Consider the following 144179-nt stretch of genomic DNA (forward strand, 5'->3'; position numbering starts at 1 on the left):
TTGGTTTCGTCCCAGGGATGCAAGGCCGGTTTAACATAAATGTTATTCACTGTATCAACAGAAGCAAAAACAAAGACTATATGATCCTCTCAATAGATGCAGAAAAATCATTCAATAAAATCCAGCATCCTTTTCCAATTAGAACACTGAGGAGTACAGGCATAGGTGGCACATTTCTTAAACTGATCGACACTATCTATGACAAACCCACAGCTAATATTTTACTGAATGGAGTAAAACTAAAAGCTTTTCCTCTTAGAACTGGAACAAGTCAAGGTTGTCCTCTGTCACCATTACTATCCCATATAGTGCTCAAAGTTCTAGCCAATACAATTAGGCAAGACAAGGAAATAAAGATCATCCAAATGGGAGCAGAGGAGGTCAAACTCTCCCTATTTGCTGATGATATGATCTTATACTTAGAGAACCCCAAAGACTCAACCACAAAACTCCTGGAAGTCATCAAAAAATACAGTAATGTCTCTGGATATAAAATCAATGTCCACAAGTCAGTAGCCTTTGTATATCCCAGTAACAGCCAAGATGAGAGGCTAATAAAGGACAGAACTCCCTTCACCATAGCTTCAAAGAAAATTAAATATCTAGGAATATACCTAACAAAAGAGGTGAAAGACTTCTATAAAGAAAATTATGAAACCCTAAGAAAGGAAATAGCAGAGGATATTAACAAATGGAAGAACATGCCATGCTTGTGACTGGGAAGAATCAACATTGTTAAAAATGTCTATACTTCCCAAAGCAATCTACATATTCAATGTCATCCCTATGAATATATCAACATCACACTTTCAAGACTTGGAAAAAATGATTCCCCATTTTGTATGGAACCAGAAAAAAACCCGTGTAGCTAAGGCAGTTCTTAGTAATAAAAACAGAGTAGAGGTATCAGCATACCAAATTTTATGCTGTACTACAAAGCCATAGTGGTCAACACAGCATGGTATTGGCACCAAAATAGAAACATAGACATTTGGAATTGAATAGAAAACCAGTTTCATGTTAAATGAAACTAACATCTTACAACCACCTAATTTTTGATCAACCAAACAAGAACATACCTTGGGGAAAGACTCCCTATTCAATAAATGGTGCTGTGAGAACTGGATATCCACATGTAAAACACTGAAACTGGACCACACCTTTCTCCACTCACAAAAAATGATTCAAGATGTATAAAGGACTTAAATTTAAGGCATGGAACAATAAAAATCCTCAAAGAAAGGATAGGAAAAACACTGGAAGATATCAGCCTGGGGAAAGTCTTTATGAAGAAGACTTCCATGGCAATTGCAACAACAAAAATAAACAAATGGGACTTCATTAAACTGAAAAGTTAATTCTGCACAAATAAGCAGAACCAAAAGCAAATTGACAATCTACACAATGGGAAAGGATATTTGCATATTTTGAATCAGACAAAAGCTTGATAACTAAGATCTATAAAGAACCCAAATTAATCCACATGAAAAAAGCCAACAATCCCATATATCAACGGACAAGAGACATGAATACAACCTTCTCTAAAGAAGACAGACAAATGGCTAACAAACATATGAAAAATGCTTATCACCCCTATCTATTAGAGAAATGCAAATCAAAACCACCCTGAGATACCATTTAACCCCAGTGAGAATGGCCCACATCACAAAATCTCAAAACTGCAGGTGCTGGCATGGATGTGGAGAGAAGGGAACACTTTTACATTGCTGGTGGGACTGCAAACTAATACAATATTTTTGGAAGGAAGTATGGAGAACCCTCAAAGAACTCCAGCTAGACCTCCCATTTGATACTGCAATCCCATTACTGGGCATCTACCCAGGAGGAAAAAAATCCTTTTATCATAAGGACATTTGCGCTAGACTGTTTATCACAGCTCAATTTATAATCACCAAAATGTGGAAACAGCCTAAATGCACACCAATCCAGGAATGGATTAACAAGCTGTGGTCTCTGTTCACCATGGAATACTATTCAGCCATTGAAAAAATGGAGACCTTACAGCCTTTGTATTAATCTGGATGGAAGTGGAAGGCATTATTTTTAGCAAAGCATCACAATAATGGAGAAGCATGAATCCTATGTATTCAATACACAGGTATTGTCCTACGATATGAGGACAATTAATGATAATTAATGACATGGTGGGTGTGGGGGAAGGGGAGATCAGAGAGAAAGAAGGAGGGAGGGGTGGAGGAAAGGAAGAGCAGAGAGAGGGAAGGGGGTGGGGTCTTGGTGTGTGACACACCTTTTGGGGGCAAGACAGGATTGTAAGAGGGACTTTACCTAAGATATGCAATCAGTGTAATCTGGTTTCTTATACGCTCAATGAATCAACAATAAAAAATAAATAAATAAATGAAATTTAAAAAATAAAAAGAATATCTGGATGATGTACCAGATCAATAAATTCAATCCAATCCAATGTTTAAAAAAAAATTATACATAGGAATGAAGAAACATCCTTTTAAAGAATTTACAACTCAAATCAAAATAATAAAAATTAGAAAACTTTTAGAGCTAAGAAATATAAAACACAGATGGTGCTAAAAAATGCATCCCCTTTCCTTGTGAAAGGAAAAAAACTATTAAAATTGCATTACCGAAATCATATTTGACTGGTGCAATGACAAGAGATACGAGACACAATATAAAAGATAACAAACATTATCAGTATGTGTTAAGTCTCACAATTTTAATAGTTTTTTACTACTGAAAATGTGGACATGTTGAGGCACCCTCTGTATGTGTATCCAAATCTGTAGAATATTGTTTAAGAAATTATTTTAACCTTAAGATCACGGAGAAGGAAAAGTAACAAAGTGTTGATTTTAAAACAAACAAAAAAATAACCAAAAAAGAATACAAAGTATATAGAAGAAAGAAAATATAAATGCTAGAACCTACATTAAATGGCTCAGTCAGTAGGGTGCCGGCCCCATGTACCGAGGGTGGCGGGTTCAAACCCAGCCCCGGCAGAACTGCAACCAAAGAATAGCCGGGCGTTGTGGCGCGCGCCTGTAGTCCCAGCTGCTCAGGAGGCTGAGGCAGGAGAATCGCTGAAGCCCAAGAGCTAGAGGTTGCTGTGAGTCCTGTGACATCATGGCACTCTGAAGGGGGTAAAGTGAGACTCTGTCTCTACAAAAAAAAAAAGAATATATATTATATATATATATAATATATATATTTATATATATATATATAAAGAAAGCAGTTTTCCTCTGAATCTGGAAGGAGAAGATAGACCAGAGATACCAGCTGCCAGATTGTCTCAGAAAGAAGGAAAACTTTTAGATATAAAAGAACAAACAAATATTGATCCTGTGTAATTCCAAGGTAAAAGTGCCAGAATCTGCCAGAGCTTCTAGGTAAAGAAGTTGCACAGCAAAACAAGAAAGGACAAGTTATTACCAGAGGCCAACCTCAAGAGTCCTGCAGTCTAGCAGGAAGGGTAGATGGGGTCTGCATTACTTGTCCCTCCCCCACATGTCGGGCAGTCAGCTGGTTCCTGGGCTGCTGGACAGCCCATCTCTCCTTGTGAGCCAAAAAGCTGCTGCCGCCAATGAACTGGGAGTTTCCTGAGGACAAAGCACCAGGCTGCTGGCACCCTCAGGGTCACTTGTCCTCACCACAGACCTGATCCCAGCTAACAGGGGCCATATTGTTTCTCCACACACCATGCTCATCTCTCCTCCCCAGGGGCCTTCAGCCCCTCGGTGTTCCTCCTGCATGTTCCCAGTCAAACATTTCCCAACTCGGACCTACACTGCAGGAGCCATGTGGGCTGGTGGGTCTCAGGAAATGTGTGTGACCCCAGAGCCTGGACATTCTGGCCAGGCTGCCTTCCAGAGAGGGGAACGAGATGACCAGAGTGCTGGCTTCCTCTGTTCAGATTCTTTTCCTCTCCTTCTTTCTCCAGCTTGCAGCTTCTGAGAGAGGACTGAGCCAGGGTTCTCAGGAGTGACCACTTCCCCTGTGGGTGCATCTATTACACCAAGGCTACCATACGTGCGGTGGGGCTCAAACATTTCCTCTGAACAACTTGCAGTGGACTAAGAACTGTGAGCTCTGTGCTCACTGGCCCCGCTGGCTCTGCCTGTCTGGAGGCTCCATCAGAGCAGGACGCACCCTGAAGCTGAAGGACAACCTGCAACTTGGGACCAGCACACTACTCCCTGGTGTGGTCAGGGATTGATCTTCAGGGACCCAGGAGAGGTCTGAAGACCAGATCCCATATCTTCAGGACTTGCTTATGGTGCTCGAGGGACCAGAGGGAAGATTTGTCCAGGGGCAGCGATGAGAGGAGAGTGTAGTCTTGGTCCCAGTGGTAGAGTGCCAGTGTAGTATCCCCACCCCTCAGAAGAGACACAGCCTCAGCCTGGAGTGAAATCCTGGATGGGGAATCTCCCAGCCCACAGCATAGTCATCAGGGAGCTCAGCCAGTTTTCTCTCTTGACTGCCCACAGACACCAGAGAAAGTCCATGGAGCAAGAGAAGGCAGAGAAGAACAAAACTAGCTCCTGAAAGCCAGATTGTGGATCTCAGAGGGGCCTATCCCCACAAGCAGACTTTCTGGCTCAATGGGTCACTTCCACCCTTCCCACACCCCTCCCTAGATCTTCCTAGCCCAGAAGCTAGGAGCATACCTATGACTCCTGCTAAAACAGCTCTCTTGCCAGCTTTAGTGGAGCCTGAGTGCAGGCTCACCCAAGCCAGCCAGCCCAGCCACATTCCCCCAACTGCCCCTGCTGCAGCAGAGAAGACTCATCTGGAAGTCCAGGACCCACTCTCCACCTGGGGCAATCAAGTGTTTCTCCTGAGAAACTAGAGCTAGCCACAGGACCCAGGATCAACACTGCAGCTTGTTCCTTTCGGCAAACACCACCTGCACACGGGAAGGTCAATTTGAAGGCCCTTTATAGCAATTGTGGACTCAGTCATACAAGGTATGGTTGAGTCTCAGCCACAAGCATGACCTCCTGTTTCAAAAATTAAACAAGATATGCCAATACACATCACACTGCTAAGGAGACCACAAGACTGGGGAAAGAGAAAGGATTCCAAAGAACTTCATCTGCCCTTATCAAAGAGAGACAGGGAATTTGCCCACGCACAGCAGGAAATACTCAGGACTGAGTTATACATGAATTGGTATAAGGCACCCACCAGTGTAAAATCACCCACAGAAGCTAAATTCTTACAAAGCAGTATCACATGCGGATAACAAAGCAATAAGGTTCTACCCCAAATGATGAACCCAGAAAAGCATCCTGCATTATCAATTCTATCTCTCAATATGAATAATTTAAATGTAACACTCAAAACACATAGGCTGGCTGAATGGATGATAAAAACACAACCCTCCTATCTTCTGTCTTCAGGAAACACATCTAAACCACAAGGATCCATACAGGCTCAGTGTAAAAGGATGGGAAAAATTATTCCATGCAAATGGAAAACAAAACAGAGCAGGTGTAGCCTTTCTCAGATCACACAAAATTGACTTTAAATCAACAATGGTAAAGAAAGAAAAAGATGCTCATTATATAACAGTAAAGGGAGCAATTCAGCACAAAGAGACGTAGCAATCCTAAATATATGTACATATAACACAGAAAATCCCAGATATATAAAATATATTCTACTAGGTCTAAGCAATAACAATATATAATAGCCAGGGACTTCAACACCCCACCGTCAGAGCTGGACCAATCATCAAAGCTTAAAATAAACAAAGGCTGTACTTCAATGGGACCTGAAAACAAATGATCCTTAACAGACGGTTATGGAAAATTCTACCCCAAACTACTGAATATACATCCTTCTCACCAGCACATGGGATGTTCTCCAAGACTAACCATATCTTAGGCCACAAAACAACCCAACAAATTTTATTATATTGTGTGTGTGTGAGAGAGAGAGAGAGAACACGTGCACTGGGTGTGTTTCTTGTTTTTCAACTTTCTCGTCTGCGAGGGATCTTACACAACCTGCCTACAAGTCGGGGGGTCAAACACAAACAGCGTGACATGTACACTCTGAATTCAGATTGTGGAGTGTGAAGGAGGCCTGCCCTGCCAAGCCCACCTCAGCTGGATGCAGAGGCACACAAGAGCTGGGTGATGGGCGACACCAGGTGGAACAGATGATAGGACAGGGCATGATGCAGAGGCAACAGCACCACGTGGGAAATGCAAACTCCTATGTGGCCACAGCTTGGGCCTCCGAGGCCTCAGTGGTAGAAGGACTTTGTGGGAACTACTGCTGCATTCTGACAGCACAGAGGTAGAATTGAGGGGTCTCATGCACAGACCACAATGCACATGATCTAACTGTGGGGCTGGGCAGCCACATTGTCAGTCTGGGGTCTCAGGTAGCAGCGCCTGCCCCACGCAGGCCTGGGTGAGCTCCATGGATGGGAGGCCAGCAGAGGGCTGGGCTCTGGAAGGGCATAGTCGGGCCTGCACGCCCACACATCCTTCTCCATGGCAGTCTCGTTCAGTGAGCAACCAAGGTAGTTTTTTTCAACCTACAATTGGGCCAGCTGATGGACGGTCTTAGTCCGGTCTGTCTGAAAGAATCCAAGCAGAACTTTTAGAAATACTCCACTTCCCTTTCTGTCTCAGGCATATCCAACTGTCTAGGTCAAAGTCTTAGGCAGACAGACATCATCAATCTAATTGCTGACTCTGTCGCCTTTCTCCTTATTTTTCTTGTTCTTGCTTTTGGGCTGAGGGGAGTCTGCCTCCAGCTTGTTGCTCTGTGGCGGCTCCCTGGAAGGCATTCAATTAGCAGGGGCTGAGTTTCACTTTTCCACCTTGACACAGTTCAACTGCTTTTAGTTGTTGTATTTATTGATATTTCTTTCCTCTCTTTTCTCTTTTGTGAGGGAAGTCAGGTCAACCATTTTAGTCTTTGACTCAGTCTGGGCCCAGGGTTTGGGCTGCTCATCTGTGGCTTTGGGGGCTCCATGGGTTTCCACGTAGGCTCACTGCTGGCCTTGTCTGCTTGAACTACTGTTTCCAGTTCCCCTCTTTATGATAACGCTTTATGTCCAAGATAAAGGACAGAAGCCCACACTCCTTCCCATTGACCTCCTTGGGGAAGAGAGGTTTGGAGTGTATGGCAATTTCGGGGTCTGCAGTGTCTTTATCTGCTCCCAACCCTGGCCTGCGGTCTGTGTGGTTCATGTGTCTGGAAGGTGAGTGAGAAGTGGTTTCTGGTCATTCGGTTTGTTTCAAGGAGCCATTGGGCATCTTTTGAGAGTTAGGGGGAGACTCTGCTGCTACATGGAGACTTCTAGCAAGCAGGTCCAACTTGGGGCAGTCTTTACTTGGCCACTCCTTCTTCTCTATAGTTTTAGCTTCTGAAGCTCCTGAAGCCCCTGAAATTCCTCCTTGAAACACTGCCCTTCCTCCTCCCCCTGATGCCTCTGCACCTTCTGGAGGTGCAGGTGTTCCCGGGCTTTGGCCTTGGCTACCAGGCAAGCTTTCCCCTCCAGCATTCTCGGCTTTGCTCACTTGGCTGCTCAAATGCTGCCTACTGGTTTCGTCTCTGAGCTGTTCATAGACTGTAAGAAATCTTCTAGCCTTGGATGGTCAACAACACTCTCCATTTCTGAGACCCGATCCATTTCCTTAGGCTGCTCTTCTTTCCACTTTGTCAGCTGTAAACAAAATTTCTCTCCCATTTCTGTGTAATTTCTACTTGTTGGTGCAGCTGGAGACCCACCACGCCCGAAGAACTTACAGTAGCAGCAGTCACAGTACTTGCCCTCCTTCGGGGTGGTGGAGCTCAAGGTGTTAGAACTGTGCTCAGAGCAGCTGTCCTCATCCATGCTCTTGTCTCCTTCATCCATACAGTGGGCCACAGATACCATTTTCGCAGTGGCGTTTCACAGTCCAGGTCACTGCAGACACTTGGAGGGGCACTGATGGAGCCATCTGTGGTGGGGTTGGCAGAAGCTCTTGTGTATGTCCACAAACCCAGGAGCTGTGGATGCAACTTTGGAAAATGATGGGGTCGTAAGATTTGTGAGGTGAAATGCAGAGGTAAGCAAACATGCAGCTGGAGAGAGGACTAAGACAGGGGCCTGGCCTTGGAGCCATCAGTGGCGAGTATCTGTTGTCCTCCTTGCCGAGGCTATGAAAGACATCACCTATGGAAGGAGGTCTCTTGGACAATATTGAACTGGCTGTGGCTCCACTATTCCAAGGTAGCTGTGCAGGACACAGGGGACATGGCTGATGAGGTGGTGAAAGCTGCATGAAGCAACTGAGTGCTGAGGGTGCCCACACCTGGCTATAGCCCCAGGCCTGCATCACAGAGCACAGCTGAGTCACAGAGGGTTTCTGAGAGAGGCAGAGGGGATGACAGGCAGAGAGTGTGGCACAGTACCCCCCCCCAGCCCACCAGATCTCCCCTCCTGGGCCCTCTGTGTCCCACTGCCTCCCCTGCCATCTTTTTTTCCAACTCACTCTTTCTTCATATCATTTATTTGACTCAGTGAAATTTTCTGTTTGTTTCATTCATAATCCAGATATTCCCTGAGTCCCCTGTTACTGGGCAAGTCCCCTTGACTTGGTCCTTCAAAGTCTGAAATAGCACCTGAAATTTCCGCTTTTACTGGACATTTGTACTCTCAGGATCACACATATCCTCACGTCCAGGCTTCCTACGCTTGCCTTACGCTGGCCCAGACATAAAACCTTTACACTTCCTTAGTTTTATGAATGTTGAATAGTAAAATTTTGTTTTAAATTCAGCCTTTACTGTTTATAATCAGAGGGGCTGACTCAGATAATTAAAACTAATAATTATTCAACATCTACAAAACTAAAATAAGTATAAAATAAATATATATTATTAAAATTTTAAGTGATCTTGAGGGTAAATTTATACCACTTGTTTTTCTGAAGTTAGTCAAGCTTAAACTGAACAAAGTCTTTGGAGACTTAGTCCATATACTCCACACACACACCATCCTTTAAAAAAATCAATCCAGTATTTTCAAACCCAGAAATCAATTATTTCTTGTTTTTATTTCAATCTTTCATTCCCTGTATTGTCCATACTTTTTCTAAACCTACCTGAAATACAGAAAGTCCCAGCCCTCTGCATCAATTTCATAACAGGTATGTGAGTCCCTAAACCACACCCAGGTCACAGTGTCATAATCTACTGACTCTCCCAGTCCTTGGTGGCAGGGTGGGACCTAGGAGTGTCAAAGCTTCAGGACAGAGTTCAGCTTGAGCAGCCTCATTTGATTGTCCTATGGGCCATGTAACGTGGTCTTTGCCTCAGAATGCGTTAGCACAAAAAAAAAAAAAAAAAGAAAAAAAAGCTGGAAACGCCCTGCTGTGTATAATTACCCTTGCAAATGTCCAAACATCAACTGTCACACCTCATTCAGGCTCTTCTTGTCAGGTTTAAATCCGATATCCGATATCCGATATCCCCCCACTCTTTTTCCTACTCTTGTTTTCTAAAGTTTTTGTCATCATGGTCTTAGTAAATGTCAGTGTTAGGAGAAATTACTCTGTTTTGTTATGAAACCCAAGTCCAAACTGATTCTGTGACAGTCAGTGGCAGAGTCCGTGGCAATATTTACAAAACAACACTCTCTTCCAGAGATGACAGCTCAGAGGCAAAGTGAGAAAGTGGCCACCTGGCAAACTTGACTTCCACGTGACAGACACATCCTCTCTCACCGACATATCTCTATATCCTTAATATTTAGACCCCCCTGAAATATCCCAAAGGCAGCAGCCCACAACCGTGGTGTTCCTGGAGGCTGTGGTGGACAGCAGGCAGCAGAGATAGGGGATGACAGGAGCATCAGGACTAGCGGCTAAGTTTGCTGCGTACAGCCCAAGTCAAAGATTCAGAGACAGTCATGGAAATGGGGCTATAATACAACAGCAAGGACAGTCAAGAGCAAACCAACTAGAGGGGGAGTTATTTGTGGAGTCATAAGACCCACGCTGCCGGGCGGCGCCTGTGGCTCAGCGGGTAGGGCTCCGGCCCCATATGCCGAGGGTGGCGGGTTCAAACCCAGCCCCAGCCAAACTGCAACAACAAAAAAAAAATAGCCAGGCATTGTGGCGGGTGCCTGTAGTCCCAGCTACTTGGGAGGCTGAGGCAAGGGAATCGCCTAAGCCCAAGGATTTGGAGGTTGCTGTGAGCCATGTGACGTCACAGCACTCTACCGAGGGCGATAAGGTGGGACTCTGTCTCTACAAAAAAAAAAAAAAAAAAAGACCCACGCTGCCTGGGAATGTGAGCATTTGCACGTGGCTACTGAGCACTTAGAATGCAGTGGTTGGACCCAACAGATATGGGCTGTAAGTGTAAAATACTCACTGTATTGGCAAGATTAGTGAAATGTGTATAGACATATATATATATACACACACAGAGAGGGTGCCCAAAAATATATACACATTTCAAGAAAGGAAAATCCTCTATTAAATTTGTAATACTCAAGTCACATTTGATTTCTATAATATTGATAAATACTCAATGTGACTTGTATTTTGTTATTGGTATATATTATTACAATTTTAATACAGTTATTTTCCTTTCTTAAAATTTGTATACATATTTTGCATCTTCTATATAATACATTTTTTAAATGATGCAAATATATCATTAACAAATATGCTGTTTATATTAATATATTAAATGGCATGTGGCATATATTAGATATATAGTTTTACTTTTTTCTTCTACTTTGTCTTCCCATGAAATTTAAATTATGTATGTGGCTTATCACTCTACTGGAAAACACAGGTTTAGACGGTGAATACCCAACATTCTTAAACATGTACCCCTATAGGTAAATGTAATTTAAACACATCCTTAATATTTATTTTTAAACAATAAAGCTATGAAATTATAAAAAGATGATGTATTTCAGAAAAAGAGAAATTCTAAAAAGGCAAAATAAAAGCAGGGAGAGAAGAGATAGTAATTCCTAGACTGTCTTCCAAATCTCCAATAGATCATTCAATGCACCCTTTTGGAAGTTTAAAAACAAAACTGAATTTGCTGTTGCTTTATGAGTCAACTGAGTCATACTCAGATAATCCCCAAAGGCTTAAAGGAAGAGACAGAAAATCTGAGAACAATATTTACTTGTAAGTACATTTAAGTTGTTATGTACAATTTTATGTTAGGCTTAAATATGCTATTTTATTAAATCCTTTCAGTACTTATGCACAAATATTTAAGTAGCATAAGTATAAAATCAATATGAAATACAATAATTGCCTTTATTGAACAAGCCTATAGAAAACAAGTGGAGAAATGGGCAAAATTATAAATCTGAGACTAATGTGCACCTGATGGCTAATTTCTCTACCTATGAAGAAGAAAAATATATGAATGTGAGAATTTCCTGTCTTAATAGACCAATCCATAGCCAAAATACTGAATGGAGGAAAGTTGAAAGTGTTCCCACTAAGACCTGGAACAAGACGACAGTTGCCACAGTCGCCACTTCTACTCAACCTAGTGTGGAAGTCCTAACCGAGCAATCAAGCAAGAGATAGGCAAGAGGCATCTTAATTGGGAAGGAGAATTAGCATTTCTACACATCTATGGCAGTCAAGCTGAGAGTCAAATCAAAGACTCAATACCATTCACAATAACTCAAAAAAAAAATAATAATAAATAACGAGGAATATATTTAACCAGGAGGCATAAGACCTCTACAAAGAGAATGACAAATCACGGAGAAAGGAAGTTGCCCAAGATGCAAACAACTAGAAAAGTATATCATGCTTGGGGATCAGGAGAATTAACATTGTCAAAATGTCCGGACTACCCAAAGTGATTTGTAGATTCAATGTAATCCCCATCAAAATACCAAGATCATATTTCATAGATCTAGAACAAAAAAATTGTATGCTTCATTTGAAATCAGAAAGAGCCCTAGTAGCCAAAGCAATCTTAAGCAAAAAGAATGAACATGGATATATTACATTACCATATTTCCAACTATATTAAAAGGCTAGAGTAACCAAAACAGCATGGCATTGACACAAAAATAGAGACATAGACCAATGGAACGGAACAGAGAACCCAGATGTAAACTTCAAGAACTCATGGAGTGTTAAAAAAAACTGAACACATATCAATTTACAAGGCAAAAGTCAAAAATATTTTAAAGATTCATAATTTATTGCAGGAGACTGAAGATAGTAGTAGCCTAGTAATTCCCTCTGCCTCCATCTTTTTGCCATTCCTTTTAGTAAAGAGGCAAATTCCATTTCACTCCCATTTGAACCTGGGCTGGTATTGCACCTTGCTTTTGAAGGTTTCCACATTCTCTCTTGCCTTCTGGGGAGGAATCTATGCCGGTCCATGCTGAGGGATGAAGGATTTGGGGACTTGAGCTGAGTTAGGCTAGCCATGCTAATTGGGGCCCCTCTAAATAAGGTGGCAACCAGATAACCTCCAGAAATGTGTAAAGCCCACACAAAGCTTCTTGGAAGCTTCTCAGTTAACCCAAAGACCCAGGAGCTAAATAAAAGCTTATTATAGTAAGCCACTGAGTTTTGGAGAGGTTTATTATACAGCATTATTCTGACACAGATAATACCTACATATGTAGGTATTAAGAATTTACTCAGATCCAAAATAAGTCAGAGTGAATAATAAAAGTAACTTTTAAAACTCATACACAGGAGTGAAGAAACATCCTTTTAAAGAATTTATAACTCAAATAATAATGATAAAAATTAGAAAAATTTTGGAGCTAACAGATATAAAATGCAGAGTGTGCTAACAAATGTATACTCATTTTAAGAAAATAAAAACTATTAAAATTGCAATACTGAAGTCATATTTGACTTCTGCAATTACAAGAGATACGAGTTACAATATATGTGATAAACACTATCAGTATGTGCTGAGTATTATAATTTTTTTTCAATGTTCAAAAAAATTTTATTGAAACATAGCCATGTTCATTCATTTATATGTAATCTACTTTGTTTTCATGCTACAACAGAGTTAAATAGTGGAAACAAAGACTACATGTCCCACAAATGCTAATATGTTTACTCTCTGACTTTTCTTTTGCTTTTTTTTTTTTTATTAAATCATGTCTGTGTACATTAATGCAATCACGGGGTACCGTGCACTGGTTTTATATATATAGTATTACAATTTTAATAGAGCTTTTTCCTTTCTGAAAATGTGTATACATTTTGTGGCACCCTCTGTATGTATCCAGTTTTGTAGGAGTTGTTAAAGAAGTTATTTTAACCTTAAATGCCCAGAGAAGGAAAAGTAACAATAAAGTGTTAAATTTTAAACAGAAAAATAACCAAAAAGGAATACAAAGTATATAGAAGAAAGAAATATAAATACTAGAGCCTAAATTAAATATATAAAAAGAAAGCTGTTTTGTCTGAATCTGGAAGGAAAAGATGGCAGACCAGAAATGCCAGCTGCCAGATTGTCTCAGAAAAAAGGAAAATTTTAGATATAAAAGAACAAACAAATGAATATAGGTCTGGTGTAATTCCAAGGGAAAGGTGTCAGAATCTGCCAGAGCTTCTAGGTGAAGAAGTTGCACAGCAGAACAAGAAGGAACAAGTTGTTAGCAGAGGCCAACCCCAAGAGTCAGCTGGTTCCTGGGCTGCTGGACAGCCCATCTCTCCTCTGAGCCCAGAAGCTGCTGCTGCCAGTGAACTGGGAGTTTCCTGAGGACAAAGCACCAGGCTGCTGGCACCCTCAGGGTCACTTGTCCTCACCACAGACCTGATCCCAGCTGATAGAAGCCATATTGGTTCCACACACCATGCTCATCTCTCCTCTCCACGGGGCTTCAGCCCCTCAATGTTTCTCTTGCCTGTTCCCACACAAACATTTCCCAACTCTGGCCCACAATGCAGGAGCCATGGGGGCTGGTGGGTCCCAGGAAATGTGACCCCAGAGCCTGGACATTCTGGCCAGGCTGCCTTCCAGAGAGGGGAAAGAGATGACCAGAGTGTTGGCTTCTTCTGTTCAGATTCTTTTCCTCTCCTCTCCCCAGCTTTCAGCTGCTGAGAGAGAGGACTGAGGCAGGGCTCTCACGAGTGACTGCTTCCTCTGTGGGTGCATTTATCCCACCAACACGTGCAATGGGGCTCAAACCTTTCCTCTTACCAACTTGTAGTGGACTAAGGCATGCCCAGACTGTGAAATCCCTGCTCATCGGTCCCCTGGCACTGCTTGTCTGGAGACTCTGTCAGAGCAGGGCACACCCTGAAGCAGAGGGACAACAAACCTGCAACGTGGAACCAGGATGCTTCTCCCTGGTGTGGTCAGGGATTGATCTTCAGGGACCCAGGACAGGCCTGAAGGCCAGATCCCATACCAACAGGACTTGCTCATGGTGCTCAGGGGACAAGAGGGAAGATTTGTGAAGGGGCAGCAAGGAGAGGAGAGTGTAGTCTTGGTCCCAGCGGCAGAGTGCCGGTGGAGTGCTCCCACCCCTCAGGAGAGACACAGCCTCAGCCTGGAGTGAAATCCTGGGTGGGGAAGCTCCCAGCCCACAGCATAGTCATCAGGGAGCTCAGCTAGTTTTCTCTTTTGACTGCCCACAGACACCAGAGAAAGTCCATGAAGCAAGAGAAGGCAGAGAAGAACAAAACCAGCTCCTGAAAGCCAGATTGTGGATCTCAGAGGGGCCTGTCCCCACAAGCAGACTTTCTGGCTCAGTGGGGCCACTTCCACCCTTCCCACACCCATCCTTAGACCTTGATCCTGGCTGTGAGGTTATCAGGTGCAGAGAGGTATTAACACCAGGACTTCAGGTACTCAGAGTCAAAGGGGCCTGGTAACAAGAGTCTCAGGTGATTCAGACCTTCTTGCCTCATGAACCTAGATGGTGGTGTCACCACTCATTTGGTGACTGGGGGCAGAGCCCAGCAGGAATCAGCTTCATGGGAAGCTGGCATCAGTCTGGGAATCTGGTAACAAGTTATGAGCCCACCTGAAAGATACGGACTCAAAATGGCATCTAAAGACCAGTTCACAAGTAGTTGGGGCTCTGAGAGTGAATTAAAGGCCCAAGATAAAGGAGGGAAGAGGGAGAGAGACACAATCCCTGAGAAAATTAAAATTGAAGGGCCAAGTAGAAGAGATGAAACCCGTGAGAGGAGACAAAGACGGGCCAGAGGAAAGATGAACCCGAGATAGGGATGTAACGTCACCCAAACAATTGAGGTTTCCGAGTAGGAATGTCCGTGGGGCATGTGGACTCAGGCCTGTAGTTCCAGGACTCTGAGAGGCCAGAAGGATCCCTTGAACTTAGGTGTTGAAGACCTGCCTGAGCAAGAGTGAGAGCCCATCTCTACGAAAAATAAAAAAATTACCTGGGCATCGTGCAGGCACCTGTAGTCCCAGGCAGTAGTGCCGCTGAGGCAGGAGGCTTGCTTGAGCCCAGGACTTCAAGGTTGCTGTGAGTTAGGCTGACTCTGTGGCACTCTAGTCTCTGTAAAAAAAAGAAGGAAGGTCAGCCATTTTTGCTGTCCCAGCAACATAAAGATAGATGATGTCTGACAGGTTCCCATTGGATTTAGCAAACAAAGAGGATCAGGATAAACAATGGCAGGGAAGGACCCAGAGCAATGAGAGGGGGCAGAGTGAGGGTGCGACAGGATGTTTGAGCCAGAGAGCGCGGTCGGCTTGTGTGTGGATCTGCCTACCACAGGAGAGAGCGAAGGAAGAATGGGACAGAGCAGAGAGGCCGCGGGTCTGGGAGTGGGCACAGGGATCTCTTTGAAGATGGGTGACTTGAGCGTATTCACGGGAGGAAGAGATGAAGACAGAGTGAGGAGAGAGAACAGAAGAGAAGTTGCAGGGATGAGGGACAGGGGCCCTTCCTCTCTTCTTATGAGATTAGCTTCTTGAGGTCACAGGACCCACTGCCTAGCACGTAGTAGCTACTCAGTAAATGTTTTCAAAGAGCAGTAGACGCATATTTCTTCCTTACTCTGTGCCAGGTGCATAAGAAGCCAGATGTGTCAAAGAGAACGGAGCATGGCTTCTGCAGGGAAGCTGATTGTATCAGACCCAGCAGCCATCCTCCTCGAGACGCAGCCCAGCCACAGGCCTGTCCTGCTCCCCAGACTGGTGCAGAGTGGAGCTGCAGGGCACCAGCCAGCGGTGGGACGAGGCCACCCTCCAGGTGGCTTCACTTCAAGGAGCAGAACTTGAGATAGCAAAAAAAGCCTTTGGGTAATTTCTGAGTCAAAGTTTAATTGGACATGCACTTGTTCACCTTTGGTGATAGAGACAATAAAGCACAGGTTTGATAATACTCAGATTCTGTCTTGCCCATTTAAAATGTAAAAATGAAAGCCTTTATTGATTTTTCTTCACCACAAAATAAGCCATAAAACGGAAATAAATCAACTACTCCAAGCAGAGCTCATTTGCAGCAGTAAACGTGCTGGCTGCCAGAGCACATCAATTACCGGCCCCTGTTGGTTCCTAGTTATTTCTGAGCTTCAGTGGAACTTTTGGGCTGGGGGCTCTGAATCCCATTGTCCTTCCTTGGCCACAAGTCCACCCTTGGGCTCTGCTGCAGCCACAATGGTAAGTCGTGAGGAGTAGCCCATCCTGCCATGGGTGTTCCAGGTACCTTCTGGAGAGGTCATGCTCTGGATCAGAGCCCAGACCACAAGTGGAAGGATCTTTTCAGCTGGCAGCCCCAGCCTGGTAACAGGGGCTGATTACAGCCTCTCTGTGTGGTAGCCCAGGCCCCGCAGCCTCAACCCATTAAACCAATCTCAGTCAGGCACTTTTCAGCTATCAGAGCCACAAAGGCACCGCCTGTGGAGAAGAATGAAGGCTGGGCCCCACCCCGATGGCAGCCCGGACCACCTGGGGAGCAGCTGCCTCTATGCCTGGCACTGAGCCTCAGGCAGCCCCTATGAGCCAGCCACACAGGCAATGATGGAAAACAGAAAAGTGCATGTGGACAAGGTGGAACCAGGCAAGACACACTGGAACCCGCATCTGTCACCACCACATCTAAGTTGGGTGCTGTGGACGACCTGTACAAGAACCCAGCTCCTTGGCCATGGAGCTGCCCCTGCACCTGGCCCAGGCCTTCAAGAAGCTAAACAAAGAGGCCAGTGGTACCTGGAGGCATGTAGGTCTGGGTGCTGCCCCAGCCAGCCGGGTCAGCCCATGGGTGGGTGGCAGAGCTGCCCCATCACCAGATAGTAAAAATGTGGCTGCAAAACAGCCCTTGAGGCTAACACCAACTGGGGCTTGCACAGGGAAAGGAATCTGGGGAACATGGCTCCCACTTAGCCGCATGTTCCGGATTCTTCCTGTGTCTTTTCACCTCCACACCTTCCTTTATGCCTGGAAGGTGGAAGTGTTGTCAATAAGATGGTGGGGATTGATGGTAGGAATTACTGTCATATCTTTCACGTGGGCTCATGACTTGCTATCAGACACCCAGACTGATGCCAGCCTCCCATGAAGCTGATTCCTGCTGGGCTCTGCCCCCAGTCTCTGAATGAGTGACACCACCATCTGAGTAGGTTCATGAGGCAAGAAGGTCTGAATCACCCTCGACTCTTATTACCAGGCTCCTTTGTCTCTGAGCACCTGAAGTCTTGGTGTTAACACCTCTCTGCACCTGATAAGCTCACAGCCAGGATCTGTTTGCATCTCTATCCCCACCAAAGTTCCCCCAAGCCTGGACCACATCTGAGTAAACTTAGAATTCTTGCATTTAGCATGGGCCCAGCAAGTAGTTAGCATGCAGCCACCTGCTCGCACAAGTGAAGGAAGGACAGAAGACCTTATCTACTATGAAAGTATGAGGAGATGGACTGTCAATTTACGTTCTCAAGTGCTACTGCAGAACCAAAACAATGACTAATTCTGCCAGAAGAAGGTGGGTAAAGCTTCTGTTCACGTCTCTTGCCCACAATGAAATGGGATCACTTGTTTTTTGCTTAGTAATAAGTTTGAGTTCTCTGTGGATTCTGGTTATTAGAACTTTGTCAGTAGCATATCTTGCAAAAATCCTCTCCCATTCTGAGGGCTGTCAATTTGCTTTACTTAGTGTGTTCTTGGCAGTGCAGAAGCTTTTTAATTTGATCAGATCCCAGTAATGTATTTTTGATGTTGCTTCACTTGTCTGGCTTGTCTTCCTCATGAAGTATTCTCCTAGGCCAATTTTCTCAAGCGTTTCCCCTGCACTCTCTCTAAGAATATTTGTAGTTTCATGTCTTAAGTTTAAGTCCTTTAACCAGTGAGAGTCGATTTTTGTTAAAGGAGAAAGGTGTGGGTCCAGTTTCAGTCTTCTACAAGTTGCCAGCCAATTCGTCCAGCACCATTTACTGAATAGGGAATCTTTCTCCCAATTTATATTTTTAATAGGCTTATTGAAAATCAAATGACGATAGTGTCTGGGTTCACCTCTTGGTCTTCAATTCTGTTCCATACATCTATCTCTCTATTTTTGTGCCAGTACCATGCAAGAGACTTGAACAGAAGCTTCTCTGAAGAAGACAGGCGCATGGCCTACAGACACATGAAAAAATGCTCATCATCTTTAATCATCAGAGGAATGCAAATCAAAACCACTCTGAGATACCATCTAACTCCAGTAAGAGCAGCCCACATCACAAAATCCCAAAACAACAGTTGTTGGTGTGGATGTGGAGAAAAGGGAACACTTCTGCACTGCTGGTGGGAATGCAAGTTAGTATGTTCCTTTTGGAAAGAAGTTTGGAGAACACTCAGGGATCTAAATGTAGACCTGCTGTTTGATCCTGCAATTTCTTCTAGGTGTATATCCAAAGGACCAAAAATCATTTGGCAATAAAGATATTTGCACCAGGTTGTTCATTGCAGCTCAATTCATAATTGCCAAGTCATGGAAGAAGCCCAAGTGCCCATCGACCCATGAATGGATTAATAAATTGTGGTATATGTACACCATGGAATATTATGCAGCAGTAAAAAAAAATGGAGACTTTACCTCCTTTATGTTTACATGGATGGAGATGGAAAATATTCTTCTTAGCAAAGTATCTCAGAATTGGGAAAAAAAGTATCCAATGTACTCAGTACTACTGTGAAACCAATTAATAATAACTCACACTTGCATATGAAAAATGAAACACAATTTTAGGCTATGATGAAGGAGGGAAGGGGAGGGCGGGAGGGATAGTAGAGGTTAGCAGGGGGACCACCACTGTGGAGCACATTGCAAGTAGAAGTTGGTTCTATCATGTGCAGAACACAAATGTCCTAACGCTGTAATTGGGTAAATGAGGTGAAAGCTATGCTGATTAGTATGGTGTAAGCACTCCAATTTGTACAAATAATCAACACACTGAAATGGGCATAAATGTATTTATGATCTATGTACAAAAGACTTAATAAAAAATAAAATAATTTAAAAAAGAAAAGAAGGTGGTGGGGAAGGAGCTATGGTGGAAGAGTTACCCGAAATGAGACACAACAAATAAGGAGAAGCTGACCAGACAAAAAGGAAAAGCAGCACTTGAGGAAAAAATGGCAGAGTGAGCAAAGCAGGCAGACACTCTGTCCATACGTGGGAATCCATAGCCCTGGGTTAGCAGGTGGCACTGGAACGGGAGGAGTGCGGAGCCCAAGGCTGGAAGGCACACTCAGCAGGCTGTGAAGGCCACAGGAGCAGAGCACACCAAAGACCTGGAGAGACATGGTGTGCCACACACAGGGAGAGCTAGCGAAGACAGCTCGAGGGGCCTGGTTGTCACCCAGGCCCCCCTGCGGGAAGACAAGGCCCAACCATCTGTTGGCAGTGAGTTGTGGGAAGAGGATCTGGGGGCTCAAATGTTCCCCAGATTCCAACACATGGGGTGACACTTGGGCCAAGACAGGTGGGCGAGTGTGAGGAGCCTCAGGGGCATGCGGTGCTAGTGGAAGCAGTCACCATTTGTGTGTGCCCAGTTAGAGTCACAGCAGACGTGCTCACACATTATTTAATGTGATCATCAAAATCTCTTCATGCATTAGGTGTCACAGGGAAAGTATAGTGCAGAAAGAATGCAGCTTAAGGGCCAAGTGAGTGCCTATGGGGTGTTCAGGTAGATGTGGCCCTGGGGCCAGAGGTCAGAATCCACGCGTCTGGGCAGAGGCCTTGCTAGCCATGTGCATGTGGGGCTGTGATTCTCCACATGGTGTAGAAGCTGTGGGTGTCCTTAACCTCATCTGGAAAGGGTTGCAAAGGGACAAAATGACTAAAGCTACAATGCTGGAGGCAAAGTCCCTTTGAACAGGAAGGAGACAGAGCAGTCAGGCTGAAATGAAAATTGCTGAGGGAGAAGTGGGGCAGAGGAGCTGGGAGAGGAGGGGACTTAAAAGGCAATGACTGGACACCTGAACATCCCGAGGGGTGCTTAGATTTGGGGGCAGGCTCTCGTGCTGAGCTCTGTACTGTTTCTCTGCTTTATTTGGAGGGAGACGTGTTGTAGGCTTGGCTGGGGGAGGAAGTTAATTCCACATGGGTGGAGGGTGCCAGCAACATCATGAGTTGGATATTAATTTTACATTCCCATTTTGGTGGAGCACAGGGATCCAGAAAACATTTCACAATACTAAAAGCTAACCCTCACCTACCTGTGAATGACTCCCCTTCAGAATGTGGGTGCCGAGCTGAGTCTTGTCTCACAGGCAGAGGCACATGCACTTTCCACGGTGGGACAGACTGCTGTTCCGGCACATGCCTCAGATGCCCAAGATTGGTGCCTGTGGCTGCTGAGCAGGTCCTGCACTTCAAAGCTGCAGGGACCACTCTGATTCTTCCAGTCGCCTTGTCAACCCCTGCTCCACCCACTGCTCTTACTGTCCTTCTTTCTCTGCTTACTCTGAGATGGCCACCCCACTCACCAAGAGGGCAGAGACAAGCAGTGACCAGTCAGGGCTCTTTGCTTCCTGCAGAAAGGATATCAAATAATAGTGTGTGGGCTGATTGCAGATCAGGAGATTCTGATGTCAGTGCATGCCAGGCATGTAGCTACTTATGTCCTCTACTGCTTCAGAAAACCAGGCCATGAGCCTTGGAAAAGACTGTCTCCCACAAGAGACAAGAGTCCCACAGCATCATTCCTATGAAATTCTGGCTCTAGGCCAGAAGTCTTGATGCTAGAGGGGATTTTGAGACCATCTTCTAGAAGAACAAAAGAAGGGATGGACAGACTATACCACCTGGCTGTTGAATGAGCTAGACTGCTCCCTGTTTAAGAAGCAGCTATGTAATTCTTAAAATTGCAAAACAAGAGATATGGGGAAAATATAAACTGGTATATTCTAGAAAAATGTTCACCTTTTCTGCTGAAAGAAGAGTGATTCTGTGGATCTCTAGAGAACAGAGCGAGCTTTCTAAAACGGGATAAGATAAAAGGGAAGAAGGGTGAAATACTTAGGATCACAGTACAATGAACACATGTTATCAAAGAAACTACACCAGAGGGAGCATGAATCGAGTGCACCACTGGGGAAAAGTGCCTAATAAGGGAGTTAAAAGATAAACACAGACTGCCTATGCAGCCTTAAAGAAAGATGGAGACTTTACCTCTTTCTTGTTTACACGGATGGAGCTGGAACATATTCTTCTTAGTAAAGTATCTCAAGAAAGGAAGAAAAAGTATCCAATGTACTCAGCCCTACTATGAAACTAATTTATGGCTTTCACATGAAAGCTATAACCCAGTTACAACCTAAGAATAGGGGGAAGGGGGAAAGGGAGGGGAGGGAGGGTGATTGGTGGGATTACACCTGCAGTGCATCTTACAAGGGTGTATGTGAAACTTCGTAAATGTGGAATGTAAATGTCTTAGCACAATAACTAAGAAAATGCCAGGAAGGCTATGTTAACCAGTGTGATGAAAATGTGTCAAATGGTCTATGAAACCAGTGTATGGTGCCCCATGATCACATTAATGTACACAGCTATGATTTAATTAAAAAAAAAAAAAAGAAAGAAAAGATAAACACAGAGAGATGCTTAGGGCAGAGGAGAGCCCTGCAGGACCAAGGACAGAGCACACACCCAGTAGCCAGGAGTCCTCCCAATTCTAACCCAGATAACCAAAGCAACGTCAGTTTTCCAAAATGACAATAAGTTGAGCATGCAAATTTAACTGTGTGCTTTAATTTTAGGCCTTGAATACATTCTATCAATTATTTGTGTTAAAGATTTTTAGGGGAAGAAAAAGAATCCTTCAGCAACTCAGGGAGAAAGAGGAAAACAGATGACCTTCTAAGAAACAAGGTGCAAGACTGAGGCTGTTCCAGCTTTCTCTGCACCACAAAGGCTGGAGAGGAGGGAGCCCCTCCTGGAGGGAGCCCCTCCAGGCACGGGATGACACACTGAAGCCAGAGCTCTTGGTTCTTAGTCTGCTGAGTTTTCCTTTGAAAGGGCATTTGCAGCTATGTAGGGATTCAAAATTACAGGTATCTTTCTGAAAAATGTTAAGACAAATCCGAACTGACTAAGAGAAAAATGAGTAAGAGTTAATTCTCAATCATTAGAGTTCATATCATTGCTCTGCAAATGTAAATGCACAACATTATTCTTGGCAAAGCTGATATCTTATATAAGAAAAATTAAAAATAGAATTTTGAGGTTAACATCCTACATTATATTAATAAAGGCACAAAGTAGAAAGATATTTAGAGGAATAAAATTCTATTAAATATTCTGTCTTACAATGGGAGGTTCAAGAATATCACTTATTTTTGTCTTCAATAAACATAAAAATGAAATAAAACTATTTTTGAAAACTCAAAAAAGCTTGACAAAATCATGATTACTATGAAAACAAGTCATTTTTATTTCAAACCTCAGAAGAAAATAATGACAACAATAATACCATTTATTTGCCAAAACATAAAAAATGATAGAAGACTGGACATTTTAATTTTCACATAAAAGAGTGATCTTAAAGATGGATTCTCATATTGAAATAGCAAAACCAACACTATACATCTCATAAGAGGCATGATTAAAGCAACATGACAGAAATGTTACATATAAAATTGGGCAGCATATTAGCGTGAAAACACAAGCTCAATGAAAGCATTGTTTCACTAAAAGAAGTCAGTGAAGTAAAATATGAAGTTGAGATATGTGGGAAACATAAAAGGAGTCTTTTTATACAAAGAAAGGCACAAATTGTGATGAATCTTTAGCAGGCTTTGTACTTGGAGACCAAAACCCAGTTCTGCATTCCAACTTCTGCACTTACACACCAAATCATGTTACTTGACTTAGGTTAATAAGAACAGAATCACTTAATCACACCCTTTTATTTGATTATATTCTCCAGAGACTACACATAGAATTAATTCTGCTCTGTGAAATGCCTTATATTTGCAGGCCCATTTAAATTAATATCCCCAATACTATGCACACACTGGATGTTGTCCATTCTTGCTAAGCATCCATTCTTGCTGGCCTGCTTAGAAGCATCCAGTCCAGTTGAGACCAAGGGTGGGGGGGAGGATGTAGAACTTGGGTCTTTTCTCAAATTTCCAGTCTTCATTATAATAAGAACTCAAGAAGTTTCAAGAAATTCCTATTGTATAATGAGAAGCAAGGAAAACTTGAGGCCTAGAAGTATGATTTCTTTTTCTTACAGTCCTCAGCCCCTCCCCACCCTGCCCTCTGTCCCTCCTCCTCCTCCTCGTCTTCCATCTCCTTTCCCCTTCTTTCTCTCCCCTTCTTCCTCCTTTTCATTCTTTCTCTTATTCTCCTTCAATTAAAATACATATTTGCCAAGAAACTACTCTATGTTGTCTGAAGGTATCAGAGTAGAAAGAGGAAAGTGAGGTGAGAGAGAATTTTCCGTTTGTTGACTGGGTCCTGGCAACTCAGTGTTTCCATTTTGTTTTCCTTTTTGATTTACTATACACACACACACACACACACACACACATATATGTACTCTTCTGATTTATATTATGTCTCTATAAAAATACAAATACAAACATTTTACAACAAAATTGGGACCTACAGCTTCTCTTGAATATAATGGGTATCTGGCTGAGTGGAGATTTTAACCATCTTCTGCCTTAGAAGGAGCCCTCCATGCATGGTAGGAAAATGCACTTTGTACAATAAGCTTTCAACTGTTGGCATAAAAATCCACCAAAGTGAGCAAATAGATGTAATTTGGCACATAATGATACCTAATTTTATGCAGTGGAGAGATACTTACTGATAGACTATCTTATACCAGGTTCTGGTGTAGGCAATTTAAACTGCATTTTCCCAATGTATTTTAACTCATTCCTCTCAACAGCACTGTTATCTCATCTATGAAAGTTATAACCATTTAAATTCTTATTGTTAATCTATAGATGAAGAAACTGAGAGTCAAATAATTTCTATAAAAAATTCCTAAGGACACATATATGGGTAAATTTAAGACTGGAATTTGGATTTGTGTGTTGAAAAGCATAGTAATAATAGCACAAAATATATTTGCAGTACTGCTTCCACTGTTGGCAGTGGCCATCTAGTAAACTTGAAACATACGTTAGAAAATATATGTTTGTCTTTTGACAAACAATCCAAAAGTGGGATCAGTAGGAGAAGAAGGAAAAGTGTGATGGCTTTTACAATTGCTCCTGTTTTCTCCCTAGAGATAACTTTCTTGATAACAAACAGTACAGAGGGGGTACACCAACCAGAACACTGGTCTTCATACCATTGAGGACTTAAAGAATATAATTGGGGGTGGAAGTGGCTGAAGATTACAGGGCAAAGTAATGGAGAAGAAGGAAGAAAAAGAACTCTGTGAAAAGAAATGGCATCTTGAGTTTTTTTTTACTGAATACAAAGATATACATAGTTTGTCTAAAATTCCATAAAGCTAGAAAAAGAACTTCTAGGGCTATGAGGGCTGGACAATTCCTAGAACTCATACAACTGTCAGAATTCTGAGTTTCAAACCACTAAATTGAAAATGCTTTCTAAAACATCCAGAACATTCTGACAAAACTCCAGTAGGGCTCTAAGATGGCTCCTGGTAGTAATCTTAGCAATAATAAACTACACTTATAGTACAAACTGCCCTATACCTGATCTGATAAGACACAAAAGGGACTACTTGATCCACAAGTAAATTAACAGTTAGACAAAAACATTTAAGTCAAAAAAACTTTTTAAACAGACAAACACTCTAGATTCTCAACAATATAAAAATCACAATACTCAGTATCCAGTAAAAAATATTACTAGACATGCAAAGAAATAATAAAATGTCATATACAACCAGGTGAAAAATCAGTAAGTAGAAACAGACCCAGAAATAGCAGAGATGTTAGAATTACCAAAGACTTTAAAACATTCATTATAAATATGTTTAAAGATTTAATGGAAAGCATGAACACAATGAGGAAAGAAATTGAAAACATAAGAAAAAACTAAATGGAACTTCTAGAGATGAAAATTGGTGCAATATATGAAGTGAAAAATTTACCACACTTACCATAATATTAGACACTGCATGAGAAAAGATAAGGAGATTTTAAAACACTGCAATGCAAACAATACAACTGCAACAAGAAATTAAAAAAAAATAAGTGAACAGAGACTCAGTGACTTTGGAACAATCTAATGTAGTCTAACACATGTGTAATTAGTAGTTCAGAAGGAAAAAAGGAAGAAGAAATTCTTCAACAAATAAAAGTTAAAATGTTTTCAAATTTAATGGAAACTATAAAGTCATAAATCCAAAAAATAAATAAATAACAAAACCCAAGTAGGAAACCACACACACACAAAAATGTTGCAATACAATTTGCTTAAAACTATTAGTAAGCAGAAATTTTTACAGCAGCCGGAGAAAAGAGACATTACATGTAAGGGACAAAATAAGAATAACTACAATCTTCTTTCCAGAAACAATGCAAGCTAGAGGAAAACATAAGTATATACTTACAGCACAAAAAAATTTTCAAAATGTTGAACTCCTTTATATTTAAAGAGAAAATTATCATTAAAAATAAAGATGAATTGGAGTCTGCCAATCAGTCTCCAGAGACTACAGCTCATGGCTAACTTCTCTGTCTCTACTGCCCATTGCAAAAACCTCCAAAGAAGCCAAACATTTAGAAGACATTTTGAGAAACATAGACTTGGAAAAAGAAGTGGAGCAAGATGGTGGACTAGATACATCTCCTTACCAGCCACTCATGGTGAGACAGGGAGAGAGGAATCCAACCACCTGTGGCTGGGGATCCTGCCAAGAAACAGCACTCCAGAGGCACAGTGAAGCAGTAGGGGACTTCAGTAGCCAACGAGGAGATCAGGAGGTGAGGAACACCAGCACAGAAGGCAAGGGCCTATGTATGGGCAGAAGCCAGCTGACCAGCCCTCCAGTGGAGAACTAGAGATAGGAAAAGGCTGTCCTGCAGATTTTGTTCTTGGACTGAGCTGCTGGCTATACCTGGCTTAGAAAGGCATAAATAAGCAATTAAACAATGCAAGGCATAAACAAACAATCAAACAATCTCTGGCAGTTGGGATTGAATCACCCAGCAGTTTAGCTACTAGCAAGGTGCTGCTAGTAGCTTGGCTAGGGAAGGCCACCTGGGAGGAACAGTCTGCAAGGTCCTAGTGCAAGGATGGCATTAATGTGCCTACTGAGCTTGCCCAGTCATCCTTGGGATGAATTGAACAGCTCCCACAGCCCCAGGAAAGCAACATTGTGATGAGGGGTCATTGTTTGGAAGGTCAAGGAGTGCCTCTTAAGAAATCTAGTGAAAGGTTTCAGATCTCAATACTGCAGGAATTGAATGCTAGCCAATAACCAAGCCCTGATTGAGGGCAACTCAGTCAGGAAGTTAGGACCAGGACTAAATAGTGGCTTCTGCCCCCCACCCTCCATCATCTACAGCAAAACCAGTGTGTGTGTTCTCCATCTCCTAAGACCACAGTGCCACCTGAGGGGCCAGGCAATGTATTGATATATATGTATTTGTATATATATTGTTCTTTTTCAATCTTCTTTTGACAATTTTTTCTTAATTTTGTTGTTGGTATTGTTGTTGTATTTAGTTTGTATTTTTAGTTTTTAATTTTGACTTTCCTCAATAGCAAGCCATCCTCTATTTCTACTACAGTTTTTCAGCCTCTTTTATTCTTTCTTTCTTTTTTACTTATCTCCCCTTTTCCCTTTCGATAGAGATTTTTCTACTTTTATCATCTTTCCCACCTGTAACAATAGCTAAGATAAGCTTTGTATTTATCTTATGTAATTTTATTTTGATATTCTTTATCTAATTTTATTCATTTTTTTCTATTCCTTGGTCTGCTTTATTCGATTTCCTTTTGTATTCTCCTTATAAGACAGAGCCTCACTCAGGCTTGGACTCAGTGGGGGAGGGGGATCACAGTATTACTCTGGCTGGGGAGGCCTTGAGATCATGTCTAGGGTGCCCTTCCAGCTTTGGCCTTTGGAATGTGGTATTAGTAGGGGCCTACTGTGACATACAGCTGGTTTTTTTCTACATTTGGTGGAGGTAGGGTCTTGCTTTTGCCCAGGCTGGCAAGGAGCTCCTGATTTTGAGGTATCCACCTAGCTTGGACCACCAGAGTCCTGGAATTGAGATGTGGGTCAAGGAACCCTGCCAAACATCACCATATCTCGTATCTCTCCTTTCACTCTTTTTGTCCGTCATCTCTCCTTTTTTTTAAAGAATGCTTTCCTTTTATCTCCTCCCTTTTGCTTTATCGTTTTCTTTCCTTTCTCCATTACAGCTCTTTATCCTTCTCTTCCTTCTCTCCTTATACCAAAAGGCTGCTTCCAAAAGGCCACATAAACACAGAGACAAGGTAATTTAAAGCAAAGGAAATAATGAGAAGAAAAAGTAGGGGAAGAAAGTGAAAAAGAAGAAAACATACATGAGGAGGAACCAACAGAAAAATTCTGACACCTAAAATACCATAACAGAGCAACCCCCCAAGGGATCATGAGATAGTTACCACAGAGGAGTCCACCTACAAAGAGATAATGGAAATGGTAGAAAGGGAATTTAAAATGTGGGTGGCAAAAATAATAAAGGGACTTGATGAGAAAGTGACAAATGATCAAAAGGAAATTGAAAACCAGAATGAAATAATGGATGAAAGGCATGAAGAATATAAAATGGATACAGCAGAACTTAAGGAATTAAAGAAGTCAATCTGGGAATGTAAAGATGCAGTAAAAAGTATTGATAATAGACTAGACCATGGAGAATAAAGAATCTCAGAGCTAGAGGATAAAGCTCTTGAGATAACACAGGCAGTTAAAAAGGTAATTTAAAGCAAAGGAAATAATGAGAAGAAAAAGTAGGGGAAGAAAGTGAGAATTATGGGACTTCATAAAATATTCAAACATATGAGTTATAGATATCTCTGAAGGGAAAGAAGAATGTCCCAAATGAGTGGAATGCCTACTAGAGGAAATCATAAATGAAAATTTCCCGAGTATCACCAAGGATTCCAAAACACTCCTTTTAGAAAGATATAAAACCCCAGGTTGTCTCAACACAAATAGAGCATCTCTAAGACACATTGTAATGCACCTATCAAAAATCAAGATGAAAAAAAATTCTGCAAGCAGCCAGGAGTAAGCACCAACAGGGGCAGATCCATAAGGGTGACAGTGGATTTTTTAGCTGAAATTTTCCAAACTAGAAGAGAACTGTCATCTATCTTTAACCTTCTTAAACAAAACAATTTTCAGCCCAGAATTCTGTATCCTGCTAAGCTAAGCTTCAAAAGTGAGGGAAAAATCATATCTTTTACTGACATGCAAACATTGAGGAAATTCACCACATCAAGACCAGCTCTACAGGAAATATTTAGACCTATTCTACACACTGACCATCACAATTGACCACTAGCAAAGTAAATACCCAGAAACTAAAGGACAAAATCTAGCTTCCACAAAGGCAGAAAGGATGAAACTAAGCAATGAATTGCTTCCCAAAACAATCTACAGATTGAATGCAATCCTCATTAAAATACCAACATCATAATTTGAAGAAGTGGAAAAAATAATTCTTCATTTTGTATGGTACCAGAACAAAAACCATAAAGCCAAGGCAATTCTTAGTAATAAAATCAAAGCTGGAGAGATCAAATGTAAATTCTTTACCAGAATTTAGGTTATAGTACCAGCCAACAATGATCAAAACATCATGGTATGGGCAGGAAAATATAAACATAGACATATGGAACAGAATTGAAAACCAAGAGATGAAGCCAGTCTCTTATCGCCACCTGATCTTTGATAAACCAAACACAAGCATACATTAGGGGAAAAATCCCTCTTCAATAAATGATGCTGGGAGAACTGGATGACCACATGTAAAAGATTGAAACTTGATCCACATCTTTCACCACTTACAAAAATTAACTCAAGATGGATAAAAGACTTAAATCTAAAACATGAAACAATAAAAATCCTAGAAAAAATGTGAGAAAAACTCTTGATGTAAGCCTTGGGAAAGATTATATGAAGAAGTCTTCAGTGGCAATCCCAGCAACAAAAATAAACAAATGAGACTTAATTATCCTAAAAATGTTCTGCACAGTTAAGGACACAACAATCAAAGCAAATAGACAACTTTCAGAATGGGAAAAGATACCTGCATGTTACAAATCTGACAAAGGGTTGATAACCAGAATCTATACCAAACTCAAATTAGTCAACAGCAACAAAAAAAGAAGCAGCAATCCCATCTGTCACTTGGCAAAAGACATGAACAGAACCTTCTCTGAGGAAGACAGATGAATGGCTAACAAACATTTGAAAAAGTGCTCATCATCTCTGGTCATTAGAGAAATGCAAATCATCATGAGAATCACTTAACCCCAGTAAGAACAGCCCACATCACAAAGTATCAAAGCTGCAGATGCTGGTGTGGATGTGGTGAGAAAGGAACACTTTTACACAGCTGGTGGGACTGCAAACTAATACAGCCTCTTTGGAAATGAGTATGGAGAATCTTTAAAGAACTCAAATTAGATCTCCAATTTGACCTTGCATTCCCATTACTAGGCACATACCCAGAAGAAAAATAATCCTTTTATCATAAAGACATTTGCACTCCGCTGTTTATAGCAGCTCAATTCACAATCACTGATAGGTGGAAACAACCTAAAAGCCCATCAACTCAGGAATGGATTAACAATGCGTGTTGTACATATACCATAGAATACTATGCAGCCATGAAAGAAATGGAGACTTTACATTTTTTGTACTCCATGGATGGAATAGAAACACATTTTTCCTAGTAAAGTATCACAAAGATGGAAAAGCAAGTATCTAAAGTACTCTAAACTAATATGAAGCCATTAAATAATCTAATATGTGCCCAGATAAGAGAAAAACCCAATTCAATTCATGTTGAGGGGAGTGGGGACAAGGGAGGGATGACATTGGTGTGTGTTCACTTATGAACTTACGAGTATATGGCACACCTCTTGGGTGTGGGACACAATTACATGAGGGACTCTACCTAACAAATGTAAACATTTTAACCTAGTTATTTTTACCCTCACATTAACATGAAACAAATAAATGAATAAATAAGGATGAGTCAAAAAATTTTTCAAAGAAACACACTGATGGCATTTGTAGTCAGCACACCTACAATACAAGAAACATTAAAGGAAGTTTTCAGATGGGACAAAAAAAGATTCTGGAGACGAATTTAGATTTTAACAACGAATGAGGGATTTTGTCAATGCTAAATATATATGTAGATGAAAAGACATATGTATGTAAGTATAAAAGGTATAAACATAAAGTTTTTCCTAAGTATATTTAAGGAAGTATAATAGATCGAATAAAGTAAAAATAGCATTATCATTTTGTAGGATTTATTTTGTACATAGAAACAAAATATCTGAGAAGATCTCACAAAGCTTAAAAGTGAGGATTTGAAATTTTTAAAAATTATTTATATGAAAAAAATTATTTATATGAATGTCATTTCATTTGAAGGAAAACTTTAACACATGGAATATGCATATTATAAAATTTTGACCAATTACATTAAAATATGTAAATAAACAAATTTATCTGGCTAATTAGTCACTTATATAGATATAAAAATATTAAAAATAGTTAATGGAAAAGAAAAAAGTAAACGTCAAGAAGAAATCAAAAGCAGATTAGATGCTGGGTAGAGTGCCTCAGGCCTATAATTTTGAGAGGCTGAGACAGAAGGATTGCTTAAGCCCACTAGCTCAAGACCAGCCTGGACAACATAGCAAAACCTCATCTTTACAAAAAATTTAAAAATTAACCAGGCATGGTGGCACATACCTGTAGATCCAGCTACTTTGGAGGCTTGATCACTTAAGCCCAGGAGTTTTAGGCTATAGTGAGGTATGATAATATACTACACTACACTCCATCCTGGTTGGCAGAATGAGATCTTGTTTTAGAAAAAAATTAAAAGAAATGAAGTTTAGAAAACAAATACTGAACATTGAATGCAAATTGTTAAATTATTCTAATTAAGTAGTTAATGATGGTCAGGTTGAGTAATAAGGCCCTATCAACTATGATATACTTTAAACATAGAGTATAGACTGAATATAAGAATGCTAACTTATATACTAGATAGATTAATCATAAGAATTGGGAAGGGCCTCTAATATCAATATCAACATCAGACAAAGTAGACTTTTAATCAAGGAATATTACCAGAGATAAAGAGGAAGATTTTATTAATATGATACACATACAATGGTTAATTCATTAAGAAGTCCAACAATTCATAATGTGTAGACAATAAAGGGCTAAATTTTGAAATATGAGGCAAAAACTGATATAACTGTAAGGAGACGTAGAAAAATCTACAATTACAATAGGATGTGTTAATACTCCACTTTGAGGAATTGGTACAATAAGTAGGCAAAAAGTTAGATAGAAGACTTAAATAACATCATCTACCAAATTGGCCTACTTGAGATGTATAGAATATCCTCTGAACAGTAATGAAATACACATTCTTTTCAGGAGTAAATAAAACATTCATCAAGAGAAATCATATCCTGGGATTTTGTAACATCTGTGAAAATATATAACTTTAAATGCTTATATTAGGAACAAAAAAGGGTGTAAAAAAAGCATTGACCTAAGCTTCTACTTTAGTAAGTTAGACAAACTCGCAAATTAAGAACTAAATAAACAGAGAAAGAAAATAATGAAAAACAAAAACAGAAATCTATCAGTAGAAAAAAGATAAACAATATAGATAACAGGTGTTGCTTCTAAAAGATAAATAAAATTGATAAATCATCTAGCTAGAATGATAAAGGAAAATTTATCAATAGTAGAAACTTTTTAAATATCACTATAGGTAAGAAGATATTATTAATGACTTTATGCTAAAAAGTTTGACAATATAGATGAAAAGATCAAATCCTTTGAAGATATTATTTACAAAGATATGAAAAAAAGTGACTAAACAACATTTTAAATAAAAATTTGTGATTAAAATAATTCTTCCACACACACACACAAAATGAAAATTAAGAAAAAAAAAAAAAAAAAAAAAAAACTCCAGGCTCAGATGACTTCACTGATAAGTTACATCAAATATTTAAGGAAAAAATCAATTTTATATAATACATTTTTTAGAAAGTAGAGGAGGAAATACTAACTCATTTTTTGAGGACATTATTATCCTAATACACAAATACACAACATAAATATCTAAAGACAATAATGCTAATTACCAATGCATCTAATGAACATATACACACAATTTTTAAATAATTAACAAATAAAGTTCATGATGTATCATGACCCACTTAAGTTCACCCAGTGAATACAAAGTTGGTTTAACATTGAAAATGAATTGTTTTAATTTACTAGGAAAAAAAGAAAATTCACACTTCACCAGATACCAAAAAAATTACCAATCTAAACTATTCAACATCAATTCGTGATAAGAAACTGTCAGGATACAAAGAACAGAAAGGACCTTTGTTACTTAGTGAAGAGCATCTTCAAAAACCCTTTTGCTAACAGCATACATAACAAAAATGGAAGTGATTTTCTCCTAAAATTGGCACCACATGCAAGAATGTCTGTAATCACTACACGTAGTCAACATTGCAACCCAGATCAAAATTTCAGCAGGCTTTTCCCATAAACTGACAAAAAAAATTAAAAAAAAGTATGTGGAAATTCAAGGATCTTAAATATCCAAAACTGTTAAAAAAAAAAACAAAAAACTTGAGGACTATATTGCCTGATTTCAAGACTTACTATAGAGCTACATAACAAAAACAGTGTGATCTATGATAGCTAAAAACAACCGTTTTTGAACTGTTCTTGAAAAGTGGGAGTAATGAGTCTACTCAATTTTAGATTGAGTAGATTGAATATTGAGGAGATTGCACCTACTTTATAGATGCAGTAATCAAATCTATGAGGTATTGAAGGAGATACACACAGATTAATGAAACAGAACAGAGAACACAGATGTAGATGTCCACAAATGTGTCCAACAGTTTGTTAAGAAAAGGATAGACAAAGCAATTCAGCAAGATAGCCATTTCAACAAATTTGTGCTAGAGCAATTGAGTATCTATAGAAAAAACAAAACAACAGACAAACTCTCAATGTGAATCTCACACTATATAAAGATGAAGTCAAATTAGACTATAGATTTGAAACATAAAACTATAAAATATTTTTTAAAGTAGGATAAAATATTCAAAATCTAGGGCTAGGAAAAGAGTTCTTGACACCAAAAGCATAATCCATAAAAGAAAATAAAAAGGGCCCTACCAAAATTAAAACTTTCTCTCTGCAAAAGACTCAATTAAAAAAATGAAAACACAAGCTACAGAATAGGAGGTCACAGAACTGAAAAAGGACTAGTGTGACAGTCAGCAGTAAAATAAGAAACCATCCAATTTGAAAATGGGCGAAAGGTATGAATAAGTATTTCATCAAAGAGAATACACAGATGGCAAATAAGCACTATTGTCTGCATTGTGAGCTGATTTGGGAAATGCAAACTAAAACCAAAATGAAATAGCGTTACACATCTCTCCTATTAATCAGCTTAAAAAATGACAATTCCAAATACTGAAAAGTATGCCAGGAAACTGGATCACTCATACATTGGTGATGGGAATACAAAATTTAAAAGTATGCAGCCATTCTGGGAAATGGCCAGGAAGTTTTTGAACAACTAAATATGTAACAATTATGGCATTGATCCCAGATAAATTAAAACTCATATTTATACAAAAACCTATATAAGAACGTCTATACCTGAATGAATGCTTAGTAGCTTTATTCTTTAATTTTAATGGAGACAGTCACCCAGACTAGAGTTCAGTGGCATCATCATAGCTCACTGCAGCCTCAAATCCCTTGGCTTAAGTGATCCTCCTGCCTCAGCCTCCTGAATAGCTGGACTATAGACATCCAACACCACGTCCAGCTAATTTTTCTATTTTTAACAGAGATGAGGTATGACTCCTGCTCACGCTTGTCTCAAACTCCTGAGCTCCTGCAATCCTCCTGCCTCAGCCTTCCAGAGTGCTGGGATTATAGGTGTGAGCCACTATGCCCAGCCAATAGCAGCTTTATTCTTAATAGTCAAAAACTGGGATGAACCCAGATATTCTTCCGTGGGTTCGTGGTTAAACAATCAGTGTTATCCCCATACAACAGAATACTACTCAGAAATAAAAAGGAACAAAACACTGATACATGCTACATGATGCTACATGAATGAAACTTCTTTTTAGAGTTAAAAAACCAAGTAATCCTAAAATATTATCCACTTTATTATTCTTCTTATATTACATTTGCGAGTAACAAAACTATGTGGATGGAGAATAGATGAGTGGTTTCCAGTGTTAGTGAAGGAATGGGAGTCAGAAGGAATGGGGTGACTGGGTGGAGATCCCTGTGGGTATAGAAATGTTCTGTATCTTAATTGTATCAATATTCTTCTTGTGTGCTACAGTTTTGCAAGATGTTACCACTGGGGGACACTGGGGGAAACCTTCTCTGTATAATTTCATAATAGCATGTGAATCTACGATTATCTCTAAGTAAAAGCGTGGTGCCTGTGGCTCAGTGAGTAGGGTGCCGGCCCCATATACCGAGGGTGGCGGGTTCAAACCCAGCCCCTGCTGAACTGCAACCAAAAAATAGTGGGGTGTTGTGGTGGGCGCCTGTAGTCCCAGCTGCTCGGGAGGCTGAGGCAGGAGAATCGCGGAAGCTCAAGAGCTAGAGGTTGCTGTGAGTCCTGTGACATCATGGCACTCTACTGAAGGTGGTAAAGTGAGACTCTGTCTCTACAAAAAAAAATAAATAAATAAAAAGACTGATGGCAGGAAAAGTACAAAATCTTACAGCACAAAGAGTGATTTTTCTATATGCAAATTGGAAAAAAATATCAACCACAGTGTTAGGGATTCCCAGGGGGAATGCAGACTGAGACAAATGAATCTATTGGGAGTGTGTGATATAATCTCACTCAAGGTGTTTGGGGGAAGAAGGAGCTAACCTAGATAATTTTGGAAAATCGTGTCTGGATCCTCTAAGATTCAAGGCAGAAGGAACTTAAATATGTGTCAATGCTGTTCTGTAGTTGAGAAATATGTGTCCCATACCAGTACAGGCTGGAAATTCTGAACTGTATTGCATGGATTCTAGGGTTGAAAAGAAAGTCAATAATTGTTGCACGCCAGAGAAATAAATTATAAGTAAGCAGGGAAGGAAAAACTAGAATGCCCTTGATTGTAGTCATGGACATCACTATGCACTCATTGACTGTAATACATGCATGCCCATAACGAGATATGAAAATATACATATTAGTATACATACATATGCTACGTATGTATATTTGGAGGGTCTCCAAGCATAAATACTATATTTCAATAAAAGCAATTCATATTTCTTGGAGAAATAGATGATTCTAGGGTTGAAACTGAGAAAGTACAAAATGAGCCCAGAGCATCTCGTGCTGAAAACTAAGGAAGTGCCTTTAAAGAGAAGAAGGCAGCGCGGGCCCCAAAGGAGGCACAGGAGGCAGAGTCCCCAAAGACCAAAGTGACAATATAGGCAACAAAAGAAATAATAGAGTATTGTGTTGTAACTCAAGGAAAAAATTAAAATATATGAGTTCATGCTGATTTAAGTAAATGATTGAATATATGATTCGCTGTAAGGAACAAGTTTTCCTTACAAAAGAATTCTGAATAGTAAATGTAAAAGAAATCGGAACGATGAAAAACCACTGTTAGAACGCAACTGTAATAATTACTGCAGGGAAGATCCACTAATGAATTAGAAAATTGGAGAGCTAGACTGTAAGGGGAAACAGGGTATTTGCATAGCTTCAAAGCATAAAAATATGTATTAATTACTCTAATGGTTTTAACATACATCCACAAATACCTTGATATACTTCCCTGCAAGAGGTAGAGCTTAATCCCCTTCCTCTTGAATGCAGTTTTACTGGATTCTGGTTTTGATGACTTATTTGTAATGAACAGAGTATGGAAAAGGAAAAAGTAGTACGATCACTGGCAGATAACACCTTCACCATGTGATCAATAATCACCAATAATCAGCTTTGTCGATATCATGTGCCCCTTGCTGTGATAGGATGTGCGGGGCACTGCACTTTTGTAATGCTCTTCCCTAAATTCTACAGCCTCCATCTGTGCATGAGAAAACACCAAACAGATCCTGCAGCACACACCACAAAATACCTGACATTTCAAACGTGTCAGTATCACCAAGAAATGAGGAAAGACCCAGAACCTGTTGCATGTTGGAGACTCAGCAGATATGATGTCTGCATGCAGTACTTTGTTCTGGGTTACATCTTCAAACAGAAAAAAAAAACAAAAACTCGTGGCCAAAGTGGAAAAATCTGAATAAAGTCTATAGTTAATAGCATTGCATCAATGTCAGTTGTTTTCTTCTAATTTTTATAAATCAGACTTCACCAAAATTAAAAGCATCTGATCTTAAAAAGATATCTTTGAAGAAACAAGACATAGAATGAGAGAAATGCTTTCGATAAATATCTCTTAAAGAGAACTTGCCTGCAGAATGTATTGAGACTTCTCAGAGGGCAATGGTAAGATGACAAAAAAATGGGAATAATATTCGAAGAAACAGCTTCAGCAAGGAAGGGAGAGAGATTACACACAAGCATGTAAAGAGATGCTCCACATCCTCAGTCACTAGGAAATGCAAAATGAAACTGGGGTGAGATTTAATAAGACATCTGTAAAAATGGCTGAAATTAAAACCTAAGTTTTAATACTACCTATCAGGAGAGGAACTCTCATATACTGCTGGTAGGAATGTGAAATTGTACAAGTACATTGGAAAGCAGTTTACAATTCCTTGTACACATGAACATTTGCAGTAATTCTTCTCCTGGATATGAACTCAAGAGGGGTAAAATTAAAAAGCCCGCAGAGAGAGAGAGAATGAAAGAGAATGTACTATAAAGTACTGTTTATGTGAAGTTCTGTAAAAGACAAATGAAGTTACAGGGTAGAGATCCTATCAGGCAGAGGCTGCCTGGAGGAACTGATCAAAAGTCAATGAGTGAACTTAGGGAGTGATGGAAAAGTTCTCTTTCCATTGGACTAGAGTTTTCATGAGTGAACAGATTTGTGATCATTTTTTGAACTACACTTAAATGGGTGGTATAATTCTATAATATGTAAATTATTACTCAACGCAGGTGATTAAGAAAATTATATGCTATTTTTTTTGGAATAGGACTACTTTTTGTTGCAATTTTTTCCCAAAGAAAAATATATGCAAGAGCAATTCATACTGAATTGACTTTATAAATTGTAGCTTAAATTTTCATTGGAAGGGTGTTTTCATTGTGTGGAGAAGTGTCAGGGAGTCAGTGAATTCACCAGAAAATATGAAAATCTAGTGTGGACACGGAGTCAAGTCCAAGAAGGCGAACTGGTGTGGCAGGGTGCACAGCTGTATTTGTGTTTGTGGACTCAGAAAGGGAGATTGTGGGGACAAAAGAGACTTCATCTTGGGTGATAATCTGTATAATGACTTCTGATTGACCCCACTTCTGGGAATGGCTCCCAGATGCCTACCTGATTTATCCCTCTATGGAGAAGCACTTACTTACCATAGGTTTTACCTTTCCACCAAAAAACCATAGACGTTGTGGTGCAAGTCATAGGCTGTGATACCTGTGCAATTCTTTCAGCCACCCCACATTCCTGCTACAATGCGTGAACTTTTATTCCACAAGTGGGGGCGACACGGAGCAGAGATCTATCTGTCCTGCTACTACGCAGGACTATGCCTCTGTCCATAAGTTCCCACAGTAAACCATGCTCTACTCCCACACAGGGGCTATCTGCCTCCTTCTTTAGTTCCTGGGCTGTTTCTGAGTTTGAGGGTCACTTGGCATGCACAACCCTTTTTTGGAACAATGATACTGGAAAGAGAATAAGGATATGATCGTAGATGTACAAAGTCTACCTGTTCACATTTGTGCCACTTAACCACTGAAAGTTGTGGAACTTTGTAAAATAGAAAATGAATAAGAACATTTAAAATATTACCTTTTTTTTTTGATTGCACAAAATGTACTGAAGGCTTCCAGTGATACTTAAAGACATGCAGTTCCTGCCTGGCAACCAGAAGCCCCAGGGGATGTGCACACAGCAGAATACGGAGTGGGTCGTAGAGTGCTGCTTTAGTTAGAGTTATCTCTGTCTGCTCAATAAGTCTTCAAATGCCTGTTCCCAGGAGGTGTGGCCAAGCTCCACAAAGGCCTGGCTATAAGTATGATCCACTGCAAGATGGCCTACAGGCTCGATTCTTGCTGAGTTGCCATGTGGTAAAATCCTGGGTCAATTTGAAATCTTGGGAAAGGCAACAACTGGCAGAGTGGTTCTAGAGAGAAAGAGGGAGAGGAGTTTTCCCAGGAGAGACCAAAATGACCAAAGAGGCCATTGGATTGTCCGATGGCCTTGTCCATTCTTGCTTGTCCATTCTTCTGATACTTTACTTGGGAGAGTTTTCTCCAAATCCATTCAAGATGAAGAGATACAAAATCTCCATCACGTTATTGCTCAGTAGTATTCTATAGTATACAGACACCACAGTGAGCCAAGGAAAGGCTCTGAAGTCCAACGGGAATGGAGTTGGAAGGGTGATAAAAGGCCCGGGACAAGAGAATACAGAGGGCAGAGACTGGTAGGAGGCAGGGGTAGGCTGGAGGTAAAGTGCCCCCCACATAGCACACTCTTAGCAAGTGACCAACAGGCCACTGCCCTCTAAGGATTATATATCCACTTGTTGACCAAAAAAATATTCCCCAATAGCTCAGGATGCTCATTTTTCTGTGCACCTCGGATTTGCTGTAGAAGACATGTCTCAAAAGTGGTCCGTTAGGAACAATGTCAGCAAATCTGATGGGCACAGGTGTGGCCCTGAGCAGAGCCAGGGTCTGAAGTGACAATCAGGAGAGTGACGGTCTCTTGGCCGGCTGAGGCCTGACAGTGAAAGGAACAGTGGGAGGCGAGTCACAGCATGTAACTGAGCCCACAGTTAGGTGGTGGTCCCAGCCCATGCCTCTGCCTTGTGTTTTGAGGAAAGATTGGGAGCAAACACAGAGGAGGGTGATAAAAGAAGACTATTCTGGCTGCATGGTCAACTCAGGAGACGCGTTTGGGACTTGATGATGCGTCATGCAGCACTGAACAGAGTGAAGAATTATGATTTTGGGACATGCTGGAACAGAGGTAGAGCCTCGTGGTGCCAATGCTAAAGAAAACAGCAAAGAAGAACAGAAACTGAGCAATGTAGAAAAGGGCTACAGGGCAGGGCAGGATCCCAAAGCCAGGTCCCCCAAGTCTCAGAGACGCTATCATGCACACAGAATTTGAAGCATGTTTTAAGTTTTTGATGCTAAAAATTAAGTGAAGGTCTCCATCTTTTTATGGCTGAATAGTATTCCATGGTATACGTAAACCACAACTTCACATCTTGTATATTTACCTGGATACAGTTGAAACACATTCTTCTTAGTAAAGTATCAGAAGAATGGAAAAATAAATACTCGCATGAACAATAAAACACAAATATAGTCTGGTACGGGTGCAGGTGGAGGAGGAAGGGGGAGGGGAGGACAATTGGCAGAGGAGGGAGGGCATTTGGTGGGATCTCACCTACCACGCACCCTGGGTGAGGATGTGTATTAGGGACCCTTGCCACCGGAACGATACCTTAGACGTGAGAACAATGTAATCCAAAAATGCGTGCCCTCATATTATTTAAAATTTAAGAAAAAATTAAGTGAAGGGTCAGAACCCTGGGTCTGCGTTTGACATGGGTTCAGACCTAATGCAGCTCTTTAGGGTGGGAAATACCTCTGGAGGGGCCAAAAAGAGCTCCACCACTCTATTTTCTGAAACTTTCAGTTAGCACAAACCATCTCAGAGAAGAGTGGGAGTTCGAGTTTAGTGCAGACAGACATTCCTGAGGATCTGTTGGCAGCAGCCCAGATTCTTTGACCCCTGCCCTGTACTGAACACCATATCTGCAGGACACCGCCAAGGGGTCAGGAATGTTTAGGAGTCTGGATATAGGTCTATGTGCTGGAAAAGGCTGAAAGCTTGAAATTGCTTAAAGGTTAAGATATAGATTAGCAGATTATAGAACAGGGAAGTTAAAAGTTACTCTCAAAGTATTGCACCTGTACCTTTTTTACTTTATAATAATTATATCTCTTTTGTCTTTTTTTCCATTGTTCCCTCAATTCGCTGACATTGCAAAACTTCTTTGATTCTATCTATAACAAACTTTGTATGTTCTGTATGTCTTGGATGTACATATTTTTCCCGGTTCAATAAAAGACACTTGAGGTTTTTGTTCATGTCGGCACTTCCTTGCTACCACTTGGCAAATGAAGCTGCTCGCCTCTCTGAACCTCACTGGTTATTTCTTTGAAAAGAACCGAGTGTTAGAGTTTATTTTTCAGGCATCCCTTCACCATTTCATCCTGGGAGCAGAACGACCACAGGGGAGCAGAGTCCAGTAGGAGCCTAGTGACCTCATGGGGGCTGTCATAGCTTTCTGGACTCAGCTGCAGAGCCAACCATGCCTCAGGTCACATGATAACCAGGAAATGACCATAGAGAAGGACCCCACATCTTTGTCCTAATACCACATTTTTGTACACATGGGGAAGGGAGGGCACCCCAACTCCATGGAGTTTTACTAGAAAACAAAGAGAAAATATTGAAGGCATGGTCTTACCTTACATCTTTTAAGTTCAAGTTCAAAATAAAATGTTTTGGATATGAAGTACGTACAAGTTAGTTGAAAATAGTAAAAGTTAACACATTACTTCATGAAAAAGCAGGTTGAAAACACATTTGCTTAAGAAATTAAATTGCACCTGGTCCAAGAAACGTCAGAGTCACGTATGTAGGATGTTTCTGCTACCCCTTTCCCCAGTGTTCTCAGTAGCAACGTATTCCACGAAGACGGGCTGATCCCAAGAGGCTAGCTAGGAAGCTGGCGACTCCAATCCCCACCAAGCTTCTGCATGTTTCTAAGGAGTGCAGTGCTAGGGAATAGATAGAATATTTGTTTGAAATTTGGGTATATGAGATTAAATTACATCGTTTGCATCTGTAAGGTAAAGACCGAGTTGTAGCTGTGATCTTCACCCTGGAAGTGTGCCGTATACCCTACATTGTTCCCATTAGGTGGGAACTTACTAATCTCCACCACCCCCCTTCCTCCCTTCTTTAATTTAACTGAAGGTTTCTCTCAAGTGTGCACATTGTTGTTAATCTACTAGCTTCAATTTAGTACATGTAATGCTTGCTTGTCTATCCTTCTGATACTTCACTTGGGAGAGTTTTCTCCAAATCCATCCAAGATAAAGAGATACAAAATCTCCATCCCATTATGGCTGAGTACTATTCTATAGTATACATACACGGCAGTTTGTTAGTCTGTTCATGTGTTGTAGAGCTCTTGGGTTGTTTCCACATCTTTATTTTTCGTGTTTTTGTTTGTTTGTTTGTTTTTGTTTTGTTTTGTTCTGAGACACAGTCTCCATCTCCCTGGATAGAGTGTCATGGCATTATATCTCACACTCCTGGGCTCAAGTGATCCTCTTGTCTCAGCCTTCCAAGTAACTGGGACTATAGGCACCTGCCATGATGCCTGGCTAGTTTTTCTATTTTTAGTAGAGGCAGGGTCTCACTCTTGCTCAGGATGGTCTCCAGTTCCTGAGTTCAAGCCGTCTTCCTGCCTTAGCCTCCCAGAGTGCTAGGATTACAGGCATGAGCCATGGTGCCCAACCTTGTTTCCACATCTTTGTGATCGTAAATTGGGCTGCTATAACCATTCAAGTGCAAATGTCCTTATGATAAAATGACTTTTTTTCTTGTGGGTAGATATGACCTATAATAGGATGGCAGGATCAAAAGGAGGGTCTACTTTTAGCTCTTAGCGGATTTTTCATAATTCTTTCCATAAAGGCTGTACTACTTTTCAGTTCCACCAACAGTGCAGGCCTGTAATATTTACCCTGAAACTTCGCTAAACTCACTTATTAGTTGTGGTAGTTTTGTGGGTACTCCATTGGAATTTTTGTATAAACAATCACATTACCTGCTATCTGCAGATGAACATAATTTTACTTCTTTCTTTGCTATCTATGTTTAGTTTTATTTTTCAGTCTTCCAATATAGGGAATTACATAAATTGATTTTTTGAAATTTAACCCTTATTTGGTCAGTTCTATATTGTTAAAATTGATTTCCTAAAAGTGATTAAGAATTTGTGCAGCTTCCTAAGTATTATAAACCCGAAGCTTTCTTTTCTTGTAATGTTTTGCTGTCAGTAAGAAACTCAACAGAAAAGGCTTAGTAGTTAACTACTCTTGTTCAGAGTAGGCTTCCTGGAAGCCTAACTGGAAGCCTTTGTGTGGAAATAGTGTATTTATTCTTTTGTTAAATGTTACACTCAATTCATCAGTGAAGGCACCAGAGCATGGAGTTTTCTTTTCTTTTCTTTTCTTTTTTTTATTAAATCATAGCTGTGTACATAGATATGATCATGGGGCACCATACACTAGCTTCATAGACAGTTTGACACATTTTCATCACACTGGTTAACATAGCCTTCCTGGCATTTCCTTAGTTATTGTACTAAGACATTTACATTCCACATTTACTAAGTTTCACATATTCCCTTGTAAAATGCACTGCAGGTGTAACCCCACCCATCCCCTTCCCTCTACCCCCCTCCCCCCTCCCTCCCCTCCCTTTCCCCCTTCCCCCATTCTTAGGTTGTAACTGGGTTATAGCTTTCATGTGAAAGCCCTAAATTAGTTTCATAGTAGGGTTGAGTACATTGGGTACTTTTTCTTCCATTCTTGAGATACAGCATGGAGTTTTCTTTGTGAGATGCTTTTTTAACTACAGATGCAATAATAGACATGGGACTGACTACTCAGGTGGTCTCTTCTTTAGCAAGGATGTTCAAGAAACAGACTCATTTTATCTAAGTTGTTGAATTTATTGGCATAAAGTTGTTTATGCTGTGTTCCTTTTATCCTATTATCCTATAGAAACTATAGTGATGTTACTTCTTTCTTTCCTAATATTACTGGCAATTTTTGTGCCCCGCCCACCTCTTTTTTATTTTTCCTATCACTCTGACTAGAAATTGATCAACTCTATCAATCTTCTCAAAGAATCAACTGTTTGTTTCATTGATTTTCTGTATTATTTTCTTTTTTCTGTTTCATTACTTTATCCTTTGGTCTTTATTGTTTCCTTTGTTTTTCTCATTCTGGCTTTCATTTGCTCTTCTTTTTCCAGTTTTCTCTTTTTCACGTTGAGTCCATTGATTTGAAACAATTCTCCTTTTCTAACACTCTATTTGCGCTTGAATGTGTATTCTTCTGTGGTTAGGTGGAGGATTTATAAATATTTGGTAGATCAAAGTGTTTGTATTGTATAAGTCTTCAAGTCATCTATATTTTTCTTGATTTTCTGCTTATTGTATGAGAGAGAAAGGGAGAGAGAGAAATTAAACATTTTACTCTAATTGAGGATTCATCTAATTTTCCTTGCAGTTTTATCCATTTATGGATCACATGTTTTGAAGATTTGTATGATGATTATACAGAAATCAACAAAAAAGAAAACAATACAGAAAAATCAGTGAAACTAATACCTATATTTTCTTGATGAATTAAGTTCCTTTCATGATAAAATGAACCACTTTAAACTTAGTGATATTCTTAGCTTTGAAATCTATTCTGTCTGATGTTAATAAAGCTACTCCAGCATTCTTTGTTTAGGGTTAATATATAAAAAGATCTTTTTCTATCCTTTCACTTTTAACCTATTGAAGCCTTCATTGGTTTAAGTTGGTTGCTTATAGACAGTATATAATTATGTCTTGCTTTTTTGCTCAATCTAAAATTTTATGACTTTTAATTTGATGTTTATTCCATTTACATTTAATCTGATTTCTTTTTTCCACCTAAATATTATTCCCTTTTTCCATTTTTCCTTTTCTTTTAAAATTATTTTAATGTTTTACACTTGGAATCGAATTGAAAACCAAGAAATGAAACTAACATTTGTTCTCAGCCACCTAATCTTTGATAAACCAAACAAGAACATACCTTGGGGGAAAGACTCCCTATTCAATAAATGGTGTTGGGAGAACTGGATGTCTACATGTAAAAGACTGAAACTGGACCCACACCTTTCCCCACTCACAAAAATTGATTCAAGATGGATAAAGGACTTAAATTTAAGGCATGAAACAATAAAAATCCTCCAAGAAAGCATAGGAAAAACACTGGAAGATATTGGCCTGGGGAAAGACTTCATGAAGAAGACCGCCATGGCAATTGCAACAACAACAAAAATAAACAAATGGGACTTCATTAAACTGAAAAGCTTCTGTACAGCTAAGGAGACAATAACCAAAGCAAAGAGACAACCTACACAGTGGGAAAGGATATTTGCATATTTTCAATCAGACAAAAGCTTGATAACTAGGATCTATAGAGAACTGAAATTAATCCACATGAAAAAAGCCAACAATCCCATATATCAATGGGCAAGAGACATGAATAGAACTTTCTCTAAAGACGACAGACGAATGGCTAACAAATACATGAAAAAATGTTCATCATCTCTGTATATTAGAGAAATGCAAATCAAAACAACCCTGAGATATCATCTAACCCCAATGAGAATGGCCCACATCACAAAATCTCAAAACTGCAGATGCTGGCGTGGATGTGGAGAGAAGGGAACACTTTTACACTGCTGGTGGGACTGCAAACTAGTACAACCTTTCTGGAAGAAAGTATGGAGAAACCTCAAAGCACTCAAGCTAGACCTCCCATTTGATCCAGCAATCCCATTACTGGGCATCTACCCAGAAGGAAAAAAATCCTTTTATCATAAGGACACTTGTACTAGACTGTTTATTGCAGCTCAATTTACAATCGCCAAAATGTGGAAACAGCCTAAATGCCCACCAACCCAGGAATGGATTAACAAGCTGTGGTATATGTATACCACGGAATACTATTCAGCCATTAAAAAAAATGGAGACTTTACATCCTTCGTATTAACCTGGATGGAAGTGGAAGACATTATTCTTAGTAAAGCATCACAGGAATGGAGAAGCATGAATCCTATGTACTCAATTTTGATATGAGGACAATTAATGACAATTATGGTTATGGGGGGGAAGCAGAAAGAGGGACGTAGGGAGGGGGGTGGGGCCTTGGTGTGTGTCACACTTTATGGGGGCAAGACATGATTGCAAGAGGGACTTTACCTAACAATTGCAATCAGTGTAACCTGGCTTATTGTACCCTCAATGAATCCCCAACAATAAAAAAAAAAAAAAAAGAATATACAATAGGGAAAAGATAGTCTTTCAATAAATGGTGACAGGAAAGCTGGATATTTGTATGGAGAAAAATGAAACTAGACCACTATTCTTACCATGCACAAAAATCAAATCAAAATGGATTAAATATTTAATAAAAAAATTAAAAAAAAATAAATTAAAAAAAAAAAAAGAAAGCAAACCATTAGGACCTCAGTTATCTGAAAAGACTGTACAATTAATCAGAGAATGTACAATTAATTTAAGTCTTATTAAAACACATCCCATTGACAAAAAAAAAAAATAAATAAATAAATCTAAGATTTAAGACCATGAGACTACTAGAAGAAAGACCAGAGAAACTCTCTAGGACTTTAGCCTGGGCAAAGATTTTTTGTGTAAGAACTCAAACGCACAGGCAACCAAAGCAAAAATAGACAACTGGGATTAACATCAATCTAAAAAGCTTCTTCACAGCAAAATTAACAATCAACAAAGTAAAGAGACAACCCATTAAATGGGATAAAATATTTGCAAGCTATTTATCTGACAAGGGATTAATAACCAGAATATATAAACAGCTCAAAAAACTCACTAGCAAAAAAAAAAAATTATAACAGTAATTCAATTAAAGCATGAGCATTTTCTCTAAACATCATGTTGGGACTCAAAGCATTTTGAATTTGGAGCATGGCAAATTTTTCATTAGAGATGCCCAAACTGTATTATCATTATATGTTTGGTTCTTTCCTGTTTCTGGAACTAAGTAATGTTTTGCAGGTATTGTGATAGCCAATTGTCCAATTTGATTTTTAGAGTATTTCATCATTTACTAATTTGTTTGAAAGGCCACAAATAGGAAAGAGCTCTCCTGTGCATTTTTTAACCAAACTGTATATCTGAAAGGTTATTTCTTGTTTGCATACATAGATATACCTATTGCTAATATTTGTAATAGCAATATTAATAATCCAGTATTCAATAAGACTATTTTGTAATTTATATAACCAGATCCATTGTTGAACAACATTTAGATTTTGTCTAGTGTTAGGCTCCTATAAACAGTGCTGCAATAAATATCTATGTTTCATAGTATAAAAAAAAATTATTTTAATGTTTTTATCATTTAGTTTTACTTCCTTAGTGGGTTCTTTATAATTCTTTGATGTGTTATTTTATTTTTTTATTTATTCTTTTTTTTTTTAATTGTTGGGGATTCATTGAGGGTACAATAAGCCAGGTTACATTGATTGCAACTGTTAGGCAATGTCCCTCTTGCAATCATGTCTTGCTCCTTGAGCCACAGGCGCCGCCCAAAAAAAAAAAAAAAAAAAAGGTTATTTTATTTTTAATGGAGCACAGTCTACCTTCAAGTTATATTACTGTATTTTATGCATATGAATTTTAACACAGGTGCTTATATTTGTCCCCTATAAGTCTTTGTTTTATTATATAATAATGCCAATAACAATATTACAATATTACTTATATATATGTCATAAACCTCATATACAAAATGTTATTTTGATATAAACAGCCAATTATCTCTTAAACAAATGCAAAATAAACTTCTTTATATTTACACAGGTAATTACCATTTCTGATGCTTTTATTTCCTTATTTAGCTTCAGGTTTCTACCTGGCATCATTTGCCTTCTGCTTTAAGGAACAGTTCTGTAGCCCTGGTCTGCTGGTGATAAATTCTTCCAGTTTTGCATGTTGAACAAATGGATTCCCTATTTCTTTTGGAAATTTATTTCTCTGGGTAAAGATTTCTAGGTTGTCACGTGCTTATTTGCCATCTGTACATCCTCTCTGATGAAATGTCTCTTCATGTCTTTTGCTCGTTTTATAATTGGATTTTTTTTTTTTTTACTGTTCAATACTTTATATATTCAAGTTCTTTGTCAAATATATGGTTTACAAATGTTTTCTTTTCAAAGTGTATTTTTTTTCATTTTCTTATCAGAGTCTTTCATACAGCAAATGTTTTTAATTTTAAGTCCGATTTATTATTTTTTTCCTTTTATGATTATGAATCATGCTTTTGGCATGATGTCTAAGAACTCTTCACCAAGCTCTAGGATTCAAAGGTTTTTCTCCTATGTTTTCTTCTAAAAGCCGCCTGTTTATGTCTGACAGTCAGAGGTATGGCCTATTTTGAGTTAATATTTTTACAGTGTAAGAGGTTCCTCTTTTCTTTTTTCTATGGATATGAAATCTTTCTCTCTGCATTTAATTTGACTACTTTTTCCTGCTATAATTTTTATTTAGTACCACGTGTTGAAAGGCTATCCTTCCTCTGGTGAATTAATTATAAACTTTTGTCAAAAATCAGTTAGCAATAGTTGTATAAGTTTATCTCTGTGTTCTTTTTTCTCCACTGATGTCTGTTACTATCCCTTCTTCAATATCACAGTCTAGATTACTGTATCCATATAATAATCTTGAAATCAAGTACACTGTTTCCATCTATTTTATTCTTCTTTTTCAAAATTATTTTATCTATTCTCGTTCCTTTGTTTTTACAAATACATCTAAAGATACAAAAAAATATATATTTCATTGGGATTTTGATAGAAATTGCATTAAACCTGTATGACAGTTTTAAGAAAATGGGTGTTGCTACCTTGACACCTCCAATCCCTGAACACAGTTTACCTTCCCAATTACTTAGCTCCTTTTTGACTACATTTACATAGCACTTTGTAGTTTTCCATATATAAATCCTGTACATGCTTTGTTAGATTTATGCCTAAGCATTTTATTTTCTCAGTGATTCTACTTGTTATTGTGTTTTAAAAATTACATTTTCCATATTTTCATTAGTAGTGTGCAGAACTCTGGCCGATTTTTGTATATTAGTCATATACACTTTGTTGGACTCACTTATTAGGTTTAAGAGTTCCTTTTAGGAATTAGGTAAATTCTCTGAGATATCTTACACAGTCTACTATGTCACCTAAAAATGAGGACAGTTTTGTGTCTTCAGATCTCTATTTTACCCCTTTCTTTCTTTATTTTGCTGTAGGACTACAATATTAGAGTGAACAGTAGGGGTGAGTGTAGACGCATTTACCTTCTTCCCATTCTTATGGGAAGGTATTCAGTCTTTTACCATTATGTATGATTTTCACCTATAGGCTTTTTTATAGTTTCATTTTATCAAGTTGAGGATGCTTTTCATGATTCCTATTTTTCTATTGTTTTATTTTTATTGCAAGAGGCATTGGATTTTGGGGTGTGTGTGTGTGTGTCGAGCTGGTCATTTGATATTTATTTTTAGCCTGTAATATTGTGGAGTATTTTAGTTGATTTTAAATATTAAACCAGTCTTATATCTCCAGAATAAACTCTACTTTGTCATGGTGTATAATTATGACTACATATTGCTAAATTTGATATGCTAACGTTTTTCTTAAGGATTTTTGAATCCATAATGGTGTTGGACTACAATTTTCTTTTTTATATTGCCGGTGCCTTGTTTGGAATTAGGGCAATATGGCTTCACAAAATGAATTAGAAAGTATTCTCTCCTCCTGTAATTTTTGGAAGAGTTTGTGTAGAATTGGTGTAACGAGCAGAATTCTGCAAAACCATCTGGACCTGGAGATTTTTCAGTTGATTTTAAATTACAATTTAATTTTCTTAAAGTAATGGGGCTCTTCAAATGATGTGTTTCCTATGGTGTGAGTGTTGGTAGTTTGTGCTTTTTGAAAAATTAATATGTTTTGCCTGTGTCTTATATTTATGGAATTATTCATAATGCTTCTTATTATCCTCGTAGTAACTATAGTGCCTGTCACGATATCCTCTATGTCATTCTTGACATTGGTAATTTGATCATTTGTTTTCTCTCCTCTGTTTCTTCTTCCTGCATCTGCCTTACAAGAGATTTTTCAATTTTGTTTTTTCAAAGAATTATCCTTTTGTGTAATTGATTTTTTTTTTCAATTGTTCCTTTGTTTTCGAATTTTTTAATTTCCCCTTTAATTCTGAAGGAAATTTTAGGAGCTCAAAAGAATTCCCACTTGGCAGTTTTTTCTTTTGTCAGCACGTGAGAAAATGCCTGTACCGCTTCCTTCTGGTTTCCGTGCTTTCTGATGAGAAATCTACTGTATTCAGGTTTTTTTTCTCTCTTGCTCCTTAAATAATTTGTGTGGGGGGCTGTGCTTGATTTCCAGAGCTTGATTAGCTGTTCCTTAGCACAGACTTCCTTGGGTTTATCCTGCCTGGGTTGCACTCATCTTTTTGAACATGTTGATTAATGTCTTTTTCCAACCGGAAATATCCAGCCATTATTTCTGTGAATGTGTTTTCAGCTTTGCTCCCTTTGTCCTCTTCTTTTGTACCACGGATGACACAAATATTACATTTTTTAAATTATATTCCCCACAGGTCTCTGAGGTTTAGTTTATTTTTCTTTGATTTTCTCTCTTCTTCTTTAGATCATAATTTTATATTTCTAGCTTTAAATTCACTGATTCTTTCGTGTCATTTTCATTTTGCTGTTGAACTCGCCCAGGAAGTTTATTCTTATAATTATTATGACTACCGTGTGTTTAAGTTACAAAATTTCCATTCTGTTCTCCTTTTCATCTTCCGTTTGTTTTCTAGGGCTGTATTTCAAGCATGTTCATAATTGCTTATTGACACATTTTTATGGCGGCAGCTTAACGTCTTTGTCAGACGAATCCAGCATCTGTGTGCTCTTGGGGTTTGCGTCTGCCAGTTGTCTTTTCTCACTCAAGTTGAGGTTTTCCTGGTTCTTGGGATGATCGGTGATTTCAATTATTCTGCATATTCTGGATATTATCATATAAAACTCTGGACCTCATTTCAGCCTTCTGTTTAAACACGGCTTGTCTGATGCCCAGGAAGGAGGGAGGCAGACTCCCAGCTGGGCAGCTCCAGGGTGTCCACTCTGCTGGACCGAGACACTGGCAGAACAAGGACCATCTCATTCCTGCTGGCCGAGTGAGTGCTCTCGCTCCCCAGGAGGCCACTGCAGATGCCTCCTCTCAGTAGAGGAGAAGGGCCCCTTTTTATTCCTCTGCTCATGGCTCACACTTCCCCACTCTCAGCAGAGTCCTAGTTGCCCATCACACCTTTTCAGACACCATCCTTCTTGGAAGAGGATTTTATGTTGGTGCTGACTGGCCTTTTCCAGGTCCCAGAATCCCCAGCACTAGCCTTGAATTTTAAAAAACCACTCAGGGAACCCACCACTGGCCCGTTTCCTTCTCGCCACCTTTCAGAATCTTCCCACATTTGTAGTAACTATAATGCCCAGCAGGTTTAGCTATGCTCCCAGGGAGCAGTGGGGAGAAATGTGTCAAATCCATCTTGTTCTGGAGCCAGCGATTCTGAGCCAGTCTTGACTGATTAATTTTTCTCTTTGTGATCAGGTATAATTTCCTGTTTCTTTGCATGTCTGGTAATTTTTTAATGAATGCCAAAAATTATAAATTTTGACATTTTGGATGCTGGCTACTTTTATATTCTTATAAATACTCTCGACATTTTGTTTTTTCTTTAATACTGTAACTGGAAACAGTGTGAGCACTTCATGGCTTATTTCTATGTTGGTCAGTGGCACCTACACAGTGTTCCGTCTCACGCTAATCTCCCGCCCCTCCACTGAGGAAGAGCAATCCTAGACTCCACCTGATGCTCCGTGAATAGTAAGTTCTTCTCCTCTGGCTTTGGGGACGTGCACTTCATTGAGCACTGTGTAAGTTCCAGGCCCTGTCCCCTCTAATCTTGTCAGTAGTGTCTCCCAGGCCTTGGTTAGTTCCCTCATAGGCAGGTTCTCAGGGACCCCACACTCAGCTGGAAGGCACCCTCTGAAGATCTCCCTGCTTCCCTTCATGCTCTGCCCTGTGAACTAGCCTCCTTTACCCTCCCCTGATGGTCAGTTCTGTCTCACCAGCTCCGGGAGATCACCAGGCCCTGCTTGGTTCCCCCTTCCCTGCACTGTGGCCTGGCCTGTTCCACAGATGGTAGCGTGGGTTAATCTTAGGACTCACCTTCCTATTGGGTTCTTGACCTGTGTCAGGGATGGCTGTCTTTCATTGCCTGGTCCATTACCCTGAGAGTAAGTGCTGCATTTATTTTTGTCTGTATTTTTTTTAGCTGTTTCAAGAAGGAGGATAAGTATGAACCGTGTTACTCCAACTCGACAGGAAATAAAAAACTGAGAGGAGGATTTCTAACTCTCAATATCAAGAAGGTGGCAGATTTTACAAGTGAAGTAGCAATCGGCTTTCACAGAAAAGGCCCTGGGCCCAGCATTTGCAGTACCGTGTTCTGATAGCTCTTCACTCATCTGTGTCTCACTGAAATGCACATCAACACTCAAGCAGGCACTTGGTTAGGGGGAAATCGTGAGACTGGGTTGTTAACTTTCTACATAAAGCTGGGTGGGGTGGGGTGGGGAAGAATCTCAAAGTGTTTCAAGTTGAGGAAGTTTTTATTTTTATTTTTATTTTTTTATTATTTTTTTTAATAGTAACATGACAGATTTTATTATTATTATAATTATTATTTTTTTTTCTTTTTATTGTTGGGGATTCATTGAGGGTACAATAAGCCAGTTACACTGATTGCAATTGCTAGGTAAAGTCCCTCTTGCAATCATGTCTTGCCCCCATAAAGTGTGATACACACTAAGGCCCCACCCTCCTCCCTCCATCCCTCTTTCTGCTTCCCCCCCCAATAACCTTGATTGTCATTAATTGTCCTCATATCAAGATTGAGTATATAGGATTCATGCTTCTCCATTCTTGTGATGCTTTACTAAGAATAATGTCTTCCACTTCCATCCAGGTTAATACGAAGGATGTAAAGTCTCCATTTTTTTTAATGGCTGAATAGTATTCCATGGTATACATATACCACAGCTTGTTAATCCATTCCTGGGTTGGTGGGCATTTAGGCTGTTTCCACATTTTGGCGATTGTAAATTGAGCTGCAAGAAACAGTCTAGTACAAGTGTCCTTATGATAAAAGGATTTTTTTTCCTTCTGGGTAGATGCCCAGTAATGGGATTGCAGGATCAAATGGGAGGTCTAGCTTGAGTGCTTTTTATTTTTTTAGAAAATCATGTATCATGGGGCTCTCAAATACAGGTTGAAAACTGTATTGTTGAAAAAGTTAAATCAGGTTTCACAGGGATTAATTTACAGGGATGGTATTCCAAAGTGCTCCGAGATGGAGGGTGAAACTTACATCCACAATTTCTGACTTTCTACTCAAAGAGAAATAGGCAAAAAAGAAAAAAAATATGTGCTTGGGGAAGGTAGAAGGTGAAAGATACGTTTTTAAAAAATGTATAAAGAAGAATTTATTCACACACTCGTTCACCATCCATGTGTTTATTCAATTCTTAATTGAATATCTACCACCTGTGATGTAGGAAGAGAAACTTCTCCTCTTATAACTTTAGCTTCTTCCACCCTGTCACCAAGATCCCTCTGCGCCATGCATATGGAGCAGCCCCGGTGGTCTATGCACTGTGACCGCACCACTCCAGCCCCTTGCCTGAGGATCTAGCCCCAGGCATGGCTGAGCTTCATAAGACCTGGTAAACGAGGGGTACAGGGCGTCAGGTGGGGAATGGGGTTTGAACAAGAATGGCGAGAAACCAATTGATGTTCTGCCTCCAGAAAGCACACTTTCACCTGCAACTTAAAAGCTACCTTTACTTAAAGTCATCCTTCCCAAAGAAAGCTTGTTTAACTTGAGCAATGGACTGAAGGTTTGTGTGTCTTCTCAAAATTCATATGTCGAAAATCTGACCTTTAAGTGATGATCTTAGAAGATGGAATCTTTGAGAGGTGATTATGGCACAAGGGTGGAGCGTTCACAGATAGGATCTGCACCCTATAAAAGCGACCCCAAAGCGTCCTCTCACCCTCTTCTCTCTGTGTGAGGACATAGGGAGAATCCAATTAGGAAGATAATCCAGCCTGCACCCCGATCTCAGACTCCCAGCGTCTACGACTGTAAGAAATAAATATATATTTTGTATGAGCCACCCAGTAAGTTGGTTTTCAGTTTTATGTTTGTCAGCTACTTGCTTGGTAGGGATTCTTGAGCCTCAGTTTTTTCCTGTAAAACAAGAATAGTAAACCCTAATCATAAAATTATTGTGCAAATTAAATGATCCAATCCATCTACAATTGTGGGATGACCTGGAAACTATCCAGTTGGATTTTAGCAAAGGGAAAATTCTTATGAATGCACTGTTCTACATTTTTCCCCAAGAATGTATGAGGTTCTCCTGACAACAGAAAATACTAATGATTCTGAACTTTGTATTTCTTTTGCTTTTGGAAGATTTGGAGCTATCGCAGTGCTCTGCTTATGGAATGCAGCCAACCAAGGCATTTCCAACTTTCTAGCAAAGTCTAAATCCTGGAGCAAAAAGAAGAAAAATTAAAATTTTCCACATCAGCCGAGCCTCTGCCCTGCACTTATCCACATGAAAGTAAAAAGCATCTCCAGGCTCCTGCGTGCTCCATCAGCAACCAGCCCTGTGCATGGCCAGGCAGAAGTTTCTGGGCAGAGGCTTTGGTTTCTATTCTTTTCTGTCCAGATGACTCCCATTCTTGCCAACACTGTTGCTTTAGTCCTGAGGATCAAAGTGTGGAGGTGTCACCCAGGCCTCGGCCACTGCTTTAATGTAGTGGCCAGCTGGCACAGTGGCTCGCCTCTATAATCACAGCACTTTGGGGGGCCAAGGTGGGAGGATCGCTTGAGGTCAGGAGTTGAGACAAGCCTGGGCCACGACATTACGAGATACAATCTCTCCAAAAATATAATAATGCAGTGGCCTGGAAAATCCAGAAAGTTAAAGAACAAAACAAAACAAAAAGGACAGAAAAGAAATTTACACACGTTGTTATGTAGGTTTTTAGTTACTTCTAAACATGTATGAACTTGACATCAGTTGAACTCCTTTTCAGACCTTAACTACTTTCTGTTGGTTCTTTTTTGTTTGTTTTTCTGTTTGGGTTTTTTTGCAGTTTCTGGCCGGGGCTGGATTTGAACCTGCCACCTCCACCTCCGGCATATGGGGCCGGTGCCCTACTCCTTTGAGCTACAGGCGCCGCCCTACTTCCTATTTATTTTTGGCCTGTGGTGTGAATTTCCTCCCAAGAAGACAGGCTTTGCCCCAGTGCCAAGCCAGCAGGGAAGGCGCCTCTGCCGGTCAGTCTCAGCATCTGGTCACTCGGAGCACCTGTCACAGATGGCATCCAGACTCTCACACATACTCCCACCTCAGTGTGACAGCCTTAGCCCTGCATTTATCCATCTCTGTCTCACCAGCTTCAGGCATGCACAGGGCACAGCACATCCTGATAAAAAGAACCTATGCTCTGGTTCCAGACACAAGCCAGGGAGTTCAAATCTAAATTCAGCCCTAATTCTAGTTAAATAACCTTATCTCGTAAATCTCACTTTCCTTAGCTATTAAATGGGGATTATAGGATGAATTACTAAGGGTAGTTTTGAGGATTAAAGGAGATAATGTACATCCAGTGGGTATAATACCCAACAATGTTGATTTCTCCTGGTGTGGGATAGATTCCACGTTGCCTTGAAACCTCAACATTTGGGAGTAGTTGCCCCCTACTGTGCTGTGACGAAGGATCCCGCAGATGCCAGTCTGCACGGAAAAGGGAGATGGAGGGAGACTGTCAACTCACGAGCAGGAGCGAGGTTTCATGTAGCTGTGCGCCTTACTACCTCATGCATTCAGGGATCTGGTTTGGGTGAATCCTTAAATGGTTGTACCAGTGCCTTATTTCAATAATCTTTACATGATGGATGGACGAATGATAAGCAGATGGTGGGTGCATGAATTCCCACGAGTGCTGCTGTTTCCTGCTGCCTGCCTCTCAGACCTAAGTTTGTTGTTTTTTGTTTTTTGGCATGATGGATTCTTGTCCGCCCCCCCCCCCGCCCCCATGTTGCTCTGTGTCATCACCCAGACTCTCCTGAGTGAACTCACTCTGGGCTGTGTCTGCTGCAGTGCTTTCAGCTCAGGGCCTTGTTTCTGGGACCAAAAAACACTCTTCAGAGATGAGACATTACAACGGTGACCCAAAACAGAGGATGGTGATTGGAACTACATCTTCAAAGTTGCTCGTCCAGCTCTGTGTAGATCTTTACCCATTGGCCTTTAGATGGGAGGAAAATGACCACATCTTTGTTGTCAGAGCACTTCCGAGCCCAGCCTGATGGGGTGGAGGGGAGTGGGATGTGAGTTTGGCCTGCAAAGCTTCAGTCCAGTGGCTCCTGATCCACCAGCCCTAATCCAAGCTGGTGGTTAGGAGACATACCTGTGAAGCTTGTGAAAAGTCAGGCTTCCTGGGTCCACCTCTGAAGACTGATTCCTGGGGTCTGTATATGTAATAAGTTCCCACTTTATTTGGGTCCCTGGCACTAGAACTTACTCTCTATATATCTGCCAGCACCAACTCTAGTTACAGGAAGGAGGAAACTTCCTGCTTGCACAACTCGGCCTTGTTGGATGTACCTTGGCAAATCCTTTGGGATGGCACAAAGGGGCAGGGCAGGATCCCGGGCTGCCCATAGCTGTGGCCTGCACCTGCCTCAGACTGAGCCTGGCTACCATGCTGCTCTCTGTCCTCACCCATGACAGTCAGCCTGTGCTGTGCATGGGACACATCGCTGACAACGGTGTATCTGCATTTATAATTTATGCTAATTTCCTACTACACCAGGGGCCAGGTGCCTGCAGTTTCCTTCAATATGGATATTTCTCTTTTGATGATGCTCTTTCTCTGGGGACTTACTATCTCTTCTGCCTGCACACATCTCAGAGACCCACAGTGGCAGAAATAACCCAGAGAGAGAATATTTTTATAAGCCCCAGGGCAGTAGCGGTAATAAATCATCTCTTCTTCTATCACAATTTAATATGAGAACAATTCTCGGGACTGGAATTTTTACAGCCCTCTGGCTAACTGGACAGTAATAGGACCCACTAGTTGTATATCTGTGTGAAGCACATCTGGTGCCCTCCAGGAGAAAAGAAAGAGTTCAAGTGGAAGTCAGCAGGAGCCAGAGTTCAGAGACATTAATGTCAAGAGATGACAATGGTCAGGCTGGGGTCAGAGACTGGGCATAGTTCATGTAAACTTGGAAATCTGCAGAGCCTGAACATACGTAGAGATAGAGCTGCTGCCTGATGGCATGGAGCTGGCATCACATGATCAATAAGATGAAGCCTGGGCCTTGGGTTCCATTGTGAATCCTTGATTGAGGCAAGAGCCGACTGAAGCTGCACAGGGTCCAGCATGCATCATAATGCACAGGCCAGTCCTGATAGGGCAGCTGGGGTCTTTTAAACTGTTTTGGGCCTAGCAGTTGATAGAGGCAATTATAGCAAGGCTAGGGAAAGGGCAGGTCCAAATCTAGGAGGCCAGAGCAAGGAGAAGGGGCAGAGACTCAGTGCCGGAGATGTGTTTCTGGGGCAGGTTTCTTACTCTAAGAGAGACAGAGGCATGAAGGTGGCCCAGAGTATAGGGCAGCAGCCTGGCGTGGAAACTCAGTGGAGAATCTGAGTATACTCCGGGAGCGAAACCATTCCTGATTTCTTTTTTTGGGCATAATCATAGCGCATTTTTCTTCATACTTTCATGTTTACCTTTTCCATGGCCATTCTTGCAAGCAGCGTACACAAATAGTTGGGTCTTGCTTTTTAAAATGCAATCCTGTAATTTCTGCCTTTTAATGAGGGTGCTTGGCCGTTTCCCTTTAATGTAAATATCAGTATGGTTAGCTTTAAATCTACCAGGCTGCCGTCCGTTCTCTGTCTCATCTGTTTTTTTGTCTTTATTGTTCTATGTTCCCTTTTTCTGTCTTTTCTTGGATTTAGAAACATAATTATTTTTATGATTCCATATTGTTTTTTTTGTTGTTGTTGGCTCATTAGCCGTAACTCTCTGTTTTGTTACAATGGCTGCTTTAGCAATGATAAATCTTAAGTGATCACAATCTACCTTCGAGTCATAGTATAACACTTCCTGTGTTGTAATAAATAGGCTATCTCCATCTCTCCCACCTGGCCTGTGTGCTGTTTCTGTGATGCATTGTGCTTTAACATACGTTATTAACCACAAACTGCACAGTTATATTTTAGTTTAAATGATCTGTTGTTATTTTAAAATATTTAAATAACAAGGAACAAATCTCATTCACTTCCTCCTGTGGTTCCTCAGATGGTAACCACCACCAACTCCCACACGTCCTAACACTTTGCGTCAACCTCTGTCTCCATCCCCCGGGCCTTCCTCTCTCACTGAAGGACTTATCTGAACTTTCCTTGTAAGGCTACCTTCTGGTGATGAATTCTCTTTGGTTTCATATATCTGAAGAAAGCCTTTGTTTTACCTTAGTTTCTGAAAAATATATTTTGCAGGTTTACAATTCTTTAACCAAAACGCTTCACTGTGCTCTTGGCAGCGTGGCTTCTAATGAGATAGCCACTATGATCCTAGTCTTTGTCCCTCGGTGCTGCCGTAACAAAATACCTGAGACTGTTATAAAGAACCAAAGCCTGTTTCTCACAGTTCCAGACACTGGGAAGTCATAGATCGAGGTGCTAACTTTGGTGAGAGCTGCTCTTGGCTTCCAGGACGGTGCCTGGTGTCTGTGTGCTCCCATGGCAGAAGGCAGAGGCCAGAGCCAGCTCCCTCTGTCCTCACGTGACCAAGCAGGGCCTGAGCCAGCTCCCTCCACCTCTTTGATGAGGCACTGATCTCTCCATGAGGGTGGAGCCGCATGACTTAATCATGTTCCGAAGCCCTTCCTCTTAATATCACAGTGAGGGTGATTAAGGTACAACATGTATTTTTGGGGGGGAACACGTTCAAAGCATAACAATCCTTTCCTGTCCCCGTTTCTGTGCATAAGGTATATGTGAAACTTAGTAAATGTGAAATGTAAATGTCTTAGCACAATAACTAAGAAAATGCCAGGAAGGCTATGTTAACCAGTGTGATGAAAATGTGTCAAACGGTCTATGAAACTAGTGTATGGTACCCCATGATCACATAGATGTACACAGCTATGATTTAATAATAAAAAAAGATTATTTTTTCTTCATCACTGGTTATGAACAACCTAATTATGATGTATCTTCATTCAGTTTAATTAATTTATTTTTTATGTATTTGAGGTTTATTGAGCTTCTTGAATCTCAGTAGGGCTTATAGGTTTCATCAAATTTAAAATTCTTTTTCAGCCATTCTACCTTAAATTCTTCTTCTTCCTCCCTTCCTCCCATCACACACTTCCTCTCTTTCAGTGACTAGGATTGCATGCGTATGAGAGTTCATGAGTGGAGGAAACTCACTGATACCTTTCCTTGATGGCGTTTCTCTTTATGTTTTGTTTTTCAGAGTTTCTAGTACAATTTCTTCAAGCTTATCAATTCTTTTCTGTCATGTTTAATGATGTTCATCTCATCCAGCCTATTTTTTAGCTTGAAGATTGCTAAGTTAAACTCTAAAAGTTTAATTCAGATAATTGAAATATATTTCATGTCTCCATTTAACCTTTTAAAAAATATGGAATACAGTTATAATAATTTTTTAGTGAACTTTTCTATTACTTGTAATATTTAGGTCAGCTGTGCATCAGTTTTGCATGCTTAATTTTATGACTTTATTATGGATTTATGTTTTCTTGATATTTTTGTATACTGTGTAATTTTTAATTAGATGTCATAATTATACATTTTACATTTTGGGTGTTGAATTTTTTTTTTATCCAACACTTACAGTTTTCCTGAGGCTTTTTGTTTTTTGTTCTGTGTGTTTTCATGCATGTGTGTGTGCACACTTTAAGTTACTTGAGAACAGTATGATCCTCTCTGGTTGGGTTGAAATTTGCCGGGCAGGAATGCAGTCTGCTCTGTCTGGGGCTGGTTATTCCTCACCATGAGAGCATCATCTTTCTGAGTCCCTATTCAAGGCCCTGGGAATTGTGTGTCTTCCAGTTTGGCTCGTGGGATTGGGCACGATTCCTGTGACTGCTGGAACTGTGCCCTCTGACCTTTTGAGGGCAGTTCATTCATTGGGTTTTGCTAATTTCCTCCCACACGTACATGAATCATCTCTTGCCAAACTCTCTGCAGACACGCCTCCCTCCCTGTGCAGCCCTCTCACTTTTGGTGCTCCAGCCTACAAACTCCAGCTGTACAGGTCTCCCTGGGCTTGCAGCTCTGTCCCCTCAACTCAAAAGGACTCTGTGCTCCGCCTCCATTCCCCCTCACCCTCAGCAGCTGGAAGTTCTCTCAAGGAAGTAAGCTGAGGTGATCATAGGGTTCACCTCACTTGTTTTTTTTATTTTCCAGAGATCTCTGTCCTCATTTTCTTAGTATCTTGAGTCTTTTCAACACTGCTACTTTATCTATTTGGTCCATTTGATATTGTTTCTGATGGGAGGGTACATTTAGCTCCTATTACTCTATGCCTGGAAGCAGACATCCCAAAGCATTGCTCCCATGTTGTAATTCTTGGTATGTTCACGTACCACGGGAGCAATGGAGCTGGACTCTCAATGAAGCTAATGTTCAGGGTCCAAGCAGCAGGAAGAACTACCATCCACTTAGCTAATACCACGTGACAGGCACTGATAATTTTTTCTAACTCTGATGGGCAACTCTGTGATACAAACATCATTATCCTCACTTCACTGATGAGAGATCTGGAGCCTCACAAGGTTAAAGAACATGCCAGTAATAGGCATTAAGTGGCGGTTTGCTGGGAACACTGTGAATTTGAAAGCAGGTTTCCTTTTCCACACCAAATTGCTTGCATTGTGAGAGCACTGCTTTCCGAACATTTGTGACACAGTGCTTCGATTTTAAGTTGCTGGCAGCCTTCAAGTGGCCTCAAAGAAAGAGCTTCCAAGATCATTCAGAAAACTTCCTGAATATCTCCTCTGCCAGCACCCCGGGGCCATGGCCGGGGCTCAGCATGGGGACCGGAGCTTGTCTACAGGCACAGGGATGCCCGGAAAGGCTGCCTTGAGGCTCTACCGACAGCTGTTGGGCCTGTCTCTCTAGATGAAGGGCAGCTGCTGGCCACAGACTGTGCACCCATAGCCCATGAGCTGGGCCTGAGAGGATCCATTAGCTCCTGCCACCTAACGAGGTGCCTGAATCTAACAGACCTCTGTGAAGGCTGCGGTCGGGGAAAGTCACTTCCCCTTACTTCTCCTTTCCTGTGAAGCGATCTTCTGTAAGAAAGTGGACAGAATTCTCCAAGGACACGGGTCTGCTTCCCGTGCTCTACTTAATTTCAGAGCATAGTGAACCGTGTCAGCTCCACAGCAGATCTCTCTCTCAGGGAGGCCCCATGGCATTAGACTCTTGGCTCAGCCTCTGTGCCTGAATCTCCCATCTGAACAGAATTGCCTGGGAGGGCGTGTTCTGCGCATGTTACTCAAGGTCATGACCTTTCTGAGATGTTTGCTTATTCAGTCATTAAACAGGTATTTACTAAGCCCTGGGAACACCAAGAGGAAAGCACAGAGATTAGCCCCTCACCCGTGGAAGTACACAGCCAAGAGAGGCCGGGGGATGGGAAGTGGGTTACACATTGTGGTCTGAGCCATATGAGAGGAATACAGGGAGCCCGGGGGAGGTTGTGGGGTCTCCCAGGGAGAGTTCTGGGGAGTCCTACCCGGCAGGATACTTAAGCCAGCCATGGAAAAGGAGTTTGGAATTCTGAGGAAACTGAGGTAGTAGCAAGGTGTGCAAAGGCCCAGAAGTCTCCGGAAGTGAGGTGCACGTGCGGGGCCTCCTCACCCTCCTCCCCACCATCACCACACACTAGCAGCGGCAGCATCGCCATCCTCCCTTTTTGTGTAGGACAATGTTGCAGAGGCCTCAGGGGGGAGCACAGGACTAGTTTGTCACAACGGTTTTGTCAGCAGCACTCATCTGGCAGCTCCCGTGGAGACCTTGGAATTCCACGTCATTATAGGATCCTGCTCTCTGACTTCCATGGAACAAAGGTGTGTGCTGGCACCGGGGCCTGAGAAACACTCTCAGAGTCAGGGATCTGCTCCGGGCCATCCCTGCCAGCCCACACCCCACCACCTCCTTCAGCCAACACAGGGACTCCCTACTTCTCCAACCACCTCCTGGTGAAAAATTTGTCTCTATGACTGCAATTCGTTTGCTCCAGTTCTGTCTTTGGGGAACACAAAGTATGATTTTCTTCCCTCCCCACCCTGTTACAGGGCAGTCTGGGAGATTCACTGGACTGTGCTCAACAGCTGTTTCTCAAATGCCAGGTGCTTGCCAAGTGCTCTGCTTGGTGCAGGAGACCAGGGGCAGTGCTTGGAGCCTGGGCTTCGGGACCTTCTGGCATCCTTGCCGCAGCCCCGCAGCCCTCAGGGACTTCAGAGCTAGCTGCAGTGATGCTTCCATGGGAGCCCAACTCACCTCCTATGTCACACCTCCCTGCTTTCCTCTCCTGGGCCTTCCCAAGGGTGAGCAAGTGAGTCCAGAGGAAGGAGTTACCACCACTGCAACTCTGAGGCAGTGGAGCCAGGGCCAGGGCTCCTGAGCAGTCTCAGGGGGCGTTCTGCTGCCTCTCATGGGTTCCAGGAGAGGCATGCCTGGAGCCGCAGCCACTGCCTTTCTCTGCCTGCATCTCCTGCTCCTTTGGCCCTCAATTCTGACTCCTGGCATCACCTCCCCAAGATACAACTTCTACCCAGTTCCTTGTCTTAGGTTTTACCTCCAGGGAACCTGTGGAAGAAAGGGAGGTGGGGGTTGCATAGCAATGGCATTTCCACCTCTGTCCCATCTCACCCTCCAAGTCCTGGTGACATTCGTTTGCACTTGCCTTGAGGCTGGCTCTGACTACCTTCCCTTCTCTCTCACTCAGACCCCAGGTGCACTCACTTCCATCAGCATTACTAAATGCATCTCACCACCAGTAGAGCATCTTCCAGACTCACTTTGTGTTGCAAATGATTTTACACATCTATACTTTGCACGCTCATTCATTGCAGAAAAATACTTACTAATAGTGTGACCACAGAAAACCAAGCTCCAGGGTCCTTATCTGCCCAGCCTGGCACCTGGCAACAGCCATCCATGGCCACTACCTTGACCCTTCCTCTCTTTACCTCCAAGACAGGGAACCATGTCTGAATGGCATCATATTGCCACGAGTGTCCCTCAGAAAAATGTTGAATTACAATGACAACACCATCATTTTCAGAAGCCAAAGAGGAGAGTTAGGAAAGAAGAAACTCCAGTGATAGGGCGGCAGGAGCTGGAGCCGCCTGCTTGTCAACAGGTCTTCCTCCCTGGCGCTCAGAGCCTTGCCAGGTCCTTTCAAGTTTATATGAGAACAGGGGCTGCTGTCATCAGCTCAGCAGCAATAAATATTTAAAAATGTAAAATCTCACAATAGGCAGGAAGGTGACAGTTTCCGTGCTTGTTCACCAGCCTGCTCAGGCTCAGGGAGGCATGAAGGCAAAACAGGGGCTCCTGCTGTTCCACCTGCTTGCACCCACGCCCTCTCCTCCCTCCATCCACGCCCCCTCCTCCCTCCATCCACGCCCTCTCCTCCCTCCATCCACGCCCCCTCCTCCCTCCATCCACGCCCCCTCCTCCCTCCATCCACGCCCCCTCCTCCCTCCATCCACGCCCCCTCCTCCCTCCATCCACGCCCTCTCCTCCCTCCATCCACGCCCCTTCCTCCCTCCATCCACGCCCCCTCCTCCCTCCATCCACGCCCCCTCCTCCCTCCATCCACGCCCTCTCCTCCCTCCATCCACGCCCCCTCCTCCCTCCATCCACGCCCCCTCCTCCCTCCATCCACGCCCCCTCCTCCCTCCATCCACGCCCTCTCCTCCCTCCATCCACGCCCCCTCCTTCCTCCATCCACGCCCCTCCTCCCTCCATCCACGCCCTCTCCTCCCTCCATCCACGCCCCCTCCTCCCTCCATCCACGCCCCCTCCTCCCTCCATCCACGCCCCTTCCTCCCTCCATCCACGCCCTCTCCTCCCTCCATCCACGCCCCCTCCTCCCTCCATCCACGCCCCCTCCTCCCTCCATCCACGCCCCCTCCTCCCTCCATCCACGCCCCCTCCTCCCTCCATCCACGCCCTCTCCTCCCTCCATCCACGCCCTCTCCTCCCTCCATCCACGCCCCCTCCTCCCTCCATCCACGCCCCCTCCTCCCTCCATCCACGCCCCCTCCTTCCTGTATCCACATCCTCTCCTTCCTCCATCCACGCCCCCTCCTTCCTCCATCCACGCTCCCTCCTCCCTCCATCCACACCCTCTCCTCCCTCCATCCACGCCCCCTCCTCCCTCCATCCACGCCCTGTCCTCCCTCCATCCACGCCCCCTCCTCCCTGTATTCACGCCCCCTCCTCCCTGTATCCACATCCTCTCCTTCCTCCATCCATCCCCTCGCCTCCCTCCATCCGTGCCCTCCCCTCCCTCCATCCATGCCCTCTCCTCCCTGCAGGGCTATCTCCTGGGGACAACTCCAGCCCAGAGCCCGACTTTTAGCATCAGCCCTCTAAGTCATAGGACTTTCCCAGAAATTATGAGTGATTCCTAAGTGAGGAAATAACATTCCACATTCATTTTTTCTTTTACTTTCACGTTGTTGGGACCCTTACATTGTGTCATTTTCATTTATTTTTAAACAATACCATGGGAATATAGCAGAGAAGGCCATTGTTTGGCAGAGTTCAAAGGGAAGACGGAAATATTCCCAGGGAATAGGCTGACTTCACTGGTAACAGTCGCACTCATTGTGACAGGTGTAGAGGGTTTGAGGATCTGGGTCTGATTTCCCAGCACCAACCTGACTTTCTCAAGGTTCTTTCCAGGTTCCCTTCTCTTTTATGAGACACACGATATTCAAATGTGCTTTCAAATTTTCAGTCCTCCTCTGGTTAAAAACTGCTCTGGGGTAAAGCTTACCATAAAGGCTGCTCAGCACAGAGCCTGGATGGCTGACAGCAGGTGATAGTGCCCATCTCTCTCTCCCTGGACCCCGCGGCCAGCCCAGGCCTGCCATGGCACCCCAGGGCCGCAGTGCAGCCCCCGAGGCTGTGCCCCGGCCCTGTGCTTGAACACCTGGGAGGCCTCAGGGCCTGCCCTTCATGTTTCTCCTGTGCTCATTTATTGGCAAGTCATTTAAACATCTTGAGCCTCAGTCAGCTTGTGTTGGGCATGATCAAAGAGAAAAACAGTAGGTGTGTGTATTTCTCAGGGTGTTTTCATTGTAAAGCAGAGAAAAATCAACTCAAACTGGTGTCAACCGCCAGGGACTTATTGGCCCTAAGTGAGCGAGGCTGCCTGACCCTGGGCAGCCCAGCAGGTCTCCGCTCTTGTTCTCTTACATGTCCTTTCCTTTGTGTCAGCAGCTGCCTCAGGCTACTGTCCTTGGGCTGCAGAACTGTCCACAATCACAGGAGCAAAAGGCAGGCTCCCTCATCTCCACTCACTGGGTGAAAGGACCCCTTCCTCCTGCTGTGGGCACACAGAGGCTTTGGCTTCACTTTGACTGGACTGACTGAAACATGCCTGAACTGGAGAAGTGCCACACACCAAATGGCCCAGACACTGACCCAGTGTGTGGCAACAGGCTCTGACACACTGGCTGGTTTGTGCCGGCCAGGCCTCCACCCACATGCCTGCCGGCTATCTCCTGCTCTGGCCGCTACACTGGGACCGGCGTGATGTGTTCCAGGGGATCTCTGGGAGCTGCCAACAAGAGGGAAAATGGGCATGGGAGTTAGGAGGAACCAATGCCCCGCAGCCCACGAGGATTGCCTAAAAGATATTTTAAAGTCATTGCAATGGACCAAATGTGCCCCCTTTCCTAAAAATTCATCTGTCGAAATATAAACCCCGATGTGATGGTATCTGGAAATTGGATCTCTGCGAGGTGATTAGGAGGTGACAGGATTAGTGTTTTTATAAGATAAGACCTGAAAGCTCCTCTGTCTCTATCTCTGCCATGTGGCAGCACAATGAGAAGGTGGGCATCTGCAAACTGGACAAGAGCCCTCATCCAGCACCAGGCGGAGCAGTGCTGTGAGCTTGGGCTTTCAGGCTCTGAAGCCATGAGGGAAAAAATATGTCTTTTTAAGCCACTCAGTTTATAGTATTTTGTTAGAGCATCCCAAACTAATACAGTTACAGGGCCGTACAGCCATGCATGTCTCTATTTTTCAGATTACACATCTGGATACTTTATAGACAGTGATAATGAAAGTGGTGGAATCCTTCTTGAGATATTCTAAATTCAGAAAGAGTCTTGGGTTAGCCTCAACTTTTAGAATGTAGAGAAAGAATGATAAAAGGAAGGTGAAAACTGGGCAGTTCATGGAGGGATGTTAAGGAGGCGGGGGGGCTGTCTTCTTTTTGTCACACCCCAGAACGGGGTGTGGGGTTGGCACTCAATTGCATAACTGAGTAGCTGGTGGGAGGAACACCTGGGACATCCCAGGACGATGGTGAGCTCAGTGCTTATCACCATCCTATTAAACCCACATTGATTTGAGGAACTGTTTAATCTCTGTCTCCTGGAGGACAGAAATTATGCGTAGCTTGATCACAGCTGCATGTCCAGCTCTAGATATGATGCTTGTCTCAGTCCTAGATCAGTGCTTGTCACACGGATGAATGAATGGGCCAGAGAACAATGGCAAACATCCGCTTAATGTCCTGCTTGGATGTGCTGAGGCAGAGAAAGTGGGTCAGGCAGGAACCAGGCTTATTAATACGTACTCTGGATGCAGTCACATTATGTTACCTATCTGTTCTGATGGCTAGGGCACAGACACTTATGTCCTCAAGGGCTCAATGGCTCACCTCTGTCACACAGACTAAAAACTGGAGGTAGAAATAAGAGCCAAGATAAACATGGGTCTCTCAAGTCCATCTTATAATATCTTTCCATTTCTACTGATTGTTTTTGAGACACAGTGAGGGAACAGCCACTAAAAGCTGTTAGGATGAATTGTTTTTTGGTCTACTTAAAAGTGTTTCATAATTGAAATTACATTAATTATAGTCTTATAAACATTTGTAAAAACATAAGAATACAGAGAGATTCTCTGTACATTTTACCTCGTTTCTCCCAATGTAACATTTTGAAAAATTAAAGTGTAATATTACAACCAGGATATTGACATTGATTGATCTAATTCAGATTAACTCAATTTCACTTATATCTTGTGTGTATGTGTGTGTGTGTGAATATATTTAGTTCTATACAATTTTATTATATATGTACAGTCATGTCTTTGCCACCAGTATGAACATATTAAACAGCTTTGTAAATGAAGGATCTCACCCGGGGCAGCACCTGTAGCTCAGTGGGTAGAGTGCCGGACCCATATACTGAGGGTGGAGGGTTCGAACCCGGCCCCGGCAAAACTGCAACAAAAAATAGCTGGTGTCGTAGTGGGTTCCTATAGTCCTAGCTACTCCGGAGGCTGAAGCAAGAGAATCACCTAAGCCCAGGAGTTGGAGGTTGCTGTGAGCTGTGATGCCACGGCACTCTACCAAGGGCAATAAGTGAGACTCTGTCTCTAAAAAACAAAAAAAAGGGGATCCCACCTGTTGCTCTTTCAAAACCACATTCCCCTCTTTCCTCCACCTCCTTGACTTCCCCACCCCATCTTTAAGTCCTGGAAACCACTGATCTGTTCTCTATTTCCATAGTTTTGTCATTTCAAGAATGTTACGCAGGTGGAACTATATAGTACGTAACCTATGCAGACTGGCATTTTCACTCAGGCTAATTTGCTGGAGAGCCAGGTACGTGGTATGAGTAGCTTCTCCTTTTCACTGTTGAGCAATATTCCATGGTGTGCAGGCATCGCCATTAGTCAGACATTCACACTTTAAAGGGTCCCTGGGCCAATTCCAGGTTTTGGCTATTACAAATAGGGCGTCATGAACATTTGTGGATAGGTTTTTATATGAACATAGTATTTTTACTTCTCTGCGATAAACTCAAGAGTGCACCAGATCGTATGGCATGTTTTGCATTGAAAATGCTGCCAGAATGTTTTCCAGGTGACGTATCATTTAGCGTGGAGCCATCCAGTTTCTCTACATCCTCTCCAGGACTTTCTGTTATCACTGTTTTTTGTTTTTGCGCTTCTGACAGGTGCATAGTAACATCCCATTGTGGTTTTCATTCTCGTTTTCCTAATGATTAGTTCTGTTGAATGCTTTTTGGTGCATTCACTTGCTATCTGTGTCTTCTCTTTTATAAAATGTCTGTTCATGTCTTTGGCTCATTTTTTAATAGATTCACTTGTGATTTTCCTGTTCAGCTTTGAACAATCTGAATATGTCCTAGATACTGGTCCTCCACTGCATGTGCGGTTTGCAAGCCTTTCGTCCTCTTCTGCAGCCAGTCATTTCCTCCTTTTCACAGGGCCTTTGCCTGAGAAAAGCTTTATATTTTAAAGAGATTTGATTCATCAGTGTTTCCTTCTGCAGGTCGTGTTGCTGATGTCAAGTCCTCCAGGGTCCCAGTCTGAGCTCATTGATTCCTCCCACCCCCAGTCTGGTTGTGATTTTCCTGAATAATGAGCAATGTTTAATTGTATCCAGACCCAATATGTTGGGCCCTATTAAGTCTTTTATTTTAGCAGGTGACAATCTGCTTATGTTTAGCACACACAGGTCCTAGCCTGATATTGTGGGTTGTAGCTCCAATGGCTGTTGAATAGTGAGAGACTTGGAAGTGTTATTTTGGTCTGGGTAGTTAATTTGGTATTATGATGCAGCCCCCACTGTCCCCTGCTGCTGCCTGTGGGGGCAGATGAGGTCACCCAGGCCTAGACACTACTGTCTCTGGGTAGGGCAGGATGTTGGTGACTCTTCTGCACGGAGTTGGGGTTCTCTAGGCCTAACCACCTGCTGTGTCTGTACATCTGTGGGGTGACCGGCCTGTTCCAGGCCTCCGGGGGGCAAAGCAATCTCAGGACAAAAGCAGCTCTTCAGCAGCTTGCAGTGCTGGGTCCCTCTCACCGGCTCTGCGTGTCTGTTCTGGTCTCTGTGGGAAGCTGGGGAGAGACTGGGATGCTAGAAGTGACTGCAGTGGACTGGCTTCTAGACAGGCTACACACAGAATGGGAGAGGTGACATGACAAGTGTAAACCTGGAATAAGAATTTTTTCAGACTCACATAAGTGAAGCAGCTAATCAAACCCAGGAGTCTCTGTAGGTCCAGAATGTTCCTTTATGTCTCACGGTGTGTATGTGTGTTTGGTGCCTATGTTTCATTTTCCTCATGAATTAGGCAAGGATTTGAGCACACCATAGGCTCCGCACTCACTGTGAGATGCAGCTCTGCAGTTCAACTTTCTCCCCCACCCCCACCCCACCTCCCAGAAAGTCATGGGGACAGGCAACAGCTACTGTGCCTCACACCGGCTTGGTGACCTTTTCTGTTTATTCCTCCATTTACCACCAGTTACTTCACCACAACTCAAGTCAACAGAAAATACTGTGAGCAACCATTATGTAGAAAGGCTACTCAACAAATATGACGTGGTTTCTATCCTCATGGGGGTTAAAGGCAGCGTGTGGCCAGGCAGGGTTTGAGAGGGCTGCAGGGAAGAGAAGCAGGTCAGCTGGGCCCTGGGCAGGCTTCCTGGAGGAGAGGGCCTGGCAAGTGTGCTTGGAGGATGCAGGTGACTGTAAGTCAGAGGGAGGCAAAGGTGAGAGAAGGGACACCTTTCTCTGCATGACTGCCAAAGTAAGAGCAAGTGTGTAAAGATACAGAAATTCCTATTCCAGCCACAAGGATTGCTCCGGAATGACAGAAGTAAGCTGAGTCCACGTTTTCAATCTTCAGTCGCAAGCCTCTGAGATGCTCCTATTAGCAAGAGAGCTCAAATGTCCCTGCCAGCTATTTCCTAGAGCAAGGATCAACCATGAATCTGTATTTCAAATGAAACCCCCAGGGGGCTCCTGGCAGTAGAGGGAGAGAGAGGGGGGTTGTCAAGTCTGAAGAGTGAAGTGAAGGACTAGAAGGGGGGTGGGGGTTGCAGGACAGCAGAGATCTGCAGTGATGGCAGCTCTAAGATAGGTAGTAGGGAGCCACTGGTGCCTTTGAACTAGATAGACATCTCCTGCATTAGCTTAGACAGCAAGTAATGAGAACCATCAGCAGAGAGGCAGATGAGGCAGGGCGGAGAGGAAGGGGAGAATAGTGCAGAGGTCAAAATGAAAAGACTTTAATTCAAGACTCCCAAGATCTGAATCAGCTTGCCACTAACTAGCCAAGCGGCCTTGGGTGAGGTATTTAGCTTTTGCCTCTCAAGAACCTTAACTCTTAAATGAGGATTCCAGCTGACAGGGGCCCTTTTTATTCCCCCAAGTCCATACGCTTTCTTTCTCTAATTTGCAGACATTCAAATGTGTGGCCCCTGGTTGAAGGCAGGGCTGGACACGCCCTAAGCATATCCCCTAGCAACTGTGAGCATGTGACCCAGGCTCCACCCACCAAGGTTCTCCTTGAGTCTTTGAATTTTGCTAATGAAGTAAGTGTGAAAGAGCTGAGAAATTCCTCCTGGAAACCTGGGAGGAGGTCCTAGTTTCTGAGTTATGGCCTGGGCTGGTTCACAGCTGTCCAGCCTACCTGAGTTCCTGCTTCTGGGCAGGGCTCTTTCTTTTGGGAGGAGCTACCCAAAACCATTCTTTTGGGTACAGTCATCTATTTACTATTGTTTGCCTGTGATAAGTACTCTGACAAATGCAGATTATGAATGAGGAAAATGTATTATTCATGAAGTTATTTCATATACCATGGGCTATTTTCTGTGGACGAAAGGAATGTTAGACTTCTGAGTCTTGGACATTTAGAATAAGAGCCATTTATTTAATTTAAAAGGGGGAAGTTTAGAAGAGATGCTGGTGAGTTAGGAAAACTTGCTTGCAGATGTGCTAGTTTGAGACACCACTGAGACAACTGTTCAGGCAGAGGGAAAAAACTGATGTATGAATCAGGATTGAACAGGCTGTGCTGTAGTAACAAATAAAGCTCAGAGTCAGGGCACAAGGAAAGTTCACATCTTGCCCATGGTGTCAGGACAAAACAGAATAGAGCAGGGAACACTCGAAGCCTTGTGCTCCCAGGGAAGGAGTCTAACTCCCACCTCTGAATGTGGGCTGTGAGCAAGGGCGTCCTCCTGAAAGGACAGCATGGAAGGAAAAAGAGAACCCTGATAGGCGGGTTAACCAGGTGACCAACGCACCCTCTGCAGTGATGAGCCACGTGGACGGGTGTGCCCTCACCTAATGTGAAGCAAATGGTACTTTACCTCTGGAAAACACATTCCCCCAGTCTAGTCGTGAGAAAATGATCAGCAAACTTCTAACTGAGGGACTTTCTACAAAACACCTAACCGGTATTTCTAAAAATAAGGAAAGCTTACTTGTTCAGAACACAAATGTTTGAGGGGTTTTGTTGTTTGCTTTTTGTGGGGGATAAGAAAACTTTACATAAGATCTACCTTCGTGGCAAATGTTAAGGGCACGCTAGGTTTGTGAATTACAGGCCCTGTGCCGAACAGCTGATCTCCTGGACTTGCTCATCATGTAATTGAAAACATTGACTATGACTTCACGATTGCCTTCTCCTGCCAAACCCTGGAAATTACAATTAAAAATAACCATAATACTGTTAAATCAAGAGGGAAACGTTGGGAGGCAATGGATATGGCATGGATTGTGGCGATAGTTGCATGGGTGTGTATGTGTCTTTAAACCCATCGAGTTGTACACGCCACCTAAGCACAGCTTCTGTATATCATTCGTGCTTCAGAAAAGGGGCTTAAAAAGTTTAAAAAAGTCTGAGAAACTGTCAGAGCAAAAGAGAGCTTAAGGAGAAAGTGGTGAAGTGTAATGTTTATCCTGGATGACATCCTTGTACAGAAAAAAGACATTAAGTGAAATCTAAAAATGTTGAATAAAGTATGGTCTTTAATTAATAACGTCAACATTCATTCATGAGCTATGGCAAACATATAATAATGATGTTAAATGTTAACAACAGGGTATCCCGGGTATGGGGGGGGGGGCATGGATACTCTCTGTACTATCTTCACAACTTTTTTGAAATTCTGAAACTATTTTGAAATTAAAAAAATAACTGTGTCAGTATTTTTGTTGTTGTTGTTGCAGTTGTCATTGTTGTTTAGCCGGCCCAGGCTGGGTTTGAACCTGCCAGCCCTGGTGTATGTGGCTGGCGCCCTAGCTGCTGAGCTTACAGGCATTGAGCCTATGTTTCAGTATTTTTTTTTTTTTTTCAGCTATCTTAGTTGTACTTTGGCCCAATAGTGAAAACATGTCACTTTTGTTCACATTATTTTGAGAGCTCGTTTGGAGGTTTTAGCAGGGCAGTGCTGCTCCTGGTATACCCTAGACCAAAGAAAGGTCCAGTCTATTGGGAAAGGTCTTTCTTCCTCTTCACTGAGCAAGGTTCTGGGGGGAGCTCGTGGAGTGGTGAGAGAGGAAGGGGACACCCATCTGGTCAGTCAGATCAGCTGAATCAACGCTGGTGATCAAAGGACAGACAGGTGTTGAAACCTGGTCACCCTCACAGGTTTTGGACAAGACATGTCAGGTGGTCTCACTTAACCAATAGTGGGTGGGGGCTGGGACGTGTCTCCTGTATCCCCACAGGGAGAGAAGATAAGAACAGGGTGGAAACTGCAGACAAGTTCAGTGCAAAAGAGTCACCTGAAGAAAGGGGCGAAAGGATGGACACTGTCTCCAAGGTGCAAACATGCAACGATGTGAGATAAAGGTTTAGAAGGGAGCCATGGGGACACAACTGCAAGAGCTCAGCCATGAAGGATGTGCCAAGGGAAGGTTAGAGAAGATTAAGAAGAACTAAGAAACCAGCCCAGGGAGCCCATGGAGTGAGAGTGAACAGGACAGGGACAGAGAAGAATGGGCAGGTGCCATATATCAGCAAGCCAGGTCCGCTCAGAAAGCCTATTTCAGGACACAGCAGCTGCCGGTGCCATTTTCAGTGGGGCAAGGGGTGATAGGAGGAGAGAAAAGGGAACGAGTAAATAGAGATGAATGTTTCAGTGAACAGAAATAAAGGGGGAAAGAGAGAAAATGTAGTAGCTGAAGGTGAGAGATGAGGTTTAACTTTTAAATCTTCACACATGAGGTTTAAAAGTTAATCTGGAAGAAAAACAAAACTATTATTTTCTCTGTTTAAAATGATAATTGTGTTCTTGACTTTGCTTCTTTCAACTCTTCTTTAAAACTATAATTCAAACATGGCCTCACACAAAAGTTCAAAGTTAAGAACTGGTCTGGGCAATGACTTCTTGGGTATGACCTGAAAAGCACAGTCAACCAAAAAATGAAAAATAGACAAGTGAGATAGCATCAAACTAAAAGACTTCTGCACCCCCAAGAAAACAAGTAACTGAGTGAAAAGGCAACCTACAGATTTGCAAACTATATATGTAATAGGGGAGTAATATTCAAAACATATAAGGAACTCATGAACTCAATAGCAAAAGAATAATCTGATTAAAATATAGGCAAAGGACCTGAAGGTATAGTTCTCAAAAAAAAAAGGCATGCAAATGGCCAACAGGTAGATGAAAAGGTGCTCAACATCATTAGTTAGCAGGGAAATGTAACTCAAAACCACAAGGAGATATAACCTTGCACCTGTTAAAATGGCTTTTATCCAAAAGACAATGTAACAAGTATTGTTGAGGGTATGGGGATCCTTCTAGCTAGTGATGGAAACATTAAATAGTACAGCCACTATGAAAAAAACCATAGAGAATATGATCTAGCAATCCCACTGCTGGGTAGGTATCAAAAAGAAATAAAATCAGCATCGTGAAGAGATGTCTGCACTACCACATTCACTGCAGCGTAATTCACAAAAGCCAGATATGGAAGTAACACAAGTGTCCATCAGTGGACGAATAGATAAAGACAATGGGGTACTAAGATGCAACAAAATACTATAAAAAGTAGGAAATCCTTCCATATGTGACAACATAGGTGAAGCTAGAGGATATTATTCTAAGTGAAATAAGGCAAACACAGAAAGACAGATGCTGCCTATCTCCGATATGGAATAAAAAACAAACAAACAAACAAAAAACCTCAAGCTTGTTGCTAGCCTGGACACAGCTGAGAAAATCTGTGGGCTTGAAGACAAGTCAAGAGAAACTTCTCAGAATGAAATATAAGAAGAAAAAAATGTTTTTTTTTTTTATTGTTGTTGCAGTTTGGCCGGGGCCAGGTTTGAACCGGCCGCCCTGGGTGTATAGGGCTGGCACCCTACTCCTTGAGCCACAGGTGCCACCCGGAAGAAAAAAATGTTAAAACAAAGGAAAACAACAATGATAAATAGGAGGAAATATCCAAGGACTATGTGACCACTTATGTGTGACATATGTATAATTTGATTATCAAACGTAAGACAAAGAGACAGCAAAGTAGAAGAAATACCTGACGGAAGAAGCCCCGAGAAGCTTCCAGATACATATGAATGATAGACGTCAACCACATATCTAGGAAACTCAGAGAAATACAAAGCAGGACAAATTCCAAGGAAAAGATACACCTCAGCATATCATATACAAACTGCAAAAAAGCAAAGGCAAAGAGAAAATCCTCACAGAAGTCAGAGAAGGAAAATCACAGCTTATTTATAGTGGAACAAAGGTTAGAATTATAGTGGGCTCGTGATTAGAAACCATGAAAATAGAAAGAGAGTGGAGTAAAACAGTTAAATTGTTTTTTTAAAAAAAAACTAACTCCCTAAAGTATAATTCTATATTTAGAAAAACAATCTTTCAAATATGAAAAAAGAAATAAGGACTTTGCAGGCATATAAAAAATAATGAAATTTCTTGCCAGCAAACTTACCCTGCAAGAAATGTTAAAAGAATTCTTTAGGCAGGAGGAAAATAATGTAAGTCAGAAACTCAGATCTACCCAGCAAAAGTTATAGTGGATAAGAAATAAATGAAAGTAAAATAAAGACAACTGCTAAAGCAATGATAGTTTACAATGTGCTGGGTATATAACACGTAGATCACTGAAAAGAATCATAACAACATCGTAAGGATGAAAGAGAAGAGATGGCAATAGTCTGTTTTAAGATTATAACTGTATGTGTGAAGCTGCATTTGAAAGAGAGATTACTTAAAACTACAGCAACTTCTGATTTTTTAAAAGTGTAATTATGCTAAGAAAGGAGGTAAAATAAAATTATATAAAATATTCAATTAAAGAAGTAGCAAGCAGTCAAAGAGAAAAGAAATAAAAAACAGATGTAACAAACCTAAAAGTGTTATAAACATGACAGATATTAATTCATCTCTATCAATAATCACTTGAAGTGGATTACAAAAATGTAATTCAACTGTATATTATCTATAGGAAACCCATAATAAATACCATGATTCAGATGAGGAAAGATACACCATATTAACATTGATCAAAATAGCTGGAGTAGCTATTTTAATTTCAGGCAAAATAGCCTTCCACGTGAGTAAAATTTGACATAAATGAGGGAATTACATTATGATGATGTAGTCTCTTCTCCAACAAAACAAAATAGTTCTTAACTGGAATATATCTAACAATGTTGCATCAAAACAAATGAGGCAAAGTTTGTAGAACTACAAGGTAAAACAGATCCACTATCATAGTTGGACACACAAAAAAATCGGTATGAAAATATAGTAGAACCTCTGAAAGTTGACCACCCAAGGGTCACTATAACAACCTGGTCAACATGTGGAGGTGATAAACATAAAGAACTACATCTCCTGTACTGATACACACATGTGGTGCATGTCCAGTCTATGAAAATTAGGTCAACTTAAGTAGGTGGTCAATGTAGGGAGGCGTCATCTATGGAGATCCTATTGAAGTTGGCCTGCCCTGGTTTCACCACTATATAATTCATCCATGTAACATAAAACCACTTGTACCTCCTGAATCTATTGAAGTTAATAATAATATTATTAATAATAATAGTTGGTCCGAAAGATAATATAAAATCTACTTGACCTAAGACCATTCATAGAAAAATCCATTCAGGGTGGTGCCTGTGGTTCAAAGGGGTAGGGCACTGGCCCATATGCCAGAGGTGGTGGGTTCAAACCCAGCCCTGGCCAAAAAAAAAAAAAACTGCAAAAGAAAAATCCATTCAACAGGAGCAGAACACATGTTCTTCTCAAGCTCATATTCTGGGCTCTACAATACATTTCAAGAAATTTAAGAGAATGGAAGTAATACAATGTATGTTCTCAGATTACAAATGAATTAAGCTATAAATCAATAACAAAAAAATAACTGGAATATCCCTAAGTAGAAAGCTTGAAAACTAATCATTAAGCTTCCATCATATAAAAGAGAAATGAGAGGAAATAAAGCATATAGCAAGAAGATTAAAAAAAAATTGTAGTAGAAATCAATGAATTCAAAACCTGAAAACAATAGAGAAAATCAATAAAACCAAAAATTGGTTCTTTGAAAATATTCATAAAATTGATTAACCAGTAATCAGACTAATTGAGAAAGATGGAGAGAAAATGGAAATTATCAATGTTAGAGATAAATGAGAGACCATTACTACTGATCTGAAAATAAGTGAAAAGATAATAAAAGAAAAATAGAAAAAGTATTACACCCACAAATTTGTTGAATTAGATGAAATGGCCTAAAACAAAAATACACTAAGAGAAATAAATAATCTACAAAGGCCTGTATTTGCAGTTAGGAGGCTAACATGGCCTCACACAAACCCTTCCCTCACCCCTCCTGGAATGAAAGGCCACACAGGGCCTAGCCAGCCCCACCCAAAAGGTTCACTCTGAAAGGAACCTGGCTCGCCAGAATCCTCCAAATTAACCTAACCACCCCTATGGCCTCTGTAAAATGCGTATGTAGAGATATCTGAACTCGGTTGGAAAGTTGGGGAATCATTCTGTGACTTTTCTTGATCTCAGAGATTGGAAGAATGAACACATGGACCACAGAAGTAAGTGACAGGACAGAGTTCACTGACGGAAAGATTGACAGAAAGATTGATAGATTAGTAAACAAAGGAGGAGAACAGAACCTCTGGCGCGGAGGTGGAGGAACACCTCCATGGAAACCCCCAAGTCTTCTGTCTAGGGTGTTAAATGCTGCTTGTCCTGTCTTGTAGGTGGGGGCTTTGGGGAAGTATGTGGCCAGAGATCCTTGGGCAGAAAATAATTCTAAAATTATCAAGGGAATGTGGTCCTTGCTGGTCTTGCTCCAGGTGAGGGGGTAGGGCGGATGCTCTCTACCCCAGGAGGAAACACCCAAAACCCTACAGGCTGCTTTTAAGGACCTTCTGGAGCCCAGAGGATGTGGCCTAGAAAGGACCTGTTTATTCCTAAAGACGGGGTCTGCCATGAGACTAATTTCTGAGCTCACCCAGGCCTAGAAAATGGGGGCGGGGGATCATTTTATCTCCATGAGCATGGTAAATAAATCCTTTCTCTTATTTGCCTTAATTGTAAATTGATCTTTCAGTGAATTTTTAAGGCAAAGGGCAAGTTTTCCCTCCGCTTGTAATATACATGTCCACACCTCTTTCTGTAGGTGACCCTCTATGCCTGAGTTAGGTTGAGCGTGAGTTCATATTGATTCCTTGAACCCTGCCCTGTTACCTTCCAGACCTCTCTCCAACAGTGAGACACCTGGTTCTCACCATCCACCTATTTACTTAATTTTTATTAATTTTTAGATTGGTTTCCACGGTAACTGAAAATGTATCTGCTTCATAAACAGGGAGTATTATTTTCTTTGCAAGAAAAGGTAACTACATTTCCTTCTTTACACTATCTGAGTTGACATTTAATTCCCTTTCTTTTCCTTTAAATCCTTCACTTTGTGTTAGTTGAATCCTTTGGGCTTATATTTGACACATGGTGAGTAGTAAGCAGTTACTGAGATTTCTGGAAATTATCAGTCATTATGATCTAAATGTCCCAGGAAACAAAGAAAGAAGCTTTCTCTCCCATGGCACCTTGGCTCTATGTGTATGCTCAACACTGTGCTCATTTCAGGACAACATTCAACATGCCGCATGGATGAAAGGGGGAGGATAGAAAAGATGAGAAACTGCAGAAGCCTTCTCAGAGGGGACCTCTGGTTGCCATGACTTACAGTTTGTCTTTGGCACTTCCCAACCCGCCCTCACTGCACCTCCCTGCCCAATTCTAATGGAACACCATCGTCTTGCCTCCAACAATCCCTCTTTCCTTGGCTCACCCACACATTTGTCCCGTAGTCATCCACATAGAAGTATGTGGGCTTCCTCATTTGGGCAGTTTAATAGTGTCTCCCAATTGCTGCATTAAAGGGAACGCCACAGGGCAGTTGTTAATCACGATATAGCAACCGTGCTCCGGGGACAGACCAACCCCCATCTCAGAGGCTTAACAACAGAAAGGCTCATTTCTCATTCAAGTCAGCTGTATGTAGGAGGCCCTCCTGTATCTTGAAATTATTCCATCTAAAGCCTGTTCTCCAAGATCACTAAAGTAGGAACAGAAAGAACGGTGGAAAATATTTTTAAGAAGTAGGCTTAGAAGAGGCTTTCATCACGTCAAGCCAGTTAGACAAGCCCAGCATAGCCACAGCGAGGCTGGAAAATGCAAAGGATGTGATGGTGTGGTGGGTACCAGACATTGACCAACGCATGCTGGGGTTACAGAGCAAGGAGCAGCATCATTCCCTGGGGAGGCAGGACTAACTTCACAGGACAGGCTTTGGGCAGGGTCTTCAAAGATGGGCACTGTGCAGAAGGATGAGGCCACCCTGGGCACCCCGTCCACATATAACGGAAGAATACGTGAAAAGGGCAGAATAGCCTGTACAGAGATGCTAGTCAGCCTGGTGGGATCTAGCTTGTTCAAAGGCTCACGTGCAGTGGTTGTGTGTGTGTGTGCATTGAAGGTACCAGGCAGATACCTCTTTACCCTTTAGGCATTTTCCCCAAATGAGAACTTTTTTTATATAACCACAACACCAGTGTCACACCTAAAAATAAAAATGTGACCATAGGGCTGCACCTATGGCTCAAAGGAGTAGGGCGCCGGCCCCATATCTGGAGGTGACAGGTTCAAACCCAGCCCTGGCCAAAAACTGCAAAAAAAACAAAAAAACAAAAAAACGTGACCATCATTCACTAATATAAGTTAATAACCCAGATTCACATTCTTTTTAGTTTTTCAACTATGTCCTTTTTTTTCTTTTCTTTCTTTTTTGCAGTTTTTTTTCCTTTTTTTATTTTTATTAAACCATAGCTGTGTACATTAATATGATCATGGGGCACCATACACTTGGTTCATAAATCGTTTGACACATTTTCATCACACTAGTGAAAGCTATGTTAACTAGTGTGATGAAAATGTGTCAACTATGTCCTTTTATAGTTGTTTAATTTCATGATATCCTATATCTTTCATCTCATTGAATCTGCAGCAGTGAGCTTTCCTTGTTTTTATTCGTGTCTTTGCCTTTTATAATAAAACCAGACCATTTTTTGTATCCCTACATATTAGATTTTCTGATTGTTTTTGATGGTATCAATACCTCTTCTTGCACTATCCTCTGAATTTCCCATAACCTGGAAAATTAGTCTAAAGACTTGATTCTATTCAAGTTAAGTATTTTGGGCATCTGTTGATGTTGTGTCCCTCACGTTAATTCATATCAATAACGCGTACCACTGTAAGTGAGGCTCAGTTGGTTGCTCAGGTAATAAGGTAACACCTAGGTCTCCTTTGGCTGAAGAAACATACTTTGATATTATAAAATTATACTAATTTTTATTAATAGTTCTCCAATTTTATCATTCTGTTTCTGTTTATTAGCTGGCATGTTTCTATAAAAGAGAGCTTTCCCATATTAACTGAAAATAGTTCCTCAAACAATGGTCATATAAATGCTGACGTTTTCCTTTTACCAATTTTGGGAGTAGAAAATTAGTATAATTCTCTGGCAAATTTGTTTTATTCTTTCCTTATTTTTGAATGTCATTATGGATTAATTATTTTTCACTTAATATGTTATTATTTTTTATTGAATTCTTTTATAAATTAATTCTCAAATTGTCTGAAATTTGGCAAGCAGGATCCGCTTCCAACTGGCTCCTGTGTCCTATTGGCACTGTGCCCATCCATCTTTGAGTGTTTCCTTATATTCCTGCACAGGGCCTCCCACATTCCCTTTGCACTTTCCTCACCTCAGGTGTTCAATAAGCCATTTCTTCCAAAAGCCCCATTTCTCTTTTGTAGGTTATAGTATTTAGAAACCACGCTGGCTGTGAAAGCTTCTCAGGCTGTTACTATGGTGTTATTGCTTAAGTAGACGGAGATGGGAAGACTCCATTGTTGAGGAGGATGGTGTGCGGGGAGGATGCCTGTGTGCTAAAACTGGAGACAGAATGATAAGATAGGTTGTTAAGATGACTGGGATGAGAAATGAAAAGGGCTTTATTTAACACAATATATTTAAAGTAAATAAGAATGAGAATATGTGAAAGTCTTTTATGATCTAAAATGTGTTTGACAAATATGCCAAATTTGACAAATATAAAAGAATGGTTATGATGATGATAACTGCCTCAGACTATAGTTGAATGCATACCAAATTTTTAATGAGGAGACTAGAGTTTAATCCCTAGCTGGAATAACCACCAGCTTTATGAACTATTCATGCCTCTGAGCCTAATCTATTACATTGAATAACAAGATTCACTGTACTTGTGAGAAGTTCGATAAGGTAACACAGATAAGCATTTTGCAAAATTTCGAGTACTGTACAAATACAGTCTAAGAAACTGTTATGAGAATCCATTTCCTATGTCTTATATTGCTCAGTGCAGTCCAGGAAAGAGTGAACACAGTAAATTGAACTAGCTGAGGAAAAGGAGGAAGAAAAAAGGAAGAAATCAATTATAGCAAAAGAGGAAGGAAGAAAGGCATTAAAGAGTTTTAGAGAAAAAGGGAGAACTGGGTGTTGTGGGATTTCCCGACACTGGCTGTTAAGCTGCCTCCAGGGGCACAGACTTGGCTGATCTGTGTCCACCTCTCTACCGAGTCCCGTGTGAATGCAGCAAGAGGGTGCCTTGAATTTCATGGCAACCTTGATAATCACCCAGCTTTCTGTCTGGGGCACTTTCCAAAAATTTCTTGTGTGTTTCCTACACCAGAAACAGGAGCCAGGAAGAGGAAATGAAGATTGGACTTTGAGGCAAAGGCAGCTGTAATTCTGAGACTGAGTCTAGTAGGATGGAAGTTTCATGGAAAGCAGCCACATTTCTATGGGGGCCCCTCAAGTCTGTGGCTAATACAAACCTGTAAATGAGCAGTGCAAGGCTCCTGGAGCCTAGGAACAGGAACGAATGTGAATATTTGAGGTCAGGCAGGTATGGCAGAGGCTGGAACCACCCCAGCCACAGTGGAGAGCCCTTGCTAAACATGGAGCATTCAGCACAGACAACAGAGGGGCTACCCTAGGACCACCATAACAGCCTGAGATCAAACCTCAGAAGGGGCAGGGTGAGCCTCTGTGAAATGAACTGTAAAAATTCAGCATTCTTTGATGGGACACCATCTAATGGAGACTCTCAAAATACAGCATTCATATTGTCCATTGCACAATTAAGAAAAGACTGATTAAAGCTGGGATCAGGGCAAAGCAATGAAGAACTAGTCTCAGGTGTAAATTTGAGAGGCAGCCCCCAAAACTCAGTAATAAAAGTAAATGTTAATGCAGCCTCTTAGAAATTCAAAATTAATGCAAAAAATCCAAGATGACCAAAATTAAACAATTTCAAATAGGGAGGATTATTGTTTTTTTCCCCCATTGCCCCAGGCTTTAATATGGCTCAACACAGAACTGCTAGGCATACAAAGAATTTTTTAATGACTTTTATTCCATTCTTAATTACTTTGAAAGAAAGGCAATTATCTAAAACACACTAATGTATTTGACAATTAAAATATATATAGATGTAAAAGACATGTCAATAATAGCAAAAGAAAAGAAATATATTGTCCTAAAATGTTTACATTAAATATGAAGTGGTATAGTATTAATTCAAAGTAGGTGTGTCCAACCTTTTTCCTTGTCTGCTGCATCTTGGAAAAATAAGAGTTGTCTTGGGTCATATATTAAATACACAAACACTAACAAAAACTGATGAGCAAAATAAAAGGTCCTGCATATTTTTCACAATTTCCAACACCACAGATAAGGAAAGCAGTCTTCTAATAATCTGCATGAGGACTGCAGGTTGTACACCCCTGGCTGTAATCTCTAGAGCAAGCTGAAAAAAAAAAAAAAAAGAAAAAAGACAAAGAGGTATCATTAAAAGCCAATGGAAGAGATAAAATGAAATGCTAAAATTGCTACATTGATACAAAGAAAGCAAGAACAAAAGAGTAAACAGAATACAGAGAAGGCTTCCTAACATTCTCAACTCCCTGTACTCCTGACCTATATAACCTTGTCTCACTGTGCAGAAAACGTATGAATCTGATGAGATATCACCTCCATGACTATGTTACATTATATGACAAAATAATTAAAGTCCCTAGTCAGTTAAATTTCAGTTAATCAAGAGGTAGATTTTAGGTTAGTAAGTCTAACCTAAAAAACCAACCACAGAAAACAAGACAAGAAGAAATAGCTGACTGTGTCTTGCTAGTCTGAAAGAAAATACTCAGTATGCAGGAAAAGCACGGCTGGGTTCTGAGGATTGACTCTAGGGTCTGAGATCACCTTCTAGTCAACAACTGCCAAAAAAACAGGAACTTAGTCTTAGAACCGCAAGAAGTGGTTTCTGGGCACAGCCCGAAGGAGTGTGGAAGCATACTTCAAATTTGGAGTAAGACCATACTACAGGCTAATGCTTTGATTTCAGCCTTGTAGGACTCTGGTAAGAGAACCTGGATACCCCATGCTTGGAAATGAAATAGGGGTTTATGATGTTAATTTTATAGCAAAAGAAAATTAAGCACGAACATCAATTATAAGAATGCTAAAGGGGCGATGCCTGTGGCTCAAAGGAATAGGGAGCTGGCCCCATATGCTGGAGGTGGCGGGTTCAAACCCAGCTCTGGCCAAAAACTGCAACAACAACAAAAAAAAAGAATGCAAAAGTTACTATATTAGTATCAGATAAAGTATGTTTCAAGAGAAGTCCCATGTAACATGCAACATAAATAGTGAACCCTAATACGTAAACTATGGCATTTAGTTAATAATGATGTATAAATGTTGCTTATCAATTGTAACACACAAAGCCTACTAATGCAAGGTGTTAATTGTAAGAGAAATGGGGGAGAGGGCTGAAAATGTATCAAGAACTCTCTGCACTTATTACCAAATATTCAAGAAACCAAAAATTACTTCAAAAACAGGTCTATAAATTATGTTTTTTTAAATATGAAGTACAAAATAACATTAAGTAAAGGGAGAAATAGTGAAACCTGTAATTATAGTTAAAGATACTAGTACTTCTCCTCCTACAATTGACTGAATAAGTGTAAAAAATTAATGAAGAAATAGATTCGAACAACACTATTAAGAAACAGCATAGTTTGTTTATAGAACTCTACAACCAACAATTTAAGAAAATGCATTCTTTTCAAGAGCATTCGTTAAGAGATAACATACACTTCCACCAATGTCACCACTAGATTTCTACACCAGTCGATTGGTGTCCAGACCCACTTCAGATACCAAAGGCCATAGATGCTCAAGACCCCAAAATAAAATTACATAGTATTTACATTTCACCTGCAACATACACAGGCAGACATTAAGTCAATGTAAACGCTATAAAAATAGGCATTATACTATATTTTCATTTGTATTTTTTATTATATCGTAACTGTGTACATTAAGGCATTTATGAGGTCCAATGTGCTGATTTGATATACAATGTGGAATGCTTACATCAAACTGTTTAACACAAACATCACCTCACTTACTTATTTGTTGTGGTAAGACATTTCTTTCTACTCTACTACTAATAGTTTAGAAATGTATCATTGCATTGTGCCCATTAGGTGAGGTTCCACCAAATACCCTCCCTCCTCCCAGCCTCCCCCTTCCCTCCCCTCTCTTCCATCCTTCTTTCTGGAATATAGTTGTGCTTTATCATTCTTATGAATGTCTAGGTGATTATATATTGGTTTCATAATAATATTGAGTAATTTGGATACTTTTTCTTCTATTCTTCAGATACTTTAATAAGAAGAATAAGTTTTAGCTCCATGTAGGTAAACATAAAAGAGGTAAAATCTTCATCTTTCTTATGGGCTGCATAGTATTCCATGGTGTGCATATACCACAATCTGTTAATGCATTCATGGGTCAACGGGCACTTGGGCTGCTTCCATGACTTGGCAATTATGAAATGGGGTGCAATAAACATTCTGGTACAAATGTCTTTGTTGTAAAATGATTTTTGATCATCTGGGTATATACCTAGTAGAGGAATTGCAGGATCGAACACTAGGTCTACTTTTAGTTCCTTGAGTATTCTCCAAACTTCTTTGTAAAAAAGGCCGTATTAGCTTGCGTTCCCACCAGCAGTGCAGAAGAGGTAATTCTTTTTCTCCACATCCACACCAACATCGGAACTTTTGGGATTTTGTGATATGGGCTAATCTTACTGGAGTTAGATGATATCTCAAAGTGGTTTTGATTTGTATTTCTCTGATGATTAAGGATGATGAGCATTTTTTTCAAGTGTTTGTAGGCCATGTGCCTGTCTTCTTCAGAGAAGTTTCTGTTCAAGTCTCTTGCCCACCTAGAAATGGGGTCATTTGTTCTTTTCTTATTGATGAGTTTCAGTTCTCTGTGGATTCTGGTTATCAGACCTTTGTCAGAAGCATAACCTGTAAAAATCTTCTCCCATTCTGAAGGTTGTCTGTTTGCTTTATTTACTGTGCTTTTGGCTATGCAAAAGCTTTTAAGTTTGATCAGATCCCAGTAATAAATTTTGGGTGTTGCTTCAATTCCTCGGGGGGGGGGGGGGCGGTCCTACTCATAAAATATTCTTCCAGGCTGATTTCTTCAAATATTTTCTCTGAACTTTCTTCTAGTATTTTTATAGTTTCATGTCTTAAGTTTAAATCTTTTATCCAGTGAGAATCAATTTTTGTTAATGGTGAAAGGTGGGGGTCGGTCTTCCACAGGTCTCCAGCCAGTTCACCTAGCATCATTTGTTAAATAGGGAGTCTGTCCCCCACTAAATATTTTTGATAGCCTATTTTTGATAGGCTTGTCAAAGATCAAATGACGATAAGTAGTTGGGTTCATCTCTTGGTTCTCTATTCTGTTCCATACATCTACCTCTCTGTTTTTGTGCCAGTACCATTCTGTTTTGATCATTATAGATTTATAGTATAGCCTGAAGTCTGGTAACATGATGCCTCCAGATTTGTTTTTATTTCTGAGTAATGTATTGGCTATTTCAGATTTTTTTTTTATTCTTTATGAAACAAAGTACTATTTTTTAAGATCTTTAAAGTATGATGATGGTTCTTTAATAGGGATTACATTAAATCTGTAGATTGCTTTGGGTAGTATGGACATTTTAAGAATGTTAATTCTTCCCAGCCATGAGCATGGTATATTTTTCCATTTATTAAAACCTTCAGCTATTTCTTTTCTCAGAGTTTCATAATTCTCTTTATAGAGATCTTTCATGACCTTTGTTAGGTAAATTCCCAAATATTTCATCTTCTTTGGCACTACTGTGAAAGGAATAGAGTCTTTGACTATATTTTCAGCTTGACTATTGTTGGTATACATAAAAGCTACTTTTTTGTAAGTGTTTATTTTGTATCCTGAGACATTGCTGTATCCCTTGATCACTTCTAAGAGTTTTGTAGTTGAGTCCCTGGGATTTTCCAGGTATAAGATCATATTATCCATAAAGATGAGAGTTTGATTTCCTCTGACCCCATTTGGATACACTTGATCACTTTCTCTGATCTGTTGTGATGGTTAAAATTCATTACTATGTTGAATAGCACCAGAGACAATTACTACGTTTCAATGGCTAACAATCCATTACTATGTTGAATAGCAGCAGATCTGAGTGGAAATGTTTTCAATTTTACTCCATGAAATATGATACCAGCTGCGGATTTGTTATATATGGCCTCTATCAATTTAAGAAATGAACCATCTAAGCCTATTTTCTTAAGAGTTCTGATCATGAAAGAATGCTGGATATTATCAAAAACATTTTATGCATCAATTGAGAGAATTATATGGTCTTTGTTTTTTTATTTTATTTATGTGATGTATTATATTTGTAGATTTATGTATGTTGAACCAAACTTGTAGTAACCATGGGATAAAGCCAATTTGATCATGGTGTATAATTTTTTGGATGTGTTGTTGAATTCTGTTTGCTGGAATCTTATTGAATATTTTGGCATCAATATTCATTAATGATATTGGTCTATCCTTTTTTTTCTTTGTTGGGTCCTTTCCAGGTTTGGGGATCGGGGTGATATTTGCTTCATAAAATGTGTCAGGAAGTATTCCTTCTTTTTCTATGTTTTGAAAAAGGTTATGTAATATAGGAACTAGTTCCTCTTTAAAGGTTTGGTAGAATTTTGATGTGAAGCTATCTTTTGGGGGATATTTTGTATAGTTCATGCTATTTCAGTGCTTGATACAGGTCTATTCAAAATTTATAGTTCTTTCTAGCTGAGTCTAGGAAGGTGGTGTGCTTCTAGGTTTTGGTTCATTTCCTCCAAATTTTCATATTTCTGAGAATAGAGTTGTTTCTATTTATCATTGAGGATATTTTTGAATTTTTGAGTTGTCTGTTGTTATTTCCCCTCTATTGTTTCTGATTGATAATATTAGAGATTTTACTTTTCTGTTTCTGGTTATGTTAGCCTAAAGTTTATCAATTTTGTTAATCTTTGCAAAAAAACAACTTTTTGTTTTGTTGATCTTCTGAATAATTCTTTTGTTTTCAATTTCATTTATTTATGCTCTAATTTCTTCTGGGTTTGGAGTTGGAATGTTTTTCCTTTTCCAGTTGCTTGAGATGATACACTAAGTTGTTGACTTCCTCTTTCTGTTTTCTTGATGAAGGCTTCTAACACTATAAATTTCCCTCTTAAGTCTGCCTTTGCAGTATATACCGCAGGTTTTAATAATCTGTGTCATCATTATCATCTTGTTCCAAAACTTTGGTGAATTCTTTCTTAATCTTGTCTTTGACCCAGCTATTATTCAGCCTAAGGTTACTTTGTTTCCATGAGTTTGTTTGAGTATGGGGATTCCTCTTGCTGTTGAGTTCAACTCTTATTCCATGGTTGTCTGGGAAGATACAAGGAATAATTTCTATTCTTTTAAATTTTCTAAGGTTAGACTTGTGTCCTAGGATATGATTAGTTTTAGGATGATCTGTGGGCTGACGAGAAGAATGTATATTCAGTTTTATTAGGATGAAATGTTCTGTAGAGGTCTGTTAAGCCCATTTGTTCTAGGATCAAGTTTATGTCCATTATTTCTTTGTTTATCTTCTTCTTGGAGGACCTATCCAAAACTACTAAAGGGGTGTTAAAATTCCAACTATTAAAGTGCAGGGAGATATCAAATTGTTCATCTCTGTTATGGTCTGCTTTATGAATTGAGGAGCATTCTGGTAGGGTTCATAAATGTTAATTGTCAAAATTTCTTCACGTTGAGTGTTTCCCTTGACAAATTTGTAGTGCCCATCCTTTCCTTATCTTTGTTGGTTTAAAACCAATTGTATTGGCAAATAAAATCTCAACTCCTGCTTTTTTCTGATTTCCGTTTGCCTGTATTATAGATGTCCATCCCTTCACCCTGAGTCTTTTTTTCTCTTTTAAGGTAAGATGAGACTCTTGTGTAGGACAGATATCTGGCCTGAGTTTTTGTATCCAGTCAGCCAAGCTGTGCCTCTTTAGAGGACAATTTAAACCATTCACATTAATTGATAGAATTGATAAACATGGTAGTGTTTTGAGTGTCATGTTTTTCAAACATCCGGTGGATATTTTTAATCCTGTCACCATTGTGGAAGTAAAATTTTGTTCAAAAATTTCTGGGTGAGTTTACTTTGGTGGTAGACCATTGTACTGATCATTACGGAGGATGGGTCTCAGAATATCCTGGAGAGCTGATTTAGTTATGGCAAATTTCTTCAACATGTGTCAGTCAGTAAAGTATTTTATTTCTTCATCACAAATGAAGCTCAGTTTAGCTGGATACAGGATCCTGGGCTGAAAGTTGCCTTGTTTTAGGATATTGAAGGTCAATGACCATCCTCTTCTGGCTTGAAAGGTTTCAGCTAAGAGATCTGCAGTCATTCTAATATTCCTCCCCTTGTAAGTAATGCTTTTCTTACGTCTGGCTGTTTGCAGAATGTTCTCCTTCATATTAGGTTTGGCAAAGTTAATTACAATATGTCCAGGAGATACTTTATCTGGATTGAGTCTTGCTGGGGCTCTAAAACTTTCTACTATCTGAATTTCTTCATCTCGTGCAATGCTTGAGAAATTCACCTCCATAATAACTTGCAGTAGAGCATCTGTGCCTTTAGCACCATTCTCTTCTCCTTTAAGAATTCCTATAAGACCAAAGTTTGATCTTTTAGAGTGGTTACACAACTCTCTTAGGAAATAATCTGGTTATCTGGTTTTGCTCTCCATTTCTCTGCCTATTTGAGTGTTTGGGAGCATTTAAAAGCTGTGTCTTCAATTTCAGAGATCCTTTCTTCTGCCTGCTCAGCTCTATTACTGAGAGATTCTACTGTATTTCAGAGTTTCTTGAATAGCTTTTTAATTTCCTTGAGCCCTGCTATCTCTTCCCATTCTATCTGTATCCTTGGTGTTTGTCTTTGAATTCATTTATTTCTTCAGACAACTTTTGCCCAACATTTTGGATTTCTATTTCCATCTTTTCCACCATTCTATTCATTTTATTTGCCATCCATATTCTAAATTCCATTTCTGACATTTCAGATATTTTTTATGAATGGCATTTTCTGACATATCTTCTTTGTCATTCCTTAGAGAAAGTTGATCAACTCTGATTATTTTTGTTTCCAAAGTTCTTTTGCTGGTTCTGCCCCATAATTATTTTCCACAGTTTGGCTAGTAAAACTGGTACGGTGAGATTGGATTGAGAGTTCCAGGAATTGTAGTTAACCAGCTGTTTACCGAAGATCTGAGACTTGTGATTGTGGCTTTCCCCAAACAGCTTTACAAAGTTCCCTTTCAGACTTGCATCAAGAGACTCTGAGGACCTGATTGGTGTGATAGGGCTGGGCTACCTGGCTCTGTCTTGTGTTCAGCCAGCCTCTATCCAATCCTAATGAGTTGCATATTTAGGCTGAAATCTCAGCTGGGGAGAGATACAAGCAACTGGGGCATCCCACCTCCCACCAGTGACAATTGGAAGAGGAGAATCTGTCCCTCCCACTACAATACAACCATAGCTCAATCTTGGAGGGTCCCTGGTTGGCCAGCCCACGTCAAGGATTCCAACTGGATTGTCCCAGGCAGCACAATCACTGCTCAACTGGGAGAGTTTAAAAAGTCTCTAGCAACCTAACAGCAGGGATCCACAGGCAGCTCCATCCCCAAAGCCAGAGAGGCTGGTATGTGGCTTCGTCTGGTGCTCAATAGAGTCAGGAAGGCCTGTCCAGCCAAAGCATCAGTCCAGAGGGGTGGTGCCTTTTTCTCTGCCTTACACGCCAGCCACACCCCACCACATGTAACCCCGTGGGACTGTGGCCTGGCTCCCTCCAGTGAGCAAAGGTGCCAGGGTTATGTGCCTGCCAGAATCAAAGGGTAGTCAGTGTATTCTCCCCCACCACAATGGAATCTAGGGAGTGCTCCACCAGAGTCTGTCCCAGTGACCACCACTGTCTGCTGTGCGATACTGTCCTGGCATGTATTTCTCCCCACAGTCTGCGTCTCTGCTCCAGCCTCACTCCACCACTGGAGAGAACCCCCTGTTGGGTTGAGGCCTAGATCCCTCCAGGGAAGTGTTTCTCCAAAATCTGATCAGGTGAGTGAGCCCCACTACTGCCACATGCACCATGATTTGCCCTCTCCCACTTGTCTCTCTCTCCCTGTGTCCCCCAACTTCCACTTGAGTCACTGTTTCAGCAAAGTTGTGCAGTGGCCCACACAATGCTCAGGACCCTCAAGGAATTGCCAAACACTCTGGACTCTGCAGGGGTCAGGCTTTCAGACTGCCAGGTGAGGGGCAAAGGGTGGACTGGAGTTTTAGAATTGCAGGGGAAATATTTGTTCAATGTTTTTCCAGGAAAGAGAATGCCTACACTGGTAAGTGGAACCTCTCTGGAGAAGGAGGCCTGGTGGTTAGCAGCTCTCTCCTGTGGGTAAAATAACAGGTCTTCTGAACACTGCTTGCTTGTAGAGACCACACAGTGAGCTACTGTCTTGGGGATGGGGGTCCCTCATGATCTTGGCAATGGGTTTTGTACCTGGAGTTTATTTCCTTGGAGTCGCAGTTTGCCTCAGAAGGGATGACGTGCACTCATCAATCTTCTTCTTCCTTAGCTTGGCTCCCAACCTTCAGCTTCACCGAGTTCATTCTGTCCATTATCTCTCCCTCTGGACAGGAGCCTCTGTTGAAAGCTGGCTCATTTTTTGTTCATTTATTTATTTGAATTTCTTTGATCTTTGGTTGATTAAATCTGTAGACACAGAACCCACCAATGCAAGATGAGAGGGCTGACTATATACTTCTGGATGCCTGGGTAGTTCCTACTGGAACCAAAATATCACTGATGACCACAAGAAATTATCTACATACCTTGATAGTGAGCATGAGCAGGCCAATATGGAAGAAAGTTGGCATTTAGGAAAATAGAACAACACAGACCAATTAAGCCATATTTGTGACTTGCAGTCCAAAGGGAAACTGAAGCCAATGCTATGCTTGGCAGATAAAAACTCTGATCAAAACAAGCAAAATACAAAATTTCTGGCATAGGAATAAGAAGACACAGCTCAGAACAGCCATAGTTGCTGGAAAGTAAGGAGGAAAACATGGAAAAGGGACTGAGAATGGAGACTCCTGTTCAGTGTGTAGGCTGACAAAATCTCTAGCTCGCACCTGGACCATGCAGCAGGCAGCAGACACCAACTAAGGATGAAGAACACAAGTGAAATTCACTGGTCAGCCAAGACAAAGTTGTAGTTTAAGTCCAAACAAGGTAAGTCCAAAAAATATAATCAACAGTTAAAGGAGTAAATTGTGGCACCCAGAGAGGAGGCTGTAGAGATGTTCAGGCCAGGTTTATTGAAAGGGGAGGGTGACCCACCTGGGCAGTGCAAAGATGGCATCTGTGCCTGGGAGTAGTTAGAGACCCCCTTTATATGATACTGTAGTAGGTTGTCAAATTTCACAACTTGCCTGGAATGTGAGGGTCTTTTTGTCTTAGGAGGAAAGGAGAAAGGCTTTGTGTGTACCTGTCTTAGGCCCCCCCCAAGAAACAGAACATTGAAAAGTTAAAGATCAAAATTATGGAATTATATCTCACCTTTATGTATCAGAAGACTTAATATTATTAAGAGGGAAATACTTTCCAAAGTTATTTATAAATAAAATACAATGTTTAATAGGATCCCATCTGAGTTTTTGCAGAGCCAGACAAGCTAAACTTAATACAGAAATGGAATACACCAAAGTAGTCAAAGCAGTATTGAAAAATAAGAACAAAGCTGGAGAATTTACACCTCACAATTTCAAAACTTGCTGCAAAGCTACAACAATCAAGACAGTATAGAACTGGCATAGGTGAGACATGTAGATCAGTAGATAGTATTGAAAACCCAGAAATAAACTCTTCAATTACAGTCAATGATCTTGGACAAGGGTACAACACAATTCCATGGGGAAAATGGTCTTCTCAATAAATGATACTGGGACTGCTAATGATCTACATGAAAGATATCAGACCCCTCCCTCATGCTGTACAAAAATGGATCACAGACCTAAAGGTAAGGAGCTAAGCAGAGCTATATTTCATGGAAGAAAATATAGGAGTAACTATTGATGACCTGGGATTAGGCAATAGGTTCTTAGACATCACAAAAGTGAAAAAAAAGCATAGAATAAATAAGTAGAAAAAATTAAGTAGACTTCATCCAAAAAAGTAACACACTGCAAATGACAGATAGAAACTGATCAAAACAAGCAAAACACAGAATTTCTGACAGTAAAAAGACAACACACAGAATGACAGAATATTTATAAATGTCATTTTGATGAGAGACTTGTATCCAGAAATTATAGGGGATTTCTACAATCTGAACATTTGTGGCAAGCCTAAATGAAGCCATATCTGTTGACTCTGTTTGCCAACAGCACGTACTCACTTCAGTATCTCTTTGTCACATTTTGGTAATTTTCTAAATATTTCAAAATTTTTCATCATTATTATATATATTGTGGTAATCTGTGATCATTATCTCTGATGTTATTATTTTAATTATCTTGAGGTACCACCAACTGCACCCACATAAGTCAGCAAACTTCATCATTAAAGGCTGTGTTCTGGCTGCTCCACCAACCTCCATTCCCCTATCTCATGTCTTTTCCTTAGGCCTCCCTATTCCCTGAGACATAATAATATTAAAATTGGGCTAATTAGAGCAGTGCCTGTGGCTCAAAGGAGTAGGCCGCTGGCCCCATATGCCGGAGGTGGCAGGTTCAAACCCAGCCCCGACAAAAACAGCAAAAAAAAAAAAAAAAAAAAAATCGGGCTAATTAAGAAGAATCCTGGAATGGCCTCTAGGTGTTCAAGTGAAAGGAAGAGCCATGTATCTCTTTTTTAAATCAAAAACTGGAAAGGATTAACCCTAGTGGGGGCAGCATGTCAGAAGTGTGGTGGGTCGAAAGCCAGGCCTATGCCAGGTAGGCAGCCAAGGTGTGAACGCAAAGGAAAAGTTCTTGAATGAAATTAAAAGTGCTACTTCAGTGAACACAGGAGTGATAAGAAAGCGAACAGCCTGCTGATATGGAGAAGGTTTGAGTGGTCTGGATAGAAGATCAAACCAGCCACAACACTCCCTTTAAGCCAAAGCCTAAATCTAGAGTAGACCCTCAACATCATGGCAAGACCTTCCGGCAGCAAAAAATTATGACTTGATGAAAGCTCAGATGACCTTTAGCATTTTTTAGCAGTAAAGGCTTTTTTCAGTTAAAGTATATTTATTTTTTTTAGACATAATGCTTCCGTGTACTTAATAGACTACAGTGTAAAGTAAATAAACCAAACTTTTACATGCACTGCAATTTTAACAACATCTGTGTGATCCGCTGCTCTTTTGCCATTGCTGCTTTATTACAGGGGGTCTGGAACTGAATCCTGAGGTATGTATGCCTGCACCTCCACATAAAAAGAAACGTTTTAAGGAAAGAAGATTGTTATTGTCTGATTATCAATAAATTTAGATATGTTTTAAATGGCACTGAATGCTTGTCTTACAAAACAAACATAAAACAGCTAAAAACAAAACTGTAGCAGAGGATATATTATTCCTTCCTAAAAAATGCCATTTTATCTTGTTGGATCACTGGACACCCAACCTGAGTATAGGGCCAACTAGACTTGTCCAATAGCTATGCTGTGACCCAGCCCCAACTTCCTGGATGTACCACTGTGTTAGGCAGAGGATACCTTTAAAGGCGTCTGGAGTGACTCCTTTGAAGCACACACTAATGGAAACACCTCGGGAACTATTTAACCCCACTGTCTTGTAGATAGTCCTGGACAAAATAATGATGAGTACATTGTTGAGTTCTCAGCTGTCCATGGAGAGCCTCATGTGAGTAGCCACTCTTAACACAGAGCATTACAGGATGCAGGAATGAATTCTCTGCAAGTAGGTTGTCCACTAGGCACTGGTGTCCAGGAACAGCTGCAGCCTTACCCACGGGGGACAGGAGCCCAGCCTTTTCCATCTGTGTGATGCCAAATGAGCTGTATTCTTTCAGAGTGATAAGGGCTTGGAAACCTTTTCATGAGTCCTTAGAGCAGGACCTGACACAGAGGAATTGCTCAAATCTTGCTTGTGGCACAGTGGATAAATGAATAAATAAACAAACTAATGCATCACCACCAAGCCGAAGAAAAGAAGTTGGTCTGAGGTGACCTTCCATCTCCCTTCCTAGCCACCATTCCACACCTCAGCCCAGCTCCAGACTCTAGTCACCATCCCATAAACAAGGTGCTTTTGTCTCTTAGCCCTTTCCCCACCTGGCCTTTTATCCCCTGCAAGGTGGCCTGGAGACTCACCGGGGTCCAGCCACGTGAAGGTGCTCCATGCGATGGCCGTTTAGAGCACTCATGAAATTTTCAATACTCGACTGTTTTTTGACTTAGAAACATAATTTTCATACTCAATTTTATTATTATTATCAGTGTCATAGTTATCGCTGATCGCCTTTTCCTAGCCTGTGATTAACCGGAGACACAGATGAGGCCCTCAGTGAACGTGAACCCCTGGTGTACAAGATCACAGGGCAAGGATTGCTGTCTATTTTGTTCATGGGATAGCAGCTGCCATGTGTAGCACATACACATGCGTGTAGCACATACATGCTTGGTAAATGTCAGTTTAGAAATAGGATTCTTCCTTTATAGTTATGGGATACATTTCGGACCCCAGTGGACATCTGAAACTGTAGATAGTACCAGACCTATATGTACTATGTTTTTTCTTATGTATGCATACATATGATAAAGTTTAGAAATTAGACAATGTAAGAGATTAACAACCATAGCTAAAATTAAAATTTAGCAATTATGACAATAGGCCAACATCATTGCTCTTGTGTTTCGGGGCCATGATTAAGTAATAGGAGTTATGGGAACACAAGCGCTGTGATTCTGTGACAGTGCATCTGATAACTTAGGTGGCTACTGCGTGAAAAGCAGTGGGCAGTGGATACAGTGTGGATGTGCTGGACAAAGAGGTGATTCACGGCCAGGCAGGATGGAAGGGGACAGCACAGGACTTTATCACTCTACCCTGAATGTTATATAGCTTAAAACTTGTGTATTGTTTATTTCTGAAATTTTTTGGTGAATATCTTTGGACTGTGGTGGACTGCAGGTAACTAAAACTGTGGAAAGAAAAACCACAGATAAGGGCTAACTGCTGTATTGCCCCCACCCCCAGGATTTCTAAGCTGTCCACAAAGCATTTGCAATATACTTTTGACAAGTATGGGTCACTGCCATTGCTTTGTGAAGAACCTGAAATCATTAAAATAAAAAGCGAAAAGTCCTGGCACATCCCCTCCACACCAAATAAAATCTTAGGTCAAACCAAAAAAATGCTTTAAAAAATAACATAAAACAGACTGAGAAGTGAATGAGTCCTGGCCCGTGGCGCGTTCATCCTCTCACCTCCCAACTGACTGTCCCCACCTGGGATCACTGCCCTGGCTCTTCCGGGCTGACAGAAGAGCTCGCATCCCTGGTGCTTTCTAGGGTAAACTGAGGCGCTAACCTGCCCTGCAGCAATGGGATTCAGCAGGGCATGGTGGCCTCCGTCGCCAGTCGATCACCACCAATCCACCTCCCACGTGGGAAGCACCGAGAGGCCTCACAGCCGTCCACGAGCTCGCCTGTGCATTGAGCAACCTTTCCTTTGGAATAGTCTCCCACCTCTTTCCTGTTTGGAATATTGATCTTTGGAGACAGCAAACCTCAGGAGTCCTTTGGGCTGGGCGGCCTGTGAGTCCCCCCAGGTCTTGTTACAGGCCCCCACTTACCACGCCATCTTGCCATTTCTCTCCTGTTCCCCTGAGGAACTCAGGGGCACTGAGCCTGGGTCTGATGTGTCCTCCCACCACCCGGGCCACAGCACCCGTGGGGCCCCGGGAAGGGCGGCTGGAGATGGCTGCCTGTCAGTTTGCTGCGGACTCCCGTGTGTGAGGTGTTCAGAAACTGCTTGTTAAAGTTTGCTAGATGAATAAATGGCTGTCTGGGGGGTGGGGGTGGTGGTGGGGGAAATCGATATGTATAGAGAAAGGGATTAAACACAGCAGGAGAAGCTGCAGGGAGGTTTTGTCCTGTCCCTTTAGGCCATGTAACCGTGGCCTCTGGGACAGCTCCATTTTCCAGGCCCTCTGAGCCTGAGTGCCCAGAGACCTTTACCCACCCCGACGGGCGATGGGAAAGGCGGCATTCAAACTGCCAACATTCTCCCAGCCCATTGTTTACTGAATCCAACAGTCTGCTAATTTTTCTGCACAGCATTAACACCTCCAGTGGGTCTAAGAAGAAAATTGTGAACTTTATCAGCTTTGTCAATGGATTTCTGACCATTGCTTTCGGAAAGAAGCCAGAAGATCGGGGGTCCTCTCCCGATCTGTCTGTCTATAGCAGGAAGCCTCAGTCCTCAGCACCTCGGGGCTGTGAAAGCTGGTGAGGAAGGTACTCCAGTGTCAGCCCTGGAGGTGGCGGCTGGGCTCCTAGGAGCTGGGATAAGGATGGAAATGCCCAGCTGTAACAGAAGGAGGGATGAAGAGAGCAAAGGCTGCTCTCTATGGAGCAGCATTCTCATGCCTCACAACCACCCATGCACTCTACAAGCACTTCCGTGCATTTAATGCATGCAGGCTGCACATGCGGACAAATTAAAGACTGAAGCAGAGGATGAAGTTGGCAGGCAGAATAATGCTCATGTCCTAATCCCTGGAACCTATGAATGAATATATTACCTTACTTGGCAAAAGAGATTTTATAGATGTGATTAAGGTTATGAACACTAAAGCAGGGAGATTATCCCGGATCACTCAGGTAGGCACAGTCTTAAAAGGACAGGAGCCCTTAAAAGGTAAGAACCTTGCTTGGCTGTGGCCAGACAGATGCAACATGGCTTTGGTGGTTTTGAGGATGGAGCTGCCAGAGGATGGAGCTACCACAGGCTAAGGAATATGGCTCTTTCTACAAGTTAGAACGGTTCTCACCTGACAGCTAGCAAGAAAAAACACAGCTCAGTCCCACGACCAGAACTGAATTCTTCCGACAACCCAAATGAGCAGGAAAATGGCTCTTCCATGCCTTCACAAAGGAGCGCAGCCTTGCCCACAGCTTCTCTCAGCTTGAGGAGACCAGTGTTGGATTCCTGACCAGCAGGACTGAGAAGGGACAGAGAAGAAGCTTCAAGGGGGACAGGAAGAAAGCCTGGCCTGCTAAACAAGGATCTCTGGAGGGCCCATAGAAACACTATAGAACACGGATCAGCACTCTCAGAGCTCACCAAAAAAGGGAAAAGACTGTGGGTATGAGGTGACCCAGGTAATCAATGTCCAATAGAAAAGGACAAAGCTGCCTGGAGGTGCAGAGACGTCCAACAGGAAGAGGGTATTTATACTGTGCACAGCCCTGAGTGTCTCTCTCATCCCTTCTCATTCATGAGAGGGACCCACTTCCAACTCTCTTTGGAAGTACTATAAACTTTCTCTTTGTTTATATATATATTTTCTCTTTACTACACTGAAATTTGTGCAGGTTACTTTTGCTTTCCGCTCACGCTGCCTGTGCTGCTCCAGTTTTCCACCCACTCTCACTTTCAATTCTTGCCATGCCTTGGTTGAACTTTCTAGTTCAGCTGAGTAATCCCCTGATTCAGGGAACCAGGACCTGGACCCCCGACAGAACCACCACTGATGAGATGATACATTTGTGTTGTTTTAATCCACTGCACATGTGATAATTTGTCACAGCAGTGGGAGACAACTACCACAGCAACCAAGAGTTCAAAGGTAAATGTAAAAAAAAAAAAGAAAAAAAAATTCAAAGCAAGTTCACCAGTGAAGAGCCTTCCTACACATTGGCTGGGACTTGCACCTCACTGTCCCTGGGTGGTGACGCACAGTGTAAGTGGATGCTGGGTGACTGTGTATCTGTCAGAAATATCTACCTCCTTCCCCATCACTCAGGACCCTGTTCTTTGTCATGACTGAAGGAAAACAGTGTAGAGGAAAAAAATAGCAGAGTTAACAGGGAATGAGACACAAAAGTGGGTTTAAAATTCTTAGCAGGTGGCCGAGATCAAAGCAATGATGAAGCTAAACTAGTCTTTTTCCCGGAAAGTACTGCTTTCTAGCACTAATTGTGAATTTGAAACTCCTGGAAAAGTAAAAGAACATACAAACAAAAACAAAAAATATTGCTCTGATGCTCTGTTTCCAAGGGACTGTGTTTTAGTCAGCCTGGCCTGACCTAAGGATAGGTATTCCAGATGGGTATCCAGAGTGATACTTCTGTACAGCCACGTAAAGGAGCAAGAAAATTTCACCCCAAAACATGACTCCTTGGTATAAAGAATGGTTTCAATTAAAGGCCATTTCAGATCAGGAAGGATGGGAAAGGCTTTCCCCTTCTCTGCATAAACTGGACTGACTTGATCAAAAGATCAAAGGACAAATGGCTTCCTTTCCTGTTCCTATTATCTCAATATACTACAAGAAGGAAAATCAAGAATACTTGGAGCCTGGGTGTGGTGGCTCGTGCCTGTAATCCTAACATGCTGGGAGGCTGAGGCCGGTGGATTGCTTGAACTCAGCAGTTTGAGACAAGTCTGAACAAGAAGGCCTGGTTGACTGGGAAGAGGCAAAAGGACCTCTTGAGCTAAAGAGTTAGAGGTTGCTGTGAGCTATGATGCCATAGCACTCTAACCTGAGCCCAAAGTGAGAATCTGTCTTGTGGGGTTGGGGGTGGAAGGACGTTAGCAGACTTGGCCCAAATCATTTTAAACACAATATCTGTCTCTCAGGTTTGTTACCCTCCATCTATTCATCCTCTGTAGCAACCATTTGCCACAACTGCACTCCACATTCTCCCCGTTCCCTTCTATAGGGTGCACATAAAAATACCTGTCGATCGATGAGATATTGGGCAATCACTCTTGTGATTCTCCCCATTCACATGGTATTTGCAAATCAATATTCCTCATATTAATCTGCCTTAACTGTGAGTAGATCTTTTGGCTAACTTTTGGGGGAGGGGAGAAAGGGCAAGTTTGCCTTTGCCCCAACACAGAGTTGGGAGCTCTTATTTTAGGGGCATTCGATCCTTGAACTTTTGAAATAGGTTTGATGTAAACTAGATGTATATGACAGTCAATGTGGAAAATCTGAAAAAGGCCTGGGTGACTGGAAAGAGGCCTTCTTCCAGGGGGGAGCGGGCTGGGAGGACCACAGTAGGGAACAGGTAGCAGACAGAAGATGCATCAGGCTGTCCTTTACTGAGGCTGGGTCTGCTCTGTGGACACAGGCCACACCCAGGGCACAGCGAACAGCAGAAACAGAGGCCAGCCCTGGCCAGAGTGTCCCAGTGCCCTCTCTCCCCACACTCTTGACACTCAACAGATAGTCATGGCTTGAGCTTTACCTACTTTTCTGATCTTCCCAGAATGCTGGGAAGTTCAGGGCTCCTCTCTGTGCTTTCCCTATGGTAGCAAATTAGTCACTGGACATGGTTGCATAATGTTTTCTGCAAAAAACACCCCCAAACCAATTCAAATTATGTGTTCCTATTGGGTGCAAAATATTTAGGAAAACTGATAAAACAATCCAAGCTCCCAATTTCCTTACCCAGGTGACATAGCTATAAATGACACAGAATGGTGGTTTCTGAGTTGCACATCAATCCAGGGGCACATGTGCAATCACCTTCGCTCATCCACTCCCTCCCCAGGAGTGTCCCAGGAGCTAGGCAGCATGTGTGCCAAGCACATCCGTGTGTATGATGGACCAGACAGACGAGAAACTTGTCCTGGGGAAACTGAACACATGGGATTCCCAGTTACTGTGATAAGCGCAGAACATGAAGAAGAATGTCTCCGAAACTGTGAGGCAAGTTCAGTAGGAAGGGGAAGGCTCAACCTGTTTGATAGGAAGTCATCCTAATAAATTTCTATAGAAATCTAATTTTACATATAAGGAAACTCACATTCAGAGGGGAAACGTCCAAGGTAGTCCAGAAAGTTAGAAAGTCCTAAGCCCATGTATGCACCATTTTATAAGATTTCTCTGTTGGTTCTGCTCCTGGGAGCATCTGTTCTGCGCCTCTCACCCTGTAGCCTGTGCCAGTTTCTGCAGGTGGGAATAGGGCAAATCAGAGTGCATGAAATCAATTCTGTGACCCCCATCCAGATTTCACTGGACTCTTTGGTCTCGCCTAGGCCACAGCCTGGTGCAGGAATGGTTAGACAGAACATTTTATTTGGAATTTTATTTCCATTATTAGAAAAGAGCTCTAAGCTTCACCCTTGATGTAGGTGGGTGAACAGAGGCTGCAGGAGTGTGAAGGAAAGCAGGTGTCAGATTTCTGTGACCTGTAAGAGATGTGGGCAGGGACAAGGTGATAGAGCAGCACTCTGGATACAGTCTGCGTGTAACTCACACTCACCCTGGAGCTTGAGTTCCTGGCTATCCCAGCTTATGAACATCTGCCCTTCCAGGAGGGGTTGTGGCCAAGCCCCCTGCATCCCACAGGCAGTAGGAGAGTAAAAACAAGTTTAAGGTCAGTCTAATTCCAATATGTGTGCTCTTCATGTGTTTCCATCTATAGAATCTGAACATTACACATGAAATCTGGAGAGGGCACTGGTGAGCCTGAAGGTTTGCAGACTAGATTGCTTGTTGAAACTCAGTGCTGTTTGCTCTTTACTCTTTCAGACATTTTTTTCTGTTGCCCAAAGACAGTTTCCTAAACATTACCATTAAGATATAAGCACCACAAGATAATTATCATTCAACACAGACTCCCCAATTATTCCTGCCCGGGTTAGACCATGAAAGATCATTTGGCCTGATTAGCAATTCCCAGCTTCTAGTCAATTAGCTGAGTAATCTGAGCCCGTCTGGCTCTGCTGTGCTCTGCACAGAGCCAGAGGGACATGCCTGGGAAGGACACTTCTGCTGCTTTTGCATTCACACAGCAGCCAGCAGAGTTTTGTTAATAAAATTTGCAGCCATTCTAACTCCCTTATCCTTTCAAAGTTCATTCATGAGAGATCTGTGTCATCTATGATCCTGCTCAACTCAAGCCAAGGAAAGATATATTTTGTATTTCATTTTCCTAAAAATTAATACTTCATTAGAGGAAGGGGATCTTTTCTCTGTATTTCTGTGGGCAATGAAAGCACAAAGCAATTAATAACAGGTCACAAATCTGCTGGGATGAGATGAATCTTAGAGTCCATACAGTTTTTGATGCATTAGATTTTCCACAAATTCCCTCAAGAAATTATACTAAGATCATTTACAACAAATGTATTCAATAAAGACATTGGGTCTTCAAAGTCCCAAACCAAAATTATTTCATGTTGAAGAAAATGAAGAAGAATTTTCAAATATTCATTATAAGATTAATTTTACTTTCCAGTCCCCTATTTGTTGACCTAAGGCAGTGTTTCTTAAAGTATGGTTGCTGACCTTATAACCTAAGTTATTTCAGTTTTAACACTGTTATGGAAAATAAGGAGGATGATGACACACAAGGTCTGACAATTAAGTCTATGAACTTGTGGACATGAACTTACATTGGCAGCACTGTACGAACAGCTGAGTAGAACTTCATGACCTTGGTATACTCCATATTAGTGTCTCAGAGCTGTGTTCATATTGATGTGTGGCAGTGTCTTGCTAAGTGATGTTCATTATTGTTGTTGCAATAATGGTGGCACTGAATTAGAGCAATAAGCAAACACTAAATTTCTTGTTAAACTTGGCAAGAGTGGAAGTGAAATCAGGGACATGTTAGTTCAAGGTTATGGGGATCGTGTCAGGAAAAAAACAACAGTGTATACATGCATTAGACATTTTTCTGAGCGTAGAGAAAATGTCACTGATGAAGAGAGGTCAGAGAAGCCAGAAATGAGCAGAACTGACAAACATATTGCAAAAATTGGTTAAATTCGGCATCAAAATTGTTGGCTCACTGTGAGAAGCATAGCAGACCAAGTAAACATTGATAGAGAAACAGGAAAATCTTAGCTGAATATTTCAGCATGAGAAAAGTGTGGCTCATGCATCACGACAATGTACCAGCTCACACGGCACTGTCTATAGGGGCGTTTTAACCAGGAAACAAATAATTGTATTGGAATATCCTCCCTACTCACCTGACCTGGCCCTCAATGACTTTTTTCTTTACCTAAAGATAAAAGAAATATCAAAAGGAAGACATTTTGATGACATTCAGGAAATCAAGGGTAATATGATGATAGTCTCAAGGCCATTCCCGAAAAAGAGTTCCAAAAGTGCTTTGAAAGGTAGGCTAGGCCCTGGTGTCAGTGCATAGCTTCAAAAGGAAAGCTTTGAAGATGACCATAGTGATATTCAGCAGTGAGGTATGTAGCACTTTTTTTATGATGAGTACATGAATATAACTGTCAACCTTGTATATACATGGAGGTGTTAATTATAACAAAATTTAAAAATTCTTAAATAGACTATGTATAAAAGCAGAGACATGCTTAAAGATAGAAGATTTTAAAACTCTGAAAATTTACCTTCCATCAAAAGAATTTGAAAAAATTGTCAAAATCAACTTTGTCAGAACTCTGGAAATCAACCAATATTTTGAAACAATCCAGGAAGTGTTCACACAAGGAAAGCATCTGAATAATATTGAGTTTGGGGCATTTTTGACTTACCCTAGTCATGACACCACTTCTTAGCTTGGGTGGTAGGTAGCCTTGTAAATAATGGCTTTTATTATTAGTGTTGGGGGGACCACGAAAAATATAATTTCCAAAGAATTTTTATTTTTTGAGCTGCCTAATGGTTTTCTGTAACACATGACTTGAATTGCCTGTGTTTAATGGTCTTCCATTGCTAAAAGAATTTTTCCCAAGGGACAGTGATGTTTGGCTAAATGAGACAATGGATATAATGGTTGGGGCAAACAATATACTAACGCCAAACTTTCAGAGGAAAAGCTAAGGGGTGAGATGTGTATATGGGCTTTGAAATGCTCCTACATATTCCCGGAAGTATGGAAGGCAGACATGTAGGGCCATTCCTATGCTCAAGGAAATTCTAACAGTTCCCTAATCTCTCATTTCCTGCTGACTTTGAGGCTCTGCACAAGCAGGAAAGCAAAGGGAAAGGCAAAGTTGTCAACTGCCAGCATGTTAAAAAATATTACTCTAACGTGGACAAAGCAAACCCTGGGGAATCTGAGATTTATTGGTTACAGACATTCAAGGAAATCTCTGTCCATTAGTAGCCGAACAGTAACCTAAACAAGTGCAGACGTCAGCAGCCATAGACACTGAAGAATACGGACTGTACATACTTGGCTCAGAAAAGTCATCAAATAAATACCAACAACTGTAATGAGGAGCCCAAACAAGAAGTTCTGTGAAGAGGGGAGAATCTTATTTTCAGAGTTACCTTATATAACGTAAAATGCCCACATTTCAAAAAGAGATTGTAAGACATAAAAAGAAATTGTAAAACTGAAGTCCATACAAGAGAAACAATCACAAGCTGTGGTATATGTATACCATGGAATACTATTCGGCCATTAAAAAAAATGGAGACTTTACATCCTTCATATTAACCTGGATGGAAGTGGAAGACATTATTCTTAGTAAAGCATCACAAGAATGGAGAAGCATGAATCCTATGTACTCAATTTTGATATGAGGACAATTAATGACAATTAAGGTTATTGTGGGGGAAGCAGAAAGAGGGACGGAGGGAGGGGGGTGGGGCCTTGGTGTGTGTCACACTTTATGGGGGCAAGACATGATTGCAAGAGGGACTTTACCTAACAATTGCAATCAGTGTAACCTGGCTTATTGTACCCTCAATGAATGCCCAACAATAAAAAATAAATAAATAAATAAAATATACACTAAACTTGATGAAATATAGTAGACACACATATCCTATTTGCCAAATGCATGAACAAATGGGAAAATAGGGGTGGTGCCTGTGGCTCATGAGTAGGGTGCTGGCCCCATATACCGACAGTGGTGAGTTCAAACCCAACCCTGGCCAAACTGCAACAGTAAAAAAAATAAATAAATAAATAAACTTAATTTAAAAAATGGAAAAAAAAAAAAAGAAAAAGTGTCTGAGGATTTACTAAATGGAGTTGAAATCAGCTATGTTAAATATGTTCAAGGACTTACAGGCAAGCGTGCCTAAAAATAAAGCATGAGAACCTTTTATCTCTAAGTATGAAGTATCACCCAAGTGAAATTATAAAAGGAAACTAAACATATATTCTGGAATTGAAGTGTACAATGACTGAAATGCAAAAATTCACTAAAGAAGCTCAACAAAACATTCAAACAGAATAAAGAAGCAGAAAATTCAATAATAGGTCAATTGATAGATATTATCCAACCAGCCTAAAAATTTTTTTTAAATGAATAAAAATAAACAGAGTCTAAGAGTCATGTGGGATATCATTAAGTATACCAACATACGGAAGAATCAAGAAGCTAAAGGAGAGATGAAAAAAGATGCAGAAAGACTATTGGAAAAAATGATGTTTAAAAATGTCCCAAATTTAATGAAAACCCTTAATCTAAACATCCAAGTTCAATACACTTTTAATATAATAACCTTAAACAGAACCATTCTTAGATATGGTATTAAATCAATTCGTAGAATGTCAAAGAAAGACTCTTAAAAGGAGCAACTTATATACAAGGGATCCTCAATAAACCTAACACCTGTTTTTTAACTGAACTCCTAGACCAAAGGCAATAGAATAACATATCCATAGTTGTAGGAGTGTTGTTTTAATTTCAAATTAATATGAGGGTACAAACAATTAGGTTACCTTGTCTGCATTTATAGGTAAAGTCCAAGTTGTAGCTGAGCCCTTCATCCAGGAGGAATATCTTACACCCTCACATTGTATACTTTAGGTGAGAGCTTACCAAGCTCCTTCCTTCCCTTCTCCCTCCCCCCATTTGAATTTAATTGTGTTTTCTCTCTTCGGGGCATATAGTTGTTCATCTATTGGTTTCAAGACAATCAATTAGCATTGAGTACATTGGATACTTGCTTTTCCATTTTTGTGCTACTTTACTAAGGATAATTTTTTTTTTAACTCCATCAAGGTTAATACAAAAGATGAAAAGTCTCCATCTTTTTGTGTGGCTGAATAGTATTCTATGGCATACATCTACCACAGTATATTAATCCAATTCATGTGTTGATGAGCACTTGGTTTGATTCTACATCTTGGTGATTGTGATAAACATTCCTGTGCAAATGTCCTTACGGTAAAATGACATTTTTTTCTTTGGGGTAGATACCTAGTATTGGGATTGCAGGATCAAATGGATGATTTACTTTTAGCTCCTTAAGGATTCTCCATACTTCTTTCCAAAGAGGCTGGACTAGTTTGCATAGCCATATTTTTGAAAGAAACAAAATTTCAACCAAGAATTACATATCTAAAAAATAAAAAAAAAGAAAAACAAAACCGAGAGAATTTGTTGCTAGCAGACCTCACTTATAAGAAATACTAAAATGAGAGAAAAATAGAAAGTAACTTAAGTCAGCATAAAGAAATAAAGAGGTCTAGTAAAAATGTGGGTGAAAGAAACAATATAGGAATAAACAAAACAGACTTTTATACTGTATTTTATAATCTGTCTAACTTTTAGCACTTTTTATCTGATTTTCAAAACAACAGCATAACGCGATAACTAAAAGTCTATACTGATGCACCTTAACTATATAATGTTGTAATTTGTGACAATAACGGTGTAAAAAAAGCAGGTAAAGGGCTGGGTGCAATGGTTCATGCCTGTAATCCTAACACTCTGGGAGTCCAAGGTAGGAAAAATCACTGAATTCAGGAGTTGGAGACCAGCCTAAGTAAAGAGAGACCACATCTCTACTAAAAATATAAAAAGTAGCTGGGCATTGAGGAGAACCTGTATTCTCCGCTACTCAGGAGGCTGATGCAGGAGGATCACTTGAGCCCAGGAGTTTAGTTTTCCGTAAGCTAGGCTGAGGCTATTACACTCTAGTCTGGGTGACAGAGACTGACTCTGTCTCAAAAAAAAAGTTGGGGAGATGGTGCGTGTGGCTCAAGGAGTAAGGCGCCAGCCCCATAAACCGGGGTGGCGGGTTTAAGCCCAGGCACAGCCAAAACTGAAAAAGAAGGCGGGGAAGGGGATAAAGGAAGCGATATGGTAGCAAATTTTTTCTATACCATTTAAATTTAATTGATGGTAATTTTAATTGGACTATTATAAACGAATGAGATAATTGTAATACTCAAAGCAACCATCAAGAAAATAACTTAAAAATATATAGTAAACAGAATGACAACAGAATTAAAATGTTACACTACACAATGTTTATTTTACCGCAAAGAAGGCTGTACTAGAGGAGTATAGGTGAAAAGAGGTGGGGGACAGATAGAAAACTAATAGCAAAGTGGTATAATTGAGTGTCAAATTGTAACTACATTAAATGTTAAAAGACTAATATGTCCATGAAAGGGTGAGATAGGCAGAATGATCTTTTTTTTTAATTGTAATTCAACTATATGCTATGTATAAGACATTAACTTGATATTAAGAGAACGGATAGCAACTGTGGGAGGCAAAGTTGGGTTCCCCACACCATAAGACGGCAGTCTGTCTGCACAACCACATTCTAGGGTTAGGGTTAGCAGAGCTCTCAGGGTACGAAGGGAGAGAACGTGGTACCTTTATCTGGAAATGCAAGGCAGGCTCCGCGGACAGCATTCTATAGCCAAGAGGACCTTTCTTTTTTTTTTTTTTATTGTTAAATCATAGCTGTGTACATTAGTGCAATCGCCTGTACCCATTCTAAGATGCACCCTAGGTGTGGCCCCACCCATTCCCCTCCCTCCACCCTAACCTCCCCCCTCCCTTCCCCTTCCTTGGCCCCTTACCCATATTCTTGAGCTACAGTTGGGTTATAGCCTTCATGTGAAAGCTATAATTTAGCTTCATAGTAGGGCTGAGTACATTGGATACTTTTTCTTCCATTCCTGAGATACTTTGCTAAGAAGAATATGTTCCAGCTCCATCCATGTAAACATGAAAGAGGTAAAGTCTCCATCTTTCATTAAGGCTGCATAGTATTCCATGGTGTACATGTACCACAATTTGCTAGTCCAAACTTGTCTGAGAACAGCAATGTCTTCCACGATCTGGAAGAAGGATCACCTTTTTTGTGCTGAAATGAACAGCTTTATCCTAAAATTAACATGGAAATGGAAGGGACTGTGATTTATACTACGTACAATGAGACTAAGTCCAGGGCAGTGTTGCCAGGAGACTAACGGCTCTTACTAATTAAATTCATCCCAAAACATGTAGGACATTACCCTGCCCGCTCTCATCCAGGTAAAACTGACCACTTCTTGTGTCCTCCCCTCCCCACATATCTAAAGCCCCTTGTTGTGTTTGCATTTGCCTATTTCCCCCTTTTAAGTTGCTACTTCAACAGGCAAAGGAAACCAGAAACATATCCCCCCCAAAATACACTTTTTTGACGTATTTTGAGATGGCTATTCAGAGGGCCTCAGATGTAATAGCCCTGAAAACTGTCTTTTGTAGAGGAGATTTGCATCTGTAGAAGAAATAAAGTGAACAGCAGTTGCAAACAGGCTCTCTCTGAGGTTTTCCTCTTCTAGTTATAGGAAAGATTAATGGAGCTTCTGACACCTTTGAAGGACAGACAGAGGAACATTTATTCCAGACTACCCTCTCTCCTTCCTGAGGGCTGATACCTGGGAGGCTTTACTCCCCTAATAAGACAGATTTTACCTGACTTGCCACACTCCAAATCCCTGTTCGTTCTGTAACCTCAAGATGGTATAAAAGTGTCAACTGGCCATTTCTTTGAGGTGGTTATGAGCCCTGTGCCTATATGCATATGTTAGTAAATTTGTATGCCATGTTTTCCTATTAACCTGTTATCAGTTTGTTTTATGCACTCAAATTATCGAACTTTCAGGGGGATAATTTAAACTTACTTACACAAGGACTAGTTATATCTTTGCATCCCAGGCACCTAGCAAAGTGCCTGGCATATTTATGGATGGACCCTGGGAAGAGATCCAGGAACAGCACTGTGGCTTCAGTCTGCAGGTTTATTAGACCCAGGACCCTCAGAAACTCTGAGCACCAGAGGGTAACTTGGTCATTCTTTTTTAAGCTCTATGACCAGCTGTTTCACGATAGCTCATGTAATATGCTGCTTCCTCCCACCCACCCAGTGTCTGTCTTTGGCCCCTTTGAAACTCACTTCCCCCTTTCCTGGAAAACACCAGAAGTGAAGGCAGCATGGGGAGAGAATATGAGTATAAAAGCTGCCATCAGGCCACCCACCTTTGGATGCCTTTCCCCAGTAGCTGCCTCCGTGACCTTGGGCAAGTCATTGAACTTCAGTGTGCCTCAATTTCTTCATTTGTAAATAGGGATGATATTACCCATCTCATAGAATTTTTGTGAGGACCAAATGAGTTAATGTGTGTAAAGTGCCTTGAATTACCACATGCACATTAGCTACTATTATAGTTATTTGTAAAATACTTATAATAAGGTTCCTGTCACAGTGTCTTGTCACTTAAGAATGCAATAAATATTGGCTCTAACCATTTGTTCACTGCTGTCAATGTTTATTGCCTGTACAAATCAGGAGGAAAACTTTTTGTATCTATAAAGAATTTTTTGCTTATTCCAATCTCTAAAAGGCAAAGTTTAGAAATAGAAATAACCTCCTCACTTCACCCTGAAGGATAAAGACCCGCTAAATACTAAGTCACACTATACTGTGTCACTGTCATCTTCAACAAACTGTTGGCCATTCCCCCATTCACCAAAGCTAGGTAAAGAAACCAATCCTAGAGTGGAACTTCTGCTTTCCATCCAGGCATATTCACCAAAGCAGGTGGCATTATAAATCCCAATAGCAGACCCTGCTCATCATCGTGAGGCAGGTACCAAGAAGGAAAAATCTACGGTCTCCGGAAGGAGGGGGGCATGGACGTAAAACCTGGGATTTCTTCCTCCTAAGTGTGTAATAGCAGGCAAGTTATTTAAGTTCTCTCAGCCTCCATTCTTCTGACATAGTCACCTCTTGAAATTGGTATGAAAAAGACAATGAACATGAAGTGCTTTGGACAGTGATGACTATTTAGTGAGTGCTTAGAAAGTGATAGTAGCTCTTATTAAATCCAATTGAGTATTTAAAAAGCAAGATAGAAGACTCTCACAGTCCTCTGTCCCAGCACTGCTCTCAGACTGTTGGTCTGTCATAGGCTTGAGATCTTCCAAAATAAGCAAGTCATGGTTTTCTCTACTCACGCTGGGAAGTGCAGGGCTGGGAGTGTTGTCAAAACCACAAGGGGCTCTGGTCTAGATACCCCTGCTTATCTCACAAAGATCCAATTACTGAGACAACAATGATTGCCAAGGAAGAAAGAAAATTTTAATACAACAAACATTTTGTTGGGAGAACAGGAGAATGGGAGAAGCCACCTCAAATCTGTCTCTCCTGCTAAGGGAGATTATGGCTTTTTTTGGGGGGTTACATGCCTTGGGGCAGGTCAGGGTGTAATTAATAAGGCCTGTGCACTGGGAAGGTCATGTGCACTGGGGGAAAGTTGTGAGGGAGGGTAAGTCATCAGGGATCTGCCCAGGGCTTCCAAATCTCAACTCCTTTGTCTTACAGAAAATATACCATTTCCAGGAATGAACTCAAAAGTTCAGATAGTTAAGAAAGAGGATAGTATAAGGGTCATTGAAATTTATTCAATCAGCAGGAGCAAACAGGGAACCTAGAGCGAGAGCTCAGGCTACAAAGGCAAGGGTCTCTGTGAGTGCTTGTGTTCTAAGTTTGGTCACCAGGGCACAGAGGTGTCCCCCAGGGCAGGAGGTCAGGAAGACACAGCAGCTGTGGGTGGCCATCTCTCAGATAAGGTGCTTCAATGAATTCAGTTGGTCATCCAGGTCTGAAGCTCAGGGAGAGGCTCTGGGCCAGAGAGAGCAATTTGAGTAGAATCTTTGCCTAGAGAGGGTTGGGAGTGGTGGGGACAGGAAAGACAAATGGTAGGAGAAAAGAGTACTCACCACAAAGTAGGGCTGGGAGCTGGGACCACAGAGCTAATGAAGAAGACCAAGGAAAAAACACTAGAGAGACCCTGGACACATGGACAGCAGAGACATGATTGGACACCCAGGACACGGGGACAGTGACCAGTGGACAGAGAGGATGAGCACTCTCAGAGAGGAAAGCCAAGCCAGATTCTGAGGCCTTGCCCAGGGATGGAAAGGATAAGGGGAAATGAGAGAAAAAGGAGGCCCAGGGGGAGGCCATGGAGTCCAGCTGAGCAGGATACACAGGTGCATTTAGAAAATAGGACTTAGAACTCTGCAAGTGAAGTAAGGACAATGGCCTAAAATATACAGAGTGATATGAAAGGCAATAAAACATAATGAATATAGAATAAGTATTAAAAATGAGCTTTAAACCAAAAGAATAAAGATTTTATAGGGGAAGAAATTAAACTTGCAGAAGAGCTCAAGCTGGAATAGGAAAGTGGATGCTACAGGCCATACTCTCAGGGAATTATTTAGACAAACCTTGCTATATGTTGGGCAATTATATTTGTATCCAGACATTTGCTCTTTTGTTGTTGTGGCTGAGTTCTTTATTGGGGGGGGCGGGTATTATTTTCACAAGTGGGACCGTGATGGAGAAATTTTTTCGCTACGTTTCAATAACAGGAAAAAATGTCCTGAGAAATGTCTACTCATCACAAGAAAAAGAGGAAACTCTATTCTGGGGAAAAGAGCAAAGAGAACTTTACAGGAGACTTGAAAACTAATTTCCTTATCTATACAGTGGGTATAACAACTGAGTTTGAATTTATGAAGGATAGACAGTGATTGAACCCTTTTGAGGGCAACACTCAGCCCGTGGCAGGTCGTCCACACGTGGCCATGCTGCTCCTTTTCCATCACACTCGGCAACCCAAGGTAAGTGTCCAAGGTGAAAATCTCAATCAATGGAGGCTGATTAAGCCAAAGATAAGGATGCACCCAGAAAAAGACACCAACCACAGATAAGTCTGTGGCTGATATTCTGAAGGGGAATTTGGGGCTTCACTATTCCCAAAAGGATTGGGCATAGAGAAAAGAAAAAAGACACAACGATGGAGTGGGTGAGAAATAACATGGTTACAGGCTTGTGGGAACTAGGAAAGTCTATATTGTACATGAAATAGGGTGAGTGTCAGAAGAGAAAAAGGGAGTGAAAGAAACTTCAATTATATAGGTCCCTGGGTAGGCAGAAGAACGTCCGATCCTGGGTTGTCTCTGTTCTACACCTGGGAAGACAAACTTGCAATTCATTATTAGTGTGGAATGGGATGGAATTTAGTTTTGGAAGCACAACTCAACCTGCAGAAGTAAAATTACAATCTGCACATTCCTGTGTATGGGAGGCCAACCTTCAAGAATGATCTGTGAGGGTCAGTTCTTTACAGGTGCCTAAGGCCTTTGCCTGACCTTTTGCATAGGAATAAGGCCTGTGATCCTGAGATTTTTATTTTCTTTTACACATAATACTGCCAATGCCTTTCTAGATGAGAGTTATCTTATGTAAAATTAGTGGCAAGGGAAGGGTCTAGATGTTGTCTATTTTTTTTTCCCTGCAGTTTTTGGTTGGGGCTGGGTTTGAACTGGCCACCTCCGGTATATGGGGCCAGCACCCTACTCCTTTGAGCCACAGGCACCATCCCTCTATTTTTTAAGAAATGAAGAAGTCTATGGGCAAGAAGTGATATGTGCACGTCCTTAAAAAATCATAACAGATTGAAAAGGCTAACTTGTTAAGTACATCTGTAGCACACAGAAAAGGAAGAGATGAATATCAAAAGCTAAATAACTCCAACAAATCAATACTGAAGACAAGCAATCCAAAAGAAAAAGAAAAGCAGCAAAATATTTGAATATGAATTTCACAGAATTTGAAAACTGAATGGTCAATATACATATAAAAAGATACCTGGCAATCTTACACATTGCAACAGTAGAATTCCATTTTGCACCAACCAGAGTTACAAAAGCTGAAAGTCTGACAAAATCCAGTATTGGTGAGAATACAGCAATGGGAGTTTAATATCTTGCTGGTGAAATTGTAAATTGGCTTTTAAAAATCCCATTTAATACAGTAAAACTTGTTTTTACCTATTAATGCTGGGCAAGATTCTCCTTTTGGCTGTGACAAGTAGCTTGTTCAGATCAATCCTCATATTACGAACAACTGTAAAAGCTAGATAATTTTTTTAAGTCTGTTCAAAGCACTGAAGGGCTATCAAGACATGCAGAGTTTGAATAATCAAAATCCTAGAGAAAAGGAAAACACGTCAAAGCCACGCATTTGCAGTGGCAGTTTACTCCCAGGGCATCTACAGATTTTCATCATGAGGCATACAGACTGAGCAGAAGGCAATGTGTCTCCAACTTACAGCAAGCTTCTGGGACAGGGAGCTACAGATGGGAGCTCAGCCCTCCCGGTGCAATCCCAGGACCCCAGAAAGGCCACTCAATGATCTCAAAAGCTAAGAGAAGAACAGAAAATTAACCCCCCCGCCAAAGTAGAAGGAAGAATATAATGAAGATGAGAAGAGAACAATATGAAAAGGAAAACAAATAGAAAACAGAAAAAAATTATTTACAGCAATTGTTTTGTTTTTAAAAAGATTAATAAAGGCAATAAATCATATGAGAGAGAAAAAAGAGAGAGATAAAAAGACAAGGGAATAATTAGAGAGCATTATGAAAAACTTTGTGCCAAAATGTTGAAAATTTAGATGAAATGGGAAAATTTATTATAAAAACGTTTATTAGTTGTGACCCAGAAGAAATAAAATGAGTATTTCTAGATCTATTACATTAATTAAACTCATAATTTAAAACACTTGTTCCTAAAGAAAATTTCAATCACAGATGGCTGTGAATTCTTCCAAATATTTAAAGAAAAAAATACTACTCTTAACAAAAATGTACTGGAATATAGAAAACGAAGAATCACTTCTTTTTTTTTTATCAAATCCTATTTATAAAGCTTTCAAACCTGGATATCAAAATTTGGCAAAGACATTTTAAAAGACAATTACAGATTGAGTCTCATTAAACTGTTTCACAAACATAGAAACAAAAATCTTAAGCAAAACATTCACGAGCTGATTCTAATAATATAAATTTTAAAATGTAATTTATAGCAATCAAGTTGGATTTATTCCAGAAATTTGAGTCTATTTTAATGTTATGAAAATAATCAATATATCTCTCCACATTTACAGAAAAAAAGAAGAAAAAAATATGCTCATCTCAAAGGGTACAGAAAAAGCATTTTATAAAATTTGAATTGAAGATCCCAATAGCAGGAGCTCATTAAAAAATACTCACAGGTACAAACTTCCACTTACAATTGACAAAAATAGGCTTACAAGAAAAACTATACTTACAGGGGAAATATTGAAAGACTTATCCCTGATATAAGGCATCATGCATCCACTTCCATGTAATCATATTGTCCAAGAGAGCAAAATAAAGGAAAATGAATAATAAAATAGTCTAAGGATGTGAAATTAAGAAGAAAAAATGTCATTATTTGAAGATGACACAATTGTGCACACAGAGAATCCAAAGGGTATGCATAGAGATTGTTTGAATTAATAAGTGAATTTAGCAACTGTGTAAATTAGAGTTATTTAGCAAGTACTTACTGCTTCTGCCTGCCTTCTGGAAAGGAGCAGATGGACCTGCCTGCCTCACTGAAGTTGGGCATGTTTGTGACTTTTTCTGAACTGTGGGCAGCAGTGAACGTGGACTGATACCTCCAGGGCTCCACGTGCTCCTATCCAGCGCTCTGGGAATTTTCTAGGTCTTCCCAGAGAAGAGCACATAACAAGTAGTGTCTGCACAACCCACTGGTGTCCCAGAGTGAGTCCTGGAGTAAAGCTGTCCCAGTCAACTTACAAATTCTCTCATTCAGGAGCAGAGCAGACCCACCTAGTATTTGTGAACTAATAGCTGATAATTACATGTTGCTAGATACAATGTCAGTGTGTATCATTTAATTGCAATTCTATATACTAACAAAAAGCAATTTGAAAAGAACATTTTAAAATATAATACCATTTGCAATAGCATAAAATTCAAATTCTTTGGAAAATGTATAAACATACATAAGATCTTTACAGCAAACTGAAATTATTGAAAGAAAATGAAGATCTAAATACATGGATTAGCAAGCCATGTTTATCTATTAAAAGACAATATTAAGAGATGTCAATTCTCACTCATACTGATTTAAAGATTCAATGCAATTCCAAACAAACTTTCATCTGATTCAAAATTTATATAAAAATATAAGATAAAAACCAAGAATCCAAAGATAGTCTTCAGGAAAAACTAAGTTGTAGGACTTACACAACAATGTATCAAGACTTAATAGTAATTAAGTAATTTGTAGTAATTAAAGTAGTGCAATACTAGTGTAAAGAATGCAAATAAAGCAACAGAACAGACCAACACATGAGAGCTCAATAACAGATGCTCTTATATATAATCACCTCACTAATGGCAAAGGTAACAACAATATGAAGTAAAGAAATTACTGTCTTTTCAGGGTGGCACCTGTGTCTCAAAGGAGTAGGGCACCAGCCCCATATGCCAGAGGTGGCAGGTACAAGCCCAGCCCTGGCCAAAAGCTGCAAAAAAAAAAAAAAAAAATTACTGTCTTTTCAAGTGGGTAAATTTGATATTAACGTCAGATACAACAAATTTGATCTATATTACACCAAAAACAAAAACTAAGTCTTGTTAGATCATAAACCTGTATATGAAAGGCAAACTCTTAAAGCTTCTGGAAGAAAATATGAGAGAATTTTTAAGAAGTAAGCAAAAGGTGCTTAACAGGATACTTAAATCTCTGATCACAAAGGGAAAAGTTGATGATTAGACATTAAAATTAAGACTGTTTGGCTATTAAAACAATATTGAAAGAGCAAAAGATCAGACTATGGTGGTGTATATTTATGAAATAGAGAACTATTACACAGAAAATAAAAACTATAAATCAGTAAGAACTCAGACAACTTTATACAAAAATTGACTAAAGTCTCCTTTTCTTTTTTCTTTCTTTTTATTTTATTTTATTTTTGGCTGGGGCTGGATTTGAACCTGACACCTCTGGCATATGGGGCTGGCGCCTACTGGGGAAAGGACGGGGAGGAAGGCTGGAGGGAGGGTGATTGGTGGGTCCACACCTAGGGTGCATCTTGGAAGGGTGCAGGTGAAGTTTACTAAATGTAGAGTATAAGGGTTTGAACACGATAACTAAGAAAATTCCATGAAGGCTATGTTAACCAGTTCAGTGAAAATATTTCAGACTGTATATGGAACCAGCACATCGTACCTCATGATTGCATTATTGTACACAGCTATGATTTAATAAAAAAAAATAAATTGACTAAATTCTTTGATGAGATATTTCATAAAGGATTATTGGGTATATGAGATTGTGTTTAATATCATTGGTCTTAAAGGAAATGCAAATATAAGGGAATATAAGCACATACTCAGTAGTATGGCCAAAACATTTTTTTAAATGTTAATACTAAATACTTTCAAAGATATGGAGGAACTGGAAATCTCTTCTTCAACTACAGGGAATATATGTGAAACAATTATTTTGAAAAATACAATACAGCTAAATATATGTAAATCCTATGATCCAGCAATTACTCCCTCTTAGATAAGGTAGGGCAGGACAGCTTCAGGGAGGGCTACACCTTTATGGGCAGCAGAGATGCTATTTGTACATACCGTGAAGGGTGCATAACGTTTTTCACCAAAACATATATATGAGAACATTCATAGCAGTTCTATTGGCAATCACAAAAAAGGTATCTGGTTAATAGCCATGTGGAGTCACTGGCATCAAACTAACTCTCCGGCTCTTTGATATATTTTATCAAAACTTGATGAAATATATAAGGCAACAATTTGAGCAAATTGGACAATGGCAAAGTTACAGCTATTATCTCTGAGTAATGGAAAATACATGAGTAGCATTCTACATTCACCCTAACTTTTTCTAACTGCATTTTCCTAAATCACAGCACAAGGAAATAGAGTCCATGCAGAGATCATCAGTCTCATGATATATTTTATATCAAATAATTCCAATCTTCTGTTTCTGTGGGTCTTACTCTTCTGTTTGTTTTATCTATTGACATGACAGAGTCATGGTGCTTTATTTCCTTGTGTCTATGTGGCCAATACAAAATAGAGTTTGTTTTATGATATTCTTTTCTTTGTTAAAAAGAATATTTAAATATATAACGGGAAGTATAGTCACCTATTTCATTTATTCAGTAGGTGTAATATACACTAAAATTCTTCCCTTGTTTTCCTATAAACATTCGTTTCTTTTCTATAGAGCAAACAAAATATTTTTGAATATTTTTTGAAGTATTTGAATTGTTTTAAAAGATAGAACTTTCACACATCTCAGTTCTAAGATTTTCTTAAAGAAGTAACAAAGTTTAGCAAGTACCTATTTTATACAAGGATCTATCTAATTATCACCAGTTACAAGGTTAGAAATAAGAGATTTAGTAATATGTGAATGGTCAAAGAAATATGAAATGGAAAATAAAGGGTCACACAGACCCTTCATGACTCCAAAACTTATCTTCTTCCTATTTCCTCACCTTGTCCCCACACATGTATGTTTTCTCATCCTTATTCAATGAAATAGAAATAAAAGTCTGAGATTATCAGACATTGATTCCATGCTAGTCTCTTCATCTTGCAGGAGCACAGTTAGATATTAAATGAAATCAAAAACTGCTCTCTTCTTTGTTACATATTTTAGGACAGTTTTTAAAAGATGAGGCATCTGTGTCTTTGAAGACCTCTTATAAACTGCACTTGCTATCCCGGTGAGGCTCTCTCTGGGCTGCAGCCCCACTTTGTCAGGCTCGAAGAAAGACTTTGATGGGGAAGAAAGATGTCTGCTAAGCCCTGTTAGGATGACTACCTGGAGTTATTCAAATCTCAGTGAGGACTAGAAACAAATGTCACTGCTGACCTGTGAGATTTTGTAGGCACCACTCGCCCTTGCTGGACTTTAGTTTCCTCATCAGTAATCCAAAGGACAGGAAGAATTAACATCACAGTTCTATCAAGTTCACACTTTTCACAGCGGGAGGGTAAGAAATTGCGTTTGTCTATTCAGGTTTGGGTCAAGGTAAACTCTCCATTGAGAAGGGGAAGAATCTCCTGACAAGAAAATAGTCAAGAATGAAGCCATCTCCATTTCATTGACTCACGATAACACCAGAGTGTTCACAGAGAGGAGATGAGAACAGGGTTGTCCCTTAGAATTTAGCAGGTTTGAAAATAAATGTCTCCTGGAGGGTTGGGAGAGGGAACTAAGCCAGGAATCTACCCACTAGCTGGTTTTGTCTATTTTTTTCTGAAGCAAGACCACATGGCAGTTAGAGAGAGGTTTAAGAAGCAGACCTGAGTTCAAGTCTGGCTTCCACCATACCCGCCTATGTTGAAGCTCTAATCATAAACATGAAGATATTTGGAGGCAGGGCCTCTGGGAGGTGCTTAAGTTTAGATGAGGTCATAAGGATGAAGCACCCATAATGGAATTAGTGTCCTTAAAAAAAAAATATGAGAAACAAAAATTTTCTCTCTTTGCCTTGTAAGAACACAGGGTAAGGAAGAAGCCCCCAACTAGACCCCAAATCTGTAACTCCCTAATCTTGGACTTCCCAGCCTCCAGAACTATGAGGAATGAATGCTTGTTTGAGCCACACACACTGTGATATTTTGCTATGGAAGCTAAGCTAAGACCAGCCCCAGAGATTCCATTCTATATCCACAGTGGGGAGAGAACCGTGGCCACAAGTTCTTTGAAGATCATCTTAGGAAGGTAAACTCTAACTTGGTGTAGCTCAAGGTTTGCCTGTGTGACGCTTAGACCAGGTGCAAATTAGCTTGATCAGTCTTAGCAATTTATGCCATCCTTTAGAAATCAAGAAGGACCAGCAAAAGGAAACCCACTCGAGAGGTTAGAGAAGAGGTGACATGCATAAAATTTATCATCCTTTACAAAAACTAAGGACAAAGGAGCTCACCCTGTTCAGGGAAAAGGCACTGGCAGCAATTTTACTGCTTTGCCTTGCATGTTAACTTACTGGAAATCTCTATCCAATCCTACACAAAATACCAACTACAGTGAGCTCTCTACCAGACATGCATGTGTCTGTCTGTTTGTGTGTGTGTGTATGTATTTTTTTTTTCCACTGCTAATATCTACCATTCTGAGCCCAGGAGATAGACATTATGATCCCTGCTAAGAAACATGAATTAAATTGTTGCAAATCATATAGGTGGAAGTTTAGAAGTTAGGATTAAAATACAAGTCTTTATGGTTTCAAAATAATTGCCCTTTCTGCCCTGTTCCATGGTGTTCTGATCACAGAGTAGGAAAACCAAATCTTACCAACTTGCATGTAACATAAAGTAATAAAAATATGTTCTGCAAGAAGTCACATCCACGGTTGAAACGCTCACATTTTCAGTTTTCTTAGAGGATGCAAGGGCACCTACAATATTTTCAGATTTAAGATTCACATAGTTTTCTTTTCCTTCTGGGGTACATGGATCATTGCAAACCATTTCTGCACATTCAAACGCGTACCCAGCACTCCACTTAGCCTGAGCATGAGCTGTCAAAGCCCCTCGTCATGCCCTACTTTCTGTAGGAGGTCTTTCACAGTCCTTCAACCCACTTATACTTATTTTTCATTATTGCATAGTTTTTCATGATGAGTGACTGAATACACAAATAGGCAATGGCCAGGCATCGCAACCAAACCCTGACCCACAACCTCTGCTACAACCAACTTTAATAACTGGCATCTCCCCAATCTGTGCCCCTGCTTCCAACTTAGGACCAACCAGAGAAAGATAAATGCACTTCCAAGACCAATCTAGTAGTATTGTTAGGCAGGGAACAAATCCGCAGGTGGCAGATATAGGCCAGGAGGGTGATTCTTGGGGGAGGAGAATTGGGGGGGAGTGGTCAATTAGGAGAAGGAACTGAAGGAAAACAGAATCCTTTCAATCATGTATATCAATCATCTGGTAACATCCACTCCTCCTAAGTCCTCCCCAACTTTAACTCTGGGAGAGGGAGACTCACACATTTCTCTCACTGGAACATACATTCACTTTCTAGAACTTCATTCTTTGCTGTAATAAAAGCTGCTGTGTGGAATTTCTTCCTGACTATGATTACTTCACCATAGCAGCCCTGCTTCTGATTTTCTAAGCAAGGGGTTAAAGAACCATGACAACAGCCTGTCAAGAGGCCAGACCTCCATTCAGGCTGTTATAACAATATAGCCCAGAATGGGTGACTTTTATAAACAGACATTCTGGAGGCTGGGAAGTCCAAGGTCACGATGCCAGTAGATTCAGTGTCTGAAGAGGGCCCACTGCCCGATTTGTAACTGGCAGCTTCTTGTGTCCTCACCTGGTAAAGGGGGCGATGGTGCTCTCAAAGGCCTCTTTTATAAGGGCACTAATCCCACTCATGAGGGCTCCACCCTCAAAACCTAATGACCTCCTAATGGCCTCACCTCATAGCACCATCACACTAGGGGTTAGGATTTTTTTCAACATACAAATATGAAGGACAAATTTCCCACACTAGCAACCTCCATTCAAAGCATGCCTGTGCCTTCCATGTTTTCCTCTATAAAGGGTTCCCACACTCCTGCATGACTTCACATCTCTGCCAAATGCACATGGTGGTGGCTGACTCCATTGCTGTGTAACAAGCTCTGAATAAATACAGCATTCTTATTTGAGTGGTCTTCATTTTTTTTCCATACAGAACTACAATGCCAATGGTAATAATGCAGGAGATACTGGCAAAAACGTGAAAAAAAAGTTCACTTCTGGAGCATCCCAGGCTTTGAAACACGTGTTCCATCATGATTTTCCAATCAGTTCCCACAGCCCCTCTGCCAACAGGGTGAGAGGGCAGGAAAACCCAGCCACGGGGGTCACTAATGACTGTTGCAGCTGAGGCAAATCCATCTAGTTAGCAAACAATCCAGAAATCCATCAGGGAAGCAGAGACCAAAGCATTAAAGCATCAAACAATCAGAGTGCTCAGAGGAGAAAGATGTACAGAGGCACTGTCAGAGGCATGTGGTGACATGCCAGACTTCTGCAGCCCTCAGTCACTTTACTCCTCTGGGGCATCACTGTGATGAGCATAGACATGTTTCCTCATGGGGCTCTGGGCTAGCAATGCCACCACATATCCCGTAGCCACATCCTGCATATTCCATCCTCAATTTTGTGATCTTGATCCACACACAGTGGGCTCAAGGGCCTGCTCAGCTCCCTGTAGCAGCTCACCTTAGCACAGGAGAACTGCTGCCCTAAAGGATGCGCTGCAGCAGACAGCCTGCAAAACACTTATGTCCAATTCACGGGAACAGAGCGTGTCCTCGTGACAAATTGCACCTATGGAAAGCAATACCTGTATTAAACAACCAAGTGTATGCTCACAGCAGGGAGGGGCTTGGTGGAAGTCCGGGGCACATGGAGGTAGGGGCAACAACAGGCCATCCCTGAGCATGTGTGTGGGCCCAGCCCTATGGCAGCCACTTCTACATGTCAGCTAAATTTTTTCCCTTCACACTGTAAGTGGGAAAGTGAGGCTCACACACATTGCCTAGATGGCCCAGAGTTTGGGGTCCAGGAATCCCGAGCACTGACTTGCTCAGCCAAGCCTCTGGGCCCCAGTCCATGGAGGCGGTGTGTGTGTGTGTGTGTGTGTGTGTGTGTGTGTGTGTGTGTGTGTGTGTGTCTTTGGTTGCCCACAGCAGGCAGAGGACCTGGAAAGAACAGAACTTCTTCTGGTGATATTCTCATTTCTAATTTGAAGTTAGACTGGTGCCAGGGACACTTGGCTCCCAGCCCTGATGTTGCTGCTTACTAACTCCGTCGTCTTGGAATCTGCATCTCAGGCCATTGGCCGCAGGAGAAGGAAATGTGGCAGAAAGAAAGCCTGGCATGTGAGTGCCAGCCTGCACCGTCTGGGCCTGGACCTGGCCCTTCTTTCACGAGGAAGGAGGCAGTGGGAACGGCCCAGAGTGGGGAATCGCAGGCCAAGGGCTGTTCTGCACATCCTCTCCATCTCAGAATCAGACCTTGTTTTCCAGGACATTCTCTGTAAAACATTTACCACCTCTCCCCTCACAAGCATGAGCCACAGAGCTTGCCCTGCTAACAGAAGCAGCAGCCTCTTTCAGGTAGCCACAGAGCGTGGATGGCAACCCAGGCTTCTGACTAGAGGACAGAGCTCTCCCCATGACATGCAGCCCAGTGTGCTCTGAGCTCTTTTTCCTCAGTGATCAAATGGACTAACAGTCCCATGTCCATGTGTATCCTGGGTGTGCAGGTGAGAGGACATGATCTCAGGCCAGCACGGCAAGTAAGCAGTGCTAGGCAGTTCCTAGCCATACACCCAACCTTTCCTCTGCACCCCTGATGTGCCAGCTCCTGGGTAAGTATTAAGAAGCAGGACAGGTAAAGAGAGCTCCAACTTCCAAAGAATGCTCAGCCCTTCAGGGAGCCAGAGAAGTAGATGGCCATGTGTGACAGGTACCCAGAGGAGGTCCCAGGAGCACAGGTCAGGGAGGCTTCAAATAGAAGAAATGCCCTGCTGGTGCACAAAGACCCCAACTCCGGACTCACTGCTCTCCCCTGCCCAGGAACAGGGAGAGGCGGCCAGCCCGGTGTGAGGTGGACATGGCTGGAAGCTCACTCTCTAAACCTGACACTCACGCTCACAAAGGCTGACCAGTAAAAATTTACTCTCTGGTGGGTCCAGAAATATGAATAAAACTATTTTTCTTTGGGGAAATGCCACCTTACGCTGTCAGTTACTAGCGCCTTAGGGAAGATCTGTTAATCAGGTGTGTCCCTTTGTTAGGAAGGAGCACCAGAGCCGCAGTTTTCCCAGCCTGGAAAGCTTCCACTTACTATTCTCATCGGAAGGCATCAAAAGTTTATATTTACATCAGGGAGATTCATCAGTCTTTTCCAAGAGCAGTCCCAGATCATGGGCCTCCGTTTTTATAGCATTTGTCCTCGGAATCACTCATCAAAACAGACACAGTGACAGTCACTTCAAATTCAGCATAAATGATGCTGGCAGCAGGGGGGGTCGAGCTTCAGGGCCTCCAGCAGAAGTAAGAAACCAGGCAAGAGCTTGTCACATCCTGAAGGGAAAATAAATAAACCTGCAAGACCTTGTGCACATTGCACATTTGCATCTTTGACTGATTTGCAAGCCTGCTTTCTTCTGGAGGCTTGGGGCGTGTGTCTATGTGTGTGTGTGTGTGTGTGTGTGCTTATCATACCAGCTAGTTTAATGTCACAAGGTACCAACAGCGATGGTTCTCAAAAATAAATAATCTGTAAGAGAAATAGCAAATGACTCACAAATGGAATATAACTCATTTCTTGTTATATACATGTGTATTAAAATAGATATAATCTGTTCTGCTTTAAATTAAAGGCATATCAGTTGAATTATTTACTCTTTTAAACCATTGTATTCAAAATAAAAATAAATAACAAGTTGGTATAGCAAGCAATTTATTTGTGTCTTCAGAGAAGGATTGGGTGTTTGCTGCTCTGATGGATGAGCACCTCGTAATTTTTTGGTTTTCGTTCGCCAACTTGACGCTTCTGTCACAGAGACTTATAAGAGCAGAGAATGAGCCACAGCCCTCCAAGGACAGATCAACAGACATCTCTCTAGTGAAGGCCTAGCAGCTTGGCTAGTGTCACTCCCATACCTTCAGGATGTGGGGACTCGGGAGAATCATGTTTAAGCTTCCTGGTTCCCAAGGGGACAGCAATTTGCTCTTGAGAAATGTTTGAAAAACAGAGTTTTATGTCAAAGTGTTTAACCTTCTTTTTATTTTGCCTTCTTTTTCCTTAAGCACATTGAGTCCTGGACCCTAGGCTGAGCTCATCTTTCTACCCTATTAGCAGGTGCCATTATAGAGTTTGGGTGATGTATCAATCTCTAAACACATACATGCACACACAGACACACTTGTGCACAAACACATGCATCCACACCCACATGCACACACACACACATGCATACACACACCTTCACATACACATATACATATACATGCCCTGACAGACACACACATACACACACCCTCACATACATGTGCATACATGCACACACATGTACACCTCCCATAGGGCAGTTTCATGTCAAGTTCTTGGTGAAGTATAAGACCAGGGAAAAGCACCTTAAAATAAAAAAGTGTGTATATGGGTCTGTGTACACTTCTTGATTTTAAGGTACTTTTTCCCTGCTATTATATTACACCAAGAACTTGATATGAAACCCATCCTACAGACAGCAAACAGTGAAGGTATAGTCTTTATTTTTCATTTCCAAAACAGTCGCATTTTCCAGGGCAGACTGTCCAGCTTAGTGTCCACCCTGCCCACACAGGCACCTGGACATGCCCAAATGGCTTCCCTGAGTCAGGTTTCCCCAATACAGAGTCGCCCAGGACTCCATCTTGGAGAACTGCTCCTGGAAATATCCTTTACAGGCATCCTTGAATCAGGAGGAGAACCAAAACAAAGATTTTGCTGTGTCTCCAGGAGAAAGAACTCACATTGTTTTTCATTCTCTGTGAAGTCTACGTTGTTTTAAAAATAATTGAACACATGGTGGGGGCATGCTGTCACACATTCGTCCAACCCCATGGGGCTGGAAGGGTGCAGATCACTCTGCCAGAACTAAGATTTGTGTCAGTCGATCCCCACACGACAAAGGAACATGTGTGGAGGGCAGCGGATGGTCATGCTGCTTCTGTGCTGCGGACGCAAGGCACCCGCTATAAAGCATGAGATAGATATGTCTTGGAAGATCTCCAACTTACCATGGATTGTACGTAGAAACATGTAAAGAATAGCCCTATTTACATACATGTGCATGTATTTATATATGTAATACATGACTTGTAATAGATATTATGTATAATTTGTTAGATATATTATATAATGCATGTATGGTTATACTGAGAGTTCATAGTGTAAAAGGATAATTTTCACATTTTCTTTGTGTTTTGAACTTTTTGTTGTAGAAACTCTATTACAATCTTAAACTCTGGCTTCCTGGGGTTTAATTTCATGCCCCTATCCCTGAAGTTTGTATTTTCAATCATTATCAGGGTAAAAAGGTCTAATGGAGAATATGAATTTTTATGTGCCAGACTCCTCCTCTCCATCCCACCAATATTTACCAATTTCTTACTTTCAGGACACTATGCTAAGTATGGGTCAAATATAAAGGTGCAGTCAGTCTTTACCTTTGGGAAGTATAAAGTGCATTGGAAGTCATTTAGGTTCCATCAAGGTACAGATGTCTCCATTCATCTTTGTACACCTAAGGCAGCCATGTGCTAGATGGTAGGCAGGGCCAGGGCCAGGGACTACAAACTAGTACAACCTTTCTGGAAGGAAGTATGGAGAAACCTCAAAGCACTCAAGCTAGACTTCCCATTTGATACTGCAATCCCATTACTGGGCATCTACCCAGAAGGAAAGAAATCCTTTTATCATAAGGACACTTGTACTAGACTGTTTATTGCAGCTCAATTTACAATCGCCAAAATGTGGAAACAGCCTAAATGCCCACCAACCCAGGAATGGATTAACAAGCTGTGGTATATATATACCATGGAATACTATTCAGCCATTAAAAAAAATGGAGACTTTACATCCTTCGTATTAACCTGGATGGACGTGGAAGACATTATTCTTAGTAAAGCATCACAAGAATGGAGAAGCATGAATCCTATGTACTCAATTTTGATATGAGGACAATTAATGACAATTATGGTTATGGGGGGGGAAACAGAAAGAGGGAAGCAGGGAGGTGGGTGGGGCCTTGGTATGTGTCACACTTTATGGGGGCAAGACATGATTGCAAGAGGGACTTTACCTAACAATTGCAATCAGTGTAACCTGGCTTATTGTACCCTCAATGAATCCCCAACAATGAAAAAAAAAAAAAACTCTAGGACCATAGGCTCCAACAAGAAGTAATTGCACCTCTCAAAGATTCAATATTTTATTATTTAATACACCAATGATCAAGAGCACTTATTCTGTGCCAGACACTTGGCTCAGTGTCTGGGAAGCTGACTTGCAATGCACAGACAGCCCTTACCCTGCAGGCAGGGCAGCTGACAATGGCAGCAGCACAGTTCTCACCTGAGCTCAAGCCCTGCTAGGATGCACGTGTGCTCCAGTTAGTGCACTGTGGGGAGAGGCAGGAGCTACCAAAGAGCAAAGTGGTTCAGCCCTGCGAGCAACCTTCCCCAGTCTCTTGCTCTTTTCTGCATCTACCCTGAACACAGCCCAGTTCTCCAGGGTTTGCCCTCCCTGGGCTTACAAAGAACCCACTGCTCCTGGGTATGACCCTAACTTCCCTTCATGGTGCCAGTGGAGCCTGTGTTCAGCTGTGCTCTCTAACCTGAATCAGCAAAAGCACCTGATTCTCACACTTGGGGGACTCAGCAAATTCACCTGGAGTCTTGCCTAGTAGATGCAGAATATATTAGCTTGTTCTAGCCCTGAGAGCAGATCCAATATCAAATTCTTACCATAGTAGAATTCCCTGCATCTTCATATCCTCCATCACATCTCTTCCAGCTCATTGCCCACCTTTTCTTCTGGCCTGCCATCATGGCAGGATGTGGTCCTTTACAGAGATTGAACACCCAGTGTGAGGCAGCTGCTGTGATGATTTGAAATGCCCCCTTTTTAATGAAGTGAGATTACTATCTCACTCTGTAACAGAGTCTTTTCAACATGGAAAAATGACCTCCGCTAGCAGCATGGAGTGTCTCAGATAACTAACACGAAGAATCCCATGCAGCAAAGGCACCAAATAATAAAATAATCAGTTTTTCCACTCAGATGACTTCTAATATTTCTCATACTTCTATAAGATCAGCAACATCCATCATAAATAATGCAAAGGCTTTGCATGCCCTGAGCACTCTGTCACCAGCCAGGACTGAATTGCAAAGTGCAAATATTTCATTTAGGCTACTCTGTACACTATATATTTTTCAAGGTTTTTATAACTCTTAGGACTCCATGAATATAATCAGCCCTGTATCCTCGCACAGACTAAGGAAATCAAAGTATGTGTAGAAAGGCTGGTCTGATGATGCTCCCGTTGTCTTCATTGTAGTGGCAAAGTTGCTTCCACCATAGCTAAGAGTTTGCTAGCACTTTTGTTGGGTACCACTGCTGCCGAATTTATAAGCTGACTGCACTCAGATACACACACAGAGTGTCCTTGAGAAATGAAACTTTCCAGACGAAGATACACTTTTTTTAAAACCAAAATTCTAAAACAATTAGATGTGGCCATTTGAAAATTGACAGCGTTTTATGATCCAGAAAACCTATTTGGTTTATTAGATTACACTGTTGTAAGAGATGCAGAACCACCTTTTTCCTTTACCAAAAATAAGGAATGGAGCAGTAAAAACAACCCCTCTCAGGCCCTCCTCTACAGGGAGATGTTCTGAAAGGGTCACTCTCAGATGAAGCATTGGATGTTAGGAATAAGAACCATGATGTTCCTCTTACTCATTTTGATCTGCTTATGGTTGGAGTAAAAATATTACTGAACTGAATAAGATAAAAATCTAGTTTTAAAATGATTCTGAGAGGAAAAAATAAAATTTATTCATCTCCTATTAACAGTTTCAAATTTTCACACTCTGCTTAGAACTCAAGAAATATGTCATTTCTCATTCAAATTCTGCCCACAGCATAATTCTTCAGGCTCTGCTTCATCCACCAGCCCAGCAAGAGGCTCTTAGACGTGACTGTGAAACACCCAATGCTCACTCATCTACTGGTGCCATTGGACTTGCACAAAAATGAGTGAGGTTGATGGGTGGATGGCTGGAAGGAAGGAAGGAAACATGGATGGATGGATGAATGGATTAGATGGATGGGTGGAGGGTCGAACGAGTGGATGGATAGATGGATAGATGGATGGGTGGGTGGATGAATAGATGGATGGGTAGGTGGGTGGATGTGTACATGGGTGGATGGATGAATGGACAGACAGTTTGTGTGTGGATGGATGGATGGATGGATGGATAGATTAGATGGATGGGTAGATGGATGAATGAGTGGATGGATAGATGGATGGACGGGTGGGTAGATGTGTAGATGAGTGGATGGATGAAAGGACAGACGGTTGGGTGTGTGGATGGATAGATGGATGGATGGGTAGGTGGATAGGTGAATGGATGAATGGATGGGTGGGTGGATGGGTGATAGGGTGGATGATTAGATGGACAGACAGATGTATAGATGAGTGCTTTGCTCAATAGCTAGAACTTTGAAGTAAGGTAGACAGCTTATTTTTGACCAAGTCAACTTTTCTCTGTATATTTAACCTGACCCTTCAAGGAGACTTAGGTGATTATTCCTGCATCCCATAATTATCCTGGCCATAATGATAATGCACACATGGGAAGCACTAACACATAGCCTGGCTCCTCTCAGAGCTCAGGGCTTATGTTCTACTGACAGAGAGAGGCTTACCGTTGTCACCATGACAAGTGTCTTACACTTTCCTCTCCTCTAGCCTTCAACCTTTTCTGACTTTTAATATCTCTATGCAAAATATCTTAGCATTTGACCATTATAGTTTCTTGTGATTTCACTCTCTTTTCTAAACTTCCTAAACTCTACTTAAATACAAAGTCCTGCCCATTTATTTTTTCTTAGTAGAGCAGGCTTCACTGAGTGGGGACTTCTGGGGGACACTGAGACAGCTCTGCACACTCGTGATTCAGCACCAGAGTCACCTAGAAGGTAACTGTTGGAAACAGAGACTAAACCTAGTTCCAGGCCTTTGGGTCTGTTTAGACTTCCCATGGCCAGCCCAGGAAGCAGGCCTAACTTGTAGAAGTCAGATTAATGCACAGACAAAGTATGGTTTTGCCAGATTGGTTTCCTGGCCATGGTTGTCATGTTTTCCTTGGAACAGCAACGTTTCTTTGAGGAATGATCTGCCACTCTCTTGCCTCCTAGATCATCTCTGGTATAATATGGGCCCTTAGGCATCTCAGTCTTCATTTGGGACAGGTCTGTGGGACAGACTCCAAGTACATCTGAAGAGCACTTTTAGGGTATATCCCCACCAGTAAAGTAGGCCTTTCCTAAATTTGATTAAATTTGGGCTTCTGAATAATTCAATATCAGAGGAAAGGCCACAGCTGATTGAACTTTTAAATGCCTTTCTTGGATATAAGGCCAGGCATATAGTATCTACTCAAACATTTTGATAAGTGAACTATGGAAAAAATGGCAAATGTTCTTATCCCTCGGCCTGCTGAGTTAACTTTCTGGCCAAATGTGAATTTCATTAGGCCAGAAGCCTTGTATTTTCTCATTCTAGTCCAGCTCAAAACCCCCTAATCTAGCCTCTTGGAATTTCTACACTGGCCACTGCTGCCTCCACTACCCAGCCAGGATTGAACATCCCGCTTCCTAGGACAGCAGATCAAGCAGCAGCAGCCGCTCTAACGACCATCTTGAACATGGGCCACACCAGATGAGGCCGCCAGGCAGTCTGGTCATGGCCACGATCTCATCAAGCCTGTGTCCAGCCAAGACAAGCTGAAATCCTCCCTGGCCACTGGAAGCAACCTTTCAACACATGGGAAGGAAGACCCACCAGTCTGCCCCAAACCCAACTGCTACAAATCCAGGAAAGTTCTCTAGGGAGCCCACACTTATCCCATGGGCTCCAGCACATAGGCTAACCCCTGTGTTTCAGGAGGGGACTTTGGCTACAACCTCTATGTGCCTGTCTCACGCACAGCCCCGCTGCAATGGCATACAGGCATAAACATAAGGGAGCCGTGTGGTCAGATGTGTGGGTTTCGTGCAGAAGTAAAGGGCTACACTGCTATAAGGGATTGTGAATACTCTTTTCTGTTTAAAGACTGCTGCTACCTATATGCATTGGTCAGTTGTGAAAAACAGACCAGGACAATGTAAGATGTCAACACTAAGGAAACTGGGCATGGGCCACATGGAGACTCTGCACTTTCTTTGTAGGTTTTCCGTAAATCAAAAACTACTCTACAATTTTTTTAAGTTTATTTTTTTTCTTTTTTTTTCTTTTTTTATTGTTGGGGATTCATTGAGGGTACAATAAGCCAGGTTACACTGATTGCAATTGTTAGGTAAAGTCCCTCTTGCAATTATGTCTTGCCCCCATAAAGTGTGACACACACCAAGGCCCCACCCCCTCTATTTTTTTAATAGTCGATCTATTTTCTCCCAGCATTCTTCTATGCACAGTTTTCTCAGTTTTTTCACTTATTTTTCAAAATTAAAAAAATGTATATATATTGTCTTGAGGACTGTCTTCTAAGTTTGCATACTAAAGTCAGAAATGATCATAAATTATTTGAAAACGTAATTTTTAGTAGCCTAATCATGATCATTAAACATATGTATAATAGTTTAAATATACATATCCCTATGATGAATACTTGAAAATTAAAAAAAGAGCAATAGCAATGTCTTCTGGGAGAGCTTTGAGTGTCTGCAGAGACACACTGTGCTAAAAGGTATTTCCTTCCTTACTAATGTTCTGAGGGGCGTGACCTTTCCAGATTAAGTTGCTCAAGGTAAACTTGGCCTGGTTTTCACTATCTGGGTTAACTTTATAACGTTGAATGGTTCCGTGATCTGGCTGCCCTCTTAAATAGTAACCAGAAGTGTCTGCATGTCACTTAGACCAAAGGAGATATAAAAGTACTCAAAGGACACACAGCTGGGATGCTGTACCCATCTAGCCCAGACGCTGTCCCCGGTGCTGCATTAGTGTCAGCCTCTTGAGCAAGGTGCCTTGGTGGGGGGTGTCAGACAGCCACAGGCTGCAGAGAAACGGAAATCAGACACCAAATCCTGCTGAGAGATGACCTTGACCCCAAAGGCTCCAGTTGGCTTATCTGCATGCCTCTCATTACTGGCTTTAGCATGTAAAATTGCCTCTCAACACGCCCTTAGCTGCTCACTGCTCAGTGCAAACACAGGATAAAAGCAGTCTTCCAGGCTCTTTGAACCAAGCAGGGGAGTGATGAAGCCAGCCAGTTGCATCCAAGCCACAGGCTGCTGCCCCTGGACTTTACATGTCAAAGAAAACACAGCTGCCACATGTCAATGGGACACTGGAAGTCCAGGACAGTGATACATCCTAGACTGTCTCTCCTGCTGAGACCCCTCCACAGGGTCACTTGGTCTGAGTGTTTAGAGTCACTCATGCACTGGTAAAAGCCCTCTTTCCCCTTCCAAGACAAATTAATCTCCTGCCTACTTAAGTTTCCAGTGACAATTTTGCTTTTATAACAGGACTGGAAGATGCTATGTCCCAGTCTTGAGTGCAATTTTTGAGGGATAAAAATTGTACTGCACTCTTTGTAAAAACTCATTTTGTATCTTAACGGGGAATGAATCAGATGGAGTGATGGGATTTGCCTTCTTAATTACATTCTCCCAATACCCTTCCTCTCTTACCCCAGATAGCTCAAGAACTTTCCTGGGTGCAGCGCCAGTGAGCTATATTTCTTGAGGCACATTTTTTTTCCCTGGCTATTCCAAATTTGCATGGAGTAGAGATTGTTTCTCATGCCGAGTTATAATCTACGGTAACTGTTACCTGACAAGAGTCTTTTAAGTGGAATTGCTCTTGTTACTGCTATAATAAAACCCATCAAGAAGATGAAAAACCAGCCATTACAGCCTCCTCGCTCTTCTTTTCAGGGGACAGTCTCACACGTAGAAAGTTTTACAGCACATTAACATTTTTAATGTTATCCCAAGTTTGAGGTTTTAATAGCCAGGAGAGCTCTCGGATGCCCTGGTGCAAAGCCCTGTGGCTGCAGTGGAGTGTGCGCGGAGGTGGTGCTGTGGTCCGCAGGCTCCACCTCCTTCAGCGCCTCTCCCCTGACACTGCCCAGCACCAGCACAGACAGCACCATCGCAGGGAGTTTCTTGGCCTGCAGAAGTGTGACAAGATGGGCAGGGACAAGTCTATCTAATACAGATGGGGCTTGGATGCTCGTCAATCACATGTGACTGATTTGGAGCTGGGGACACTATTGCAGCCTTACCAAGGATTCTGTCCTTCATCTGTGCTTGGCAGAACACGGTGCCCCGCCTAACAGGGGTGCAGGGGTGAGGGAGTCGTAGTCTGTGCTGAGCACCTGCCTGGTGCCTTCTGTACCCTGCTCATGGCCACCCACTGTGGGAATGCTCTTCACTGGCAGAGAAAGGCAGAGATTCCCCAAGGTCCCCTGAAAATTGAGGGCAGGCTGTCCTTCCAAAAGTTCAGAGCCGTGACACCTGGGGAAAGGAGCTCAGCCACGAGAAGGGCTCGTGTGCTGTACCCTGAGTGCCCAAACTCCTACTGCGCCAGCTGGGCAAGCTGAGCAAGGGCCTGGAAATGAGAGACACAGGGCTGCTCCAGAAAAAGGCCCCAGGGCCAGCAGGCTTGAGGCTTCAGCCTCCCTGTAGGCAATGTGACTTTTCTAAAACAAGCTTTAAGGAGGAAGGGCACGAGGACACAGATGATGCCCACATAGCTGGAAAAGTTGGTGTTTCAAACTAAGTTTAAATCCACATCAGGGTGACCCCCAAGGGTTGAGAAAGTGCTGCACGATGTGGGCTGGGAAGGAAGCATGCAGGACTTGAGGGACATTTCCTCCTGGCACCTGCGGAGGGAGCGTTCAGCACCCCTAAGCCAACACTGTACAGAGCAGATCTGCTAGGGGCAAAAGGCCCCAGTTTATGCTGCTTCCCAGCTGGAGACCTTCAGGGCACTGACCCCCCACATTTCCACTGAGAAAACTGAAAGACACCAAAAGACAAAGTGAGTAGCTCAAGCAGGATGGGAAGGAAGTGGACGGAGCTGAGGGGCCAGCCGGGCTGAGGGCCACGGGAGCAGGAGGGAAAGACCAGGCATGAGCCCCCAGCCCACTCTCTGTCCCCGGCCTAGGACAAGAGGGTCGCAGGGGCCAGGCATGGGAAAGCAACACCCTGCAGAGGTAGGTTATGACATTCTCAATTGTTTCCTAACCAGAATCTTTTTTAAATAAAATAATATTTTAGAAACATTTGAAAACCATTTGGTAGAATGCTTAAACCAAATAACTAAATTAGACCATTGCCCCAGAGGTATTCTCTACTTGCTCCCAAAAGACAGCTGAGCACTGCTTTAAAAGTGTCCCCTTCGCAAGCTTGTGTGCCTGCACTATAAATAACACTGTGTATAAAGTAAAAACAGAAAGGGCCACAGTGATATAAGGATAAAGCCGCCCAATTAAAACAAACCAAACCAGGATCTAGGGAAGTTCGAGTTCTCAAGGAAGATAACCTCTCTCAATTTTCCATTGCGAAATTGACTGGAATAGATATTAGTTAAACCACAAAATTAACATATCTTTTCTAATATCAAACATGCTCATTACAAGAAAAATCACCCTGTTTGTTCTAACTGTGTATGTACTTAAATCCACAACTTCATTAGTAAAATTCTAGATTTTGTCACTCAGGGATTTGTTAAAATTTAATAAATGTCTTTGCTGCTAAATAAAAAGAGTGAAAACTAAGTACTGACCAAAATGAGCTGGGCAGGCGTGTCCCAGGTGGGAAAGAGGACATGGTAAGTGATGCTCTGGGGAGTAGGGAACCAGCCCAGGGCTGCCTCTGGGTACCCAGGGGGCTCCCAGATGGCAAAGGCAAATTTAATTAATGGCTTCACAGACACAGGCCCAAATGAAATGCGGACTGAGAGCTGTGCTTCCCAGCAAGGACATTTGGGGATGTTTCTCACACACCAATTCAGGGAGCTGGTAAGAGAGCAGGAGAGAAAGTTCACTGCAGGTCAACTGAAGGACTGAAAGTTTGGCATAGGAGGATATTTTTCTGGAAAGCCAGATCTCTGGGGCCTGAGCCCATCATTTTTTTTCTGTGTGTGGTTTTAACAGCTTTATTTTTTTTTTCTTTCTTTCTTTATTTATTTATTTTTATTAAATCATAACTGTATACAATGATATGATTATGGGGCATTATACACTCACTTCATAAACCATTTGACACATTTTTATCACAGTGGTTAACATAGCCTTTCCGGCGTTATCTCAGTTACTGTGCCAAAACATTTACATTCTACATTTACCAAGTTTCGCAAATACCCCTGTAATATGCACCACAGGTGTGATCCCACCGATTCCCCTCCCTCTACCCACCCCCAGCCTTTCCTACTTCCCCCTATTGTTAAGTTGTAGCTGGGTTATAGCTTTCATGTGAGAGTCCCAAATTAGTTTCATAGTAGGGCTGTGTACATTGGGTACTTTTTCTTCCATTCTTGGGATACTTTACTAAGAATATGTTCCAGCTCCATCCATGTAAACATGAAAGAGGTAAAAGCTTAACAGCTTTATTGAAATCCAATTCAGGTACAATAAATCCACCTGAAGTATAAGTGTGAATAGTTTTGTTTTGTTTTTTTTCTAAATGTCAAATGGCAAGAGCTTTGTGGTTTTTTTTTTTTTAAGTCAAATACACATAGATCATGAATACATTCATGCATATGTGGGGTACAATGTGCTGATTTTCTTTTTTCATACAAATCTGACATGGTTAGATCAAACCAATCAACATAGCTTTCACCTCATTTACTTGATTATTGTGTTAAGATATTTATGTTCTACACTTGACAGGTTTGACTTGTACCCTTGTCATATGCTCCATAGGTGTGGTCCCACCTTTTACCCTCCCTTTGTCAAACCTCTCCCCTCCCCTTCCTTCCCACTCCATTTCTCTCCTTCATCTTGGGCTATAGTTGTGTTCTATCTTTCATAAGAAAGTGTGAGTAAACATAAGTAGGTTTCATAGAAGTACTGAGTTTATTGGATACTTTTTCCTCCATTGTTGACACATTTTACTCAGGAGAATATGTTCCAGATCCCTCCATGTAAACATAAAAGAGGTAAAAGCTTCATCTTTCTTTAAGGCTGCATAGTATTCCATGGTATACATATACCACAATTTATTTTTTTATTTTTTTTTTTTTTATTGTTGGGGATTCATTGAGGGTACAATAAGCCAGGTTACACTGATTGCAATTGTTAGGTAAAGTCCCTCTTGCAATCATGTCTTGCCCCCATAAAGTGTGACACACACCAAGGCCCCACCCACCTCCCTCCTTCCCTCTTTCTGTTCCCCCCCCATAACCATAATTGTCATTAATTGTCCTCATATCAAAATTGAGTACATAGGATTCATGCTTCTCCATTCTTGTGATGCTTTACTAAGAATAATGTCTTCCACGTCCATCCAGGTTAATACGAAGGATGTAAAGTCTCCATTTTTTTTAATGGCTGAATAGTATTCCATGGTATATATATACCACAGCTTGTTAATCCATTCCTGGGTTGGTGGGCATTTAGGCTGTTTCCACATTTTGGCGATTGTAAATTGAGCTGCAATAAACAGTCTAGTACAAGTGTCCTTATGATAAAAGGATTTCTTTCCTTCTGGGTAGATGCCCAGTAATGGGATTGCAGGATCAAATGGGAGGTCTAGCTTGAGTGCTTTGAGGATTCTCCATACTTCCTTCCAGAAAGGTTGTACTAGTTTGCAGTCCCACCAGCAGTGTGAAAGTGTTCCCTTCTCTCCACATCCACGCCAGCATCTGCAGTTTTGAGATTTTGTGATGTGGGCCATTCTCACTGGGGTTAGATGATATCTCAGGGTTGTTTTGATTTGCATTTCTCTAATATATAGAGATGATGAACATTTTTTCATGTGTTTGTTTGCCATTCGTCTGTCGTCTTTAGAGAAAGTTCTATTCATGTCTCTTGCCCATTGATATAAGGGATTGTTGGCTTTTTTCATGTGGATTAATTTGAGTTCTCTATAAATCCTAGTTATCAAGCTTTTGTCTGATTGAAAATATGCAAATATCCTTTCCCATTGTGTAGGTTGTCTCTTTGCTTTGGTTATTGTCTCCTTAGCTGTACAGAAGCTTTTCAGTTTAATGAAGTCCCATTTGTTTATTTTTGTTGTTGTTGCAATTGCCATGGCAGTCTTCTTCATGAAGTCTTTCCCCAGGCCAATATCTTCCAGTGTTTTTCCTATGCTTTCTTGGAGGGTTTTTATTGTTTCATGCCTTAAGTTTAAGTCCTTTATCCATCTTGAATCAATTTTTGTGAGTGGGGAAAGGTGTGGGTCCAGTTTCAGTCTTTTACATGTAGACATCCAGTTCTCCCAACACCATTTATTGAATAGGGAGTCTTTCCCCCAAGGTATGTTCTTGTTTGGTTTATCAAAGATTAGGTGGTTGTAAGATGTTAGTTTCATTTCTTGGTTTTCCATTCGATTCCAAGTGTCTATGTCTCTGTTTTTGTGCCAGTACCATGCTGTCTTGAGCACTATGGCTTTGTAGTACAGACTAAAATCTGGTATGCTGATGCCCCCAGCTTTATTTTTATTACAGAGAACTGCCTTAGCTATACGGGGTTTTTTCCAGTTCCATACAAAACGCAGAATCATTTTTTCCAAATCTTGAAAGTATGATGTTGGTATTTTGATAGGAATGGCATTGAATAGGTAGATTGCTTTGGGAAGTATGGACATTTTAACAATGTTGATTCTTCCCATCCATGAGCATGGTATGTTCTTCCATTTGTTAATATCCTCTGCTATTTCCTTTCTGAGGATTTCATAGTTTTCTTTATACAGGTCCTTCACCTCCTTCGTTAGGTATATTCCTAGGTATTTGATTTTCTTTGAGACTATGGTGAAGGGAGTTGTGTCCTTAATTAGCTTCTCATCTTGACTGTTATTGGTGTACACAAAGGCTACTGACTTGTGGACATTGATTTTATATCCTGAAACATTACTGTATTTTTTGATGACTTCTAGGAGTCTTGTGGTTGAGTCTTTGGGGTTCTCTAAGTATAAGATCATGTCGTCAGCAAAGAGGGAGAGTTTGACCTCCTCTGCTCCCATTTGGATTCCCTTTATTTCCTTGTCTTGCCGAATTGTATTGGCTAGAACTTCCAGCACTATGTTGAATAGTAAAGGTGACAGAGGACAACCTTGTCTGGTTCCAGTTCTAAGAGGAAAAGCTTTCAGTTTTACTCCATTCAGTAAAATATTGGCTGTGGGTTTGTCATAGATAGCTTCAATCAGTTTTAGAAATGTGCCACCTATGCCTATACTCTTCAGAGTTCTAATTAGAAAGGGATGCTGGATTTTATCAAATGCTTTTTCTGCATCTATTGAGAGGATCATGTGATCTTTATTTTTGCCTCTGTTAATATGGTGGATAACGTTTATGGACTTGCGTATGTTAAACCAGCCTTGCATCCCTGGGATGAAGCCTACTTGATCATGATGAATGACTTTTTTGATGATAAGCTGTAATCTATTGGCTAGGATTTTGTTGAGAATTTTTGCATCTATGTTCATGAGTGAGATTGGTCTGAAATTCTCCTTTTTGTTTGGGTCTTTTCCTGGTTTTGGTATCAGGGTGATGTTTGCTTCATAGAATGTGTTGGGGAAGATTCCTTCTTCCTCAATTTTCTGGAATAATTTCTGCAGTACAGGAATAAGCTCTTCCTTGAAGGTTTGATAGAATTCTGGAGTGAAGCCATCTGGACCAGGGCATTTTTTGGTTGGAAGCTTTTTTATTGTTTCTTTGATCTCAGTGCTTGAAATTGGTCTGTTCAGGAGCTCTATTTCTTCCTGGCTGAGTCTAGGGAGAGGGTGTGATTCCAAATATTGATCCATTTCTTTCACATTGTCAAATTTCTGGGCATAGAGTTTCTGGTAGTATTCAGAGATGATCTCTTGTATCTCTGTGGGATCAGTTGTTATTTCCCCTTTATCATTTCTGATTGAGGTTACTAGAGATTTTACTTTTCTATTCCTCGTTAATCTGGCCAATGGTTTATCTATTTTATTTATTTTTTCAAAAAACCAACTCCTTGTTTCATTAATTTTCTGAATGATTCTTTTGTTTTCAATTTCATTGATCTCTGATTTGATTTTGGATATTTCTTTTCTTCTACTGAGTTTAGGCTTAGATTGTTCTTCTTTTTCCAATTCCATAAGATCTCTTGTGAGATTGTTGATGTGCTCTCTTTCAGTTTTTTGAATGTAGGCATCTAAAGCGATGAATTTTCCTCTCAAAACTGCTTTTGCAGTATCCCACAGGTTTTGGTAGCTTGTGTCTTCATTGTTGTTATGCTCAAGGAAGTTAATGATTTCCTGTTTTATTTCTTCCTGCACCCATCTGTTATTCAACAGAAGATTGTTTAGCTTCCATGCCTTTGGGTGGGGTCGAGCATTTTTGTTAGAGTTGAGTTCCACCTTTAGTGCCTTATGGTCTGAGAAGATACAAGGTAAAATTTCAATTCTTTTGATTCTGTTGATATTTGTTTTGTGTCCCAGGATATGATCAATTTTGGAGAATGTTCCATGGGGTGATGAGAAGAATGTATATTCTTTATCTTTGGGGTGGAGTGTTCTATATGCGTCTATCAAGCACAGTTATTCTAGAGTCTCATTTAAGTCTTTTATATCCTTGTTTAATTTCTGTTTAGAGGATCTGTCCAGCTCTGTAAGAGGAGTGTTAAAGTCCCCTGTTATGATGGTATTATCAGATATCATATTGCTCAGACTGAGTAAGGTCTGCTTCAAGAATCTGGGAGCATTTAAATTGGGTGCATAAATATTTAGAATTGAAATGTCTTCTTGTTGTAGTTTTCCCTTGACCAATATAAAGTGACCATCTTTGTCTTTTTTGACTTTAGTTGCTTAAATCCACATGTGTCTGAAAATAAGATTGCAACTCCTCTTTTCTTCTGAATTCCATTTGCCTGAAAAATTGTCTTCCAACCCTTGACTCGGAGCTTTAATTTGTCTTTTGAAGCCAGGTGTGTTTCTTGCAGACAGCAAATGGATGGCTTGTGTTTTTTAATCCAGTCAACCAATCTATGTCTCTTCAGTGGGGAATTCAAGCCATTAACATTTATTGAGATAATTGACAAGTGTGGTAGTATTCTATTCGTCTTATTTTGTGAGAGTCCATTGCTTAGTTTTATCTTTTGCATCAGTGTGGAGGTTTGGTTCTGTCCTTTAATTTCTGAGTTCTTACTTTGCTGCTGATCCATTGTGGTGGTCAGTGTGCAGAACAGGTTGAAGTATTTCCTGTAGAGCTGGTCTTGTTGTGGCGAATTTCCTCAATGTTTGTATATCCGTAAATGATTTGATTTCTCCGTCAATTTTGAAGCTTAGCTTAGCAGGGTACAGAATTCTGGGCTGAAAATTGTTCTGTTTAAGTAGATTAAAGGTAGATGACCATTGTCTTCTTGCTTGGAAAGTTTCATTAGAGAAGTCTGCAGTCAATCTGATGGATTTGCCCCTGTAGGTCAACTGGCGCTTACTCCTGGCAGCTTGCAGAATCTTTTCTTTGGTCTTGACTTTGGACAGGTTCATCACAATGTGTCTTGGAGAAGCTCGGTTAGAGTTGAGGCGACCTGGGGTCCGATATCCCTCTGAAAGCAGTGTGTCAGAATCTTTGGTGATATTTGGGAAATTTTCTTTTATAATATTCTCTAGTATGGCTTCCATTCCTCTGGGGCATTCTTCTTCCCCTTCTGGAATTCCTATAACTCGTATGTTGGAACGCTTCATAAAGTCCCATAATTCTGACAGTGAACGTTCTGCTTTCTCTCTCTTCTTTTCTGCCTCTTTTACTATCTGAGTTATCTCAAAAACTTTGTCTTCTACCTCTGAAATTTTTTCTTCTGCATGATCTAACCTGTTGCTGATACTTTCCATTGCATCTTTAAGTTCCCTGATTGACTGTTTCATTTCCTTCAGCTCTGCTATATCCTTTTTATATTCTTCATATCGTTCATCTCTTATTTGATTCTGTTTTTGAATTTCCTTTTGGTTATTTTCCACTTTATTAACAGTTTCCTTCATTGTTTCCATCATTTCCTTCATTGTTTTCAACATGTGTATTCTAAATTCCCTTTCTGTCATTCCTAACATTTCTGTATAGGTGGAATCCTCTGTAGTAGCTACCTCATGGTCCCTTGGCGGGGTAGTTCTGGACTGGTTCTTCATGTTGCCTGGAGTTTTCTGCTGATTCTTCCTCATGGGTGATTTCTTTTATCTGTTTACTTGCCCTAATTTTCCTTTCAATTCCTCTTGCTCTTTAAGTTCTTGTGCCTGTGGACTAAGGGTTACAGGACCAGAAGGGTGAGAAGGTTTAAGAGCAAAAAAGCGATGAAAGAAATGAGGACCGAGTGATAAGAAAAAAAAAAAAATGAAAAAAAAGAAAAATAGAGAAAGGAGAGTGGTTGGGTGAAAGGAATATTGACAAAAAGAAGAGAGGCACAGAAATATGGAGACAGAGCAATATAGGTGTACAGTAGGGTACTTTGATACAACCTTAAAAAAAAAAAAAAAAACACCTTCTGGGGGTGCCAAGTGGGGTGGTTCCCTTGAGGTCAGCAGCTCTTTGCTAACCTGATCAGACACAGTACCCCACCTCCACCAAGTAGAGAGGAAAGACAAAAATGCTATAAATCAAACCAAAACAAGCAAACAGGAAACCTTACGGGATAAAATTGGCTGGAAAAACCAAATAATAGTGGTAGAAACACTAACAAAAATGAAGTTCTGATTATTGAAATAGGCAGCAATGGGAAATTATAATTAAACTAGAAAAACTGAGAAAGAAAAAGGATCTGTATGGAAAAGGTTGAACTTAAAAAACAAAACAACAATCTAGAACGTCAAAATAAACAAAAAAAAACCAAACCAAAAACAAACAAACAAACAAAGAAAAACACACACGCAACCAAAAACAAAGCAGTATGTATATGGAATTGAATATTGTCTGGGCAACACGTGGTCTTCTGGGGTATGAGATGTTAATCACAGTTCTGATACGACTGGAGGCTGCTAGTTTCTCGAACCCCAGCAGGTAGACACCCTAAATCTCTCTTCAGCCCACTTAAAAGGCACTTTGAACTTGTTCACTTACTGAGCAGAAGCTTTCTCAGGGAAGTGCTTGTTGCTGGAATCACTGCTGAAGTGGCTATCCACTTACCCTGTGTGTCAAAACTGGTCTCCCTCTGCCCCCGAGGGTTAGGGCTGCAAGGCGGCTCAGACCCCGCCCTTAGGCTACTTGGTCGCTGGGTTACCAGCTCCCACCCAATTCCAGCTCTGCGACCCTGAGGGCGGAGCTTGCCAGGGCAGATCGCTCACAATGTCTGCCTGTGACCCAGAGCCAAACTCTATTAGCTCCGTCTGGCTCAGCGGCTCAGACTGGGGCCCTAGACAAAGGCCAAAGTTCTCGGCACTCCCGCTCAGGCTCTCCCCAAGGCAGTTCAGCTGAGTGCCAAGTCCAAAGACACCAAAACAGTTCACAGGTAAGGCCTTTCTGGTTTGCGGTCTCGCTGCTACTGAACTTACAGTTGCGGGCGGGTTTAGGCGGATTGAACACACGCGACCACTTGCCGGTTTTCCACTGTTTTAGTCCTCCTCTTGGGGTCCAGAAGTCTCTCGCTGACTCCCTGTATCCTCTCAGGGGTGATGATAGGCAGATCCCACCAGCCAGAGATGCCTGGAGTCCTATATCCCCAGACTCACGGTGCCCAGATGCAAGGAAGCTGTTACTCGGCTGCCATCTTGCTCCACCTCCCATATACCACAATTTATTAATCCATTTGTGGGTTGATGGGCACTTGGGCTTCTTCCATGACCTGGCTATTACAAATTGAGTTGCAATAAATAATCTGGTGCAAATATCTTTTTTTGCAGTGATTTTTGGTCTTTTGCATAAACTCCTAGTAGAGGAATTGCAGGATACAACAGCAGGTCAAGACTGAAACTGGACCCACACCTTTCACCTCTAACAAAAATTGACTATCACTGGATAAAAGACTTAAACCTAAGACATGAAACCATAAAGATGCTTGAAAAGAGTGCAGGAGAAACACTTAAAGAAATGTTTAAAGGGAGAAAACTTTATGAGGAAGACCCCCCAGAGCAATTGAAGCAATACCAAAAATATATTACTGGGATCTGATCAAACTAAAAAGCTTCTGCACTGCCAAGAACACAGTAAGTAGAGCAAGTAGACAGCCCTCAGAATGGGAAAGGATATTTCCCAGGTTATGTTTCCGACAAAGGTCTGATGACCAGAATCCACAGAGAACTCAAACTTATTAATAAGAAAAGAATAAGTGATCCCATTTCACTATGGGCAAGAGACCTGAATAGAAGCTTCTCTGAAGAAGACAGGCTCATGGTATACAGACACGTGAAAAAATGTTCATCTTCCTTAATCATCAGAGAAATGCAAATCAGAACCACTTTGAGATACCATCTAACTCCAGTAAGAGTAGCCCACATAACAAAATCCCAAAACTACAGATGTTGGCATGGATGTGGAGCAAAGGGAACACTTCTGCACTGCTGATGGGAATGCAAGCTAATCAATACTTTTTAGAATCACCTCCTGTCCCCCACTTCCCCCAACACACACATCTCCCTGGCCCTTCACAAGCACTGTACTCTTTTCTACCTTCACAAATTCATTCCTCCTGGGCATTTTATGCAAATGGTAGCACCCAGCATGTGGCCCTTTGTGACGGCCTTCTTTCACTCAGCATCCTGTTTACAAGGTGCATAGCCCATGTCAATACCCCATTCCTTTTTAGTGCTGAAAAATACTTTATCATATGGATATCCCAAATTTTATTTATTCATTTATTAGTTCATGGACATTTCAGTTGTTTCCTGTTTCTGGCTGTTATGAACAATGCTGCTACAAAAATTTATGAGCAATTTTTTATGAACAAATGTTTTAATTTCTCTTGGGTGTGTGGACCGTCTAGGTCATATGGGTCATATGGGTACTTTGTATTTAACTTTTTGAGGAACTGCCAAACTGTTTTCCACCGAGGCTGAACCATTTTACATTCCCACCAAAAACATATGAGGGTTCCTATTTCTCCACATCCTTGCAAGTATATATTTTTTTATATAACCATCAACCATCTTAGTGTGTGTAAAGTCATATCTCATTGTAGTTTTTATTTGTATTTAATGAGCATTGAGGATGAACATTTTTTCATATGCTTACTCGCCACTTGCATTATCTTCTTTGGAGAAATGTTTATTCAACTCCTTTGCCCATTTTTTTAATTGAGTTGTTTGTCTTTTTGTTGTTGAGTTGTAGGAGTTCTTTATAGACGGGATTCTGGATATTAAACCATTTTCAGATATATGATGCATAAATATTTTCTCCCCTTCTGTAAGTTGTCTTTTCACTTTTTTGATAAAGTCCTTTCATGATCAAAGATGTTTTACTTTGAAGAAGTTCAATTATTTTTTCCCTTTTTACTCACAGTTTGGTACCAAATCTAAGAATCCATTGTCTAATCCGACATAACAAAGATTTATTTTGTATTTCTTTGAGCTTTTAGCTTTAGCGCCTCCTATATTTTTAGTTCTATGAACCATTTTGAGTTAATTTTTAAGTGTAGTGTGAAGGAAGAGTTCAAGTTCATTCTTTTGTATGAAGATACCCAATTGTTCCAGCATTATTTTGTATAAAGACCCATTTTCCACATTGGTTGGCACCTTGACAAAAATCAACTCACCCTAAGTGTTAAGGGTTATTTCTGGACTGTTGATATATTTATTTAATCTATATGTTTATCTTTAAGCCACATCATACTATTTTGATTCCTGTATTTTTTAACAGCAAATTTTTTAAATTGGGAACAGAATCACACAATTGTGGTCTTGGTCAAGATTGTTTTGATATTCTGAATCCTCATAGTTTTATATGAATTTTAGAATCATTTTGTCAATTTATGCAAAAAATAACACCTGGGATTGTAATAGGGATTGAGCTAACTGCAGATCAAATTGGGAAGTACTGCCATCTACATGATATTAAGGGTTGTGATCCGTGAACATAGGATATCTTCTCATTTATTTAGGTCTTCTTTTAGTTCATGCAACAGTGTATTTTTCAATGTATAAATATTGCATTTATTTTATTTAATATGTTTCTAAGTGTTTTATCTTTGTTGATGCTGTGGATAATTAAATTGGATTCTTAATTCAATTTTTGGATTGTTTCTTTATTCATTCTTAGCATACAGAAATGGAATTGATTGTTTTCCAATTTTTACTGTGGTAAAATACACATAAAATTTGTCATCATAATAATTTTAGTTGTACATTTTAGTGGTATTAAGTACATTCACATTGTTCATCCATCACCACCCTCCGACCCTATATTTCATCTTGTAAAACTGAAACTCTACCCATTAAACAATAGCTACCCATTTCCCCTACCTCAAACCCTTGGTACCCACATTGTATTGCCTGAATCTATGATTTTCACTATTCTAAGTACTTCATGCAAGTGGAATCCTACCGTTTTGGCTTTTTGCAATTTGTTTATTTATTTTAACACGATGTCCTCAAGATTCGTCTAAGCTGTAGCATCTGTATTTTCTTCCTTTTTTTTTCCAGACTAAATAGTATTCTATTATATGTACATGTACTACATTTTGCTTACCCATTCATCTATTAATGGACATTTGGATTTTTTCCATGTTTTAGAAATTGTAAATAACACTGGTATGACCATCGGTGTATGAATATCTCTTCAAGAACCCATTTTGATACTCTTGTGACTATATCCAGAAGTAGAATTATTAGATCATGGAATAATTCGATGTTTA

The sequence above is a fragment of the Nycticebus coucang genome, chromosome 7 (assembly GCF_027406575.1).
Source record: "Nycticebus coucang isolate mNycCou1 chromosome 7, mNycCou1.pri, whole genome shotgun sequence".
Lineage (NCBI taxonomy): Eukaryota > Metazoa > Chordata > Mammalia > Primates > Lorisidae > Nycticebus > Nycticebus coucang.